Source organism: Catharus ustulatus, chromosome 17 (genome assembly GCF_009819885.2).
Source record: "Catharus ustulatus isolate bCatUst1 chromosome 17, bCatUst1.pri.v2, whole genome shotgun sequence".
NCBI lineage: Eukaryota > Metazoa > Chordata > Aves > Passeriformes > Turdidae > Catharus > Catharus ustulatus.
Genome location: NC_046237.1, coordinates 14,180,396 through 14,291,112, shown reverse-complemented (window position 1 = coordinate 14,291,112; position 110,717 = coordinate 14,180,396). Strand labels below are relative to the sequence as shown.

The 110,717-nt window shown below is 46.1% G+C and overlaps 1 protein-coding gene across 5 annotated transcripts; it reads right to left on the bottom strand.

The window, feature by feature from the left end:
* Positions 1-26,755: 26,755 nt before the first annotated feature.
* RALGAPB (Ral GTPase activating protein non-catalytic subunit beta) lies at positions 26,756-102,017 on the bottom strand. Of its 5 annotated transcripts, none has more exons than XM_033074653.2 (31): positions 101,912-102,017; positions 94,452-94,664; positions 93,582-93,784; positions 88,879-89,042; positions 88,085-88,271; positions 83,691-83,822; positions 82,360-82,538; positions 79,147-79,295; positions 78,820-79,036; positions 73,935-73,970; positions 71,987-72,188; positions 70,406-70,573; positions 69,543-69,657; positions 69,159-69,306; positions 66,353-66,417; positions 66,079-66,211; positions 63,978-64,111; positions 61,826-62,008; positions 55,733-55,884; positions 53,910-54,097; positions 45,765-45,871; positions 44,041-44,193; positions 43,219-43,428; positions 42,136-42,294; positions 40,081-40,246; positions 37,400-37,522; positions 36,546-36,682; positions 35,256-35,364; positions 32,846-32,924; positions 32,272-32,420; positions 26,756-30,647 (listed from the first exon to the last, which is right to left on the bottom strand). In XM_033074653.2, the coding sequence occupies exons 2-31, from the start codon at positions 94,632-94,634 to the stop codon at positions 30,454-30,456; spliced, it is 4,524 nt and encodes a 1,507-aa protein (XP_032930544.1). In that variant the 5' UTR covers positions 94,635-94,664; positions 101,912-102,017; the 3' UTR covers positions 26,756-30,453. The 5 variants fall into 5 exon arrangements, with proteins under 5 accessions (XP_032930544.1, XP_032930545.1, XP_032930546.1 ...); XM_033074654.2 differs by having other exon boundaries at positions 63,978-64,099; XM_033074655.2 differs by lacking the exon at positions 73,935-73,970.
* Positions 102,018-110,717: the final 8,700 nt, after the last annotated feature.

Sequence of the window (110,717 nt, the reverse complement as noted above, 5' to 3'; positions counted from 1 at the left end):
TACCCTTTCAGGCTAGGAGACCCTGAAGGATGACCCCAGCCTCAGCCCAGGGTTGCGGCACATGCAGGAGAACACCATGCAACTCTGTGAGGGAGGTGACTCTTGGCATTGTCCCCAGCTGTCACCCTGCCCCATCCCTTGCTAGAGTGCCCCACCACTTCCCTTCTTCCCTGTTCCCCTAATCTCAGGTGACCCTGGCTCCTGTGGCTGTGCAGGAGGGAGCGGCATGTGGCAATATTAGCTCACCAGCTGCTGCTACCCTGCCCCCAAACACTGGTGGGTTTTACAACCACTGCCTGGCTCTTGTAGCCAAAGGAGCTGGTGTGCTGGGGCACCTCAGCAAGCAAGGGACAGCTCCTTGGGACATCCACAGTGCCATCCTCAGTGTCCCAGGCCAGTCAGGAACCAGCCACCCCCAACAGCCCCACTGTTCCTCTCCATCCCCATCACACTGGCTCTGCTCTTGCGCCCCTCTCATGACAGTCACCAGCCAGAAATGTTGCTTTTATCCCAATGGCCAACAACTGCTTAGGTAGGGAATTACTACTTAATTACACAAAATTACAAAGAAATTTATTTTCAGAGTGATAGCAGGTCTGGTCTGATGTGAAATCCTCTTCACTGAGGTATTATTCTCCCTGGAAAAGGGAGCTGCTTCTGTGCTGGGTTTGTGGTGGCACCAGGACACAGCTAGGCAGGATTTTGCTGCAATAAGTTTCTGCAGGTCTGTGCACTGCAAACAGCCACTCCGGGTGGTCCCTGTGTGACCCCAACCTTGCAAGAAACCTGCAGAAGATGGATGTGCATGATGGCTCAGGATCAAATAATTACCACCATCCTCAGGGTAACCCAGCCTGGAATTATCAGGAACAGCAGCACCAGCCATACTTATGGTGGATGTGAGATTTAAGGCAGAAGAACTCTGGTCTTTTTAAGGGAAAATGGCTCCTGGCTGGTGTGCTGACCTCCCAGAAAACCAACTGTGTTCTGGGCTGCATCCCCAGCAGTGTAGGCAGCAGGTGAGGGGGAACGGTCCCTCTCTGCCCCTCTCAGGTAAGACCTGTTATAGGTAGTAAATGAATTAAGCTAATTAAGAATGATTAAAGAAACTATTTTCATTTCGCTATCAAAATACGGTCCTCAATCAAAAAGACAACACCGAGCCCGGGGTCGGCACTAGGTGAACACACACACTGATCCAAACTCTATTGCTTTGGATCCCCCTGTGTTCACAAATGTCATCTTGGTCAGTCCTGGTTTTATACAGTTTTTCTAGCCTGGAGCAAAGGTCCTCCTTTCCTGTCGTGGGTTCGCATATTCATGTAGTTTCTTTTCTCTACGTCTGGCTGGACAAAACCGTTTCTGGGAAGCAATGAATTTTGATGAGTGCCGATTTTGGTTTATGGGAACCAGGTATTGACATGTAGTTTTCCTAAAGACTGTGGTTATCTTGATTGGTGATACTTATTGAGTGCTCATGGCTTGGGTGTTTCCTGGACTGTCTCCATAAGGAGCCACCTCCATTTGGAGTCGAGTCTATTAACCTATTAATTTTGGCTTTGTCAGCAGTTGCAGCGTTGGAATTCTGTGAGGCAATCCTTTCTCCTCGCTTAGGCTAATTTTCTAAAGTTTCTTTGTTAATTTCTTTATTTATATGAACATGACTTATCTTACATAAATCACAAATTAACACAAATTACTTTACAACATATATTACAATCCCTCCCCTTCTATATAAACACATTAATTTGTGTTCCCTTCTCCCCTTCTCTCAGTCTTCCTCAGACTCTCCACTACTGTCCCACTCTTCTAGTGATTCTTCCTGATAATCTCAATAAACAAACTTATCCCTCTCTATTTTCTCTTCAAATTGTTCCAGTGCCTCTACTGCATTGGTGTTTACTTTTCCTTCTCCTAATTTCATTATTTTGGATGTCTTATTACTTACTCAATATCCCAGAAGCGCATTCTGGGTTCATAGGCATAGCTGCTGTTTGCATACCCGGTACTACTGAGTGTATTAACCTGATAAAACATGGTATCAAACAGGGTAGGAAGATGATTGATTCCAGCTACCGAGCATAGTACAAAGAATACTATCTTTTCCACCAAGCCCCTTTGAATAACTGATCCCACCAACATACCTGGAGGATGGAATTCCATTTTTGGACTGGAATGTGTGCTACCTTTTTTATCTCTGCAGCAAGGCCCCTGTTAGTTTCTCCATAATCATCAATTTCTATACAGCATTCTGATTCATTGAACTTTCCACAGGATCCCCCTTCCTCAGCAAATAAATAATCCAATGCTATTCTATTCTGATACACAAAAGCCCGCATCTGGGAATGCTGTTTGGCCAACAGTTCGAGGGCATCTGAAGTGTGGTTCGCCACAATCTCCACTACTGCCTGCAGCCTTATTAGTCTGTTCAACAGGTAAACTGGAGTTCTGTACCCCCAACTTCCGTCCTGTGCCCATGTTGCATGGCCATAATATTCTATTATCCTTTCAGCAGGTCATTCTTCTCCCTTCCAAGTTTGGCTGCCACCTACATTAGGAAGTTTCTTTTTATTTCCCTCCTTTCCCTATTCAAGGTTTCGTAGAGAGGTGCCCCCAGTAAACCACTTTCAGATCTTTGTAAGGTAAAGAAAACAGGTTGAATCATCCCCAGAGTGCATGACCCTTTCAATTCCCATGGCAACTCACTGTATGCCTTCTTCCTACACACTCAGAATATTCCATCAGGGGCTTTCCATATAATTTCTGCATTTTCTGGTTCAGCCAAATAAGTATCCAGTTCTCCAAAAGATTGGTAAAGATTAACTCCAGAGCCTTTGTTCCAACAAAGTCCAATTTTATCACTCTATTCACAGTTGTTCTTCCTTTCAAGACACCAATATCCAGCAGGGGTTCTGGTTGCCAGATCCTGCTTTTGTTATTTGAATTTGCCGCCAGAGTGGATATGCATGGGGTGTACCCCACTACCTCTGTGTATTCTTTTCCCTCTCGACTAATACAAATCATTCCAATTACCCTCTTATCCAGGACCCAACCCTCAGGTCTCTGGAGCGTTTTTGAGATTTGGGTGTTATCCTCTCTTGGAAGCTGCTGTGGAGTTAAACTCTCACCTTTCCAGGGCCATTTTTCAGCTGACTTAAGTCCTCCACAAATCCAGCAATTAGACAATTTAAATTCAGTTGAAATTTCCTGCATTAGGTCTATAAACAAATTTTTGTCTGAACCAGGCAATCCCCAATCATTGTATTGTTTTTCTAGTTGATCATACTGCTCACTCAGGGTTTTTACAGTAATTTCACGACTATAAGGCGCACCGGATTATAAGGCGCACCGCCGGGTGTCAGCAAATTTCCGAACTTTGTCCATATATAAGGTACACCAGAGTATTAGGTGCACTTTTTTTTTTTGCAGCGAGGATCCACGTGCAACAAAGTAATGAATTAGTAACAATCACACCAGCCATGCTGTCTTGGGTTACAATACAGGATGTGATCAGAGTATCTATTCTTTCACCATCTGTTGTGACCACGTGGGACAGTGATCTTTACCTCTGTGGGAGATACTCTGCTAATGGACCATCCATTGAAACCAGTATCCTTTATCTTTGCAGCCCCCATCCTTCCTCCAGGGAGTTATCTTCTGCTAAAGGCCCATTGAGTCCCACTGTGTGACTGATAAAATTACTTTATCACATTGAGAGTTGCTCCAGACAGGAGGGAGAGCCAAACCTTTCTTTCCCAGATAAAAACTGAAATTCTGGGACACCAAGTCGCCCTCTTTTCCCTGGACTCCAGAGGAAAACCGGACCTCTTTTCCATATCATCACTGGACCTTCGGAGGGAGGCCGCACCCTTCTACATGACCACTGCTTCAACTGAACCACATCTGTCGCTGCAGGAGGACTGTAACCACCATTTAATGGGACTGCTAGCAACACCCTGCCTGACGGGTGTCGCCCTGATGGGGTGTCAGGTTGTGCTCTTTGTGTCTTAGTTTGGAGGACAGCTGTCTGCTAAGAAAGGCAGGAGCCTCTCTTTGAAATGGAGAATGTAAACCCCCTCCCTCCAAATTATTATAATTTTGAAATCAAGGGGCTATAAGGTAAAGATTTGGGAATTAGGAATAATAGCTCTTCACTAGGAAAATTAAGATAGAAATACAGTACTACAAAGAAACAAACCCCAAACCCTGACAAAGTCAGACTACAACCTGACACCCCGTCAGGCAGGGTGTTGGTAGCAGTTTGATTAAATAGTGGCTGCAGTCTTCTTGCAGTGACAGATGTGGTTTAGTTGAAGAAGTGGTGCAGAAGGTGCAGTTTCCTTTTAGAGGTCTAGTAGCGATGTGGAGTAATCTCTTTTTTTATTCTAGAGGTAAGTAGAGAAAGGGCTATTCAGTGTCCTAGAACTTCAGTTTTTATCTGAGTAAGAAAGCCTTGGCTCTCCCCCCTGGCTGGAGCAATTCTCAATGGGATGCAGTAATTTTATCAGTCACACAGTGGGACTCAATGGGCCTTTAGCAGAAGATACCTCCCTGGAGAAAGGATGGGGGCTGCAAAGATAAAGAATACTGGTTTCAATGGATGGCCCATTAGCAGAGTATCTCCCACAGAGGTAAAGATCACTGTCCCACTTGGTCATAACAGATGGTGATAGAATAGATACTTTGATCGCATCCTGTATTGTAACCCAAGACATTTTGTCAGTGTTTGGGGTTTGTTTCTTTGTAGTACTGTATTTCTGTCTTAATTTTCCTAATAAAGAACTTTTATTCCTAATTCCCATATCTTTGCCCGAGAGCCCCATAATTTCAAAATTATAATAATTTGGAGGGAGGGGGTTTACATTCTCTATTTCAAAGAGAGGCTCCTGCCTTTCTTAGTAGACACCTGTCCTCCAAACCAGGACACGTGCTGAGCCCTGCTGAGCCCCGCGGCCCTGCACGGTTCGGCTCACAGCTTGCACTTCCAGGTTGGCAAATTTCAGAACTTTGTCCATATATAAGGCGCTCCGGAGTATAAGGCGCACTTCCGGGTTTGGACCAAAATTTTAGTCAAAAGGATGCGCCTCATAGTCGTGAAATTACTGTAATCTCTCCTGTTCTAGCCTCTTTTTCCTCATCTCTGATTCCTGTTTTCTTATTTCTAGGGCTACTTGTTTCATCTTACTTTCTGCATCCATGGCCTCTCTGTCCCTTGAAAAACAGAAAGTGTTATCGAATAGTACGCAGATCCAGTCGTCATCTTCCTCAAGGAGGTCAATGATGACTGGTTCACTGTTAGGAGCAAACCTGTTCTCATATCTCAGATTTTTGCCTACCCAGTACGTCTTTCTCCCCATGACACATACAGTAATTTCACGAATACAAGCCACACCAATTTGACTAAGATTTTGCTCCTAAACCGGAAATGCGGCTAATACTCAGGAGGGGTTTAATATGTGAATAATTTTCTGACATTTACAACCTCAGAAGTGCCAGCCAGAGTGCCGAGCAGAGCTGCTGCAAAGTCGACATTTTGCGATTGTTACAAATTGCCACTCTGTTGCACCGCGGGTGGAGCCTGGCTGCCTGCAGGTAGCACGGGGGGCGGGGAGAGGGGAGGGAGAGCTCCCTCCTTCCCTCCTCTGCCGCAGCCTGGGGAGAGACGGGAGGGCTCCGCGCCGCCATTGCCGCGGCTCTGGGAGAAGAGGGGGGATCTGGGCCACCACTGCCGTGGCTCGGGGAGGCAGCGGGGGACTCGGGCCGCCCCTGCCGCGGCTCTGGGAGGCAGCGGGGGGCTCCGTCCCTGCCTGCCACCACAGGGCAGCACCGGGCCGTGGTGACCGAGCCCAGTGGCAGCGGCGGCTGGCCCCCAGTGGCCCCGCCGAGCGGCAGCTCTGGGCTGGGCTACCTGGCCCCGTCAGCAGCCCCTAGCGGGCCGAGCCTGCACAGCCTTAGTTGAGCCAGTAAACCCCGCCCTGCCGCCGTTCTGTTACTATTTGGCAACTTTGTTGCATGCGGGTCCTCACTGCAACAACAGAGCGGCTTATATTCAGGTGCGGCTTATTTATGGACAAAAAACGAAATATTTGCCAACACCCAGAGATGCGGCTTATACTCAGTGCGGCTTGTATTTGTGAATTTACTGTATTTTTAACTGAGTGTGGTCATAACATAGTCGGTTCACTTGAAAGCAAGCCACAAACACTGACTTCTTTTCCCCCTCTATCCACACCATGCGGTTACATTGATTACATGTGAGAATCGGCGCTTGGTTTGCATCTCTCTTTTGTATGTTGTGAACGAATGTCTCTGACTGCCCATTCTCATATCTCACCTTGAGGTCATAGCATATTATATTCCCATCCAATTTACACCCTGCATACCGAGTGCCATTAAAGGTACAATACCTGTTTTCTTCCCCATTTGTACAGTCAGTTGGGGCAGGGTATACTGGGATGTTCGTTTTCCTTAGGACAATTCGTGAGCATTCCCTGCACTTATCACTGAAGCTCTGTTTCACAGGGCTTGGTGAATTCTTTGGGTGCACACTAATGGGTTGGCACACAACTAGGCTCAGACTCACTAGAATTACCCATAGGTATGCTTCTCCGCCTTTGGCTACGCCCACTAGGTTGCCACCAGCGGCAAGGTAAGCCATCTTCTTGGCAGCAAGCGTATTCTTCTGGGGACCCATACCCGGACTGAGCCGCATACTGCGTCTTAAAGGAGCCCCACCTTGATAATTTGACTGCATCTGCTCCGCAGGGTACAGTAATTTCACAAATACAAGCCGCACCAATTTGACCAAAATTTTGGTGGAAACCCGGAAGTGCGGCCAATATTCCGGGGCGGCTAATACATTAACAAAATTCTAAAAGCTGCCAACACGGAAGTGAGAGCCCGCGGCAGCCCCAAGCCAAGCTGGAGCCCGGCCGGCCCCGGCAGAGGTGGGAAAGCCTGGCAGAGGCGGGGCCAGCAGTGTGGGGGGCGGGCGGCAGAGCCTGAGCCAGCAGGGTGGGGCAGGGGGGCGGCAGAGCCCAGGCCAGCAGGGCGGGGGAGCCCGGGAGAACTGGGGCTAGCAGTGCAGGGGAGCATGGCAGAAGCAGGAAGGCCGACAGGTGGGGCTGCCTGGCAGCGGGGGAAGCCCAGCAGAATCGGGGCCAGCAGCGTGGGGGAGCCTGGCGGTGCGGGGGCCTGCAGTGCCGGCCAGGGTGAGGAAACGCAGCGGCGGTGCAGACGGGAGGGGGCGGCCGGCGAGCCTGGCGGCCGCGGCAGCCCTGCCGGCTGGGCGAGCGAACGCGGTGCGGGGCGGGCGGCGAGCCCGGCGGCGGCGGCGGCAGCCCTGCCAGCAGGGCTAGCGAACGCGGCACGGGGTGGCCGGCGAGCCCAGCGGCGGCAGCCCTGCTGGCAGGGCTAGCAAACGCGGCGCGGGGTGGCCGGCGAGCCCGGCGGCGGCAGCAGCAGCCCGCCGGCCGGGTGAGCAAACGCGGCGCGGGGTGGCCGGCGAGCCCGGCGGCAGCCGCGGCAGTCCTGCCGGCAGGGCTAGCAAACGCGGTGCGGGGTGGCCGGCGAGCCCGGCGGCGGCGGCAGCGGCGGCAGCCCTGCCGGCAGGGCTAGCAAACACGGCGCGGGGTGGCCGGCGAGCCCGGTGGCGGCGGCAGCAGCCCTGCCGGCAGGGCGAGCGAACGCGGCGCGGGGCGGTGCTGACAGGAGAGGGGGGCCAGCGAGCCCGGCGGCGGCGGCAGCACCACCCGGCCAGCCCCGCCGAGCCGTGGCGCTGAGCTGGGCCACCCGGCCCCATCGGCAACCATGAGCGGGCCGAGCCTGCCTGGCCCCGCCCCGAGCCAGTAAACCCCGCTATGCCGCGATCCTGTTACTAATTGGCCAATTTGTGAAAGCTGCGCACGGATTCTCGCGACGAACGAAAGTGCGGCTAATATTCGGGGTGCGTCTTATCTATTGGCAAAGACAGCAACATTGTCGATGCACCGGAAGTGCGGCTTATAATCCGTGCGGCTTGTATTCGTGAAACTATTGTACTCTATTCAACCTTCGGCACTCGATTGCTAGAATTACAGCCTTGGAATCTACTTTTCCACTTGCCTCATTCCGGTACAAGAGATACCACTCCAGAGAGTCTAATTCAATTAGATTTAAGTTAGTGGCGAGTGGTAGGACTCGGTCAATCAGAGAGAGCTTGTTTTCTAAACACCTGGTGCACAGGCCCCTAGGTCTATATCCCCTTATACAATGTGTAACCCAGACCTTGTGACAAATTTCGCACCTGAAATGGATAAATGGATAACATTCACACCCGAATATTATACACCTTCTTTGATCCCTGTTGTTCATTTATTTGATCGGCGCAACTTTATCCTTAGGTCCCCAGGGCGGGAAGCAACTTTCTACTTGGATGTCTCTTCCCTTGTCTCGATCCTTTTCACCCAGGAAGCACGTGTCCAGCCTTTTTCTGCAGTTCGAACTGCTGTGTCTGTGGTTAAAAGGACCTTCCCAGTAAGGAGAGAGAGAGACCTCTCTCCAGGTTTTTATAAGAATTGTATCTCCCAGTTGGATTTTATGTATGACGAACTCCAGAGGAACATTCTGTGTTACAATTCTCTGTTTTCACAGTTCCTGTAGATTTTTATTTATTGCTGTCAAGTAGGGCTATATTTGTCTATCTTTTATCCTAGGATGTCCCACAGGCATCCTATGATTATAGCGCATTCCATATAGCATCTCAAAAGGTGATAATCCTGTCTCAGATTGAGGCGTGGTTCTGATGTTGAATAAAGCTAAGGGGAGGCATTTTGGCCAGGACATTTTTGTCTCTATCATTAACTTTGGTAATTGGGCCTTTAATGTCTGGTTCATTCTCTCAATTTGTCCTGAGTTTTGGGGATGCCACGGGGTATGATATTCCCACCGAATTCCTAAGGCTTCTTCAATTGTTTAATAATTTTTGAGGTGAAATGTGTTCCTTGATCTGAGTCTATATAATTGATTATTCCATATCAGGGAATAATTTCTTCTAAGAAATGCTACCTGGATGCTTCTCACCGTACCGCATAGCTGTGGCTGGATCACCCCCACAACCCAACCAAAATGTCTGGGTGACTTTAGCAAAAATACTAAAACAAGATCATCTGTGTTTATCCTTGGCAACCCACTTTCCACCTGTTTAGTAGGACTTCCTTTGGTAGCAGATGATTGGCCCGTTTATAACTCAGAACTCCGCACCACAGGTAAGAGACCCAATCCAGTGGACAATTGGGATGTGTGGGCAAAAATGCTACCAAATGCACTGGAGGAGCCCCAAGAATTGGATTTGCTGGGGTCCTCCAGGTCAACATTTTGTGTCAAATTTTATTTTAAACATCCAAAACAAAATTTTCCAGATTTGGATTTGACAAAAAACACTTACCGAAAAGATATCTCACCCATCAACAAAGCTTACAATTCCCTGGATTGGTGCAATTACACTGCCCACACACTTTCAGAATCCTCTCTCCACTCCAAAACTTTGCCCAGAGGAATATTTCTTATCTGTGGTGATCGAGTTTGGGCCAGAATTCCCTCCCGGCTTCAGGGAGGACCCTGTTGCCTCAACAGGCTTTCTACTCTCACCCCAAACATCACTCTGTTGCACAATTGGAGAAGAGATAGTGAATCAAAATGCGAAAAAAGATCCCACACTGAATATGAGGAAAGTTGTGACCCCAAATTGTACAATTGGAAGAAACCCAAAAGAGTTGCTGTCTCCCTGTTTCTACCATGGGTAGCAGCAGCTGAAACCATTGGCGAAATCAATCATTTGTGGGGCTGGCCTAGTAGGCAAGCCAACGCTACATCTGATGCCCTGAGTGATCTCTTGACGGATGAAGAAACCACAAGACATGCTTCTCTGCAGAACCATGCTGCAATCGACTTCCTGCTACTTTCCCATGGACATGGCTGCCAGGACTTTGAAGGGATGTGCTGCTTCAATCTTCCATCCCACTCCACATCCATCCATGCCAACATCCAGAAGCTGAACGAACTTGTGAAGGACTTGAAAGTGGAAACCACCCCCGACTGGGTCCAGGACCTTTTTGGTCGATGGGGACTGACGGGATGGGCTGCATCTTTGGTCAAGGGAATTTTATGGATTTTGATTGTAGTTGTTGCATTAGTTATGTTTGCATGCTTTGTTCAATGCTTCAAGAAAGTTGCAGAAAGCTTCTTTTTAGTAAATACAGAGAGAGGAATTGTGGAGGATACAATTCCCCCCAAATTGTCTGCTTCGGGCCCCTGGTGTTTAATTAAATAGATAAGCTCTCCTAGATACCAAGGCTGAGCCAAATTCCTGAAGAATTTGGTCACTCTCCTAACACCTTAGAAGATAATTGGCTAGAAATTAGTTTGTATAATTGGTCAGTTCACTTTTAGAACTTTTTGCCTTAGATTGGATGCTGTCCTTTGTGTAACTTTCTATTGGTTGTATTTTGAATCCCCCTTGAACCTATAAATACGACTGTCTTCCCTTTGTCTTAGGGGATCCCTGCTCGGCCATCCTTCACATGAAATAAAAATTCTAGTGGAATGCGTCGTGTCAAGGGCCTCCGGTCTTTCTCTGCTGGCTAAATGTAAGCTACTGAGAAGTCACTGATCGATATCAGCACTCTCAGGTCCTGGTGAAACAATTACCAGAGACAAAAATAAAGTTTACAGAGAAATTTTGATACTGTCTGGGCTGTAGCCCTAGAGCTCGGAAAAGCTTCTACCCAATGGGTCAATTTGTCTACCGGTACCAACAAGAATTTTTATCTTCCAGTCTTTGGTATTTCGGTAAAGTCCACTTGGATCCTTTAGAATGGACGGTATGCTATAGGGCGACTTCCCCAGACTGTCTATCGTGTTCTGGCCTTATTAACCTTTTTGCAGACCAGGCTTCCCTGTACCTCCTGTTTAACCCGTTCATAAATCCCCTTACACCTGAAAAATTTCGGAAATTGTTCTGCCAGGGCCTGGGCTCCCCAGTGAGTTTGCTGGTGTAGTCTCCTTAGAATTTTTCTGGTATAGTCCTTAGATATTAGTTCCCTCCCGTCTAGTAATTTCCACTTACCTTCTGCCAATCTTCCTCCTATCTTTTTGTATTCTTCAATTTCTTTTTGGGAGGGACACAGGAGATACCCCTGTCTTGCCCTCCCGAAATTCCAGGGTACTTACTTTTAATAACGCTCCACTCTTAGCTTCTTTGTCTGCTAAATTGTTTCCTCGAGTCTGAAACTGTATTCCTGCTTGGTGTCCTTTCATATGTAGGATTGAAATCTCCTCTGGGTCCCTGATAACCTCTAAGATTTGCTTTATTATTTCCCCATGAGCTAGTCCTTGTCCTCGAGTATTAATCAACCCTCTCTCTTCCCAAATTTTCCCAAAAGTATGGACTACCCCAAATGCATACTTTGATTCTGTAAAGATTGTTCCTCTTTTTTCTTTCAATCTCTTTAATGCTCGCAACACCGCATACAATTCACATGCCTGAGCTGACCAACTTGCACTTAGGGGTCTTGATTCCACTACTTCCCCGTCTTGCCATCCACAATCACATATCCTGACTTTCTTTTCCCTTCTACTACTCTCGCTGACCCATCCACAAATCATTTTTCTCCTCCCTCTAATTCCTCTTCCTCCAAGTCTGTTCTTATTTTTGTCTGAAATTCCACCAGTTCTGCACACTCATGAGTAGGTCCCTCTGAGGCTTCCCCAAACAGAAATTGAGCTGGATTTAGTGCAATGGTTGTTTGTAACTCCAAATCATGTGCGTGTATTAGTATGGCCTCATACTTTAAAAGCCTTGCATCTGTGAGCCATTTGTCTGCTTTTTGTTGTAATATACTCCTCACGTTATGAGGAGTATATACTACCAACGAGACCTCAAAAGTTATTTTCTTTGTTTCTTCTACCAACAATGCTACTGCCACAATTGCTTGTAGGCAAGTGGGCCATCACCTGCTCACGGGGTCCAAAAGCTTTGATACATACCCCACTGGTTTCTTAGCTCCAACCCAGTCCTGTGTTAATACTCCATGAGCAGTGTGACCACTAACATCCACGAATAACTGCAAAGACCTCTTTACATCAGGAAAACTCAATACTGAAGCGGTCATGAGTGTTTATTTCTTTGAATCCTTCCTCATCTTGTTCTGTCCATTTTAATCTATTAGTAGTGAGTTTTTCATATAGGAATTTTACCTTCTCACTGTCCTTAAAATCACTGTCTGCAATATCCCAAAAGTCCCAGTAACTGCCTTATTTCCCTTTTGGTTCATGGGGAGGGTAGAGCAGCGATCCCTGCTACCCTTTCAGGGTCTTATTTCTTTTTTCCCTTTATTAGCCAATGTCCCAAATATTTAATCTCAAGTTCAGCAAATTGTAGTTCTGACTTGGAAACCTTTAATCCTTTGTCTCCCAAGAAATGTAGTAACTTTATGGAACTTGTTCTTACGTTCTCTTCCTTCGGACCAGCTACCAGTAGATTATCCTCATATTGTAATAACTTGGTCCCTTCTACTGGCACAAACTGACTTAACAACTGTTCAAGTGCCTGGCTGAGCAGGTTTGGTGAGTCTACAAACCCCTGCAGCAAGGAAGTTCACCTGTATTGCTGCTTTCTATTTGTATCTGGATCCTCCCATTGAAAGGCAAAATAGTCCTTACTGTTTTGGAGGCAGATCCAAAACGCATCTTTCAAATCTACCCCACTATACCAGCTATCTTCAGGACAAATGTTATTTAATAAAGTGTATGGGTTTGAAACAGTAGGGAATAATGTTTTAGTTCTCATGTTCACAGCTCTGAGGTCTTGTACTAACCTGTAGCTACCATCAACCTTCTGTACTGCCAAGATAGGAGGTTTTAAAGTCCCCTTTTTCAATAGGTCTTCCATGACAGATTTTAATCCTTTCCTTCCTTCCATAGGAATGGGATACTGTTTAATTCTAATGGGATCCTCTGGCCTGTCAATTTTAATACGGATCAGTTCCATTCTAGTTTACCGGCTTCCCCTTGGGTATGCCAGACTTTAGAGTCTATTCTTTTCTCAACCTTTATTGTTAATCTATATAGACTTACCATGAGCCGGGATCTCTGCACAATTAGACTAACTTCCAATGCTACCATCAAATCTCTCCCTAGCAGGTTATAATCATCTTCCTCGACTAATAGTAGATTTCCTAAACAAAACCTAGTCTCTGATTCTATTTCTACATCTTTAACTACAGGAACCTTGAAAGGTTCCCCTTTTACCCCAATAACCACCATAGTATCTTTGCTTCTAGTACATCCTGGGGGCATCTGCTGAACAGTACTTCGCATAGCTCCTGAATCCTCTAAGAATTCTAGTTTTTAGGGTCCTATTCTCAGTTTTACCAGGGGCTCTCTGGATGTTCTGGACCCTAAATGAAAAAGCCCCTGACACCTCTAATCCTCCTGGAAAATCTTATCTCTCATCCTCTTCTTACATTGTCTCTTGAAATGACCTTTCTTCTCACAATAGAAGCACTCTGGCGCCTCCCTATGATTGTCCATCTGCTTCTTCTGAGAGGGGTTTCATTTCTTTTGAGACTTTCACATTATCTTGGACCGGCTCCTGCCTTTGTGCTTCCCTCACAGCTGCTACCAATACCTTTTCCTGTGCTTTCTGCTGCTCTTCTCTCCTCATAAAAACCCACTGCGCTTCTCTAAGCAAGTCCTGTAACCCTTTCTCCTGCCATCCTTCTATTTTCTCGAGTTTCCTCCATATATCCTCCCATGATTTTGCAATACACTGTGTTTTTAAGAGGACCTCCCCTATTGGGGAATCAGGTTTTGCTCCTGAATACATTCGGAAACTTTTTCTCAATCTCTCCAACCATTTGGTGGGCGTTTCCTCCTTCCTCTGACATTCCCTGAGTGCCTTGCTCCTGTTCTGCCCTTTCAGTACCGCCTCCCGCATGCCTTGTATCACCATACTCCTTAGTTCTATCATTCTCAGCCTGCCGTCTTCTGTCTGTGCGTCCCACGACAGTCTTTGGCTGGACCACCTCTGGTCACCTCACACTCCCTGGGGGTTTCTATGCTCTCAATCCCGAATCATGGCTTGCCTTATCATTTCTCGTTCCTCGATATTAAACAGTGGCCTCAATATAGCATTAATATCATCACATGTATATGTGCTAGTTGTCAGGAACTCATCCAACCTATCTGCCACCCCTATCGGGTCATCCATCAAATTACCCATTTCTTTCTTGAAAGCTCTTATATCCCTGGAGTTAATTGGTATGTTCACAAATCCGATAACTCCAGGGGCGGTGGGTACTTCCCTTAAAGGGAGGAGTTTGTGCTTATCTTCTTCCTCCTCACTATCGCCATTGTTCACCCTCCTCATTTTGTGCCATGTCCTGCTAGCTGGGGGAGAACCAATTTCCCCTGTGGAAGGGATTTTTGCTTTGTGTCCTGCTGGTGGTGGAGGGAGTGGGGGTTGGGGTATTGCAGAGGCCTGCCCTTGGGAGAGCGGGGCTTCTGGAAGCTGCATAAACAGCAGGGGTGCCTGGGCTGGCAGGGATTGGTGTGGAAGACCTGTGGATATGGGCAAAGGGGCCTGAGCCAGCATGGGTTGATGTACGGGATTGAGGTATGGGGGTGGGAGGTTGTCTAATGGTTCCCATGTCTCGCCCGGGGTTGCAACATGCTCGCAGGTTTTGATTGGAAATAACTCAATACTAGTGTACTTCCATAATTTGGCATCATCTCTTTTCTCTTTTACTTGTGGACATTTACCATTCATATGACTAAGTAGAGCTTGACAAACCCATCTCTCAAATGTACCAAAGATGGGTCAAACTAAATGTTCTCTTATTTCCTTATCTCCCCAAACTTCTATGCAGTAGTGAATCATTTTCTCCTTAGACCTTTTTCTCCTATGGGGACACTCCTCCCAATGTTCTAACATCCATCCCAACGGGCTGTTTCTCGGGATTTCGGGTAACTTGCCCCCTTGTGCCTTTGCTGGCTTCTCCGGAGCTTTACCCTGAAGTTTACTCTTCCTCCGTCCCATCCTTCTAAAAGGTTACCACAAGCTACCTTTGTATATTTCCTTACAGTGATTTCATATCGGGATCCACCAACAGATCTTTTCTAAGTCTGAGCGGTACCGTACTTGACTCTAATTTCTGTTTGAATTTACCAATCTACTCACCTCACAGCGAACCGATCCATGGGTTTTTCAAAAGGTGATGAACTCTCTTTTCCCTTCCCTGGACTTACCTAGTCCTGGATCCAAAAGGTTTACCAGTTCCCAATGGCCAGGGAATGTACCCTTGCTTTTGATCGGCCCTGTGACCGACCCACAAAACTTCCCGAGTTTTAGGCTTTACAAATGGCTTTACCACACTACGTTTGCTTCCCCGTTGACCGACCACATCCCTTGCAGGATAGTGGAAATGCAATCTTGGGTCCACACTCGCTCCGTGATCAGATCACGTCTCACACACATGCTCGATCATCCCTCACTCAACCATGCGATACTTACAGTTCCTTCTCCTGCTCGGGTTCTTTGTGCACTTAGAGATTTATGAGAGAAAAAAATTTGTGCTGCAGTTATCTGAGAGCTCTGGGCCTGTCTTATCCTTTCTTTGATTGTGGCTCTGGCTTTTAGCTTGAGATTCTGATTGGTTCCGAGAAATTCCCCAATTCCTTCAGGCTGCTGAAATCAACTGGGCGCCTCCTGAGTGGAGGGGTGCCTTCCCAGGCCCCCAAATCAGAATCATGTCAGGGTCACCAAGATTGTTATGGGTAATAAACGAATTAAGCTGAATTAAGAATGATTAAAGAAACAATTTTTATTTCGCTATCAAAATACGGTCCTCGATAGCCACCATCAAAAAGGACAACACCGAGCCCGAGTCGGCACTAGGTGAATACACACACTGATCCAAACTCTATCACTTTGGATCCCCCTGTGTTCACAAATGTCATCTTGGTCAGTCCTGGTTTTATACAGTTTTTCTAGCCTGGAGCAAAGGTCCTCCTTTCCTGTCGTGGGTTCGCATATTCATGTAGTTTCTTTTCTCTACGTCTGGCTGGACAAAACCGTTTCTGGGAAGCAATGAATTTTGATGAGTGCCGATTTTGGTTTATGGGAACCAGGTATTGAGATGTAGTTTTCCTGAAGACCGTGGTTATCTTGATTGGTGATACTTATTGAGTGCTCATGGCTTGGGTGTTTCCTGGACTGTCTCCATAAGGAGCCACCTCCGTTTGGAGCCGATTCTATTAACTTAATAATTTTGGCTTTGTCAGCAGTTGCAGCGTTGGAATTCTGTGAGGCAATCCTTCCTCCTCGCTTAGGCTAATTTTCTAAAGTTTCTTTGTTAATTTCTTTATTTATATGAACATGACTTATCTTACATAAATCACAAATTAACACGAATTACTTTACAACATATACCACAGACCCCACTTGTAGAGCTGCCTCAAGGTTTGGAGTCCCCAACACAGGGAGGACATGTAGTTCCTGGAATGAGACCTGTTGGAAGTTAGGATTTTTCCTTTCTCTCAGGGAATTTTCTCCCACCTGTTGGCTAAGAGATTATAACAACCGGTACTTAAGAGAGACAAAAGAAGTGCTCAAGGGTGTAACTGTCTACTCTCTTAGCTGGGGGCTTTTCTCTTGGGAAGGGCAGAGATATCCTTTATGGCTAGGGGCCGAGGGGCTGGGCTCAGCTCCTCACTCACTCACTCTCGCTCTTGGGATCCAAAAGGAACGGTCGAGGTGCTGACAGGGCGGAGAGAATTCACTGCCACAGTGGAGTCCAGCCGAGCACTGCTCCTTCCTTACCTGCTTGTAAGAGTAGCCGGTGAACTGAGACCCTATGAACTCCCGACCTGACAGGAAAGGACCTTCGCCATCTACTCGGGTGTCTCAGGGAAAAACCTGCGGCCCCAAACCCTTCCCTCTTCCTGGAGGGAGCATCTCCCCAGTTGCATGCAGCAGCCGCTTGCAGAAACCCAGCCGCTGCCCAGGTCCACTGCTTTCTGCCTCTGCCTTGGGTTTTTTCGCTACAGTCTAACCCCGTGTGCTCCCGAGTCCGCATCTCCTCCTGAAGCTGCAGGATTTCCTCTTATTTTATTTGCCACCCCAGGTGTACTCGCGTCTGCCGTTCCAGCTGCTGCTCCGAGGTTCCTGCTGCAGTCCATTTCACCATCCTGAGGGGCACAGGGACCGGCTGTTTGCCGTGAGTTCCCACAGGCAGCCCCTTCTCCATCCCTCCCACCAGGCCGCCCGCCATTCCCATGTGGAGAGAGGTGGCCCAGCCCGTGCCACAGCGCCCCCTGTAGCCACGGGGGAATCATCGCAGCCGCCCTGCCCGGCCGGGAGCCAGCAGCGCCCCTGCTGGCTGTGCCCGGAACTGCACCGCAGGGGAAGGTACCTGTGGCCGGGACACGGCTGGGACTGGGGCTCTGCCTCTGCTCGAGACTGTGCTGGGAAACAACTGCTACTCCTTCTCCAATAGCTTTATCTGAAAGCCACATCATTTCAAAGTTAGAATAATCAGAGGGAAGGGGATCATATTTTCCATCCCAAGAGAGGTTCCCATCTTCCTTGGCTGACACCTGTCCTTCAGAACAGGACAGTCCAGACAAGAACACAGAGATGCTCCAAGAGCGGGAGTCACTCTTTTCTGGAGCCAGGCTAGGAGAGGTGGGTGTGGAGAAGAGAAAAGACACCTTCACCTGGAGAAGAGAAGGCTCCAGGGAGACCTTAGAGCCCCTGCCAGGGTCTAAAGAGGCTCCAGGAGAGCTGGAGAGGAACTTGGGACTAAGGCCTGGCATGCCAGGACACAGAGAATGGCTTCCCACTGTCAGAGGGCAGGGTTAGATGTGATACTGAGAAGAAATTCTTCCTGGTGAGGGTGGTAAGGCCCTGGTACAGGTTGTCCAGAAAAGTTGTGTCTGCCCCTGGATCCCTGGAAGCGCCCAAGGCCAGGCTGGACTGGGCTTGGAGCAGCCTGGGATAGTGGAAGTTGTCCCTGCCCAGGGCAGGGGGTCTGTACTAAATAGCCTCTAAATGTCCCTTCCCACCAAAACCAGTCTGTGATTCTGTGTTTCCATAAACACTGTCTGTAGGTAGGCCTGAACAGGGCTGTGCAAGGCTGGGCTGTGTCTCCCCTGTCCCTTGTGATGCATGAAGCCAAAGGCTGAAACCCATCCTGTCCTGACTGGGACCTGCAGCCCTGTGTTCCTGAGAGTCACTTTCAAAGTGTGATTGGAAAACTGCCCATATCCTTGATTTTGCCCTTCCAGCATAACACTTAGCTTTCCCCTGTGTTTTTTTTTTCTTATACCTCCCTTGTAATTTTTCCAGCTTACTCCTTTTGCTCTTTGACCCAGGGAGGTTCCCCTTGCAGGGGACCAGACAGGGTGCATCTCTATAAGGAACACAGTCATTTGGGGTCCTGGTTAAGATGGAGGGGCGTGTGAGGGGCTGCAGGCCTGGGCTGACCGTGTTCCTGCTCAGCCCCAGTGAAGAAACTCTGAGTATAGGGCAGGTCAGCAGCTCGTTATGACCCATCTCTAAGGCAGGGTACATTCTTATTAATAAAATGTTTAGAGTGAATTGGAGTGAAATAACACTAAATGACCAGTGTATATGAGGTAGATTTATTTTTTTAAAATTTAATCGTATCAGAAAGACAGTAAAGGGCAGGTTTTGATTTTCCTATAAAAGTATAAAAATAACATGAAGAAAATATATGAGCAAAAGAAAGGGAAGGAAAAGACAAGAGTAGATGGTGGAGAGGACAAATATCACAACGTGTGGATCCAGCGAGGAGATGCTGTTTCCACACTGTCTCCCACAGAAGAAGCTCAGTGGGTGAGAGAAGGATGGACATCGCATGCCTGATGTCATGAGGCATGAGGGTGTGTGCAGAGAAGGTCATCATCAAGAAGTTCTTCAAGTATGGTGATTGATGGCCATGGTGCTTGGCGACCTTGCGCAGCTCCTTGAGTTCCCCATATGGGATGGACTCCCATTTCAGGTTCCTTCCCGTCTTATACTGGACACGGGCTGCAAGGAGGTTAAGTTTCCTGCCAGCTCCCAGTCTCCCTCCCTGGCAGCCTGTTTGCACACCTTTGCCCAGTGGCCATCTGACTTGGTGTCACTGTAGGATGACTCACTGCTCTCCTCCTCCGAATTGTAGACAGTGGTGCAGTGTCTCTGGTTGACCAGCACGACCCAGTGATGTGGGCCGCGGGCAGCAAAGATGGTTGCCTTCCAGTCACCATCATGCTGACTTCTGGTGGCGTGGGAACTGGAAGTGGCATGGCTGCCAGGGGAGGGGTCACCAACGGAAGAGGTGGAGGCAAGGAGAGAGGCAGGGTCTGCGCTGGAAGGGAGGGTCCCAGTGGAAAGAGGAGGTCCCAAAGTGAGCGTGGCCATTGATGCAGAAGGAGTGAGCAACGTGTCACAGAGGAGCCTGATGGAGGAGCAGGAGCAGGGAGAGGTGGAAGAGGAAGGTCAGAGAACTTGGTTTGGGAGCACGAAATGGCCATCCTCCCAGCGGGGACAACTCTGTTTGGTGTGTCAGCATCTGTGGCGGGAAGTTTTCCTGGACAAATCATGGTAATAGCGGTCCCCCTGGGAGCTGGCGCCATCTTGAACTTTAAATGTGAATGGAGGAAGCGAGTACATGGGCATTGGAAGGAGAGGCTGGGAGATGGCAGGAAGACAGCAGCAATACTGCACCAGTTGGTGGTCTCCATCTCCCAGCTCCTCTGCGGAGGGGCAGAGGTGTCAGAAAAGCAGGAGGAGAAATGAGAAAAGTGGGAAGACAACTGGGGACCCAAACTATCAACTTTCCCCAAACTCTCAACCTGCTGATAAATTAAATAGAACAAAGGGTAAAACTTGCCCACCCTAAAATCCTCCTTGATTCGTAAAAAATATATCTTTTTCCCCACCATATCCCAAAAATCAACTGACAATACAGCTTCACGTGAAATAACAGAAAAATGCGTACACAGAAAATGAACAAAGGCTTTTAAATATCCCTTTGAAAACTTAACGTTTCCCTCAACAAGGATGTCCCAAACTTGGAAATAAATCTCCCACTGCAGAACAGTCAGCTTCCCACCCATTCTGTCCTTTTCCTGTTCCCCAAGACTAAAATGCAAAACTAAAGTGTTAGGAAAGGGGACCTGCACCGCAGAAATAAAATATGCAACTCACCCTGACCAGTCGTGTGTGAGCAAAAAGGTCTCAGGGTGCCTCATCAGCACAACTGATCCTCGATGCTGCTCCCTCAACGCCCTAAAATGAGGGTTGCCGGCTGCCTCCCTTGGAAAATTGACACAAGAATTTGGGAACTCTGATTAGGGAAGTGGGTCACCCAAGCGTGGCTTAAAATCCAGCGACCGGGGTCGCTGGAGGTGCTTTCAAGGGACAACTGGTCAGCTGCCCCACACCGCATTGGTGTCAGCCAGGGAGCAGTGGGCTGTGACTGCCCAGTGACTCACATGGCACCCTGCAATGCCGCCTCCACTCCATCAGGAGCCTCATCTGCACCAGTGAGCCAGAAGTGTCCCTGTGGTTGATCCTCATCCCTGCTCGCACATCTGAGGTCTCACAGGGCCATGAAAAGACAGCTGCCTGGAGGGTGGCCCCTCCTTACACCCTGAATTCCTCACTGCAATAAATACAGCTGGTATTTATGGGCAAAAGGCTGGAGGGAGCAAAATCCATCCCCTGCCCACTGTGCCTGTGCCAGGAAAGGGGCCTGCATGCCAGAGCCAAGCTGGGAACACCAAACCCCAGGAGCCAGTGGGAAGCTGGGGAGAAGCTCCAGGAGCTCTTGCCAGGTGTGTGAGTGTGGCCTGGGCTCCCCAGATGCAAGCAGCTCCTGCCTGTGGCCAACACCCAGATGAGCATGGCTTGCAGCCCTTAGGGAGCAATGGGGGCTCCCAGCACGCCCCCCGTCTCCTGCCCACCACCTGGTTCTTGGAGCAGGAAATCTCTGATGGAAGAAGTGGGAGGTTCCAGGGCCCCCTCTGCACCAGTGCTGCTGCCCCAGAGCCGCCTGGTCTGATGGGAAGAGTTTCTGCACAGCACCACAAATGGTGCCCACCTAACTGCTCCCAGACTCCCACAAATTTCCAGGAGCAGCTCTGGGTGCTCTGGATGGCTGGAACAGAGCTTGGATCACAGGACAGATCCTGAACAAGGAGCACCCTGGGGAAGAGGAATCTGGAGAGGGGCAGCACCCCTACATCACATTCCCTCCCTCCTGAGCCCCCACAGCCTTCAGCAGGAGTCCTTGATGCTCCTGGCTCTTCCACTATCCCTGACCCCTCCCACTCGCCTCCCATAGCCACCATTAAAATAAATGGATAAAATAAACCTAATTTGGACTGTAACTCTATTTTCTCTACTTGAAAGGCAGAGTCTTGTAGTCAATCAGCAGCAAGTCCCTACAGACTCCTGCTGCTGGGGAAGACAGAGCCGTAGCTGCACTAATGAGTGAATTAGCTAATGAAAACAGTATTTAAAATAATCACAATATTTCTTTATTTGCATGTAAAGATGACATAATAAAAGATAATTAGCACATGTGAAACAGTTCTACTACTCAATTTTCTCAGTTTAGCTAATTAATTATCTTAGTAAAATGCATCATTATGGCTAATTTTAGAAAATCCAGCAGCTGCAGGGTCAGAGTGGGAACAATTTCAATTTGTAATTGGAAGAAACATTAAAGTGAGTCAGATAATCTTTTATTAGATAATAATAATAATAATGAATCACACAGGCACATATATTAAGTACTTTAAGAGGAGAAAATGCACTGAATCATTTAATAATGTTATCAAATGGACTTCATTAGGGGCTGCTGTGGGAGCAGGAGGGCACTGGGCCCTCAGCCCTGCCTGGAGGAACATGTAGCCCAGTGCTGGCTTGGGGATACCTCTGTCAGGATGGGGCTGGAGCACCATGGAGGGTCTGCTCTGGCCCCCCCTGGCTCTCCCTGCCCTCAGCCTGTGCCAGCAACACCTCAGGGCCTGGGCAGGAGGGTCCCAGCCAGGGGAGTCCCAGCAGACCACCCTCCCCCTGGACTGGATGGGACTGCTGTGCAGAGACCCCCATGGCTCACCAGAGTCTGCAGGGGAGGCTGTGGGACCCCAGGCAGAAGGGCACGTGCTGCCAGCTCCCGGTGGGAATCCCCCAGGAATGTGGGTGGTGGGCACATGGCAAGTATGGCCTGCACTGGGGAATTCAAACCCCAGCGGTGGGGACAGGGCTGAGACATGATGGAAGGGAGCCCAGGACCACTGGGACACTGACCACCAGCCCCACATGCTGGACCCACACCCCTGTCCCTCCTGGGACACCCCCTGCTCTTCCTGGGCTCTGCCTTGGTGAGAGCAGCCTGCTCCCCCAGAGCTGGCAAAGGTGGGGGTGCCAATGGCCGTGGATCATCCTGTCCCACTGGGACCAGCTCTGGGGACAGCCAGCAATGGACTGGCCCTTCTCTGCCTTTCCAGTAACACCTTTGTAAGGATCCCTGGTGTGAACCCAGAGCTGCAGTCTGTCACCCCTTCTTGCCACACTCTGCTCGGGTGCCAGGCACAGCTGGGTCCTGTGTGTGGGGGTGGTGGCTTTTGATACAGCAGAAATAGAATAAATCTATTGTTTATTAATGTTAATTATAATTTATAAAATAAATATAAAAAAGAAGAAAATCTCATTGCTCTTGCAGGAAGGAGAACACAGGTTTAAATCTCACCTGTACCCCGGTGAGCCTCCACCCAATTCCTGTGGCTGCTGCTGTGCTCTGGTGCTGCCCACAGCTTCCAGAGGGCATGTCTGCTGGGCATGAGGGGTGTTGGGGGAGTATTTTACTCTTTCCCTCAGTGGAGAAATTTTTCCCATTATTATGTTAAGCTGGCCAGGCGGCTCCCCTTTAGCTGTTACAGTAATTTCACAACCATAAGGCGTACCGGACTATAAGGCGCACCCCCCGGGAGTCGGCAAAATTTGCAACTTTGTAGATCAGATAAGGCACATCGGACTATAAGGCGCACTTTTTTTTTGCAGCGAGGCTCCGCCCCCAGCTCACCCCACGCGGTTGCTGGCTGAGGCCCCACCTCAACCCGGCAGCCATTGGCCCCCGGGCCCGCCTGTACCATGCAGGGGCGGTGCCGCGAGCCACCGGGCCCCCCTGGACCCGACAACCATGGGCCCCCAGGCCCGCCCGGACCCGACATGGGTGGTGCTGCGGGCCCCCGGGCCTGCCCGGACTCAGGAGGGGCAGTGCCGCGAGCCCCCGGGCCCGCCCCCACCTGTCAGCCATGGGTCCCTGGGCCCGCCTGAACCCGGGAGGGGCAGTGCCGTGGGCCTCCGGGCCCCCTCCACCTGGCAGGGGCGGTGCCGCGGGCCCCTGGGCCCGCCCCCACCCGGCAGCCATGGGCCTCCGGGCCCGCCTCCACCTGGCTGCCGCGGCACTGCTGGCTTCCCCCACGACTCATGGCTCACACTTCCGGGGTGGCAAATGTTGCAACTTTGTACATCATATAAGGCGCATCGGACTATAAGGCGCACTTCCGGGTTCAGGGGAAAATTTTAGTCAAAAGGGTGCGCCTTACAGTCGTGAAATTACTGTAATTGCTCAAGACAAAGGGATAGCTGGGCTGGCTCGATTGTGGAGGGGGGTTTGAGGGGTGGGGGTGGATGGTCGGGGGCTGCTTTGTCCTTCCAGGGTGGTGGGGGGTGGGAACGGACACCCGCTCTCGCCGGCCCGAATGCGGAGGAGAGAGGTTGCTTTTCTCTGTGGTGGGACCAGGTCCTGCACTCTGACTGCTAAAGCTTCCTGCTTCTGAGAACAGCGCTGAGAACCGAGACGCCCACGGTGAATGGAGTTCTTTCCTTCACACTTCTCCCACTTGGGACGGCCGCTGCCGCCTTGCTCCCCTGCTCCTGCAGCAACCGCAACCAAGAGGCTGCCCTGTCCTGCTCCATTGGGACTGCGCAGAGGAGGAGGGTATCTGTGACTGGAAAAAGGGACTGAGACTGAGTTTCGTTCTGTTCTGTCACTGATGTTTTTTTCAAGCTGATGCTGTTCTTGTTTGTCTTGTAGATACATCAGTAAAGAACTGTTATTCCAAAAACCCATACCTTTTGCCTGAGAGTTCCTTAATTTCCAAATTATAGTAAACTGGGAGGGAGGGAATTCTTTCAATATCCATTTTGGGAAAAAACTCTCGCCTTTTTCTGGCAATACTGTCCCTTAAACCAGGACAAGGGGGATCCCCAAAGTAACATGAAAAGCCAAAAGCCAAGGCTGAGGCTCCTGGGATTCTCCTGGTTGCCACAGCAACATACTGCCTCCTCCATGATGCTGTGATGTTGTCATGGAGATGACCTGACCCACACCCTGGGTTGTACAGTGGCCCCCAGAGCCCTGGGGTACACAGTCAATGTGACTATTGGGCCCAGTGTCACCAGGGACATCCCAGCAGCACTGACATGGTTCAGGGACACCAGCAGCATCTGCCTGGCCTGGACACACCCTGCCAGCACTCATCACTGCAGCAAGTGTGCTGGGGGATGCCAGCAGCCATGGCTCAGCCCAGTTCCACCTTCAGACACTTCCCCACTCCTGACAGACATTCGTTCAATGGAGGCAGCCAAACATTTTCTCAGTTTAAAGCAGTTTAAAGTTTCACCCTGGACAATTATCTGTACTGCAATTTGGCTTCATTTGTGGTCAAAACCAGCCGTGCTACAGTGAGAACAGGGTGTCAGTGTGCCATGCTTCTGCCTCCTCAGGAAGTTTATAGGAATAGCTGATGAAAATAGAGGGCCCTGGGGAGGAGTCATCTCCACATTCCTGTGGCAAGCCTGCCACCAGCTCCTCTGCTTGACATGGGGTGCTGCCAGTTGATGTGTGCCCCATGGAGCAGCTCCCCTTTGTTAACAACAAATTAGAAGTTACGGTAATTTCACGATTATAAGCTGCACTGTTTTGACTAAAATTTTGGTCCCAACCTGGAAGTGCGGCTAACACTCACGAACGGCCGATATATGGATGAAGTTCTGAAATTTCCCAGCCCGGAAGTGCAAGCCCACAGCAGCCCCAAGCCGAGCTCGCGAATTGAGCACCTGCCAGTAAAACCCGTGATCGTGTGATTGTTACAAATTGGTTACTTTGTTGCGCGAGCATCCTCGCTGCGAATGGAAGTGCAATTTATAATCTGGTGCCGTCTATATATGGACAAAGAACTAAACGTTGCCAACACCTGGAAGTGTAGCTTATAATCAGGTGCGGCTTGTAATCGTGAAATTACTGTAATTCTCATTTCTGGCTGCGGCAGAGGGCACAGCCCTTACTGCTTCACACTGCAGTCACTCCTGCCTCATTCCAGGGTTTATTATTTCTGTTCTTGCAGCAATCACCTGGTGGTGCCAGGTCACTCCACTCACATGGAATGGAGCACCTGTGAGGTGTGGGGAACCTTTCACAGAACCCAAGGAGCTGCTCCCAGCTGGCTCCTCCTGCCCTGAGGATCTGGAGGCCACCAAGCCACTGGAGCTGCCTTTGAGTTCCTGGGCTCACAGAGGAAAGTTGTTCCCCACTTTGCATCTACACAGGCCCCATCTGCCAAACACCACCTAGTCTGAGACTTGGCTGATGGAGACCCACTTCTCACTTAGGTGAGATTTCCAGCCTCCCAAACTGCTGGGTGTATTGATCCCTCTATAGTAGGAAAGAAGGCATCAACCTCCCACCCAGCACCAGAATGCCTTTCCTGCCCCTGGCCCTGCACTTCAGGACTGCAGAGGAAGATATTAAGCCGTTTATCACTCATGTTTGTGATTCCTCAGAGATCACTGTGGGACCTGCCTTAACCTTCCCTGAAGAATTGTGGTGAGGAGCTTGGGTTGGTGGCACCAGCTAGGATTACTGAAGATGAAGCCAGCAGGAAAACAGATGGTCACATATCCCAGCTTGAGGTTTCTGGACCAGTTACTCCAGCACTTTTGTTCCAGTCCTCAGCTTGGGCAGATCCCAGGGACAGCACAGGGCCCCAGCCAGAGAAACAGCCCTGCACAGCAGCAGCAAGCACAGACACATACAAGTCCTGCAGCCCCGGCCCACCCTGGGAACTCATCCCCTCTTAAGGAGCTCAGAGATGGTCTGTGGGGATCTGGCTGGATGGCACTGACAAACCCTCTCTCTAGCCCAGTCCAGTTCCCCAGGGCTCTCCGGGTGCATCACCCCCATGGGACACAGGGCCCCACTGTTGCCCAGCTCCTCTCCAAATCCAAAGCTGTGGATTATCATTTCTCCCCTCTCTGCCCAGCCAGCAGAGCCCTCACCCTCACAGGACTCTGCACCTGAAACATTCGGCTTCTCCCTGTCCCGGGTGGGTGCCCACAGTGGCTGCACCACAGGGGACCCACACCTAACATGGGAAGCAGCACATGGAGAGACTGGAGAACACTGGCACTGCAGGAGCATCAAGCTCTCTTCAAAAACCAGTCTTTCAAGTTCTCACTCCCCACACTATTGAGATACAATACGATTTCCTTACCTATGAGCCTCACTGGTCCCAGATCTACTGAGGCGAAGAGGGTGTGCAATTCTGCTACCTCTGTCTGCTGCTGTCCTGGGAAATGTCTCCATTGGAGAATTTCTACCAAGGTTTTGGAAAATACTAAAAATTGACCAATGCAAAGTTACTAGATAAGAATCTTTAAAATTTATTGGACTAATTGTGTTACATTCAATATTTGATGTGTTTCTCCTGGACAAAGAATTGGCATAAATACAAACAAGCCTTTCTGTGCCTTCCCTAAACAAATAAGAGATAAAGTACTAGAGACAACAGAACATACTTCACATCTTCATATTTACATTTTACCTTTACTTTACAACTTAGCGCCAGGAATATTTACAGAAAAATACAATAAGAACAGAACGTTCATGTCTTGGCAACATACAGGAATTCATACAAATTGTCTATGATTGAAGCACATGATATCTGGCATTCTCACTTCTAATTGCTCCTGCTAAATCCATGGGGAAAAGGGTTGTGTTTGCCTTCAAAGGTATCACTCAATTACACAATCACGAAAATGCATCAAATTTGTCTGTGAGGCTGAAATTTAGTTCTCTCCTCTTCCTGGGCACACAGAACCTTGTGAACTCTCGTGAAAAAGAGACACTGTGACCTATGGAGAACCAACCCAGAAGGTACAGCCCATTTCCACAGGCACTGCTCTCCCCCTCTCCTGCTTGCTGTAAGGTTCTAATGCCTTTCTAGAAGTACCTTTAAAAGAATATCTTTTCTTTAAAAGTCTCGATTAAGGTACTAAAATGTAATTTCAACACTGTGTTTAACAGTGTGACAGTGGTCACCTCCCGCTGTTAAAACAGAATTATGAACCCAAACTGAAAGGTCTGATGAAAAAGAAGAGTCCCAGTTTAATTACCGTGGAACACGTGCAGGTTGGGGGATGTCAGTGCTCATCCCCTCTGATGACAGGGATGCTGACCCAAGCCACTCAAGCATCAAGTCAGAAATTTTATGCAGCAGTTCGTGATATTAAAAAAAAAAATCTAGATTCTTGGCTAATTCTTGTAATCACCATGGAAATAAACCTCATTTGCTCTGACCCTGAGGGGGAAAGCTCTCAAGGTAGTCCCAGAGTTTGGTCAGACTTTGAGAGGAGATAGATACAATTCCCAGACTGGTGGGGATGCATTTTGTTATGAAGCCTGAGACTTCCACACATCCTGGGAAAGGAGGGACAGTGCCTGCAGGCACCCTGCACTGGCACAGTCTGCCCAGGGTGCCCACTGCTGTGACCAGCACCCAAACCATGAGGGATGGCAGCACAGCTCTGCATCACAACATTTTTATAATGAATAGTGACTTTGCTGAAGGTTCATCTTTCCAGAGAGTCAAACACCTACAGTCAGGTCACAGCACCTGTAACCTGTTCACCAGCTGGTTCTGTAACTCAACTGACACATGTTCTAAACATCCACCCTGGCAGAGAGAAGCCAAAAGGTGCTCAAGTTCCCTTCTTTCCAGACTCCTGTCAAGTCCTATGGCTCTCAGAGCTGTTACTGCTCCCATGGGTGGCTTTAGGTGAACACAGAAATAGACCCAAGACAACCCTTCAGCCAAGCACAGGTCTTTTTAAAGAATGTAAATCTTCATACAGTTCACTTGGCTATCCCTGCCAGAAACCACTCAGGGTTTGCCCCAACACCCATCTCTGCATTCATGACTGCTCCCTCCTGCCTGACAGCAGCATCTGCCAGGACTGTGTAACATTCAGCCATGGTAGGTGGAGTTGCTGTTACACTATCACTGTGCAGACACAGGGATTGCTCAGGATGTTTATTGGTTACACATGCATTGCTCATGCCTTTTAAACCAGTGGGCTCAAGTGTTTTTGGTCCAATGGGTACATACATTGTGGGTAAATTGAGCATCCATGCATTCAACTGCTCCTGGCAAGAGGAAAGATGCTGTCAAAGCTCCCTGCATAGCTTGGCCAATGCACCCAAATGCTGCCCTGTGCCATCTCAGCAGCACACAGCCATGGGTCAGCCAGTACACATCCTGCTACAGGAGTTTTCTTTTGGTGGTTTAATTTTTTCACTTTTTATTCATCTGGGTCAAATTCCAGAGCTCCTGAATTGAGAAGTCAGTGCACTTGTTCCCTGCAACAAGCACACATCACCTCAGGTGACCACCTCCAAATCCTTTCACATGTATTTTTAGGGGCCCGTCTTTCCATCAACTCTTTGTGAAAAACCGCATGGAAAGCCAGGAGCGAGGTCTGTCCTTAGCAGTTAGGTTGCCATGAAACAATTAAGACTGCTTCAGGTCAGAACTGTTGCAAAAAGTAGCTCAGAAACATCAAAATTCAATGCCTGACAGGTATTATTGCAATGCACAGCAGAGCTTATTAAAACCACTTTGGAAATAATGTGAAGAGCTCCCCAAATCCCTGTTCACTCATCCTCTTCCAGCACCCAGTGCTGGAAGGATCAGGATCCTTGCTGCTGTCAGGCTGCACCCCTCAAGGAGTGTCAGCCACAATTCACTGCTGCAACAGCAGCTGGGATGTGCCAGGAGTCAGAGGTGCTCCCAGGGCTGCCTGCACCCACCACACCTCTGGGATCCCAATATCACACGGGTAGCTGTAAACATCTTCTCCCAGCACATCCTTTGAGACGCACACATCAAAGCCACAGGTTGAAAATGAAAACTCCTGACCTAGGTGGAAGGGAAGTGCTGCTGCTGAATGAAAGAACATACAGGAGATTCAAAACAGTGTGAAGTTAAACCTCCAAAGGGGCTTTCATGGCATTGAAATTAATGGGGAAAAGAAGAATTTGTGAATTTTCTTTTTGAGTTGTTTGGTCTGTTTAACAGGAGCTTCTGAAGAGTGTTGTAGAAAAAGCTGCTCATGCTAAAAATAACAGGGAGGAGGCAGCCCCAAAATCTCAGCTTTCCACCCAATGGAAGGAAGGCAAGTGATGTTTATGCTTTTTATGGAAATGGTGAGTAGGTGATACCGACGCTTCAAAAGAAATTAAATAGTTGCATTTAAAAAATTAAATAAAAATCAAGCTACCGAAATTAAATGCAACATTTTGCAACAGAGTTGAAAGTCATAACCTCACTTTTATATAACCAAAAGCTCTTATCCAATAATAACTTTTTGGAAAGTCAGATAATTTCAGGTGGCAGTGGTTGTCTCATATGCAGATGGACTGGCTCCAAGCGCTGGAGGGAGTGGCCACATACACATCTGGGCTTTGGATTTCAGGGTCTGCTCTTTCCAAGCAATCTTCCTCCTCTTGCTTCTGGTAGACAGATGGGTTACATCCAGTGAAGGATCTTCTGTTGAGCACTGAAGGGGGACTGAAAATGTCTTTGAAGTTCTTACAGGGAAAGAAAATGCTTTGGAACAGACTCCTTCTCCAAGGAAAGATCCTGCTCCCTTGCCCTTGGATACATGAGTGCAGCAAGGTGTCTAATGGCAGGTTTGTTTGTATTCTTACTTCCATCCTCATATGCAGAGATGGCTTTACTTCAACTGTTTTCCCCTCAGAGCAAGACACCTACAGTTCCTAATTAGTCTGGAAAGGATGACTGGGTGAAGAGATTATTTTGCTAACATCCAGGAAGACTGGAATTCAGTAATCTTCTGAGGGTAGGTGAATCAAGTCAGTATCCCAACTGCAATGTTTCGGATTCATTTCTCATTCCTCCCACATGGTATCTGCTGACTTCTGCTAGAACATGATTTCCTGAATTCCGGAGGGCTGAGAAGATTTGTTGTTGTTATTTAAGTGTTTTCATTAGTGTAGCCACCAAGCTCTGATCTAATTGTCCTGGAAGGATAATGACCTAGGGGTTGCAGTTCTTGAGCCCAACCTCCTGGAAAAGTGAGGTATAAAACTCCGGCTCCAGCTGTCTATTTCGGTATTTATTGACAATATCTGCAATTTTCTGTTTTCGGCGCACGTGGGGGGGGTTGTATGAATCACTTTCCAGCCTCTTTCTCCGACAAATATTTATTACTGTCTGTCTCACTAAAAAACCTGAAAAAGAAACAACACTTGAGTCAAGCTTAAATTCAGTCCTATACCCCTTTACTGGCTTCCCAGCCAAAAACAATTCTGGGTTCTGTCCCATCCAAACCGAGGGGAGATGTTCAACACCACCAAGTCAAGAACTTTTCTCCATGAACAATTGATAACAGACAGCCACGGTCCCCAGGCTTGTAAAAACTTTCACTGTAAAGAATGAAGAAAGGGACTCACTCAGTGGTACCCTAAACTGGCTGGAGGAGGAGTATTCTGCTTTGCCAGAGCCAAGCAGCTGCCTGGAACAGTACCCTTAGGACAAGAGGGCAAACGCAGGGCAACCAATACAAAAGTCACATTTACCACAGCCCCAGCTACACCACACATCTGGACCTCAGGTTGGCCCTGTGGTCACACCAGGTAATTCCAGGGGAGCCCTGAGAACGAAAAAAGTACCTTGTCAGTACCTTTTTCCAGTAGGAATTGCAGAGCCTTCCCCTAGGAAAGGAGATGAGGAAAGACCCGATGGGTCATGGCCGCAAACAGATTTCACTTCCCCTCATTGCCCTGCCACTTTTGTCACCCCTCTGTAACTCACACTGCTGGATGCAGATGGAGGAGGAAAATGGAAGTAGTAGCACTCAAAAGCTGGCAGCTAACTTCTGTTTTATTCTGAAAGGAAATTTCTATGCCTCTAAGAAAGCAAGTATCCCTTACCCCTTTGCTATTTCACAAGCGCTTTCATAAAGGCAGAAACATTTAGAGGACCTCACTGCACATAAACTACATCTGTTGAACTTAGAGACAAGAAAAAATTCACTATATTAATAGCTCTGATGTAGCAGAAAGAAAAGCCAAACTCTAGGAAAACATACTTGATAGTTTTTCAGTAAAAGCCACTGTCATCAGTTGAATTCATAAATGCTATTTAAGGGTCCAGGTCTGGTTTCAATTTGCCTTTCACTGATTAAGCATACAAACCCTAGAACCTAGAACCTGAAAGGCACCTCCAACAGTAGCTTTATGGTTATGTACAGGTATCCTAATGTTCATCACTTCATTTGCCTCTGTCCTGTGTACTGCTCTCGCTGGGCAGGATTTTCCAGTTACTGAAGCCAAATCGCACCAATACAGAACAGGTCCATGAATCCATCCAGGAACAGAGGAAAAGGCAGCGGGTACACAGGCAACCTGTTAACACATGGCTGCATTTTTTTTTGGTATTTTAATTGATCAATTAAAGAAAATCCTCAGTTGCTGTGGCTTTAATCCCTGCCTAGCTTCTAAACCAGAAGGAACACACAGCATGCCAGCAAAGTAACAAATTCCACAGCACCCTCTGGGGCAGTTTTCTGTGCTAAACACCAGGGTAACATCTTGGATCTCTCCTATTGAAACAGGCCCTGTTCCTAGCTCCAACGCTTTCTCCTGCTATCCTGGTAGCCAAGTGCTGCCCACCTGCTCCCTCTGCTGTTCCTGCTCCCACTGCTGCTGCAAAGAGCATGGCTTGCATTTGTTCAGCATTGCCTAACACTTCTTCAAAGAAAGATTCCAGACCACGTACTTTGCAGATATATTATTATTTTATAAATAAATAAATAAATAAAACCATGAACACTCCTAAAACCTTTTAGCTTACCAAGAGCTCTCCTACTGACAATCATTCCATCCACCAGTGGGATAACCATGTTGAATTTCCCAGTTGCTCCTTGCAGTTTTATCCTGAATAAGCCAGTGTTTAAAGGATGGATGAAGATCACAGGAACTTCCTTCTCAGGAATGGTAGATCTTAAGGGAAAAACACCACTGTTGAATCAGTTTTAACGCACTGTTTCAATCAATCTACAGATGCAAAAGGAGCCCTTCAAGTGTTAAAAGAAAGTTTTAAAATGCCTCATGGCTAAGGCAGCAGGATCCTGGGGCATGCTCTGCATCCTCAGAAGTGCTGTATCAGTTGTGCTGTGCCTATGAAGTCTGTCCTCACATGACTGAAGAGCCCTGTAGCCAGGGTATAAGTGTGTATGCAGCATTAACCAGCTCACAAGAGAGCCAATCAGGAGGGAGGCTCACCACAGTCTCAGATAAAACTGCACATTTTCTGCTCTTTAATTTATATTTTATCTGCAGCGATATGAAAAGCCCTTTCACTTTTTCAACCAAAAAGTAGTCCACTGAGAAACCAATAAAAATAATGAAAATAAGAGCAGTCTTACCTCAGGGAAGTGCTACTATTGGCTGTGGTTTCAACACCAGTGCTCGTCTCAGATACCAGATCAGGGAGGGGGAAGTTTTCTGTAAGAGCAGGATGCACCGAATAAAACTTATCTCATATAGTTTTGGCTTTGTTTTTCTTGTGTACAAGGAAAGAATATTTATCATCAGTCAAAGCCACACAGTCCTCAAGCATTTATAGCACTAGTGTTCTTGCACAGCTACTCACTTTGTTTTGCTTCCAGTTTCAGCATTCACAGAGGGCACACACATCTCAGCCATCTGCACTCAAGAGATGAGGTCCCAAACCTCATTCTCTCAACCCAAAAGTCAAAATCTCTAGAGGAACCATGAAAGCAGGAAGGAGATGAACTATTTAAACCACAAAAAGAGCTGTCGAATTATTATTCACTTCATTCTTCCTAGAATACTGCTAGGAGCATTGAACAATGTCAACCACTCACACCTACAGCTCCCTTGAGCCCTGATCCCACAGACATGATAACCTTCCTCAAATCCAGGCTCTGTGAATCTTCACCATAACCTACAACTCTGCTGCCATGCACTTGGTAACAAAACTAGATAATGCAGATGAATGAGGAAAAAATAAGAACTTGAATTCCTTAAGGGGATTTGGCACTTCCCAAAACCTAGTTCAGGGATTAAGAGATGTTGAGAATTACTCACAGAAGTACAGTTCAGGCAGCAGGACAGTACTTCCAGCAGAAGTCTAAGGCCCAAACCCAGATGTTGCCACCAGAGCTGGGATGCTAAGGGTACACAGCAGCTGGAGCAAGCAGAGGGAGATCACAGCAAGCCATGGACACACTCAGAGATGGAGCAAGTGGGAGGGCAGGCAGCTGGCACTAGGGGGATAACCTTTACTACAAAGTGACAGCTTTTCACTGTCCAGACTCAAAGATGTATCAGAAGTATAAGGCAAAAGCCAAGAACATAAGGAACACATGGCAGAGCCTCTGGGCTAGGAGTCACTTCCAAGAACTGCCCTTCCCTCCACCCAACTGCCAGGCTTACTGAGGTTGACAAATTCATTTCTTCAGCTTCAGGCCCAAAACTGGGAGATTCTTATGGTTGCTGAAAGAAACAGCCAAACAGAAGCATGACTGTGTAGTACAGCTGCTGCTCCTGCAATAAAGGGGCTTTAGCTGCCGCCCAAGAAGGAAGTGGGTCAGGGTCACCAGCTTGGAACACACTCCAGGCCAATGTCTGGACAAGGAAATGATGATGCAGAACTTGCTGCCTGCCTCCCGATCTCAGTAAGGCTCTGAGGGACATGCTGTGGACAAGGTGGTCTTTCTGAAAATTTACATCTACACTTAACAGGAAGCTTCCTCTTGATTGTTGCTCCCATTCCCTCGGTTGTTTTACTCAGGAAGGAGCTAAAGCTTTAATTAAGGTCGACACTTACTGCCAGACTGGAAACCAGGATTTGAAATCAAAGACAGAATAAAGTAGCAGGTCCTGGCCAGTCTTGCAGATACTGCTGGGCTAGGCCAGTGCACAGAGACTCTCGCATAGCGCTGAGGCCAGGCCATTGCTTAGGAACCAGCACACAAGAAACTCCTCAACACTGCTCACCATGGCCATGCCATGGCTCTAACAGGATAAGCAAGGCTGGATCTCTCCCAGAGCAGTAGTAGCCTGAGGCAGAGAGGAAATACCAAACTAAGAAACACAGCTGCATGAGGAGCAGGAGCTTTCCTGAGCAACACAGTAGAAAGACATCAGGGAGTTGACAATCCCAGTGCAGAACAAAGGAGCCCTCCCTTGAAGAGAGAACATGGAATCCTAACGGTGCCATCACACCAAGGAGGATGATGATCCCTCCAGCACAGAAATAGCAGGTGTCAGAAGCCATTATTTTAAAGGAAGAAAACCAGATCCACACCTAGGAGACAACAATTGAGGAAAACTCAAAAGCAGAGGAACACACCTGCCTTGAGTGCTGAGCTGAAGAAAGTTCATGACAGCATTTCACAGGTACTGCCAGCACTAAAGGAAACTTCAGACCTATGTATGCCACTGATTCATGCACAGCCTATGGATCACAACTCAAATATTGAAGAACTGATTCAGAATCTTAGCGTTGCTACACATATTAATAAGGACTTTTTCTCATTGTGAGGGTGGTGAGGCCCTGGCCCAGACTGCTAAGAGAAGCTGTGGCTGCCCCATCCATGGAAGTGTTCAGGCTGGATGGGGCTTGGAGCAACCTGGTTTAGTGGAAGGTGTCCCTGCACATGAAAGGGGTTTGGGACTAGATGAGCTTTAAGGTCCCCTCTAATTTAGTCTGTGGTTCCATGATCTAGGATTTTATTAAAAAAGGAACAGAGTTCTTCCCCTGGTTCCTGCCAGTTTTTACTTTAGTGAACAGTTAGGATTTGTACATACCTATGTCATCATAACGTTCCACCCAGACCACATACACTTTGGTTTCAGGTCCCATTGGTGGAATGGTTCGGCCCTGGGGCATCCTCTTGGATCTAGAAGTAGGACTGAGCTGTTTTGAACATAAGGGAAGAGTAGCATTTGCAAACATCACGAGTCCAATAATGCAGCCAATAAGTATTTTCCAGCTGCTCCCCAGTCATTCGTATCTCAGCCAGGTACAACCTCTGCCAACTATTGAGCAGGGTGAGCTGTGCTGGAACTACTCATTGTAATCTGGGTTGCAAACCTAACATGTATTCAATACAAACTAGTGTATATATAAATATATATAAACACAGTAATTTCACGATTATAAGCCGCACCATTTTGACTGAAATTTTGGTCCAAACCCGAAGTGCGGCTTATAATCAGGTGCAGCTTATATATGGACAAAGAATGAAAAGTTGCTGTTTTAGTCTGGAGGACAGGTGTCTGCTGAGAAAGGCAGGAGTCTCTCTTTGAAATGGAGAATGCAAACCCCTTCCCTCCACATTATTATAATTTTGAAATCAAACGTCTCTCAGGCAAAGATATGGGAATTAGGAATAACAGTTCTTTTCTAGGGAAATTAAAATAGAAATACAGTACTACAAAGAAACAAACTCCAAACCCTGACAAAGTCGGAGTACAACCTGACACCCTGTCAGGCAGGGTGTTGGATTGTAACGTGCGGCTTATAATCGTGAAATTAGTGTATATATTTTCAACCTTGAATCAATTAAGTTTTTCTTTAATGTTCCTGAAGACCTTAAATTAGTAACTAAATTTACATTTGAAGTGAATTCTAAACAAGTAATCAGCACTTTCTCTTACGGATACAACAGTTCATGGTTTTCTGCTTTGTTAGTGTACAAAAGCACCTTCTGGTACTTCAGACACAACTGACACACTGTTTTAAACTGAGTAGGTAGGAAAAGTGTTCATGTCTATTCATCCTCAATTTCCAAGCATGGATTTGAGGCTGAATTACTCTGTATATACTACATATATGTTCTACTGCATGCATTTCAAGATGCACCATACTACCACTTAGCATGTCTAGGTTTTATATTTAAGTAATGTAATCTTCCTATCTCCTACTGTAGATGCAAATTCTGGCAGGACCAAAGCAGATATCAGAGAATAACGGCAAGGAACAAGTAGCTCTACATGTCAGGAAAACAAATAATATACTACCAAAAATCCTAATTGCCAGCATGCTTCTTGAAAGGTAAAAAAAAGTACCATTTTTCAGTGCAAGTTTTGCCTTACCCGCTGGGAGGGATTAAGATTGTCTGTATGATTGGGGAAGAGTTCAAGTGTCAGAGGCTGCTGCTTCAATATTCCTGGCAACAAATCCATGTTGGAGTCACTTTCTTGGTCAGAGACACTGCTTTCCAGTGAATCAGCTGTAAGCCAGAAGAAAAAAAGGTGGGTTTTGTCTATTATTCCACCAAAAGACTTAAGCTGTCATCATATATAAGGTTTTGATACTAAAAAAATGTTCTAAGGCTTTTGAAACTAGACATGCATAGTTGTATGGTCAAGTCAATATAGTCCTCATAAGCAGGAAGATGAGTTAGAAGGTAACTGCCAGTTATTCCAGAAGCAGACTGGAAATAAAGTCCTCCCTATGGACTTACATGCATCCCAGCAATTTCCTATAGAATACAGTTGTCTCCTCCCTATGGCTACACCATATTTTATTCCAGGCAACTTTTAGCATGTCAAAGATGCCATGAAAGCTGCTGCTTCTCTATTTAGCAGTGGTACAAACACTCCTTCACATCCTGCAGGAGCACATCACTGACAGGAATGGAAAAAACAAATAGGCATCACCAGTTGATGGTGAACCCCGTGTCCAACCTAAAGCACCCTGGCAACCACAAAACTGCAGTGCGTATCTGGACATCTACTGAGGCTCAGACTGAGAAAGGCACAGAACAGATGGCATATCAGGAAGGAGAGTAAGGACTAGAATGTTGTAATGCAAGTGTCCACACCTTTCTGATAAGAATCGTGCTAAACACACTACTTAGTTTATTTAGGTTTTGCTTCTGAAGGAGTTCTCAAAAAAAAAAGTTGGTTTCATTTTTGTACAGATTATGTACAGAGAGAGATCTTACTCAGGGATTCCACTGGTGATGGGACAACAAAGGCGATTTCTGTCAGGGCATCTGCATAATACAACACCTTCTTCTGCCCATTGAAGACACTTGCCCCAACATCTTCTGAGATAATTAGATCATCTGAAATGGATGGAAAAGGCATGTTTACCCAGAAGGAACCTCTACTTCTTTACACACTGAATCAGAAATCACCTTCAAATACAATGTGCAATCAATGAGAAGAAATGCAAAACTCATTTTAAAATGAAAGGAGTCAAATCTCATGGCTAACAATCCTTCTCAGATAAATGTTCTTACCATCTTAAAGAAAAAGGCATTTTGGATTGGGAGTGGCTTCATTTTGAACACATTTCCAATGTACTGGATTCTTTGTTTCCAAGTACTCTAGTAAACACATCTGCCACAAGAATACATCTACTATCTATTTCTGAGTATTCTGTCTAGCAACATAATTTAGTTAGTCATTCCATTTCTGAAGGATTCTAACATTTATCACTTCAGTCGAGATACTATTCTAGAATTCAAGCCAGTTTCTACTGGCTCTATTTGGTCTTTTCTCTGTCAAGTAGAGTTAGAAAAAGATCTGTCTCCAATGAATGCAAGAAAGCTCCTCATTCTCAGTCCGCACTGATTCCCTCCACACAACTGGCCAATGCAGGCCTTCAGAGTAGAGAAAGAGCTTCCCTTCCCACTTTTCCTTCCCCATGTCACCTCCAGAAAGACTAGCAAGGACTTGAAAATTAATTATTTCTCTGACCCAGTTTACAGAAGGGCTCCTGAGATAGCTGCCTCAGCAAAGCCACTGGAGCATTGAAATTCAGCATACTGACAGAAGTGGCCAGAGGCATGTTGAAGTCTCCAAGCCATTCCTCAGCATCAGGAAAAGGTTCCCACATTTCCAGTGCACAGGCTCCCAAGGGACAGCTTAAACCCAGCTCTTTAGGAATTTCTTTGATTTTATGGTGCTGCAAGGAAAACATTCCCATGAAATTATTTTTACCCAATTCACTGGAAGCTATTTTAGACTCACAGAATCATTTAGGTTGGAGATCATTGAGTCCAACTTAACTCAGCACTGCCAAACTCACCACTAACATCCATATTCCCAAGTCCCATGCATACAGCCTTTAAATCCCTCCAGGGATGGTGACTCCATCACTGTCCTGTGCTAGTGCCTGACCCCTTCCATAAAGAAATTTTCCCTAATATCCAACATAAGCCTGGACTGAGACTGTTTCCTCTTTTCCTGTCACTCATTACCCAGGATACTGACCCTCACCTGGTTACAATGCTTTTCAGGGAGTTGTAGAGAGTGAGGTCTCTCTTGAGATTGTTTTTCTCTAGGCTGAGCCCTCCCAGCTCCCTCAGCTGCTCCTCATCAGACTTGTGCTCCAGCCCATGCACCAGCAGAATCAGATTAGAAGTAACCTGCCCTTCCTTCCTTCTATTTCTGAATGCTTTTTCTGTTTCCTTCTTCCTCAAGCTGGTTGAATTAATTCAGCTATTCAGGGGTCTGTGTTTTCATTCAAATGGCTGAAAAAATTTGAGTTGAAAAGTCCACATCAAACCAGGTTCTCTGCTAATTCAGGAACCTGCCTTCTCCAGTTGTTCTGACACAAGTGATTTCAAAGGGAGGTCAGAGGGCTCCGCCTCTGAGAAAGCACAGCCTGACCCTGCCCTTAAAGCAAAATTAAATCGAGACCTGGTCATTCTGTAATCCAGCATGACTTGCTCAGAGAAAGCAATGTCTCTGTACTCTAATCTCTTCCAAACACTTCCAGCCTTCTGTTGTTTGTACTTCAGCCTCCAGCTGTCTGTAGATACAGGTGAAGGGCACTCCTAAGACACAGTGAATGGACAGCAGAGCAAGTGCTGCTTAAGCACCTGCAGCTGTAACAGTGTCACACCTAATGCCAACATTAGGCCAAGGATGCTGAACAAACTGCAGCAGCCTTACCACTGCCTTTGGGTGGCCCACCAGCGGTTGTGGCTCTGGATCACCTAGAACACATCTGGGCCTTGGAACAGTGACACTGAAACCAGCCCAGACACTACCAATTCCCAGGGAATCTGATCAAGTTGTCCAAGGGAGAAGCTAACTCAACCCCATCCTGGGATAGCAGCTCACATTCCTGAGGATCATTTTGGGTGACAGAACGGGGAGAGGGTGGTGTATGACAAGCTCAGGAGAGGAGTTCCTCAAGTGGAAAACAGCAGAGTCAATGAAGCAAGACAGAGAGCCATGTGTGGGTTCCAATACCTCTAGCACCTATAAATAGCAGCTTGAGCCAGTATTTCATTTTAATCTACTTCCAGAACACTAAAAACACCAAAACACACAGAGTATTTCAATTCTATTTGCCAATACACAGAACAATCTGCAACTGATTTCACCTGACTATGGGTTTGGGATAATGTATTAAAGACTCATCAAATCTTAAAAATATAGCCCAGAGGTATTTTTTTTGCTGCGGCTGCTTCCAACATCAGACATTAGTTTTGCTCATTCTGACTTGAAGCTTTATTTAATATTTACACATTTCCTTCAGCAAAGACTTGTTACAAAAAAAAAGAAAAAAAAAGTGCAAGTGTTCAGATAGGTACACAGGAGCAAAAAAATTATCTTCTGAAATAGCCTAAACATTTTAATTTACTACAAGACAGTTACTATGTTTTACCTTGTTCAGGTCCCTCTTCATCACTGCAGCTGTTGATTGACCAGCTTGTTGAGACGTGACCAGTCCACCCAGGGTGCTTCCCAACATCAACAGACCAGCCAAGAGACAGCAAGAACTCCAGGAAGTGGGGCTGAACAATTCTGGAAGACTCCATGTTCTTCAGGATCTGAAAACACCAACAGCACCATGTTGGTACAGAAGCAGGAAACAAGTCTCTTCCTCCCCAGCTTTTTAATTAAATTTTTGTCACCAACATGGTGACATAGAACAAGCCTGGAACCCCAGACTTTCTACATGGATATCACTCCCTGCTCCTCAGCATCCTCCTGTCTTGCTTGGCTTTGTCTTATTCTATCAACTTGACTTTCTGCCAGAATTTTCAAATCCTGCAAAACCAGTGAATTCAACGGCTGGAAACAGCAATCTTGAGACTCAAGCACTCATCAGAAAAATCACTGAGTACTCAGTGTAGAACCTGCATTTGCACCAAAGCAAACACAAGGATTTTTCAGACAGTTTTCGTTTAGACTGAGTTCAAATTTGAGGAGAGAGGTATTTTCCTCACTACTCACCTGTATACAATATAGAGCGATTTAAAGGGCAGGCCTCACAGCACATTAAATTATGAAACAAATTTTCAAAAACAATTTTCCGCAGCATTGAGGGTGGACCTTAATCGAACATCACACTCTACATTCATGCTAAACTTTAATTCCACTTCTGACAGAGTTCCGGGATGTTTCCACATGTTAAGGCAATTTTTACCTCATTATGACCAAGTGGGAGTTGAGCCCTTCCTCAAACAGCACACAAGGACATGTGTATTTGGGTACCACAACCATTGGGGTTGGTGGACCAAACAATCCACTCATCCTTTCTGGGCCATGTAGGAATTTGGTTTGTGGCAGAGGCATCAATCATTTTGGCTCGAGCAGCAGCAGAACACTGGGACACAGGCCCCAACAAAGCAGAAATTGCAGGGATGGGTGCTGGAAGCTTCCAGGTTGGAGGCTTTGTGTAGCCACATAGTCCTGATGCTCCATCCTAATGCTTCATATACTGTTTAGCAGTGAATAGACACACTGCATCAAAATATCATTATTAACCCTCATTACTGAGCACATGGAAACCACAGCTGTACTTCAGAACAAGGCAGGGTAAGTGTGGGTTGGAAGACAAGAACTCCATAAGAGCATATGAACATTCTGCTAGCTCAGCAAGTGCAAGTCTGAGCTCAAAGGCAAACCTAGCATATCTTGTTTCATAGTTGACTTTGCAGATGAAAAGACTCTGCACTGGCTACTCTGAATGTGAACACTCACAGACAGATGACCATGGTTTCCAGATCTGTGTCCCACACCAAAGTAGAAGGTGCTGCATTGTTCTGTGCATTCACAGTGACACAACAGGTTGGCACAATGACTTATTACAGAAGCCACACTTTACTCTTTACTACAGAGTTATGAATGGAATGAGAAGGTACTAGAAAAACATCCTTTCCTAATGAGCCCATTAACCCTCTTAGCCAGTTTCTAGGTCACAAAGAAGTCACAACTTAGATTTGCACAAATCAACCTGATTAACCTAATCGCCTTTGAATCTAAACATTATAGCATAAAGACTTACAATGCAATAATACTTCCTTACTTGTAGTTTTTCATTCCTTTAACATGTGTTTAACATTAGAATGAAACCAAACTACCTTGACATTGCTCATTGCTGGAACAAACTGTAACCTTCCCTGCAAGCTGAGCCAACAAAGCTGAAATGCCTTTCTGATCTGAATCTTTCAACTCTACAAATAAGGACAATAAGGACAGAACAGATAATAAAAATACTATTAATATTTTTATATATATCTTATCCATATTTTAAAAATGCATTAAATTTGTTACAATAATCCGAGCAACATACTTCAACCTACAGATGAAGAGGTGTGCAGTGACTTGTAGCTCACGCTGGTTCTGACATTTCACTCTACTCACTGCTTCAGGCAGTTAGAAATTATGGAAACAAGACAATACAGACTAGTTGGTACTCTACACTTTCACTTACCTCCTGGCTAGTTTTCTGACCTGCCTTCATGTAGAAAATGAAAACAGTATCAAAAGGACGACAAGGTAACAAATCCAAGTAGCCAAGGTCATCAAAAAACCCAGGAAGAGCAGAGTCAAGTGCAATCAGGTGAGGAGGTAGACGACTGTTAGTAGGTTCCTGTCCAATAGAGAGTTCAACAGCTTAAAAACCCATCTTTCTAAATTGAAAGGTCTTTATGGTTTCAATGGCAAACCATTAAAATATAAAAAGACAATTTCCCTTCTCCAAGAGCAAAATTATACAAGGATTTCTGATGCGATATAATCTTGTCAGTGCAAATGAGTAACAGCAAGCATAAAAGGTTGACAATTTGTTGCATTCCATTTTGCCAGGAGACAATGTTTTGCTCAAGAAGAGCACACAACAAAAACAGCAGATGCTTTCAGAATATCACAGCTATGCACACAGTTGCATGTGCAGTTCCAGATTAACTTAAATACCAGTAATATCTAATATTGAGCAGTTACAGACATTTTTGTGAATGCTCTATTGTCTACTTTTCCTGACAGCTTTCTGGAAGGAAAAGCAACAAATACAAGGGAGAATCCACAGATAAGAGGCAGAGTTTCAAATTAAGAATATGGATCACCTCTAAAAACAATTATTTTAATTTTAAAAAGAAGCCTCTACATCTATTATGTATGCTTTTATGTACGATTAAACCATCTCAGCACAACCACCTCTAAAGCAAAATTTCTATGGCAGTTATATTTCAGAGAGTCTTCAAGTACCACCCCAAAACCTAACTCAAGTTGTGGAATGACTAAGCATGAACATTTGAGTGTGAAGGTTTATGTACCCACTGAAAACAGATACTGACATCTATTCAGAGCACATTCAATTTGAAGCCCAGCCTTTCATACCCCTGCTCTTAATCCTGGAATACTGGAATCTATCACTTGATTTGATTAGACTGTAGCTGAACAGTAGTTGGAACTACACAGATGATCTTCCACTAACAAAATGTATTTTTCCCCTTTTGTCAAGCCAGACCACATAGGTACTAGAGGAACTGGACAAAACTAAGAGGTATCAGATCACCTTCAATGCTTCTAACGAGAGGAACCCGAAGTGAGAGAGGAACAAACGTGCTGTCTGGAACTCCTGTGCTGGTGGCGGGGGCTTACACTCCGTGATGGGATCAGGAAAGCTCTTCTTCCGCCACTCCTCTTCACTTCTCTGATCTATGGAAGTCTCAAAGACAATCTGCTGAGCCATGCCATTCCTCAGCTTCTCATGGCGCTCCTCGAGCTGGAAAACATTGTGTGAACTGCTGATGTCACCAAAATCACAAAGATCCTCTATGAAAACAGTTCCATCACTTAGGAAAGCTCCACAGGAGCAGCAGCATCCACCATCAGAATAGCTACTAAAACACTTTCAAAAAGACCTTGCAACACTGCAAAGTGAGCACTTCAACACACTGTTGGCATAGGAGAGAGCTCTGTGAATATCCAGCATCAGCTATGGCTTCTCTTATTCAAGAGAACAGAAACCAAAACAAATTAGATCCTGTGAAACTTTAAAATATTTGAGACATGCACTCTCTTCTTCCCCCAGAAAGGTGTCAAAAAAGACCCCTTCATTTCCCCAGAAGAAGCAACAAAGTGCAAGTCATTGCTTCCTACAATATCAGGATATTAGGATCTGTAATAAGACATGTTGAGCAAAGTCTCCTAAATAACACATTCAAAGCATTGGCATCTTCTTGGAAAAGTACATAGATTTGCAGAGGTTATTATTCCATTAATATGAAATTGGACAAGCCAAAGAGTAAAACTATTTATACTAAGACATATGTGCATGACTCACGAACAGAAAAAATGCCCCAAGAACAAAATCAAGTCTGAGACAGTTACTTACTTCCTGATTCACTATTTCATGTAAATCAGGAATGCTCAAGTCAGCTTTCACAAATGGAATCTTGTCCACTTCTTCAGGAAAAGGGCGATGTTTCACACTGTGTTTCAACCCAACATCATTTTTAGGAGCTGGTCGAGGTTCTGGTACAAATGTCTGACAAAAAAATGTATTTTTTTACATTCAAGGTATTGCATCACTAGACAATATTGTAACAGATGAAAAACATTTTCTCGCTCCTCCCCACCAGAACTACACTAATCTATTAGTGAGCAGCACCATTAAAAAACATTAAATACTTGAAACTAATAAACTTGTACTAAAAATGTGACCATAAATTTTAAAGAGACACAACTGCCCATTTTTAAATCTATGAACTCTGCTAAGCATCTACCCTGTAAACAGTTGCAAACCACCAAAAAAATGGCAAGTTTGCATGACACATTTTATTTTCACTCCATTCTAACTGTATTCAGGGAAAGCTGGCAGGTATTTGAGAAATTCCTGACTGTGATAATCACAATAGGCCAAAGCCTCAAAGAGAATACCAATGCTGTGGGTCAGGAGATGCACTGCCAGAATAGCCAAAAGACTTTCATCATGAATCATGATGCAATTTTGACATTGCTATTACATCCTGCTTGATACTGTCATTATGTAATTCCAAACTTGAAGTTACCAAGGAAAGCAACAAATCATCTAGGTGCAGGTTTAGATGTGCATCAGCTCCAAGCAAGACCTTTCATTGCACCTTCAGTGTTGTTTTTGAAGTTTACTACTGATTACATTTCAAAAGGTCAAAACCATTAATAATTACATTATAGAATGCCTTCAACTTGGCAAAGTTCCCTCAAAACTGGTGAGGAGGTCAGCAGTCAGACCGTGCCTTGCCCTTTAGTGTAGCAGGTAGCACACCTGGACTGAGATTACTTAGCCAAGGGTCTCAGCTCCAGAGATAGCACAGCTCCAAGACTTCCTGGATGGTCTTCCCGAAGACTGCTTCACAGAGACCACGTTCATCTAAATGTGAATTGCCAGCTGAGACTGACAAGCTCTCATTTCAGCTACATGATTGCCTTTTTTTACTGAGGGTCATGGGAAGAGCTTAAAGATTTGGAGAAGTTCAGACAGAAATTTTCATGACAGGAATACATGCTCCATTAGACAACTGCAGTAACAAATTTAATAATAAGCTATAAAGACTGAGGTACTTCTCCACCACCATTCCTCTCCAAAGCTGTTCCAGAGCTCATCTAGGTAATTTTCTTCACAGCAGGTTTACAGCCATCTTTGCAACATCAGGCTTTGTAACTTGAAAAGCTGTTCTCTCTGCAGCACCACATTCCACACCTCCAGACTTCACGTCCTCTGGTGCAAGGGCTTTGCCTGATACCTGAGAACTAGCACCAACACTCCTGCCTACACACTTAATACACTGTGCCTCACACCATCACTTCACAAGACGCTTTCAGAAAGGAAGGGAAAAAAAGAAAATTGAAAAAAAATCCCTTAAGCAAGTCAAGAAAGCAACAGCACTTTGACAGCATAGTTAATATTAATCACAAGTGGTAAAGAGTCACCAGAGATATGGCACATTACCTACAGCTAAAGGCCCCATGGCTCAGCTTTAATGTATAATCACCAGCCCTGGGGGGCTGTCTCACATTAGTGGAATTTCTGCTGAACATCTCCAAGTTAAAGATTTCTTTACAGGCTTTGACAGAGACCTTTTGATTTGCTTTAGCTCCTCTTGGTAAAAGACAGAGTTGCTGGGCCCACGCAAATCTTCCAGACGTCCCACGGATCAAAACCGTGACAGAGGGGAAAGAGTCATCTGCAAGCACACAGGGTTAAGAGAATAAGACATCATCACATACTGCAAACAGGTCACTGTGTAATCATTCAACAAGAAAATGCAGGCATGACAGCAGAGTTTTGCTTTCATGGTTAACTCCTCCCTAACCCTGAAGAAAACTCCTGGTGAGAAGCACACAAATCTCTCTGCAGCAACAAAGTGCTAGTCTACTTTGTCAGCTCAATACTTGCCACCTCAGTTTCATCACTAAAAGCAACTTTCATCCAAATTCATGCAGATCACCATTCCTCTCCAAAATACCTCCAAGAAAATCAAAGATTGTCCAGTCACTGGCTGTTTAGGTGAGACAATGCCCACATGGAGACACTGTTCCCCTGATGCTTCCATGACCTCCTGCAAAAGTTCCTCACAAATAGCAGCAGTAAGAACAGTGGAAGGACAAAAGATAATGGTCAGACAGACTCAGAAGATTCTGACTCCACATTATGGAAAATTTTTTCCCCACAAGGAATAGGGACACAGAGAAGCTGTCCTCTCAGGTTTGCAAGACCCACTTGGGCAACACCAGGTTGTGTTATCCTGGTCCATATCAGTGCTGGCCTTGTCTGCAGCAGGAGGTCAGACTAGAGTCCTGAGGTACCTTCTACTGGCACAATGACAGTTTTAACATTGCAGGGATTTCAGTCTTCAACTTGTAAAAGGTCATCAGTACTAGTCACCTTAGATGAGATCATCATACTTCATCATAAGCTTTTCTTCTTAAAGGTATTTGCATTTATCTTTTGTGCACATAAACCACATACTGGCACCATCAGATAACTAGCAGAACCCTATTCCTTCCCCAGTATTTCCTGGGAAGTACAGGGTACAGCATAGCCTATGCACATCCTGGACATAAGCACACACACAGAGAACCCAAACCAGCTCCTCAGTCACTCACTTCCATGATATGCCTCAGAACTGGCCTGATGTACTTGTGCATTATTGCAGTTAATCTTGTCATTCAAAGGGGATTTGTAAGCAAGTTATACACAGCAAGAAAACAATCTAATTTGTGATTCCAGCAGCAGGATTCCACAGTAACTCATTTAGCAGAGTGAGGATGAGGATAGCTCAGCCATTCTAGCATGCCCTAAGCCACTCCAGTCAGGAATCCACTTGCTCCAACAGACTAGGGGTGGGCATGTGGCAATGGCTCCCAGCATTGTCACTTCCTGCAATGTCTATTCAGTGATTCTCAACATGGTCAGAGCACGCTGGATCTCAACTCAGCTTCTCAACACCAGTTCATGCAGCTCTGTGCAATCTCTGCTTTCAAGACTAGTTTTTAGGCTCCATCCTATCTACTGATGAGGAAAATGTGTTTGGGACAGTATATCAGCTCTATCAAGTTAGTGTTTAACTGAGGTAGCATGTTGAAGAATTTTCACCTGTTCTATTAGGTAACACCATGACATGTGAAGACTTACGAGGTATCGGGTATTCTGTTCAAAGCATTATTTACAGTAATTTCACGACTATAAGGTGCACCCTTTTGACTAAAATTTTCCCCCGAAACTGGAAGTGCACCTTATAGTCCGGTGTGCCTTATCTGATGTACAAAGTTGCGACATTTGCCACCCTGGAAGCGCAAGTCCACCGGCATCGGGGCTCGGCCCCCGCGCGGGGATGGGGAAAGCCGCCGAAATCACAGCGGCCGCCGCGCAGGGGGGGCGAAAGCCACCAGAATCGGAGTGGCCGCCGCGCAGAGAGGGGGAAAGCCACCGGAATCGGAGTGGCTGCCGCGCGGAGAGGGGGAAAGCCGCCGGAATCGTAGCGGCTGCTACACGGGGAGGGGGAAAGCCGCCGGAATCAGGACACCCCCCCCACACGGGGAGGGGGAAGGTCGCCGGAATTGGATCGGTTGCCACGAGGGAAGGAGGAAAGCCGCCGGAATCGGATCAGCTGCCGCGCGGGGAGGGGGCAAGCAGCCGGAATCAGGGCAGCGGCGGCACGGGGCAAGCCTGCCGGCATTGGGTCACCCGGAGCGCCAGGGGACTCCCGGAGTGCGCCGGCAGAGCGTGACACCCGGAGCGCCAGGGAACTTCTGGAACAGTGGGGCCCTGGGGATGCTGCACGGAACAGCGGTGGGCATAGCCCGGCCCTGCCAGGTACAGGCAGGCCCGGGGGCCAATGGCTGCCAGGTTGAGGCGGGGCCTCGGCCAGCAAGCACGCGGGGGGAGCTGGGGGCGGAGCCTCGCTGCAAAAAAGAAGTGCGCCTTATAGTCCGGTGCGCCTTATCTGATCTACGAAGTTGCAACATGTGCCGGCTCCCGGGTGGTGCGCCTTATAGTCCGGTGCGCCTTATGGTCACGAAATTACTGTAATTTAAAATCTTTGTAATAGAAGTTCCTGATGGCCAAAGCCTATGAAGCTGAAATGAGCTGGACTCAGCTGTGAAAGCCAACACCCTGTGACACATCTCTTTTACAGAAGGTGTCATTGAGAGAGCAGGATCAGACGTGGGAAAGTTATAACAGCCCTTAAGCAACTGAAACCATCTGAGCTGGAAGCACTCACAGAAATATGCAGTAATAGGAGGCCTAAAGCAAGCAGCAACAATGGTGCAAGCATAAAGGAGACATACTAACCTCATGTTAAGCACTAGCTCCTATCAAGTGTCCTATACTCCACACTTTTATTCTTGTAGGAACAAGGGTGTTTTAAAGTGTAACACTATTGCTTTTGTCCCCCACCCATTATCTCAACGACAGTCAGCAGCAAGTATATGATCTAGCAGGTTGAAAGACTTGAACAACTGCATGAACAATTTGGGTAGGCTGTAGAGAGTTAGGGACATGCGTGCGGAAGATATCGGGCTGTACGGTCAGTTAGGACACACCCCCCTCTGCAGCCAGACCCCTGCCCTGTACCTGGATGTACCTTGCTGACGTAAGCAGGAGGAAGTGACACTAACTACCCAAGCTATAAGAACCCTTGTAACCCCTCAATAAACGCCATTTGTTTTTCCACTACATTGGTGTCAGGAGCATTTGGACCGAGTGGTCCTGTGGTTGGGTCACCGTGCTGGGCCAGAATCAGGTCACCACGCCTTGAGAAGGCGACATCTGGTGCCGAAACCCGGGAAGAATTTACGCCCGGAATTCGGGGTTCGCCTGGACGAGGTGCCGGCGGCCGCTCAGCTGGGCTAGAGCAGCGGGGGGGACACCGCCAGACCAGCGAAGAGCATGGAAGCTATCGCGAAGGTCGTAAGTCAGTGGAATATTGAATGTAAGCTTAAAGATTTTATTCTCGCAGTGCTGAGATTGATTAAGCTGGGGGCTTTAGAAAGCCCAGTGGACGTTCTCCATCCGGAGATATGGGATAAGTGCACAAAGGTGCTGGTTGAGGAAACCATGTCCTCGGGCTCAGGAAAAACTCTAAAATCGTGGGGGAGGGTGATGCAGGCTTTGTGAAAAGCTCAGGAGGAGCGGGAGACCTGGAAAGCCGCGCGGACTTGTTTGTTAGCTGCGCCGCAGCTGGGGATCGGGGCCGTGGCGCAGACTGTGGAGGAGTTCGAACCGGTCGAGCGCAGGGACTCCGGGGCTCCGGAACCCGCTCTGCTACCCCCGGGAGAGAACTCACCACCATTGGAGTGGGGGGAACACGCGCGGGTGTTTTGGCAGGGGCTTGCGGAGGAGGCGCGGGTTGCAGACATAGTATTGGAGCCCGAAACGGCCGCGGAATTAAAGGGAAAACCGCCGCCATATGGGTTTGAAAATGGCGCCGGACCGTGTGTCTATGACGCGGGGGGCGGAAATGCCGGGAGCGCAGCGAACAGTGCAAGCGCGGGCGAGGGGGGCGGAGGGACGGCCTCTGAGAAGGCGCCCAAGACCAATCACAGCGTTCATTTTAAATCAAGTCCTTATAGGGCAAGAACCTCCCCCAGCAGGAGGTGGAGGGAGCCCAGGGGGAGGGAACGGCCCAACCCCTGCAAGAAGGGGCGGGGTTGGAGCCCGAGAAAACGGCTAAGCTCTCCGGAAGCGTCCAGCCAGTCGACTTCCGGCTCGGACTCTGACTCCAGCTCGGACGGGCTCGAGAGTTGGTCGGAGGATTGGTCTGACACCGAATCGGGCTTTAACAAACAGGGAGCGGCGGTATATAAGATCACTAGCTGCAACGCTCCTGCATGGGTTAGGGGGATATCAGAGAAAGATCGAACCCCGCTTACAGACTGGCAGAAAATAAAGATAGCGTGCGCGGAGTGGGCTCCGTCCGCCAAACTGGTGTTCCCGGTCCGCGTGGGGGGCGCGGGCGGAAACCAAAGAACCTACTCGCCGGTAAACCCGAAAGACGTGCAGGCAATTGTTAAAGCGATCGCAGACAGGGGAATTAATTCTGCCATGGTTTCCACACTCATCGATAGCGTTTTTGGAGGCGATGATATGCTTCCCTTTGATATCAAACAGACGTGCAGGCTGATTTTCGATGGGGCGGGGACGATCGTTTTTAAACAGGAATGGGAGGACAACTGTGCAAAGCAGCTAGCCCTGGTAATGGGGGCAGACCATCCACTGCACGGCTCCAGCATACAGAGGCTAATAGGCACAGACCCCACTATGATCACCGCACAGGCAGAGGGCTTGCGGGCCCATGAAGTTATGACAACGACCCGTGCTGCCCCAGAAGCCATCCGTGCTGCTTCTAAAGTAATAGCCAAGCCATCGCCATGGTCCACTATAAAGCAGAGTGAGAGTGAGAGCTTCACTCAGTTTGTGGACCGCCTTCGGGTAGCACTGGATTCCTCAGTATTACCCTCAAAGGCGAAGGGTCCTGTGCTTGCAGACTGCCTGCGCCAGCAATGCAATTCAGCCACCAAGGACATTTTAAGATCACTGCCACCTGGGTCCAATGTTGCTGCTATGATCAGACATGTTGCAAAAGAAGAACACCTAGCTCCCATCCAAGCAGCAGTTCGCACTGCAACAACCAGTGTTACGGCATGCTTTAAGTGTGGCCAGGCAGGCCACGTGGCAGTAAATTGCCCCCAGTCAGGGCACCCACCAGCAGCTGCTCCATCACGCCAGGGGAAACTTAGAGGACCATGCTGGGCTTGTGGAGAGAAGGGACATTTAGCTAAGGAATGCAGACCCAAGCCACAGGGAAACGAAAAGGGGGCAGCCGGGCCGTACCCAGTCTCCTCCCTCCAGGAACATGAAGTGGCCCAGCTACAGCAACCCCCAATGGGGCACAGAGCTTCCATGCCCACCACCCCCTCAAGAAATGACCAACTTCGTCGCCCAACCAATGGCTCAATCAAACCCATCTGCACCTCAGGAATACCAAGAACAGCTCCCTGGGGGCAAGGCCCCTGGGTGGCTTTGGCCATGAAAGCATGGGAACGAGACCCATGGGTGGCCCTCGCCGTGAAAGTGGGCAAGCACCCACTGATCGTGTGGGCAGTGTGTCGTCTCCACAACAGCTCCGACGACTCAGCCATCTGCCTTCCCTTTTGGATGGACACAGGATCAGACGTCACCATCATCCCAGACATACACTGGCCTCTTCCATGGAAGCTCGAAGAAGCCCCCATGGTGGGCGGAGTTGGAGGACTGTCCCAAGCCCGCAAAAGCACCCAGCCAATAGCAATAACACTCTGCACCGAGAGAGGACCAGGAAGGACTATCACCCTTATTACATACGTTATGTCAGATCGCCCACCCTTGTTAGGGAGAGATGCCCTAGCCCTGCTGGACGTTAGGGTGACAAATTTATTCTAAGGGCCATTGTCGCATACCCACCACTGCCCATCAAGCTAACCTGGAAATCAGTCGATCCGGTGTGGATCGAGCAGTGGCCCTTGTCCAAGCCTCGAATGACTGCCCTCCTTGAGCTAGCTGGCCGTGAGCTGCACAAGAATCATATAGAACCCTCCACAAGCCCATGGAACACCCCAATCTTCGTAATACCTAAACGATCCGGTGAAGGCTTTCGTCTCTTGCATGACCTGCGAGAAGTGAATAAGAGAATCCAGCCCATGGGCCCTGTGCAAACCTTGCTGCCCATGAACTCAATGATACCGAAAGGACAACCGTGTGCAGTGCTCGATATCAAAGACTGTTTCTTTTCTATTCCCCTGCACGAGGACGACAAGGAGCGGTTCGCCTTTTCCATCGTCTTTCCGAACAGCCAACGGCGCAACCTACGCTTCCAGTGGAGAATGTTACCCCAAGGAATGATCAACTCCCCTACCGTCCGCCAGATCACAGTAGACCGAGCACTAGCACCAGTCCAGCAGAGCAACCCGACCGCTACCATCATGCAGTACATGAACGGCATCCTGATCGCCGCACCATCAACGAGACAAGTAGACCAGCTGGCATCAACCATCTCTGAGACCCTGAAGACAAACGGCTTCGAGATGTCGAAGCTAGAACCACAATGTTTGTTAATGTTGTTTGTATACATTGCACTAGCATTATATGTTATTAGCCATCCAAAAAAAATGTTACTTTCTTTAACATTATAAGTTTAGTGAATCGAAATTATGTGAATTGGTTTGGTGAAAAATATTTCACAGTCAAATTAAACTTGCATAGTTTTCTACCACTTATTAAAATTGAGTAAAAGTTTAATCTAAAAATATAACAGAAAAATATTTTGCCTAGTTTAATGTTTCAGCCCTGGCCAGGCTGGAATATTAGCTAAGCAAAAGAATATTTACTATCAAAACCCTCTCAGTCTGTTTCAATTGTGGCCAGGTTGAAACTTGCTGACAAAGGGAGAAAATGGTAACATTCAAATATTTCTGAGTTAAAATTGAAATCAAGTAATTTGGACTAGTTGATTTAGCCTTGCAAAAGCTAAAACCTTTTCCTTTGAGATAAACATAAAGAATCTTATCCGGAGAAGATTCTCCTAAGTTATCGTGTAAAAGGAAAATTCTTGAAAAATATTAAACACTAAAATTAAATTGTAAAATATCAACAATTATAATTCTCACCAAGCTAAAGTAATTAAAAGCAAAAATGAACTAGAGAAATGGGAACAAGGTTGGAGGCTAGTGCTCACGGGGCGAGGGTATGCGGTGTCCACTCAAATCTATCAAACCAAACCTTCAGAGTAAAACTAACAAAAGTTGTGAGATTCTATTTGCAGGAGCAGATCATCAGACACCCCTGCAACCCACGCACCCCACTACCTGAAGAGAGGGAGAAACCATCAAGCAGCCTGGTACCGCCCAAGATGCCAGCGAACCCGAAGGGAAAAGAAGCTCAACCAGGACAGTTTGAGTCATAGTTCAACTGGTCCCCATGGCTCACCACCCTAATTTCTTCCCTAATAGGCCCATTCACCATAATCCTACTAACACTAACCTTCAAGCCTTGCATATTAAACAAATTAGTGCTATTTGTTAAAAAGCGTTTAGAAGCGGTTAACATTATGTTTGTCGAACGCCGACAATTACTTTGAAGCGTTCCTGTTACTAACACACTTATAACTTTTATGTACTAATCTTACTAACCCACGAAATTTTTATAACATTTACCTTTTACACATTTTTACTAACCATGAGAGAGGGGGAAAATGTAGAGAGTTAGGGACATGCGTGCGGAAGATATCGGGCTGTACGGTCAGTTAGGACACACCCCCCTCTGCAGCCAGATCCCTGCCCTGTACCTGGATGTACCTTGCTGACGTAAGCAGGAGGAAGTGACACTAACTACCCAAGCTATAAGAACCCTTGTAACCCCTCAATAAACGCCATTTGTTTTTCCACCACATTGGTGTCAGGAGCATTTGGACCGAGTGGCCCTGTGGTTGGGTCACCGTGCCAGGCCAGAATCAGGTCGCCACGCCTTGAGAAGGCGACAGTAGGCCTACGCATGTTTGTTTATCAGTGGCATTAAAGTTATTCCCACCACTTCATGCCAGAGCAACACTCTGCTGTGTGTGCCCACCCACAGACAGGAAAACCCCTGAAATGTGAGAGATGCTTGATGAAGTACCTTTGTTTTGCAGCTCCATACAGAAAGTTTTAGCCTGAGAAAGAAGGAAATGGGAAATCTGAACTTACTCTGTTCATTCCCTAGAGGCTGCTCCAGCATGGCCAGGATGACGCTGTTATCCAAAACAAAGTAACGGAAGCTGTGCTTGTTTATGGTAGGGAGACGGGAATATTTAATTAACGTGGTCTCATTCACCAAGCTGCAAGGAGAAGCAGGACCACTGGGAGAAGGAAATGCTCCAAGTAACTGCATAATGCTGCAAGTGAGAAAAAAGCCGAGTTACTACAGATTAAGTGAACTGTTCCACTCAAGCACAAACTTTCAGTCATTCTTCATCTGTGTTTTGACCAAGCAGTTACATTATCAGGCCACATCTGCCCTCACCTATCAGGTTTTGTTTTAAGATAATCAGCACCTTCAGAAAAACATGCATGAAAATCCACAAAGGGTATTGTGCCTACAGAACAAGCTTCTTTCTAACCTGGATTATAAAGATATTAAGACATGCTTTAAAGCATGAAAATCTGTACCCTTCCATAGCCCTATATTAATTTCTAAAACATTATTTCTCCAATCACCCATATTTTAGCCCTTTCATATCAACAAGCAGGACAGACATAGCAGTGCACTAGTTATAATTGCCATCGCTTTCTTCAAGTACAGATTGCAGTAGCTTAAAACCCTTTAAGTGGTTGGGACCCTAAAAGGTCCAGGATCACACAAGCCCAACTATCATAGACTGTAATCTTCCCTGGAAAAAGCCTCCAGGTGGGGTCCAGCAGTGCCCACCTCCTTGGAGCCATAGCCTTAGGAGGCCCCTAGAAGCATCATTTTAAATAATTTGGAGTTTCCAGGATCTCACTAACACTATTAGAAATCGAAAATTTCTATGGTAGGAACCAGTAATGAGAGTTGTCCAGCTGCACATGATCTAAGTCAGGACTTTACCCTTAACACCAACACCCAGAGCAAAAGCAAGTCTATTGATCGTCCTCCCCACACACTTTTCCACTTCACTGTGAAAACAGTTTCATCCCTCTAACTTACAATAAATACTTTCAGGCAACAACATGGATTTGTCCACAAGTTCCAATGAGTAGTTGCTTTTTCTTGGAAATGACACAGTTATTTTTACTAAAAAGAGTGTTTATAACAGTTCAATTTGAAAGCAAAGCAAAAAAGAAAGCAGCTATTGCCTTTTGCAAAACATATTTATCCTTCCCATCCTCAATCTGTCCTGTCTGCCACTATACTGTTCAACCCATAACACAGTGCTTTCCAACTTCTCTGGAGCAAATCCCAGTTTTCCTCTCTGTGCTTCCCTTTCCCAACCCACACATTATCTGTTACTGCATTTCCAGCAGAACCTCTCAAATATATTAATCAAGCCCAGCACTGTGGGCAGGCAGCCATCCCATCCTGCTCCAGCATACAAGTGCTGCATGTGCCATTCCCTGCTGTCACACAGTGTCTAGCAGTTTCCTAACCAGAGTGGGGACAGCATATGTTGTCAGAAAGAGGAGAAGAGGAAGTTGGAAGATGGGATCACTGGGGTAAGTGAAAGAGAGAGGGAATTGCTGTCTGCAGAAAGGCCTGGCAAAGAACAGAACACCAGGGCTGGCTGGAGGAGTGTCTGGGTTTTACTGAACAAGGAAGAGAGAAGGCAGGAGGGGGAAACAGGGACCAGAGGGATCTGTTTCTACTACCATCTACAAGGGGAGGGGGAGAGATCTAAGGCAGAGTACAGCCCCGCCCAAAGGGCAAAGACAGGGAACTTCTGCCTAACTTCTTAAACACTCTTTTTACATCAGAGATCACCAGCTACAAACTAAAAACTCCATATTAAACAAGGCAATACTGAACATTACAGGTGCTCTGACAAATTACATACCATGTTAGTGTAGCTTCAGCCGCATCCTTCACTCGCATGGACGCAGGGTTTGGCTCCTTATCTCCTTTGTACTTGACCTCCTGTTCACTGTTTTTGGATTTACTCCCTGAAATGCCCAGCTCCACAATCTCCAGCACCTCTTTTAAACAATCCTAAAACACAAGAACCACCTTGAAGCAGAAGCACTTGGATAAACACATCCAAAATCTCAGCCAAAATCAGTTTCGGATATATCATTAAGTAACAAAAAAACCACTGCTGGTAATATGAGCTTTTTATTTAAAGGCAGAAAATTACTCCAACACTATCAAAATAAGATCACATAGAACTGGTATTTTTCCTCTTTATAGGTGTGTACTTATACTATCTACATACATTCCAATGGTAAAAAGTGCTCTGAATGAATAAATACACACAATGTGTTTCATTGCCTACATACCAAACTGCCAAGAGGACTATTACGAATGCAACTGAAAAATGTAAATATACTTAAAGAGATAATAAATGCTCTTTGCAGAAGTTCTAAGAACATTAAGAATGAACTCATCTGGAAAACTGCAAGAAATCCTTTTCCAAATTTTTCAACTGCCAACATCTTTCATTAGTAAAACACATCATGGCATCTAATTCACCAAGAGAAAAATAAGAACATTGTGAAAGTACATTGTAAAAGCTTCAACAAATCTATTACAAGAGAGGCCAACACTCAGTAGAGCCACAGATACAACACACCAGTGCTGTGCAGAACAAAAACACTCACTGAAAATATTCAGATTTCTACAACAAAGGTTCAGATCACATGGCTTGAGCTACAGAACAACAAAGAAAGACTTCTTCTGAATAAATAAGTGATTAAAACTGAACATGATTGCTCAGGTTGTACCACCAGAAACCATACATGGTTCTATACCCTAGCTTTTGTCCTTCCTTATATTCATGGTTGATATAGAATAAAAGGTGGAGAGAAAAATCCAAGTTTTCTAACAGAACAAAATTGACCAGCATTGAGTTGAAAAGAATTGCATCAGGATTTTACACTGTGGCAATATAGCAGGCGAAATTCAAAGTACAGTAATTTCACGAATACAAGCCGCAGCAATTTGACCAAAATTTTGGTGGAAACCCGGAAGTGTGGCTAATACTCGGGGGCGGCTAATATATGAACAATATTCTAAAAGCTGCCAACACGGAAGTGAGAGCCCGCGGCAGCCCCAAGCCAAGCTGGCACCCGGTCAGCCCTGGCAGAGGTGGCAAAGCCTGGCAGAGGCGGGGCCAGCAGTGTGGGGGGCAGGTGGCAGAGCCTGGGCCAGTAGGGCGGGGCAGGGGGGGCGGCAGAGCCCGGGCCAGCAGGGCGGGGGAGCCCAGCAGAACCGGGGCCAGCAGCATGGGGGAGCCCGGTGGTGTGGGGGCCTGCAGTGCCGGCCAGGGCGAGCAAACGCAGCAGCGGCGGTGTAGACGGGAGCGGGGGGCCAGGGAGCCCAGCGGCGGCGGCGGCAGCACCGCCCAGCCGGCCCCGAGCAGCCCCGTCGAGGCGTAGCGCCGAGCTGGGCTACCCAGCCCTGTTGGCAACCATGAGCGGGCCGAGCCTGCCTGGCCCTGCCCCGAGCCAGTAAACCCCGCAATGCCGCGATCCTGTTACTAATTGGCAAATTTGTGAAAGTTGCGCACGGATTCTCGCTACGAACGAAAGTGCGGCTAATATTCGGGGTGCGGTTTATTTATTGACAAAGACATCAACATTGTCGATGCACCGGAAGTGCGGCTTATACTCTGTGCGGCTTGTATTCGTGATAATACTGTAAATATAAGAGGAGGCATTTTTAATACTGCAGGGAAAGGTTCTCATCTGACTATTGTGACTCAGGAATGAGTTACTCAGTGGCCAGTACATAATGCACACAGGATGTAGCACTATCTCCTTATAGTGGCAATTGAAATTTAAAAGACCATAATGAAATGTGCCACATCCAGGGAACCTATCCTATCACAGTCACCTACTGCCATGCCAGTACTCCAAAGTACACACAGAAAGCATCTTCATTTAAAGTTCTGCTTGTGGGTTTTCAATCCTCCTTTTTTAAAATATATCTATTTTTATATGTTACAGAATAAACAAAATATAAAGATTTGTAATGTTCTATCTAAAAAGATAAAAAATACTACATAATACATATCTATTCTCTATAAAAACATGAAGATGACTAAATTGGCTCTGAAAGAGACTAACAATGAAAATATGCATTCAAATTTTTTCATTTTTTCCTAAGCAGCTGGGCAGTAAGCAATTGAAAACATGTCTCTCATTTCCTGCTTTTCTCAAGCTTACCGAGTAAATTCCACCTTATATTGAGCTATGCTTTGCTCAGGTCCTAGAAAATTGGTGAAACAAACTCCCATTATCAAAATATCGGCATCAAAGGAATTCTGTTAAGACTAAAAAATGCTTTAGTCAGGCAAGAGCTGAGAAATGAGGAGTCATGACTACCTGCAGCAGGCAGCTATGGGTTACCCCATTCATTTCTATATTTCTCTTTGGTTTTTTCCTAGGTTTCCTTTCTTCTCTTTTTCCAGTTTCACAAAGCAAGAAGAAACATTGAGACATCCCTATAACTATAAAGGTACAGTAAATTCACGAATACAAGCCGCACGGAATATAAGCCGCACTGCTGGTGTGTTGGCAACATTGTTGCCTTTGTTAATAGATAAGCCGCACCCGGAATATTAGCCGCACTTTAGTTCGCAGCGAACTTTCACAAAGTCGTCATTTAGTAACACAATCGCGGATTGCCGGGGTTTACTGGCTTACTGCCGACCTCGGAAACATTGTTTCCAAGTGAAAAAAGACACAGACGATAGCTGCGGCACCATTCCCTGCAAGTTTTATTTACAAGCCGAAAAAGACACGAACAATAGTGTGGTCATTTTGCGAGCATTCCCAACGGATCCGCGTTGCCTTTAAACAGTCGCTGAGCCGCGCGGGCGGGCAGCCAAGCAACTGAGCGGAGCCACATCTCCGCGCCGGCACGGCCACCCGCTCAGCCCCGCGGGCGAGCGGCCGAAGTCCCCGAACTCAGCTCTTTCCCCGTCACACGCATTGGCGCGAATGCGCCTGTCCTGTGAGCTCAGCAAGCGCCGCCCCGCCCCCGCCCGCTCAGTCGCACGCCCCCTGCCTGCTCAGCCGCCCCGCCCCCGCCCGCTCAGCCGCACGCCCCCTGCCCGCTCAACCGCCCCGCCCGCTCAGCCGCACGCCCCCCGCCCGCTCAGCCGCACGCCCCTGCCTGCTCAGCCGCCCCGCCCCCGTCCGCTCAGCCGCACGCCCCCTCCTCCGCGTGAGCCCAGCTACCCGCGCAGCCGCACAAGGGCGGCCAACCGCGCAGCCGCAGAAAACTGAAAACACTTAAAAAAAATACAGAAAAATATCACACTTTTATTAAACTTTTAAACAGTTTCATTTTTCATTCATCAGCCGCTTCATCAGCGGCTTCATCTTCCGTGAAACCGTCGAAGTCTTCGTCCTCCGTATCGGAAACCAGCAGTTGGGCAATGGTGGGATCCAGCGAACGTGAGGCAGTTTCGCCTGCACCTTCACCATCAGAGTTATCACTTTCGGTACTCCCGATGGCATTGCTGGTCAGTCCAGGAATGATGTCGGCTTTGGCGAACCCTCGGCTGATAGTTCGGGTAGTTACTTTACCCCAGGCATCCAGTATCCACTGGCACACTGTAGCGTAACTTGCCCTGCGCAGCCTCCCGGTGTTGGTATAGGAGTGTTCGCCTTCCAACATCCACTCTTCCCACAGAGACCGCACTTTAGCCTTGAAGGAACGAATAATACCTATGTCCAGCGGCTGCAGTTCTTTGGTCAGGCCACCCGGTATTACAGCAAGCTTCGTCTTCTTTATTCTCACGATTTCTTTCACGGTTTCCGTCATATGGGCACGCATGGAATCCAAAATTAGCAGTCCCGGTAACTGATTAAAGAACCTATGCAATGTGCCACCGTAAACTTCTGTTAGCCAAATATTCATTGCTTTTTCATCCATCCAGCCTTTTGAATTAACATGAACCTTTATTCCCTTTGGAAATCTGTCTTTAGGGAGGGTTTTTCTTTTAAAAATGACCATGGGGCGTAATTTCTGCCCAGCTAGCGAAACGCCGAGGACGACCATGAACGATGTCTTTTCATTCCCCGTGGTTCTTACCGGCACCGTCGGTGTTCCGGTGTGCTCCACGGTCCTCGTCAGCGGCATATCGAATGTGAGGGGTACTTCGTCCATGTTAATAATACAATGCGGCTGTATACTATGTTCAGAGATCTTGTTTTTGCAGTAACTCCGGAACCTGGCTACCTTTTCTTTGTAGTCCGCCGGCAACCGCTGACACACCGTGGTCCATGTACGGACAGAGAGCTTCTGTCGCCTCATAAAGCGGAAGCACCAAGACGCTCCTGCTTGAAATTCTTCTATGTGCAATTGCTTTGCAATTGCTTTGGCTTGTATCCGAATGGCAACAGTAGATACACTTCGGCCAGCTGCCCTTCACTCAGAAATCCACTGATAAAGTCTTTCTTCCAGCTCTGGCCATTGTGCTCTGCGGCCACGGAAACTTTTCTTTGTCTTCCTTGCGAGACGAAGTTCGTCCTCTTGCTGTCTCCACCTACGTACCATGCATTCATTAACGTGGAACGCTCTAGCTGCAGGTCTATTCCCATGTTCTTTTGCATAGCTAATCGCTTTCACTTTAAACTCCGCGTCGTACGCTACTCTCTTCTCCGCAGCCATGCCGAGGGAAGAAGTCGCCGAGGGGAGAACAAGCCGAGAAGAGAACACGCTGAGGGCAGAGCACGCCGGAAAAGAACGAGGTGCGGGAACTCATCCTGCTAAACACCCCCCCGTCCCCCAGTAATGCCGTCATCCACAGGCAGACAATAAGCTGTTCTCTGATTGGTTCATCGTCGGAACGCCGGGAAACCATGGATTTCAGACAGTTTTGGCTCGGGACTGGACCAGCATGATACTAGCTACGGGCAGATATCACATTTTTGTCCATAGATTAGCTGCACCGGAATATTGGCCGCATTTCCGGGTTTCCACCAAAATTTTAGTATTCTTGCTGCGGCTTGTATTCGTGAAATTACTGTAATTTTAAAGCCAAAATCTGTACTGGTGAAAAAGATCAGGAATTAAAGTTCAGAAGTACAGTAATTTCACGATTACAAGCCGCACCGTTTTGACCAAAATTTTGCTCCCACACCGGAAATGTGGCTTACACTCAGGGGCGGCTAATATGTGAATAATTTTCTGACATTTCCAACCCCGGAAGTGCAAACCAAGTCAGTGCAAACTGCCAAGTTGAGCATCTGCCAGTAAAATCCGGCATTTACGCGATTGTTACAAATCGGTTACTGCGTTGCATGGCGGGTGGAGCCGGGCTCCAGCACAGAAGCGGGGGGGGGTGAGAGGCAGGGGGCTCCCTCCTGCTGGTCCCGTGGCTCGGGGGAAGGCGGGGGGCTCCCACCCCCTCGGGAGCAGGGGGGTTCCATTCCCGCCTCCCACCACCGCTGTGGGTGCTGGCGGGCTCCGTGCCCCCCTGCCACCACGGCGCAGCGCCAGGTCGGGGTGAGCGGGCCCAGTTGCAGCGGCGGTCAGCCCCAAGCAGCCCCGTCAAGCAGCAGCACCAAGCTGGGTCACCTGGTCCAGCCCTGAGTGGCCCCGTTGAGCGGCAGCGCCCAGCTGGGCCACCTGGTCCCATCAGCAGCCCCGAGCCCTCACGGCCCGAGTTGAGCCAGTAAACCCCGCCATGCCGCAATTCTGTTACTATTTGGCAACTTTGTTGCATGCGGGTCCTCGCTGCGAACGACAGAGCGGCTCATAATTGGGTGCAGCAAAGACCTAAATGTTTGCCAACACCCAGAGATGCGGCTTATAGTCAGTGCAGCTTGTAATCGTGAAATTACTGTATTTTGCACAGAAACTATTTTTGTAATTCCTAGGAAAGCTAAGCAAACCACACTAAAGCATGGAGAACAGGTAGATTGGGCACAAAAGCCATTTCATATGCAGCACTCCCAATCTATCCATAGGAGACTCTGACCTTCTCATCCAGCATGTCGGGGTGCTCCGTGAGCCACACGCAGAGGCACTGGAAAGCTGCCACGATCATGGAGTGCAGGTCGCGGGAGTGCAGCGGCGCTGGGCGGCTGCACTGGTACACGATGTAGCTGCACACGGAGCTGATGGCGCGCTTGCGGTCTGAGGGATCCACCACCACCTTCACCTGCGCCACAGGGCAACAGCGTGAGAACTCCTCCTCAAAAACGTCCCAGAGGACGTTTGCTCTTGAAAATATTTCTAAATGCAGTTTTAAGAAATAGCAAGTTGAGTTCTTTTTTGACTACAGTTTAAAAGAGTGGATAAAATTATTTAACGGTGGTGGATATTGAAACTAAAAGTAAAGAAATGCTGCACTGAGGTGTGACCACATTGCATGGTTTGGTTTCAAAGAACAGGAGTGGCACCAGTGTGGCTTGACAAAAAACCAAATGCAAGCCGAATTTGCAGTATTGAATTTTTTTTTCCTGCAAATGCCTTTTTTTCAGCTCTAGCAACCCATTCTGTATCTCCAAGAACCCACTCACTGCCAACTCTCCTTTCCACAGGGCTTCATTCTGCTAAAGTAACTCTCCCCTTGAGACATTCTCAGCACAGTAACTTTCACCACTGGTAGAAGGAACACAAAACCATACCTAGACAAGCAGACTAACAAAAAGCCCGTAACCTCTTCCCCAAAACTCACTGCAAACACCTCTCTCTGCTTCCTTCCCAGCTCAGGGCTGCAGAGAGCAAGGCTCCAGACAAGGTCAAGAAACAGCACAATGAGCCGTGAGGATGTGCACTGTAAGGCTAAAGAACCAAATTCCTCTTCTCTTTTATTCACAGTTTGTGACTCAGCACAGGAACAGATGGATTTTTCTACTCCGTAGCATCTTACCATGCTTATCCAGGCAGGTGCTGGTGCCAGCACTGAAGCCTGGCAGCTGTACTCCACAAATGCGAGTGACAATTCAGAGCTCCAGGATTTAGCTAGAACACGGTTCAGAAGCTCAAGATCTACAGCAAACACAGCCCACTCAAGATGAGCTTATGAAAGGCAGGTTTGTGAACCAGCACTCCTGCAGGAAACAAGATTTTTTACTCAGAATTCTAAGTCCCACTAAAAACCTGGGGCTGAACAGACATAAGACAGGGCAGCCCCTACCTGAGAAAGGCTTTGGGACATGTCATCTCCAAAGACAAGCAGAAAAAGTCCCCACAGTAGTTGTGCAGGAAGAAGTGATCTCTTTTTCCCCACTTTGTTATAAAGGGGAAAGATATTCAAGGGCAAGAATCACTTAAGTTGCATGAGAATTATACAAAGACTACAATATTTAACATTAATCTGAGCATACATTTGAAATGATAATGTATTTCCACATTCCCATAACACTGCAAGAAAAAAAAAACAAAACAAACCAAAAACCACACAAGCTGCAGAAAGCCCTGGTTCTATATGGTGCTCTATAAGATCCAATAATACACATTAATTCATTTCTAAACACCTTCAAATACATTCTTCAGTTCATGCTACTACACCAGTCTAATATGGCTCAGTGCTGACTTAATGCTCCAGAAACTGCCTGAGATATACATTAGAAGAGATCTGTTGAGTTCCTGAGGGATATGACAGAAAATGCAGAATTGTCACACCAGACAGCCCTAAGTACACTGAACTTTTGCTTAGCAAAGGCATGAATGAAGTCCAGCCTAGGCACAAGAACCCTCAGGCAGAAAGGGGTATTTTGCATCTTAACAACTCTTCTCCCCCACCTAGTAGCTTTAGTTATTATTTGTGTTGAATGAAGATGTGTGCAGATAAAGCTCTGAAGAAGGCAATACTTCATATTAGCGATACACTACATTTTGTCAAGCTCTAAAAACCATTTTCAATATGAGAACGAAGAGGAAAAGTGGTACAACAGAAGTTTCATTAAAAAGGGATTCCCAGGCCACGTGTCCTTGGAGCCACAGCACTTACACTGTGAGAAAATTACCTACAAGAACAGAGCTGTTTTCTTTTCCATTTCCAAACAGAATAGCGGCTGACAAACTCAGCCACAGAAATGTGCTTTGTGGCATGACTTCCACCCAGGTAGGTCTACAACCACCCTGTGAGAAGGGGCCAGAACACACCAAGCTGCATGTCTCACCTTTGCCAGTCCAGAGAGAAGCTCCAGGGCAGCCAGAGAGATACTCATGTCCTGCCTCCACTGGGAGTTGAGCCTTTGGGTTACCAGGTGAATGCTGCGGATCAGCAATCCAGCAGCTGTATCTGTATGAAGAGCTAGGATATAACCCCAAAACCACACAGCACAGGGAGGGAAAATAACTAAGCATTAGTGACAAAAAGCAAAGCACAGGCACAAGGCAGAGCAGCCACAATACAGACATGAAATAAACCCTAACCATCTCGAAACTGGGTTGATACCTTTTGCACAGGCTAACTAATCTCATATACTCTCCAGGTATTATACAAACCCATTCAGACCAGCTAGCTCAATTTAATTTTTTTTTAAGACACTTTGAATAATCCCAGAGCTCTGCTGCATTTAAGGAGCAGAATAGCCAGCTTCAGGTTTTGCTATTGTATTTAAATTGCCTGTCATGTTATGTCTTTTAGTCTGGGCAAAATATAGGTATTGGTAATGTATATTAAACATTAATAGCTGTATAGAGGAACTAAGGAGTACATGTAATTTCAAATACATGTGTCAGAAGTTAACCATGCTTCCCACACCTAATGTTTATCAAAAGCTGCACTAGTTCAATAGACATAGATTATAAAAGAATCAGTGCTAGAGAAACAAACCTTCTATTTCCTCGAACCTTTAACTCAAAATTAAAAATAGAAAATGTTTTAAGTATCAGCTGTTCTCACTTCAAATACTACAAAACAAATACTTTCTGTATTTGTTAAAATTGAAGTATGCAAATTAATGTCAGATATAAAAAACTGCTCAATGACTAATTGTAGAGACATGGGAATTATGACAGATAAGACATTCTTACCAAAATTTAAAACATCTTATTTAACACTCAAGAACTATGTCCAATGTCACACCAGGAGCAGATTCAAGAGTCTACAGAACAAATAGATCCTCTTGTTTACCAGTAAACAGTAATAATAGACCATCTTGTTTTCAATTTTCTCTTATTTGAAGTATCCAGTGGAAACACAAATTCTTTTCATGAGCTCCTTACAACCTTACCTTCTGTACACCGGAAATTTTAAAAATCCAATAAAATGAATATATTACAAAAATATATTTCAAATTATGTCATGGTATGAAAAATCTGTAATTCAAATATTTTGAAGATTTTTAAAAAATCTTACAAATGAGTATTTTTACAAGCACTTGTCAATGAAAACTCACATAAATTAAACACACAGTTCAAATGGTGTGCAGAAAACTAGCACTTTGATGATTTCAAACAAGCAAATCCTGTAGGGAAAGCACCAACATGTTTATATGAATCTCTAGAATATACTGAAGCCTTTCCTGATAATCTCGCTCCTCTTGCTATTTACAGAACCAGATTAAAAAAACCAAACATTTTTGGTTGGTGATGATGGAATTGTCAGTCTAGGCTGCAATATAATAAACGTGATTTGTTCTCACATTTAATTGGCCAACATCAGTTAAATTGAAGACCAAAGGAGCAAATGAAATTGCAGGATCTTGAGAGTCACACAGCTTATAACACACAGATTTAGAACAAGTATTTTACTACAGAGTGTCAAAAATGGACAGTACAAGACATAGCAAACTAAAGTTAATTAGTACATTCTATTGTTATAACAAATGGCATATCACAAGCATTCTGTTTACTTGCTCTACAGAAGCTAGAGTCCCTGAAATGTTCTTTAAATGTGGTTTAAGAAAAGGTGCTGCAGAGGACAATGCGATAGCATTTGGAATGCTATCACAAAAAACGAAGCAATTAATTTACCCCTGGTGTACATATATCCCATTCTTGTTGACAGAAACTAAGTGTCTTGAAAAACTAATTTAAAATTTACAAACATCTTTTTCATAAGCTTTTACATTCTGATAATGCTGAGTCCTTTAGTAAGGTTAAGACAATCAACGGAAGGGCACACATGAGTGCAGACTTGCAGCATACAGCTGGGCTATGCCCCCGGTTTCAAGCACCTGGGCACATTAATGCTTTAGCCAGAACTAGAACAGAAAATCCCAGAAAACATCAACCTGGTATTCCATGACAGGGTTTTCCAAGAGCTATCCTTACCATAATCCCTCAGGAGGGCCTGTGCTGGTCGCTCACTGTCAGGTGTTGTGGGCTCTGTACTGCCACCACTTGCAGTGCTAATGCTGCTGTTAGTGCGACTGTGGCTTTTGAAGAGGTTGTTTTCACCACCATTCTGCAAAGTGAAAGGTAGTTTAGAGAGATCAGAAAATTTCTGAGTTCCCCATGCTCTCAGATACAAAAGATGCTACCTGAGCCCCTTTTCAGGTAAGGCATTCTTTCTGAAGTAGTAACTTCATAAACAAAAGATACTCACCGTTTCCATCTGACAGCCAATGGCTTCTAGCAGTGCTGAATCCTGAACAATATTTAACATTGCACCTGCAGAATCAGATAGAAGAAGGTAACTATGGACAACAGTAGAATTCCCTACTAAAAATGACCAAGCAGCATGGAAGGTCTAACACAGAGGTTTGCAGCCCTGTTTTATAAAATCTCTTAGTAACACAGGACTTGTTTTGAGCTTAACTATCTGAAACACATGAAAGTTGAGACAGTTACGTTAAAAAATGCTTTGAACACAGTCTAGAAAGACAGAGAGGATCTCATCGTTGCATATCCATATCTCAATGGTGGGTGTGCAGAGGATGGTACCAGACTCTGTTTAGTGGCACCCAGCAACAACAGGGCATGGAGTAATGCACAAACTAAATACAAGAAGTTCTACCTCGACACAAGAAAAATCTTCCTTCCATGGAGGGTGGCAGAGCGCTGGAACAGGTTGCCCAAGAAGGTCACAGCATCCCCCCCCGAGAGGACATTCATAACCCACCTGGACAGGTTCCTGTGTCACAGGTGACTCTGCATTGGCAGAGTTAGACCAAATGACAGATATCCAGAGGTCTCCTCCAGCCCCAACTGTTCTGTGATAGGTCTGTCAAATTCCTCCGTTTGGAAGGATTTTGACTCCACAGAAGGGCTGGAGTGGGTCCTTGTCTCACACCAGACTGTGCTCATTTAAAAGCTCAGGTTACATTTAAAGATATCTACAAGAAAGTGAGTTCATAATCTGAGGTGGGATACACTGAAATTCCCTCTACCTGGAAGTTTTCCCCAGTCTCTCACTTTACATGCTCTAATTTCCATCAGTGCCCAAAATACTGTATTCAAAAAGCTGAAGCTCTTAAGAGCAGGGGTCACCAATCTCATTGCATCCAAGCTAGTCAGGACAGCGTTTTCTCTTCAATCTCAGGGAAGTTTTAACTCACTTAAATCAAAACTGCTAATGTATCTTAACCAGGGTGAACAGCCTGTACCTGCTTGGCAGCATCACCCCCAGATGATGAAGAAAGAAGCAGTAAGGATATGGACCTGAAAGTGGTTGACACTGGCACATTTGGTGGCTTCAGTTCTAATTTTCTGCCTCCTTCCCCTGTCTCATCCATCAATGAACGTTTAGGAAAACACAATTTGCTTTATGAAGGGAAATGACAGGACAAGGAGGATTGTCTTCACATTGAGAGGGCAAGATGAGGTGGGATGGTGTGAAGAAATTCTTCCCCGTGAGGGTGGGAAGGCCCTGGCACAGGTTGCCCAGAGATGCTGCAGCTGCCACATCTCTGGAAGGGCCCAAAGCCAGGCTGGACAGGGCTTGGAGCAATCTGGTCTAGTGGAAGGTGTCCCAGCCCAGGGAACGGGGGTGAAATTCATGGTGGAATAGCAGGGTAGAATGACATGAGCTTTAAGGTCTCTTCCAACCCAAACCACTCTGAGTCTGCAAAATGCACCACTAACTGCCAAAAATTTATTGGCAGATGGAAACAAACCCTGCTTCTGTTGAGAAACTGGTGGCACATGTAAGAAGCTCTGGCTAAACTGGAGATTCATTAATCCCCTCCAGCTAAAGCTAGCAGGAAATAACTTCACCTATGGAAACAGGAGCTTAAGAGGAGGAATACAGGGCAGGTGAACTGCCAGGGACTAGCATGGAATAAGAATTCCCAGCAGAAAAGCCATCCCCAGCTGGTTGCAGACCAACTCAGTGTGGAGGGGCATGGGACCACAGGGGTGGGATTTAACAAAGTATCAGCCTGAGGTGCACACAGTACTGGAGGTGGGACAACCTCACCTGCATCAATGCTCTGAGGGTCTTACTTGGAAAACACAGACAGCCTCACTTCTTTACCAGCACTGGGTGCAAATTATTCTTTCAAATTATTCCCCTCTAATCTTCTGTGAGAGAAGAAGCTGCTTCAACTATTGCAAGGTAATCTTCCAAAAGTCTTTGCAGACTTGGATTTGTTTCCCTTCCCTTAACAATGCATCATTTTCTTGCCCTCCCCTGTTAACCAAGTAAACTGTCTACCTCCCCAAACAAGGTGGACACCTCTCTCACAACACAAGACTGTTGCCTTTTTAAACAGACAAAGAGAAACTAGTAAGGACAAGAACACCATTATGTTGAAAAAAGCACTTCCAAAGAGAGAAGAATAAGGGGGGAAAAGTAAGAATAATAGGCATGTACATTTGTACTTATTTGAAAACATATTTAACTTGACAGACTATGCAATATCCAAGTTTCAAGTTTTACTTTCTTTCTGAGTATTCAGTATGATGTTAATATAATCCACTCACTACCTCAAAGAACAGTTTGCCAAATTGTATGTAGTGCAGCTCCACAATCTATTCCAAAACTTTTTAATTTTATCTGAGGATTTACACACTGCTAAACAAATGTCATCTGTATTTTCCCAATGCTGGACCACCACTCACCAGTAGGTCAATATGTTTCTTAGGCTTAATTACGCCAAAACCTAAGGTTTTCTCTGAAATCCACTAGTCAGGAATCCTTCCTAAAATTGTCATTCTTACCTACTTCCTGTGCTAGAATGTGTTTTACTTTTGCCTCTACTTCTCAAGTACTGCTCCACATAATAAGAGAGATTAACAAAAATGTGAGGCTTTTTAAGATGCTTTCATAGTATGAGGAAGATTACACATATGACAACCTGCCAGGAATTTAAACCTTCTTCTTGCAAAGCACTAATAACCCATATTATCCCAGGACAGATTAACACAGACAGTTCTATAATACAGTTAGTAAATAAAAAAGCCAAAATAACCTAGTATCATTTGAGTATTGTTGGGATCAGTTTCTGTTTGCAAAGCTCCTATAAGGATATTCACAAGCCTCAGCTTCAAGGATAGGAATGTTACTGGCTTATCATATGCTGAGTTGTCATCATTGCTGAACTTCCCTTCCAGGACAACCTGAAGAAAAAATACACTTATTTCAGTATCAATTAAAGATCATGTCAGCAGGGTTTCAAAAGTCAACATTCACAGTACACATTGCTACTGACACCTTGTAATATGGTCTTACTGTTTTACATTCACTGGAAGAGTTCCAGTGCTAAAGAAAACACCCAATACAACCCACAACCCATCCAAATCCCACTCCCAGGGAAAGAAAAATGGAATGTAAAACACAGTGATACATGTACTACCTCAGACTTTATTGTTCCAAAATGATGAGGGAGAGGCAACAGAGATAGTAAGATGTTAATAGAAGCTCTTCTTAGCTCTGTGGGGTTTACATAGATTTTAAACTTTGAGAGTTCTCTGCAAATCAAAGCATCAGACAGTTAATTAACTTTTCACAAGAATCTGGAGCTGAACATAACTAAGTTACCACCAAATATACACCCACCAAATTGCCTTAAGTAATTTGCAGTATGCAATGTAGCTGTTTCTTTCTAAGATTTAAACAGAAGAAGCAGCGGCTCAGACAAATAATGCTTTTTTGTCTAAATGCCTAACATCAAAATGAAACATAGTACCAAGACATAATGCATACACTGAAGAAGGCACGCAGAGACTACTATTAAGTGCCTAACTTCACAAAACATTCCAAAATCTATAAAGCTCTGATAAGAACCTATTCCCATTCCATCAGTCTAAATTACCAACTTTTTCATGTAATGATGCATAAGATTACTATTGGATACACTGCAACAACAGCCACTAATGAGCATCTTGTGAAAGTTTACTTTAAAAATCAATAGGTTTTCAATATATTTTTGATCTATTTCAATATATTTTCCTATTCTTAAAGACACTGCTTTGCACCAATAAGTATGCAGCTAACAACTCACATATTTCATTTAAAATAAGCACTATTATTGCTTTAAAGAAAATTGCATTAAATCAAACTGAAAACTTGAGCTTACACAGTGCTGCTATTATCACCATCAAATACACATACACTGTAGGCCCTACACTGCAGAATTTGGTGAAATTATGCAGGAATGACAAAAGACAAATACCTCCCAGTATCTCTGATGATGCTTAAATGGAAATGGCAATTTACCTGTCAGGTAAAATAGTTTCCAGAGCCGAAATGAAGTAGGGAACCACAACATCAATGCCCTTCAGGTCACAGCAGAACAGAGGAGGGGAGTTTAGAATAACACTGGCAAGAACTGGGTGGCAAACGAAATCTGCTATCTGCAAACCCTGAATTAAAAGCATGTAAAATCTGACAAAGAAAGATAAGATTTAATTATTTGCACATAAAATCATCAGAATGCCACATGATTCTGCAGCCACTATTTGATCTTGACTACATAAAATAGAGTAAGTTTCAAAACAGAGCTAGGAAACTATACGAGACTGATACATCTTCCCCTACATTAGTTGAGTACAGACAAGCACACCTGATCAGCTTAATAAACCCTCAAAAATGACAGGTATTGAATATAAAAAGCCAGTGCAGCAGTTTTACTGAAATCTCTGACTTGTTGCAACACTCAGACTGGGAACTGAGTAAGCACAGTCAGCTGGTTTTACTAAAAGTGGATCACTTGCTCTCCGCTACTCCCTTCCCACTCCTTCTCATGTAAGGACAGGAGCAAGACCTTGATTTTAACTCCCCAATATGAGAAAAATACTGTGAAATCTTGGCGGAGGCAGTGGTCGGAACAATGGACTGAATGTCAGGACAAGACACACTGATCAGCAATTTGAAAAATGAGACCAATTATAACCATCATAACCACTCCAAATGAAAAAGCAAGGGCAGAAACCCAGCTGCCACTCATCCTAGAGTAGTTAGCTCCTTTTGCAGCTTCTTGTTAGAGAACATGTATGCCCTATTAATTGTTTCAGAAGTCTTGAAGACATAGAGGAATCCCATTGACCAGCCAAGAGAAATATGAACTATCTATACAAGAACTATTACCACATTCAAGAAATAAAATTGCTCAGTCTTCTGGGAAGTTTTATTGCCGTCTGGGACAAATGTACCTGAACAGTTTGAGAGAATCATAATTTAAAAATTATTTTCTTCCTCTAGCATTTACTATTTTACATAACAAAAATTTATGAAAAAGGCGTATCATAACAGGTAAAACTGCTTCATTTTCTCAGAAATAAAACTGAACACAGAGGTAGTTCAAACATGACAGTAATAATGGGATATTACTGCATTTCAATACTCAGAGGGTGGGGAAAAAAAAAAAGCAACTACAAAAAACCAAACCAAATGATGTGGTATTTTACAACAGAAGACCTTTGTGGTCTAATAACGTGTAAAAAGTCTTATGCCTGCACACTTATTTTTTCTATCTGAACAATATTCAGTAACAAACTAAACAAAAACAAAAATACAGGAGGCAAGAAAGTGCCAAAGAAAATGTTCCTTCCAGCTGGAAGCACTTTAAGGTACTCTCCTTCAACTGAAACTTGAAGAAAAACCAGTGAAAAGCAGCATCACGAAAATGAGAAAACAGTGCTGGGCCTAGCCAGGAATCCCACCTCCAGCCTCTGATGACCAACCTGGTGCTCTTAAACCGGCAACACAGGAATCAGACAGCAAGTGAATGCTATTCACTGGGAATTAGTCTGCATCATAAAGTTACACCAATAAAGCAACTGGAAGATAGGTTAGTACCGAGATAGGTAAGCTGGTAATATTTCCTCCCCAGTCTTCTTGCTACAAAATATCCTACACAGTGTCCCGCATGCCTCTGCCCTTCCTGCTTCATAGTTGTCTGGGAATTCACTTGCATCAAACATGGGGTTGGAAGCCATAGTGTCTGTGGACATTTGGGATCCTTTCCGGCGGAACTCCACACTAGCCTGCGTTGCTATAGCTGGGAAGAGAAAAAAACAGCGTTTCACTGTGCATGACAGGGTACAGAACAGGCTCATGGGATCCTGGACACAAAGATCAAGTCCAATTGAGTAGTTAACATGAAGCTATTAGTTCAGTGTATTTGAGCCAGTGCCTCTGTTTAGGAAGTATTTGTGGGTGTACCTAACTTGTTTTCTTCATAAGGACGATAACAACTGACCTTCATACCCTAGAGACTGTCCCAACTTCTTACTAGGAAGAGAGTGCTTATATCCAATACTAGCTTCCTACCCTCTCTGAACAGGCAAGGATCTGCCTTACCTGGTTCTAATCCCCACAAAAATTAAATGCCACCTTCCTTTGCTCCCCTAAAAAAAACCAGAATATTTCTTGCTGGTGCCATTGCTATTGACTTCCAACGAAGTGCTTAACTTCCAGCTGGCCAACTCATCTCATGCTGCCCTGAACAGTAAGCAGCTTTGATCCAGCCTTGTTGTACAAACATACTTATAAAACAAATAAGAAAATAATTTTAAGGTTCTGTATGAGAAAGGGAAGGTTGTGGAATCCCATTCTTCTAATTTGGTCCCTCTCTCCTCACATGATCACTAAAACTGCCAAATACGTAATATAGCCTCCAGACAGCAGCTAGCAAGGGTTGGCTGCCTCCTGCTCCCTGTCCTACAAGAAGCTCCATGACCCTCTCAGAGGGTCCTAACCTGGTTCTGCCCAGCTCTGGCTTCCTCCCCACAGGCCAGTTCTGCCAGCCCACGCCACTCCAGTCCATGTCCTTTTGGAGAGACTTCTGATCTCCCTTTCACACATCAGCACTGTGTGGGTACGAGACCACTTGATCTGTTGGTTCCATCCTTTCTTCCAGGATAGCTACCAAAACAAAATATATACTGCACTCAATGTGATGACTTTTTCAATGATTTTTTTCCTCTTCCTTGGAAAGCTTTGCTCTAAGACTGCTAACACCTTAAAGAGTGTGTTCTTGTTTTTAGCTAAGACTAGATGGATTTCTAAAACTTTTATAAACTACAAAAGCAAACAGCAGACAATGTGTGCTCCTGATATAATCACACCTATGTGTTTCTACCAGCAAAAGAGAACTTCTGTCTCACCTCTGGGACACTGGGGAACAGCAAGTTCACAGTCAGCCTTGCAACCAAAGGCATGTTAACACTTTAGCAGTTGGAATACCTGATAATTTACAGATAGGGTGCTTTTTTGTTCTGTTTTAAAGGAAATGTCTTAATGACAAGTGCCTACTCCTAATTTTTTGTTCTCAAATTTATCATTTAACCTACATTTACCCCATAAATTTTCATTGACGTTAAGTAGCGAATAAGTACAAATCTTTATGCATCTTCCCATGAGCCATTTTTTGTCCTAAGTCAGCTATCCAGCAATATACTGTAGTTGGAAAAAAACACTACATGCACAATGCATACAAATCAAACACTAGGTCTGTAAAAGAAGCTTTAAGTAAAAAAAACATGGTTAGTGCAAAGTCCTGAAATTCATGACATGATCACAGACTAAAGTACGGAAAAGATGGGACTGATTCAGGCAGATTAATTTGCTTTTGCCAACAATCCTCCCCATTCAAAAACACACACAAAAAAAATTACTTGTCTTTTTCAAGTAAAAGTGCAAAAGCTACAAGAGACAATGGGCATGAATTTACAAATAAAATATGGGATTATGGAAAAAGAAAAGCATGACCGCAATTAAGGAAAAGCTACTGGTTCCTACTTACAAGATTTATAAGAAAGAAGAATTTGGATAAAAGATGCTGCAAGATAATAGAAATAAAATGGAAACAAATCAAAGGACAGCAGTAGTTATAAAATACTTTTAAGATGGTGAAATTGTAATACAAGTTAAGAAGCTTTTAGCTTTTTAAAAAATAGATTAAAAGCTTTATGATACAGCAAGCTTGTTAAACACATAGGAAATTGGCATAAAGGTCCAAAATTATGGTTTTGAAAGTACCATGCAAAACAATGAACAAAAAAGTTACAAAATACGACTAAAATTTAGAGCTGTTCATATCAACATACACCAGTTCTTTAACAGAGGGTATTAACCCTTCTCAGCTCACAGACCTGTCTCCATGTTGCAGAGCACATGGGGCATACACTAAGGCTCCTCTGAATTGGGGGATGTCTTGCAGGGACAAAGTTACTTACCTGCAATCTCTTCCTAGCAGTACTCCTGCTTCCAAACCAGCAGTTTCCAATGGTAATACAGCTCCCACATGCCTAAGACAAGTTGCTAACAGCCAGAATACCTGAGCATGCTTCCCCTGACCACCAGCTTCATTAACAATCTTCCAAAGCAGAAATGAAAGGCAGAACACTCACAGAAACATTAACATCTCAAACCACGTCCAGAGAAAGAAGAGAGAAGGAACTTCAGCAGCCAGGTACTACCCAGCATCTGGGGAGAGCTACTTCTTTGAATGTGCAGGGTCAGACATGTAACCAAGCCCCTCAGCAGCACTCACTATGACCCCAGACAGGGCTGCTTAGAATCGGCTTCTGGAGCCCTAGAAACATTCTATGGGACATAAATGACAGTAGGGCCAGACAAGGTGAGGGTAGCAATGTACCCCAAGGCTGCCCCACTGCCAACAGCCCTTGGGCAATAGCAGCAAGTCCCTGAGGTGTCTCTTTCAGTTGCTCTAAAATGCAGAGCTGGCATCCTTCAGGTACAAGGACTGAGAATGAGCCCATCAGATTAGAAGATCCAGTTGCTGAAATGCTGGTACAAGGTGCTGGTGAGCCTCTCCCCACTCTGAGGCTGAGGACAGTAGGTAGCAGTAGCATGCACCATACAGCCAAGCTTGTCTGGAACATCCTGCCACTGAACCTGCACTGGTACAGATACACACCCCAAGCTGTCATTCTTGGTTAACCTCATACAGGCTCTATAGACAATTTCTTATGAAGGTGTTATCCACCATAGAGATCTATTTAACCCCCACTATCAGCTACATAAATGCCACACACCCGTCAAATTCTATCGACAATGCCAGCAGGATCTAGCTGTTTTCAAGCCACCACCATCCAACAGGCCATTTTTACTCTCTCACCACAACACAGTGATGTTTATCAGCTGCCCACCATAATGCTTCACCATTAAAGTCTTCGTGAAGAGACCAAAACCTGATAAGGACACCCAAAGGTCAAAAGTATCATGCCAATGAGGGCAAGATCATTGCTCTGCTTCAGAATCCAATGACACAGGACTACCTTGAAGGACAGGGCTCAAAGAACAAAGAGGACAACTGCTTTCCAGGTGATAACCTCCACTAGCAGCCAACTGTATACAGATAATTTCCAGCTAATCTTGAGAGAGAATAATTCTCTCTTCCCAAAGAGAGACAAAACCAGAACAATCACTAATGTGGAATACCTACAGTTTTCCAATCAAGAATTGGTACAAGAACTTCACCTGTGAGATGACAAAACAAAGTCCATGAGGCAGCACTTAACCTGACAAAATCAGGAGAGTTGAGGCTGAAGGGGCCTCTCGAGATAGTCAGCCCTTCCCTGAGAAGCAGGGTCAAGTAAATAAAGTTCAGTTACCTTTCTATCTTATTTTCATCTCAAGACTTACAAAAAGCTTGACATTTTTTCCACCATCATTTTTTATTACTTCCTTTCTGGAGGTTAAATAGTTCCAGTGGTAAAACAGAAGATCCTGGGACAAGGAAAAAAGGAAGGGTAGAGGAGTACTCATTCACATCAGCCTTGATTAAGTGCTTTTTATTTCTTAGAGCTCATCAAAAAGGTGTGCTGTAAGATGGGACAAGGACAATGTGTTCAGCCATGTATGTCAGCAGAATTTGGTTGAAAGAAACAAACTAAATTCTGAACTAGAGCTTGAAACCATGGCTCATCCCTGGTAGGCACTGCACTGAGCACATGAATCTCTCCTTAGTAATCACATCATAGGGATTCTCACTGAGCCTGCCATACAACAGAAGAGGAGAGAACCACACACTAGAAAACATAGTACTCCAAAAGTGTCCCAGGGCACAGGGCTCCCTACAGGACCAAAGAGCAAGTTGTAATACTTTTGTGAAGTGGTCCTCAGTCCTCCAGCCAGCAGTGAAACAAAGAAGGCATTATCAGACATCCAAAAGAGAATGAATTCTTAACTGCATGGCATTGAAACAAAGCAGGTATTAGGAGGATTTAAAGTTGCTGAGATCTTAGACAGCTGCAGTTCCAGACCTAAAGAAAAATAGTGTGTATGGGCCATTGGAAGACAATACTACATGGAAACGCTGATTTTAAGTGGAAACACTTCCCAATCGAAACTTTTAAAGCACCAGGGGTCTGGTCCTTTACACATATTGCTCAATTTCCCATCTTAAGATGAGCAAAAGGATATATCAGGCAATGAGAGTTAGAGGCCTCTCTACAGTGTTTCAGAAGTAGAGGTCCATATTCAGCTCTCCCTCCTTCAACCAGCCCACCTTAGCACTAGTGTGACCAGTGACCTTACACAGCAGTAACAACACCCTGCAAGGGTAGCAGATCTTGACTTAATTCCCATAAGTGAATTCTGTCTTCCAAATCGCTAAAAAAGTGGGACATGAGACAGCCAGATTCCTGGGAGTCCACCAATATAATTGTCTCAGAACCACTGCTGCTAATACACAGCAGATCATACGATGTGCAAAGACTGGTCTCACTACAGACAGCTCGGAAGAGCACAGGGGAGGAACAGAATTAACTCAATTCCAAACAGCTGTCTCTAGCCTTCAGAAAGTAGGTATAGTAATTTCACGATTATAAGCCGTACCGGATTATAAACCGCACTTCTGGGTGTCAGCAACTTTTCGTTCTTTGTACATATATAAACTGCACCAGATTATAAACCACACCTTCACTCGCAGCGAGGATCCGCGTGCAACTTTCACAAAGTTGCCGATTAGTAACAGAATCACGGGGTGTACTGGCTCGGCTCGGGGCCGTGTGGACTCTGCTCGGTGCTGCCCCGCTGCCGCCAGTCAAGCCCCCCTGGTGCTGCTGCCCTCCCGGTCGTCAGCTCCAGCACGGCTCCCCCCCGGCCACCTGTAGCGGCCCCAGCCCAGTGCTGCTGCCAGCTCGCACTTCCGGGTTGGCAAATTTCTGAACTTTGTTCATATATTGGCCACTCCGGAGTATAAGCCACATTTCCGGGTTCGGACCAAAATTTTAGTCAAAAGGGTGCGGCTTATACTCATGAAATTACTGTAAATGTCTCCGTAAGGCTAATAACACAGTAATTTTCTGATTGCTGTTGGGTGATTGAAGACATTGCGTGTATGAACAGAAGGCCCCAGAACCCCTTCAAGGAAATTAAACTTTTGATTTTGGATGACTGTGTACTTCTGCCAGCATAACAACACCTCTATTTGCAGCTGACGCTTTTGCATAAGCAGTATCTCAGCTGACACCCCTCCTTTACAGGTTAAGCATTTCATTAAAATCACTCAAGAAGCAGGTTATGTCAAAATTAAAATGATCTAATCAATCTGAAAAGCACTAAATGTAGTAATACATTAAATGCATATGCAATCCAACACATCCTCAAAGGAGGTCTTGTCCCTTTGTAAGCTCAGCTGTTTCTCTAATCATGAGCCATAGGCCTTTTACAAAGAGATTCCAATTTCCTACCATAGAAACACAAAAAGAACATTTTCAAAAACAATGTGCTACATACCTAAAAACACCTTTAGAAGATCTCAAATACTAAGCTTTCACACAGCCATTTGTCCCAATAAACAAGGAAGATCACCAGTTAAACTGCTGCTGTCAAGTCCCACTATACAACCAACTTGCCACAACTAATGTCTTTTCCCTATTCTTCTTAGGCCAGTGAGTTACTGACAGTTGATTGATAGATCTCTTGAAAAAGTTAGCAGACATTCAAAATACACAAAGAACAGGAAAAAATGCAAGGAGTGAGAAAGTTCATTCCTTTCTGAATATTATCAGCAAAATTAAGATGAGAGCTAAAAAGTCTCTCTGAACAGAGCACTAATTCTGCCATGATATCTCAAAACATCTAACCTCTGCAGCTGAACAAAGAACAGGAGACAAAATAAGTTTGGCAGCTAAGGGTTGAAGACAACAAAAGATATCAAGGTATTAAGGGAAACACACAGCAACCATAACTGATAGGCAGCAACTTCACTAGCTATTTAAGAACTCCTGTTTCCATAACACTCTACAAAACCAAGAAGTACTACTTAGTGCACTATGTGGAGAGACGTAGGACAATTTTTCAAATATTAAAGAGTCAATACAAATAGTTGCTATTAATCATAGATACTCAAGCAGATTTCAAACTAAGTGGACTCCTACCATAGGATTTCCTTCACTTAATAGCATTTCCCCCAGTATCATAATATTCCTTGTTAGAGCAAGGGAGTATTTAATAGTAAAAAGTGGGCTTTTTTTTAAACTTTGAAATCCCCAAACAGTTGCTCAGCTAATAGCATATGCTGGCTCAGCTCAAGGGATTAACTACAACACAGCACTTCAGATTTTACTTTTTTTGCATTGTGCATGTGTTAATCTTGCAGGTAGGAAATGCCAATAAAACAAGTTAAAAAGTGTACATGCATTTTTTGTAATATTTACCAGTCATGCTGCTGTCTCTGTTTATTCCATTATGAAGTTTACAGTGAACAAATGCTGCATCAAATAACCATGATCCAAAGAGGTTCAAGATGCTGTTGACCTTTGGCCTGCGAGGAGCTGGAAGCGGCCGAGGCTCAGAGCTTGTCTGGTTTGGGCTAGAGAGTGGAGAAGTAGAGGAGGGCTGGTGCTGCACTTTAGAAGCATGTGCAGTAGTTACCTGTTTGAACAGAAGAACAGATCAGCTCCTAGAATCAAGGAAATTACTTCCTCTAACTGAGGAAATGATCCAAAGGGTCAGCTACTCAAATACAGAGTATGAAATCTTACAGTGCTGGTTTTCATCGTCACTTTGTTCACAGTCACTGCCCGATGCCGCCGGTTGTGGGGTGGAGTGGTGTTGGTAGCAGTGTTCTGGGGCATGCTCAGCCTGTTCACTGGCGTGGGAGGTGCACTGTCTGACCGGGGTCGGGAGATGCCTGTAAGGCCAGGAATAAAGCAGGCTTTCAGCAAGAATTCCATGGGCTCACAGAGCAGGCCGTTAGTAAGCATAGGAGCCTTTGTAAGCATAGGAGCCTTTGATAAATAGCCATGCCTCCCCCTGTTCCCCAAAACAGCACAGCAATAAAAACTCCCTCTCCCTATTTTACAACTAGTGAAAATAAATGCACAAGCAAATGAAAACAGTAATCACATCAGATAAGCAATTGATTAAAACAACATCAGAGGGTCTGGGAAATAGCAGATGGGAGGAACCAGTCTAGAAGTAGGCAGAGGGAAAGCAGCAAGGTTCACTTGCCAAAGACAATTTAACAGCAACTTCTGCCAAAATTCAGATGCCACTACCTTTGTCTTTCTTTTCCAATTATAAACTCCATACCTTTTTCTGAGATATCTCTAAGATGTCTGGCCCTTAAAGACACCTTAGCTCACTAAATTACAGTAATTTCACGAATACAAGCCGCACAGACTATAAGCCGCATCTCCGGGTGTTGGCAAACATTTCGTTCTTTGTTCATAAATAAGCCACACCTGAGTATAAGTCACTCTGTCGTTCGCAGCAAGGACCCGCGTGCAACAAAGTTGCCAAATAGTAACAGAATCGCGGCAGGGCGGGGTTTCCTGGCTTGGTTCGGGCTGTGCAGGCTCGGCCCGCTCGGGGGTGCCGACAGGGCCAGGTGGCCCAGCCCGGCGCTGCCGCTCGGCGGGGCCGCTCAGGGCTGGCCGCCGCCTCTGGGCTTGCTCGCTCTGGCCCAGGCACTGCCCCATGGTGGCAGGTAGGGACAGAGCCCCCCCCGCTCCCGCGGCGACGGGCGGGGACGGAGCCCCCCGCCTCCTCCCCGGGTCGCGGCGATGGTGGCACGGGGCCCCCGCCTCCTCCCCGGGCTGCGGCGATGGCGGCACGGGGCCCCCCCGTCTCTCCCCCGGGCTGCGGCAGAGGAGGGAAGGAGAGAGCTCTCCCGCCTCTCTCCCCGCCCCCCATGCTGCCTGCAGGGAGCCAGGTTCCACCCGCGGCACAACACAGTAACACTTGTAACAATCGCAAAATGCCGGCTTTTACTAGCAGGTGCTCAGCTTGGCACCCTGGTTGGCACTTCTGATGTTGTAAATGTCAGAAAATTTTTCACATATCAGCCACTCCTGAGTATAAGCCGCATTTCCAGTGTGGGAGCAAAATTTTAGTCAAAATGGTGCGGTTCGTATTCGTGAAATTAGTGTAAGATGAAACCCATCCACCACACAGCCTTCTGCTCGGTTTGAGCTGAATCAGTTGCTGAACATACTGAATACTAAGGTAGAGTAAGAAAGCAGAGTAACCTATAATTTCTGGCACCAGCAGGACATTAGACCAGCTTTTATCCAGCTTCAGGGAAATTCATGGTGTACAGAGCTCTTCCCTATCAGAATCAGAAGCAACTCAACATCTACAAAACTTGAAGTGACAAACACCACTTCTACCCATTTTAATGAATTCCAACACCCTCATGCCCCATTTGAAAAATAAAGTGGGGAATTGCAGTGTGCTTGAGAATTTGACAGATTTTTTTTTGACCATGTTAATTAAAGCACCCAGGTACTTTTCATAACACATTACAGAAAAATTTGCTCCTGCTAAATCAGTGTTACACTCCAGGCAGAGTATGCACTATGAAACCTACTGTTTTGGCATATTTGGCTGGAAAAGAAGATACAGTATTTTGTCAGACACATAACGTAGGTACCAGGGAGAGCAGGATAAAGCCCAATATTTTAGCATTTCTCACAGAAGGTAATGAACTCTCCCCATCAGCCTTCACTCAAGAGTTTTCTGCAGCTCTCCAGTCCGCCTGAGAACACACTCAATCCATACCTACAGCCTGAATCTAATTTCACTAGAAATCTCCTATGCCCCAATGCATTGTAGTCTCTGTCTCTGCCCTCCAGAGCTCTCCACTCTGGATGCTTTATCTTGCTACAAGATCTTCAGAATTATTAAGTGTCTGATTCATAAAACCACAGAATAATTTGGGTTCAAAGGGACCTTAAAGACCCTTCATTCCATCCCCAGCCATGGGAGGGATACCTTCCACTAGACCACATTCTTCCATGTCCAGTCCAACCTGCCCTTGTACACTTCAAGGGATACAGGGACAGTCACAGTTCCTCAGGGCTAGGGCAACCTGTGCAAGGGCCTCACCAATCCTCACAGAGAAGAATTTCTTCCCAACATCCAGTCTAACCCTTCCTTCTGTGCCCCTAGAGCCTGCTCTTCTTCAAGCTGATGGTCTCATTCCATTGGCCAGTTTTTTTCTAATTCTGTTTATATATGCACTCGAGTCTCCTGCAACCTCACATCAGCTCATACTTATGGCAGATGACATTTGTTTGCGCACATTTAACAGAAAAGCAGCTGGAGACAGGCAGCTCTTCCATGTTTACAATAGCATGTATTCCCTGACGAACTTGCAGTAAGTCTAAAGCTTACTAAGCATAATGCTTTAATTTTCAGATACTCCATCCTGTTACTTATAACTGACCAGCCAGAGTTACTCAGTTACCAGCAGACACAAAGAAACGCTACTTTCCTACTCAGCAGCAGCAGTCACCCACTAACAGTAAGGGGAACTCTCACAAAGGTCTGAAGATGACAGCCCAAATTGAACATCTTATAAAACAGGCACAACAGCAGACACCACAAAGATTAGAAACACGGTGGTGAGTGGTCACAACATGCTAAAGCATAGCACTTGCATTGGTGATTACAAGGAAAGAGAAAAGAAACCTTGTTTGGGAAAGAGATCCGTGGTTTTATTTTATATTTCTGATTTATTTATTTTGCATTTGAAACTAATTCCATCTACAACTTCATGCATTCAAATGTTACTGTTGTGTATGTAGATTTTTTTAGATGTGATCGGACATCTCCTGCTCACCAATTCCAGGATATACTTGCAAATGATAAAATGTTACTGCTGTATTTTTTGAGAAAATATATTTAAAGATAATAAAATAATGATTAAGTTAATATTCCTAGTTTTTCATGGGTAAGACAAAAAGCATTACCTAGGAATGCATCCACTAAACAGCTGATTCCACGCATGGCACGAAAGAATATTTGAGGCAGATGTTTAAGGCAGGGGTACTGATTCAGTTCTTGAGTCATCCCACTCACATTCAGAAACTGCTCCTGAAATTTGGGGGTAGAGCTAATAATGGCTGGGTTACTCAAATCCACAGGATTACTGCACACAAAAAGACCAAAATATGTTAGTCAGTTTAAGAACAGTTGTTAAGATTTTAAAGACACTTGAAGATTCAATATTTTAAGGCATTTAAATAACCAGCATCCAATGTCAATTCATTTTAGCTGTTACTCCATCACAGGAAGGCAGTTTTCATTTCCTGGCTTGGCTGTATATAACTGTCTTCATCTCAAACATTACCCAAACACACTGAACAATTTCAGTAAAAAAAAAAAACAACAGAGTACACACTTACTAGACTAATTATTGCAGTAATATTAATCACTTATGAGGTCTTTTGAACTCAGTTAAAAGTTGCCTGTATTGTTAAAATTATTCTAGAAAAGTAAGCAACTAATTAAATATTGTCAGACAGTGACAAGAAGGGGAGTAGATCGTAAAAGTTTGAGCCATTTTTCCTGACTCAAATCCTGAAACAGCACATTTGTAAACCCCAAATTTGAACAGTAGAGTACTTGTGACATTAGTACTACAAATTAGGAAAGAAGTTTTTTTAGTTAGCTAAGAAGTAAATTTTAAACAGTCTAATGTTTATCTAGATTTAACTATTAAATGGTATTTTGTATCAATTGTTTAATATTCTGCCCATTGAGAGCATTAACGTAATAGCATGTCCAAAAGCCTTTAAAACAAAACACAGCATGTTGTTCAGCTGTGCATTTAAGAAAGACTAACGTGTAATAGCAAAACTACCTGTATAAATTTCTTCATAAAAATAAATGTATAAAGATAAACACCCATTTAAAAATAAATTGTAGGCTAAATTTAACCTGGAGAATAAATGGAAGTCGTATGCATCTCTCAGAACTATTGTTCAGTTTTTCCTGTTTGTTATCTCAGAGAAACAAAATTCTATTGAACTCTTGTTTTTCAGATCCTCCAAGATGCCAAAAAGCTAAAATAGTTTTTAATTAACTGAACCAGTTTACATTTTTAAAGAGTCAGAGTTCAAAGTTGAACATCACTCACTGCCTGCCCTGAGTTGCTGCATGGCACTAGTACAACCAGTCTCTCATTTTATTCTACTTAGGTGCTTCATCTTGGCAGTCTCCAGAGAAATGTTTCATTTGTCATGCAAATGTATAGAGTTGATGCAAGAACAGGAACAATGGACGGATGTAATTACAATACCTCAGCATATGTAAAAAGCGAAACCATGTTTGTGCAACGCACTCATTATCCATTTCAAGAGGAATCAGACCAGCATCTTCATCAGGAATTTTGAATGGAGGGAATGAAGGTCCATATGTAAAACGCAGCAACCTAGAAAGCAGACAGACATGTCCTTCAGCTCGTACTCCAAAATTTAACAGTGCTTTTGAGCTCCAAAGGTGAGTACACAGGCAACAATGCAACATCCCAAGTTTTCCTAGAGATCCCCTTTTTATACAATCACTCAGCCCTCTTACAGCCTTGGATGACGCATACCTGGAGCCTGCCTAAAGCTCCAGTCAAACCCAAGAGTTAAGGCACAAGACCCTTGAGCAGCACTCCCATCACTTAGCCAGAGGGGTCACCACTTATCACAGCCACATGCACATCTGACAGGATGTTACATGTGAAGGAAGAGGGAAATTTTTTTTCTTTAAAAAAAGAAGGAATTCAAGCCCTTATCCTCATAGCTCTTTAGCTCAAGCTTTCAATTACACTAGCAAGTCATATTAGGTTGCAATTCTAAATTCCAGCTCCTGACTGATGACCTACAACTGTACCCCAGCACCCTGAGCAGCACTCACTGTTGACTTATACGCAGCACCACAGGACTTGCAACCTACAGTTAAGTGAGTTCTTCTAAACAGATGGACTACATCTGCCAGAGGCTGGGATCTTGGGATCTATGGACCAGCAAAGAGCAAACCAGTGATCCAATGCCATGAGAACAATGCTTGGACAAACGGAGATCTTTCCCTAGCAGAGCTGTAAGTACCTGAAGAGTCACCAGTGATCTCCACTGAGCTCTTGTTGTCTAATCTGAACCCTGCTTCATATCCAGCTTCACCAAATTACAGTTCCATTTCCCTCCTGATGTTTTTGAAAGGAACAGAAGAGATCTGCATTGCACCTTCTCAATATCCCAACATTCCCAGAAATCAGTTTGCCTTTCCCTAAGCTAACTTCCTTGCAACGGTCAGGAAATGTCCCACTCGTCCTGACGCACTTATAAAGTCATATAGTTTCATAGAGATAAAGTCAATACAACTAGAAGAGGAGGAGAAAAGTAGTCTGTGGCTGACTCCTAAACCAAGAGTCAAATAGGCTGCATTTCTATCTTCCACTTCTCCCAGCAGTGGGCACTACAGTAAACTGCAGCCAATTATCACAAGCATCTGAAATCACAGTCTATTTACAGCACCCAACCTGGACAGAAAAGTAAAAGAGCTTTAGGACATAAGGCCTTCTCCACATGCAAGAATGATGAGGAATCCATTCAGTGCAGGAGCTGGTGGTGCAGCTGCAGTGACAGTTGCAGATTGAGCTCAAACAGCTCATCCTGTGCATAACAAAGGCCACTGGACTGCAGCCCAGCCAGGTGCTCAGACACTGCAAGAGCTGAGCACTAGGGAGGAGGAACCAAGACTTGCAGGAACTTGGACCGGGAGGGGATAAAAGCCCAGGAGTCCTTTGTTGGGGCTGCTCCTTGGAGGCACCAGCTCAAGCTGCTTCTGTGTTTCTGTGCCAGGAATAGAGGGCTTTATGGAACAGGACATCTGAAACTCCCATGTGAAACCTGGGATCGAATTGGTGAGGAAAGCCAGTCTGCCTGTGAGAGTGGGGAGTGCAGGGAGTCACGCAGGGCACTCCTCGCCTCACTGGAGCTGCTGCTGCAAAGGAGTTTCAGTCGCAGCAGTTAAAGTCGCTGGTGGTGGAAGAGTGACTGCCAGGGAGTCTTGGGAATGGTCAGACTGGGAAGTTTCCTTAACACCAGAAACACACCAGCAAATGCTCTCCAGCTCTGTGTCCACCTACATTTAGTGCCCAGAGGCATGACCCATGGTACGTTATTGCTGAGGAGTTACCAGGCTCTAAAAGACCCAAAAGAGCCTGGCCCAACCCCGCGCATGGTCATTTCCCACACCACTGCCTAGTAACACAGTGCACTGCTTCAGTTCTCCATATGACAGCAAGAAATCAGTTTTTCAAATGACAAATAGGACATTTGCAAAAATGATTGAAAACACACTTAAAGCATTTTAGATGGGGTAAAAGTAGTTTCTATTCATATGGCAACACAATTAAGACTCCAATTTCATCCTGCTAAAAATCACAGCCAAGAACACAAATTAACATTGCATATGTGTACAGATTTCCAGATACAATTTTCCATATGGTTTTAATTTGAAACATTTACACTCAGCTTATTGCTAATAACCCTATTCACAGAACTATTTACTAAAACATTTTAATTATTTGAAGTTGGTGCTTCACTGAAGCATTAAAAATGCAGCTTGAAATACCACTGAACTTAAAACCAGCTTCAGAGGAGCCTAACTTTCCATGTATCATGCATAAACCAACATTACTGAACACCGACTAAAACATTCCAGAAATCATGCAGACTCCTGTGCACCAACAGAACCAAGACTGTTAGTCAACAGCAGGAGAGAAAGTGTAGCCACAGTGTCTGGTGCAGAACACCAACACATGCTTTGAGACAGAGTTGTTCTTTTCAGATCAGTGAATCAAAGTATTTTCCGTTATGTAATGCTACATCTAACAAGCTAAAAATAGCTAAAGAAATAGTGTGGGAAATACACAGAACTCATATTGCAGCTTTATTTACAAGGGGTTCAACAAATAGCTGCATAACCTGGAAAAATCTATCCTCACTTCCCATTTTGACAGGTAATTCAAAGCAAAAGTTTTCAAAGTTATAAGAAACCTTTGCAGAAAAATATACTATTAAATATTTCACAATGCAGCAATTTTAACACATCTTTGAACTTTCACAAAAGTAAGTAGACCCTCTTACAAACAATTATTTAAATTCTTTCCTCCAAGAGTGGGAGATTTGTCCCACTAACACTTCATATCAAAAATACCTCAATATGAAGGGTACTGAGAGATTCTCCTCACTGTTCAGAACCTTCTGCTACAACTCTCCTGCAACCCCCAGATGTGAGTGCCCCTTCAGTCAGTTTACAGGTGACACCGAGGTGGGCAGGAGCTGACCTGCTCAAGGACAGGAAGGATCTCTAGAGGGATTTGGGCAGGCTGGATCAAGGGGCTGAAGCCATCCCATGAGGTTCAACAAAACAAAGTGATGGGTCCTGTCTTGGGTCACAACAACCCCAGAGCTACAGACTGAGGGCAGAGTGGCTGGAAAGCATCCAGTAGGAAAGGCCCTGGGGGTACTGACAAATAGCAACTAAACAGGAGCCTGGTGTGCCCAGGCGGGCAAGAGGCCAGGGGCACCTGGCCTGTACCAGCCCTGGTGTGGCTGCAGGACCAAGGCAGCGACCATCTCCTGTGCTGGGCACTGCTGAGGCACCTCAAATCCTGGGACAGTTTTGGGCACCTCATGGCAAGAAAGGCATTGAAGGGCTGGAGCACATCCAGAGATGGGAATGGGGTTGGGGAAGGGGCTGGAGCACCAGGAGCAGTTGAGAGAGCTGGGAGGGCTCAGCCTGGAGAAAAGGATACTCAGGAGACCATTTCATTCTCTACAACTGCATGAAACAAGGTTGGAGCCACCAGAGGGTTGGCCTCTTCTCCCAGGTAACAACACACAGGACATGGGGAAATGGCCTAAAATTGTGCCAGGGGACATTTAGATTGGATGAAAAAGGTTGTCAGGCACTGGCATGAGCTACCCAGGGCAGTGGTGGAGTCACCAAAGGGTATTAAAAGACCTGTGGATGTGGCACTTGGGAACATGGGCTAGTAGTGGGCTTGGCAGTGCTGGGGGCGTGGTTGGATTTGATGATCTTAGAGGGCTTTTCCAACCTAAACAATTCTACCATATATGATTCTCACTGTTCCCATACCCAGCAAGATACAGTACAGTTCTTCTCCCCTACTCTCTAGAGTAGAGAGCCTGTAGTCTGCCTCTGGCCTATCACATCCTGACTGTCAGGGCACAAGTGCCAGGCAGCTGTAACAGTTTCAGCTCCACAGGGTGCAAGCAGAGTCCAAGCATCCCCTCAAACCCAGCAGCACGAGCACTAACAAGCACCTAATCCATCTGATGGTGACACACACACATAATGCTATACTAATATTCTTGAGTTATTCCTCAGGGCATATGATGAAGAGTCACAATGATGGAGACTAATACACACAGATGCTGCAAAGTGCTAAATATCACAGAGGTGCTAAGCTCACATAAGAACAGACAGAATCCAACTGAGATCTTCCCTTGCAGAACAAAGGAATACACACACAGTCCAAGGATACAGCAAGATCTCTCACTTTGTGTTGTTTATTCACTTTTGGATTGCTGCACATTCCACAAATAAGCAACTCCAAAACGTGTATAACCATGATTATCCCCATACATGCATTTATTTCCATGGGATTTCTCCTACCTGGAAGTAAGGGCACAAATGACCTTGCTCCACTGCTCAACTACTGCAGGATGATGTCGCCAGTTAGCCACCATCTCTTTGGCAGTTTTCCAGTAAGGAGGTGTTGGAAAGCACCGCGTACAAGCGAGTAACCATACCTCAAACAGCACGCCAATTAATTTCTCAGCCAGATTCTCAGCAATGCCACCTTACAATAGAAACCAAGCACACCTTCAGTTAGTGTTCCATCTAAGTAACTTCAAATATCTCCCCAAAGACATTCTGGTTAAAGTGCAAGAAGTTTAATCCCTTCATTTTTTTCATAGTTTAAGAGTGATCCTTGATTGCTTCCTACAACCAATTAGCCGTTTTGTAAAACCAAGTACAATAGATAAAGCCCAGCCACATGTGTGTAATAAGGGACAGCAGGAATCCACCAATCTTAGGCAGTCTTCTGTTGCACTGTGTCAATACTGACTCCAATATTTTGTATTAGGCAGGATGAAGAGCAAAACAAAGGGGATTCAGTGAAACAAACAGGGAACAGCACTGTCTGAAACAGTTCATACCAAACTGTTCCCATATAAAGTCATCATCCTGTGAAAATACTTTCAGGAAAACTCAGCTCCAAATCATTCAGTCTTTCCTGCCAATGCTTTATTTTGGAGTAATGGGGCAGAATTAGGAGTGAGCTATTGTGCTTTGGTAGTTCCTAAGAGCTTTCAGTGGGTTCCCCATCCTGCTGGCAGCTAACTGTCAAGAAGAGCCAGAATTTTCTTTTCAGTAACTGAAACAAATACAAGATGAACATGAACCTTGCACAGTTGGAGCTGCTAGAAGAGTGTCATTGATCTGAAGAAGAAATAATAACAAAACCTCCCAGGTTTCTCTTGCCATAATTGTCGACTCATGTGCCAACTTCTGGACAGCTTTCAAAACCTGCAAGCACAGTCTGATCTGACTGGATCCCGGGTCTGGCCTGCAAGAGAAGAAAGCAATGCTCAAGAAACAGAACTATAAAGTGATGTATTTAGTAAAATGAATTTTCAGCAGTTACAAAAGGAAACAAATACTATTGAGCAAGAACATGAGTCAATATGCTTCTGTACACCTGGACTCTGTCTCTAGGAATTCTAACTCTGCCTTAATAAGCACAAGATGTAACACTCTTCTCCATGCGAGGCTCAATACATAGAGCAAACACCAAAGCAAGCACAGTCCATCACCTCAGATTTATCTTGGGCCAAACAATGACAATCCAGCTGAGACACTGGGAATTATTACATACATAATTCAGAAGTAGCAAAACTAGGAGAACATGTTGTTAACAAACTAATTTAAATTTTTCCTTAAATGCTTCTTAAATTCTTAGTTCTCCTCTTGTTTTGAAATCAACTCTTATCCCTCTTTCCTTTAGACTGATGTTCCTAAATAATGAACCCCTTATAGATTTTCTATAAGCAGTTAGGAATAAGGAAGGAAGAAAGGAAACAGTTTCATATTTTCTAGGTTTTTCCTGTAGTAATAATCAGATCCACACTGGCACTGCTGAGTCACTCAACACAAAGTTGTGCAAAAGCAGCAGAAAGTAGCACCACCACTTCCCGTCAGTTAGTCTGGGCAAGGCAGAACAAGTACAAAACAATACTGTGACACATTCTGGACACTATCTGAAGACACTGGTAAAAAACCTGAGGAAGTCTAAATTTTAAAGGGTAAAAGAAGAGATTACAAATTACACTGTGCAGTATATGTAAGGCATATTTCAACCTGTGCATCATTTCATCATCCTCCTACCATCACTGAAGGGATGACAAAAAAAAAAACAAAAAAACAAAAAAAACCCATGAAGTATTAGTAGATTCCTACCAAACATTTTCAGTGTAGTATAACCCACAAGTCATGTCACATAGCAAGCACCTCAAGAATGTGCTGATCCACTAAGTACTATCAGCTTTTATCTTGATAGCATCAATGTTGTATTACAGTACTGGAAAAAAGATTACAGAGACAAGATAATGCCTAATGCAAAACTGCACACTACTAGCCACAGTTCAGGACCTCAGTGGGTTGCTTGATGCTAGTGCTGGATCATAATCCAGAGACTCTCTGCAGAACAACAAACTTCGGGACAAGTGACCCTGCCTTGCTTACAGCACTTTTTTGCCTGAGCAACAACAGAGTGGATTGTTTCAATTGAAAGATATCCTTAATCTACACAGGCTTGAAGCTTCCAAAGTTGCTTCAAGACTTGTTTCCCTAATCATTCAGACAAACCGTAAAAAAATAGGGTTTATATGCAAGCTAGTTGAATACTTCCGCATAAATTTTGTAAAGGCAACTCAAAGACTCCTGTCCATCTATGATTTCCTGTTGTCCACAAGTTGACTCAGTGGCAAGCTCTGCTTGCACTATTTCTAGACTTCTAGATGTCTAGATTTCTACAGACCGCGGCCTTTTGGCCATACTCCTTCAGAAATACTGTTCCCATTATTTCATATGGGAAGCATATGAAGTTATTACAAAAGAAGTACTTTGGCAGTCACATGTTGTACAGTCTCTCAAGCAATTCCAGACATTTCTGTTGCAGAGGATTCTGATACCTGTACCTCACTCTCCTGGAGAGGCAATACAGAGGGAGAGAATTCTCGTATTTCCTTCCAACAGTGTTTGTGACACCGAAACTTTATCTGACAGCAGTAACAACCACTACTGATTAAGTCATCTTCAAGACCTCTTGGATATTCTAGGGTTGCCAGAAATGGAAAGCCTGAAGGTTGCTTTGGGACTATTCAAATATGTCAACAAAGTGTTTCCTCAGGGTAGACAGAAGGCCAGTGCAGGAGGGAAGGAGGCAAACATCCTCTCTCCCATCACTACAGCAGATATAGGAAAGGTAACCTGAGTCACCCAGCCTTCATCGTTTAATTTTTCAGCACCACACTATTTCAAGGACTGTGCACATAAATGCTTGATTCAGCTGAGCATTCAAACTAGAATAATCTATATGCACCTGCTCTGTCTGGATGTACACAAGATCCTGAGATGCCATTTACACTGAAGTGCCCACTTCAGGCTGCATTTCACACTTTACCTATACATCACTGTCTGAGTCTGAAGCCTTCACAACTCTGGGCCACCACTTCAAAGGCAGCCAAACCAACAGCTACATGGTTTCCAGAGAACCAGGATGAGGAAGGAAGTTATTTTAAGCACAACCTTCCACAGGACATAGGCCTACAATAAAGCCTTAATATCTCCAATACAAGAACAGATTTTTCCAGGAGACAGTTCAATAACAGCTCCTGGATAAGTATTCTACATGAGCCCATCAGCAACCTGTGTCAATCGGGTAAGCCAAGAAATCATTATCCTCTTCCCCACCACAGACACCTAAATCTGAATCTTTGCTTTTATTCAAGGCAGGTGCGCACAACTCAGTTCTGCATTTCATTTGCAGTATAGAAATTTCACCTGTTGCTGGAGTGAATTCTGAACACAGCTCCCTGGAGGGCAAAACTTACAAAGAGAGTAGGGACTGGAACATCAAGTGTTGACAGCAGCAGGCATGAAAAATCAGTGTTTAAGATACAACTATAGAACAGCTGTACTACAGGGACAATGTTTAAAATAATGGTTTTTCAGCTCTCCCTGTCTCTAGGTGTTAATTATTTCATTCAACAGTTATCACATGTAGTCTACCAGCCTACATCAAGGGTCAACAGTGATTTTGGGAGAGAAGGGTGAAATGGAAGCTTGTGCCAACAGCATGCAAGAAGCTGTACTACTGAACTGCCTGCTACTAGGACCTCCCATGTGAGAGTAAGCAAGGGATCACAGAAACAACTATTTAATGGACTAGTGAAGAATTCCTTCTTCTCTGTTGTGCCAAAGGAATAAAGGATTCCAGACAGCAGACTGTATTCTACACTTTTTAAAGTTTAGAGACAACCTCCTGTTGCAGTCTAATCCAGAAGTTTGCTTTCCTCAGACTTGTGTCATTGCCTTGACCATCCTTTAATGGGAATTAAAACGCATTTTCACTCTAAGATAAGAGCAACAGCAGCTAAGAGTAGGTACTAGATTTCAAAGCAATTGATAAACAGCAAAGAAACTCCTCTGAATTTGCACAAGCTATTATTCAAAGTCCTTTATAAACAACACCTTTAGTGAAGTGACCCAAGTGCAGCGGAGCACTTTGAAGGCCACCTGCAGTGATACATGCTTAATACCGATAAAAGCAGATGATCTGATAGTTACAGACATATACTAAACACTGATCTGAAGTTAAGTACCTTTTCAGGGGGCACTACGATTTAATCTTACTTATCCAGTACATATGTCCAACAACAGCAGGTAAACTTGCTATAAATGGCAAATAAGGTAATGATGTTTGTACAGTCAGATAATGTAGCTGTGTACAGGACCTAGAAACATGTCTATCTCAAAACCATCATCCAAGGATGTCAGGCAGCAATCACTCTGCCATGGGGTTCTTTCAAAACTACCAGTGAAAGACAGTCAGCATAACCATGCACATTTAACAGGCAGCAAGATGCAGGCACAGAGAAGCCTGCAAGATCCTTCAGTACATGACAAACATGGTCAAATCTTGACTAACAAGGGCTAGGACTGCTATGATCAGTTTATCTCAGTTTTACACAATGAAAAGCACATGGTTACACAGTGATGCTCTTCTACTTTTCCCCTTACCCTCCAGTCATCCAGTAAAGATAAATCTTGAAGCTCTTGGGACATTCAAGTATAAGAACTATCTGTGATTCTAATTACCTAACCACAGTAGAAACAACTTACAGTAATTTCACGACTATAAGGTGCACCGGATTATAAGGTGCACTTCTGGGTGTCGGTAAATTTCTGAACTTTGTCCATATAGAAGGCGCACCGGACTATAAGGCGCACCTTTTTTTTTTGCAGCGAGGATCCACGTGCAACAAAGTAACAAATTAGGAATGGAATCCCTCGATCAACAGGGTTTACTGGCAGGTGCTCAATTTGAAAACATTTTTCACAGATTGGCGTAGCCTTTAAACGCAGCCCCAGGTGCCCTCCCTGTGCCACAGGCCCCAGCACTCCCGCCCACCCCCAGCACCAGCTGGCACGGCTCCCGGCTCCCACTGAGCGGCCCTGCCTCGCAGCTCCCGCCACACAGCCGCAGCTCAGGGCTCGGTGCTCCCGCAGGGTCATCCCTCCTTGCGGCCCGGCTCGCACCTCGCACTTCAAGGTTGGCAGATTTCTAAACTTTGTCCATATATAAGGCACACCGGACTATAAGGCGCACTTCCGGGTTTCGATCAAAATTTTAGTCAAAAGGGTGCACCTTACAGTCGTGAAATTACTGTACTTTGCTACTGCAAAGCTACAGAAGACATTTGGAGAAACACCTTTCTCCTAAGCTTGCGGCAATAGCAGTCTTATTTTACTCAAGGGCCTCCATGACTCGTGAGTCCTCTGACAGGTTACCTGCCGACTATCAGTTGGAATCCCTAACACTCACCTTGGTACAAAGAGATTTTGGAGATGTTTGAGAATGCTTTGAACATAAAGGTTTGGTTCCTTAATAACAGGTAAAGGAATAGAGTCCTTAGGTAACACAAGAGCCATAATCCAATCTGTATACACATCCACACAGTATTTCACAGTATCGCCGTCCAAAGGGAGGGTCAGTCCATAACAAACCACCTCCATAGTCCATTTTACCTAACAAACACAAAGTAAAAGTTATTAGAAATAAATATTTGTAAGTAAGTACTGGTCAGAGGACATTAGTTCTAACTCCAAAAAAAAAAAACCCAAAAAACAGTAGTTATGTTGTATGGGCAATTCTGTTTAACATATCCTGCAAGAAAATACCAAAACATTAACTCATATAGCATGATATTATGAAGAATATAAATAAATGGCAAATCACACTCTAAATCCTGAATCTCTTAAATCTAAACTGTAGAAAGAACTCTTCGGAACACACAAAAGCTGCTAGTTAAAGATTCTCAAATTCTAATAAATACTTGTACTATACAAAGAATTTTTTTGAAGTCACATACTGTTGCTTCAACACTGAAGGTAATTAGAAAGACTTTGTGTTACATGCTAAATTCCTTGGGTTTGTTTTGAGTTTTTTCGGTTGGTTTTCTTTAGCCTGAATTTCCTGGTACAGTAGCTCAACATTTACTATTAAGTCATGAAGCAAACTGTCGCTATGATCTAGATGCTAATAAAAACCCTATGGAGATTACTAAACTAAAAATGTAGCACATTTCCTAAAACTTGGGACAATAAAGAGAGAAAAATAAAAGAGGCTATAGAAAACCATTAAACTGTCATTCTGCCATGAAGGAAACTATCATCTCCAAGGAAAAGCACTTACCTCTTTGTCCGTTTTTAGTAAACTCTCACTTCCAACAGATGATGTAATTAAAGCTTGTCCAAGAGGACGCACCACTGCATTTGCCACTTCTCTCCCCACATTCTCAGGATAGCTGTGAAGTACACTGGTATTCCCCTGATCATTTTGAATGACAAGATGCAAGGATCTCCACTCTGAGTACATAGTGCCTATATGCTACAATCCAAACAACACCTAGGGGGCAAGGAAGAAAGAGACAATTAGTCAAGATATCTATGACATAAGTCAGCAAAACTGAGGCTGTGTATCACAATCCAGACTCTTGTAAATTCAAGATGCATATATCTATTTTATACTTTCGACAATCTAGAAGCGATTCCAACAGATGTTCTTCAACCTTAGTATGTTTTTTATACACACAAGCTTTAACACAGCTTGATTACAGAGATTACAGCAAGTTTCAGTTCAGGACTACCAGCCCATTTTAGATGCTTAAACTTGAGAAGTGACTTCACCTCACACTTCTGCTTGCACCGTCTTTGCAGGAAAGATGCTCCCATTTACACGATATCTTCACAGTTCTACATGTACAGTAAATTCACGAATACAAGCCGCACTGAGTATAAGCCGCATCTCTGGGTGTTGGCAAATATTTCGGATTTTGTCCATAAATAAGCCGCACCCGAATATAAGCCGCTCTGTCGTTCGCAGCGAGGACCCGCGTGCAATTAGTAACAGAACCACGGGAGGGCGGGGTTTACTGGCTGAGCTAAGGCTGTGCAGGCTCGGTCCGCTAGGGGCTGCTGACGGAGCCAGGTGGCCCAGCCTGGTGCTGCCGCTCGGGGCCGGCCGCCGCTGCCACTGGGCTCGGTCATCCGGGTCGGCGCTGCCCCGCGGTGGCAGGCAGGGACAGAGCTTCCCCCGCTCCTACGGCAGCGGCGGCGGGCGGGGACGGAGCTTTCCCGCGCCCGTGGCGCCGGTGGTAGGCAGGGACGGAGCTTTCCCGCGCCCGTGGCGCCGGTAGCAGGCACGGACAAAGCACCCCGCCTCCTCCCCGAGCCACGGCAATGGCTGTGCGGGGCTCCCGTCGGCTCCCAGAGCCACGGCAATGGCGGCGCCCCCCCCCCCCCCCCCCCCCCGTCCTCCCCGGGCCGCGGCAGAGGAGGGAAGAAGAGAGTTCTCCCGCCTCTCTCCCTGCCCTCCGTGCTGCCTGCAGGGAGCCAGGGCAACAGAGTAACACTGTAACAATCGCGGAATGCCAGCTTTTACTGGCAGGTGCTTGGCTCGGCACCCTGGCTGGTACGTCTGAGGTTGTAAATGTCAGAAAATTATTCACATATTAGCCGCCCCCGACTATTAGCCGCACTTCCGGGTTTCCACCAAAATTTTTGTCAAATTGCTGCGGCTTGTATTCATGAAATTACTGTATTCTGCTCATGAAGCAATGGTTGCAATTCATCCCTTGCTCCCTTTTTCACCTCAACAGCAGTTAAAAAGAGATACCAGAAGACTTCCAAGAAAACCTTAGTCATCTGAGAAGACAAAAATTCAGCCTCTTTTACATTTGTAAGGTATTTCTACAGCAGGCACTATTTAAAACTGGTAGCTGAAAAATGCGATTGAGCCCTTTACTTGCAGTGAGTTCAGGACTGGTTGAGCCCTAGTGCATCACTAGTTTAAACCCAGCATCACTTTACAGTTTCATTACAGTACATACAGGTTCCAGATCTATGGCATTGGGGTGCATTTCAAATCCCTGTAAAGTCAACACACAAAGTCACTCCATAAAGATCTACATTTGTCCCAGACAGAAAAGCCACTAGGAAATATCCCAGGCAGTGCTCTCAGAACTAGACACAGTTCTCCTTCCAATAACAATTCCAGCACAACTGCAGTTGTGGATTTCCCTTCACTGCCACTTGAGATCAGGAAGCCAAGTTGACCATGAACTAACCAGGTTTTTGCAGTGATGGGAGCTTGGGGTGGGTATTTTGTCACTGCTGTGAAACCTCAGCCAAGAGAGGTGATTAGAAGCAGCAGAAGTTAAGCTGTGCTCCCGCACAGGCAGTAGCAGCTTGTGCTGCACCAGCAGCACACACAACACCTGCATGCTTTACAGGGACAGGGCTGGGGGCCAGGCCAGAGCCCCCTGCCCCAGGAACAGGCAGGGAAAGGCAGTGCCAGTCATGGGACTGCACTGGGCAGCTCTGATCCACACCAAACACATCCAGAGATCTCATCTAACTCAGGTGAGAAACACCTGTGCCAACACAAGAGAGCAGTGAGGACCCAGGGCCAGAGGGGCATCAGGAACATCCCTCTGACAGTAGAATGCTTTTTACATGCTCACAACAACATTAAACTGCTGCTCAAGCAGGTGGTACCACAACAGCCGGAGCCACCAGAACTGGGACCGTGCCATCTCCCTTTCCTCCTCTCCCACCAGAATCGGTGTCTTTTATCCATTATCTGAGCCAGCTGACCACATGAACAAGGAAAACAGGGCTGGCACAGGAAAAAAGCAAGGAGTGTTCAAGAGACACAGCTCAGAGCAGCTCAAGCTGTCACGGATGGCACTCCAAGATCTGTTTGCCAACTACACTTACCTAGCACAATTTGAAAGCCAGTTAGTTATACAGGGAATATTTTGAACACTTCCCTTAGACATTAATTGGCCCAAAACCAAACAAGAAGCCAGGCCTGGAAATACATATTCCCAGGGAAAAGCCTATTTAAACAAGTCTGCCTATTTAGCCGACTCCCTTTGGTTTATATCCCTTTGGATATAAACTTTGGTTTATATCCAAAACCTATGCAAAAAGCCTAAAGATTCATTTCAAAGGAGACAGAAAAGCAAGGCAGCAAGATCTTGTCTTCCAAACTACATCCTTCCTGGTTTGAGGCAGCAGTCACGTGTGCTCATCTGATAGTGACTTAACCAGAGCAGCAGCAGCCTGCAGGACATACAGCCCCTACATTCTTCAGGCACCTTCCCTCCTCTGGGGGCTGAGGCAGGAGGAATGCTCATGTCACTGTAGTAAAAAACCTCAGGTTTAGAGAAAAATAGCAATTCTATGACACAGAAAAGTCACTTACACACAAACCCGCCAAAATCAAACGAAAATCCCAAACAAAAAAATCAAACAAAGAAATAAAACACATGAAACACCAAACAAAACCCACAAAATCCCCATCCTCAGTGATGGCTTCAATCACTACTTAGCTTCACTATCTAGGTTTCCATACTGGTATCTTTTCCTTTCATATCCTGTAGCCACAGAGACACTTCATCTTCCCCTTTCTCTCCCACCTGACCATCTTAGTCTCCAGCATGTGTTTGGACTCAAAGCAGAAGGGACAGAAGTGAGATATAATCCACTTTCCAGGACTTCCCTCTCACAGCCCCACAGCACTCTATCCCTGGAGCAGAGTCCCTACTCCCTATCGCACAAGGGAAGAGCAGAAGCACTCTCCATTCCTCTCCTGTGACACAAGTTCATTAGAAGCATGTAATCCTGTAACAGTATTTGAAGAACATTGGTTTCAATAAACTGAACTGATGAAACAGCATGTCCTTTCCATACCCACCCTCTGGCTGGCAGTGAACAGCTCATGGCAAGAGCTTATCAGCGTGTGACAAGCACAGCACACCCACTGTGTCTGCCCTCATCCCAGAGCAGGGTGCACAGGTGTGTGGAAGTGCTGCACAACACTAGCAAACGGCAATGCCTATGTGGGAGCTTTCCCATCTAGAAGAAAGAGCTCAAAGGACAAGGATTCCCAAATGCTGCAGCATTTTAGAAAACCTTAACTGTACTAGGGCAGGGGAACACGAGGACACAATCACTCGCCTTCATGCAGCTCCCTGCCACAGCGAAAAGATGCAAAGCTCTTCTGGGTGACCCTTCCACACTTCTGCACATACAGGATATATGCAATATGCCATGTTGAAGAGGTTTAGCAGCAAGACAACCAAAACATCTCGTACCACACATTCCCAGCCTGCTGCCTGACACTCATACATAAATTTAATGATCAGTCTGTATCTTGTTAACATTTGAGGCTTCCTTTGGTCTTGCTGTAAAAGGAACCTTCTGTTAGTTTTAGCAATACACAAGGAATACTGAAAGAATTTGATTAAGATGCAAAATTCTTATGAGGGGAATTTATCAGGGTATCAATCTATTCATTCCCCCCTATATTTAGCTGTTAAAAGTTTTTATTTGGAAGGAATAGAAGTTACTTTTTATTTAAGATTTCAGTTCAACTGCCACTTGAACTAGAAATGGCTGCAATCTGTTAGGATTGGAGTATCACTAAATCTATCTAGTATGCAGCTTCTTCTAACTGGACGGGAATTAAAAAAGTCTGGAAAGTCTCCACAGTGATATCTGAGACAATGTTCCTGACAGATTGCACACACTGACAGCTTCCCAACTTGCCTCAGACAAAAGGCACCTAATGTTGCGCACCAGCAGGACTCCCTCCCTTCCAAGACACTGTATTCATCAGTAACTACTGAAACAGTAACGGTAAACTGAAGACCAAAAAAGCAACTGTCACATCACACCTGATTTTGACTTCTGTTTTTGCAATGCTTCTATATTTCAGCTTCAATAAAGCATCCTCTCACTGGCCCAACTAACATCTCCCAAGTTTCATGAAGCTGAATATTCACACTTCACATACACATATGTCTTTATTGGGGTTTAAATCACTCAGGACTCTCAGAAAGCTGATTAAAAGGAGGGGTGAGAAGAATAATAAATCCCTGCTGTTCACCAAGCAGTTTTACACATTCTTGTATGCTATATGTTCACTGTATGTTCCTGGAGGTTGCACTAAATAAAACATCCTCACACTCCCACAGACAGACCTGGAAAGAAATTGCCAGCACTATAACTAGCAAAACAAAGGAGACATTCATTTACTATGAAATTGAGCATTCAATATCCCCTAGTGTCATAAATAATCTGGATTTCAATGTATTTCCTCCTAATCTGTTTCATTTTACTTCAGTAGTTATCACCATATAAACCACTGAAACTGGATGTCTCAGCACTGAAGACCCAAGATCTTCAGTTCTCAAACACTGCAGAAGCCAGTGAGCACAAAAGAAAAATTAGCCCACAAAACTCAAAAAATAAGTTCTACTTCCAGTTTCCAAAGACTTAATATGAACAGCTGCAGTCAAAATATTTAAACTCCTGGATCACTCAAGTTAGATAGTGAGAACTAAACAGAGTCCCATTTTGCAGCTGCTGTGAAGGCACGCACAGAAGGTCCGAAACTGAAGCAGAGGTGTTTGGAGTATGTGCAGGAGAGAGGTGAGGGAATCAACTCACGTACAGAGAAGTTCCTCAAAAAAGTGCACTGTGGAGGGAAGTGCTAGGGGCAAACGTGAACATTTAGTCTTTTGTGTTCAGTAGTTTCAGTAAAATGCAGTATTTTCCTATGATGTAAATGAACTTCAAGCACAAAGATGAGCTGTCCCAAAAGTGGATCCTTCTTGGCTTTTATTAGAACCAAAAAAACAGAGCAGACACACTGTTTAGTAGTACAAGAGATGCACAGACCATCATCAGAGATATGCTCAAGGAAGGCTGAAGGACTAATTGAGCCCAAACCAGAGAAGTAGCCACAAAAAAAAAAAAGGTCTACAGCAAAGTTTTAGGATATCAGATATGTTTTATAAGTATTCCCTAGAAAAAAAAAGAAAGTCCTCTCATTTAACATGATCTCTGCTACCTAACAGTACCAATATCTGCTCTCTAGAGAATAATTGCCAGAAAGCCATTCTGCCACAACCCACCTTCCCCCAAAGCACAAACCAGACGTTTATGAGCAATTTTTCTCAGGCCTGTAACATTGTGAGCATGAACAGCTGCTATATGCCCACTTGTCCCACCACCTTCCAAGTACATGTCGGAGAAAGTGAGTTAGATCTAGCTAAGACTAGGTATGTGTACCTATGTTATTAAGACTACCAGGCGTGAGGCAGCACAGCTCCAGGTAGCTCACCTCCGGAGCCATCTAACAGGTCAGCTCTGCCTAAAGCAGGCACTGTATGTAAAGGATAACAGCTAGAGCAGAGAGCAGGCAAAAAATAAAAATGGCAAGAACCAAACAGAAGACCTGAGAGAAAGACCAGAAGAAAATTGGTATTTTAAGTATTCTGTTAAAGAATTCAAAAAAATGCATGTCAGCGTTGCTATTAAATTTTTTAAAGTCTATAATCAAGGCAAGAAGAGATGAAGCACACAAAAAACTAGGAAATCCTGTCATCCTGTCCCAAGCCATTCAGCCATAGCACTGCTAAGGGTCAGAGAAAAGAATCACAGGTGGCCTTGCCCAGAGAAGACAAATTTGTCAGATTTTATCGCGTTACTGTAGCAGAAGTTAATACATGAATTTGCCACAAGGAAGGTTGGGTCTCAAACATAAGGTGCCATTTAAGCCACAAGACTCCAGTCTTACAACCTCCAGCACTCCCAGTTCATGGACCCCATCACCTCCTTAGCTCCCAGGAACACTGCTGGACACAGCCTGGCCAAAGTAGGAGGCAGGACACCTACTACAGAGAAGTTGCATACTGTTACAGCTGAAGATGAGCAGAGCCATAGGAAAATAAAAACATCAGTCATTTGGCTATTATTCTGCTTTCAAGCATTATTACTCAGGCAACAGTACTACTCTGCTTCTCACTACCACTCTCATTTTTAACAGGTTTGGCCAAGCAGGTCACCTGAGAATTTAGTACGTTTTCAAACCCCTCATTTGTGCTAACAACTGTTTCATGAACTTAACCATGAAACAGTGCGCTTTACTGAGAAAAATTTTTGCTCAACAGTTTATTTTACATTGGCACTTATTTGTCAATCCAGTTTCTAGTGAAGCCTCCAAACTGCTCAAGCAGGAAGGACTCTCTTGCAGGCACAGCGCCCTTACTCCAGCGAGAAACATCTACTATACACTAGGCAGGGAGACCAAATGAGACAGGGAAAGCAGAATCCCAACAGAGCCCGAGAGGCCTCAGCCGGGCACGCTCAGCACCAGCGGCTTGTTGTTAGGACTCTGCGGGGAAACAGCGACACAAACTTTTCCCTCCCTCAGGCCCAGCTCCCGCTCGCAGGATCCACACGGGAGGAAGGGCGGGGTACCACCTCACGCTCCTCCGAGGGACCCGAAACGCGGTTCGACCCCGGGGCCGGAGCAGGGGCCGAGAGGGGCCCTGGGCCGCGGGGAGTCATCCAGAGTCGCTCACGCCCTCCCGGCGGTGGCTCCGTGGCCCCAGCCAGGCGCGAGGCGTTGGGAAAGCCCCGGACACAGGCTCGCCCGCCGCCCACCCTGTTCGGGCCCCGCCGCGGCAGCGCAGAGGTCAGCGCGGCGGAGGCTCCGGGCGGCGCCCGCGCCACAGGCCCCGCGGGCGGCGTAGCGGGCCGAGCGGAACAGCGCCGGGGCGGGAAGCCTGGCTGTCTTACCTGTGCCGAGATCCCGGCAGACATGTCGGGACGCGCCGCTCCCTCAGGCCGCCGGCGCCACGGGGCCGCGGCCACACGGGACCGGGAGCGCCGCTCGCTGCGCTCGGCCCCCACCCGCTTCCGGCAGCGCCACAAAACGCACGGCGGGACCGCGCCTTGCGCATGCGCGAGCGCGCTACAACGCGACTCCCCACCCCTGCACGCGACCCTTCTGCCGGCGGCACCGAATAAGTCGCAGGGAGAGGCTGTGCGCATGCGTGGAGCAGCCGCCGGCGTGCCGGACGCTGCCGTGGTGCTCTTACTCTTAAAGGGGCCGCACAGGCCGGCCCCCTCTGCGCCCCGGGCTGCCCGCGGATCCCGGAGGCTCCGCCATCTCATCGTTCCCGGGCGCTGCACCCGGGCGCTGCACCTGGGCCTGGGGAGGGCCCGGGCTCGAGTACCGTGGGCAGCAACCGGGAGCCGCCGGTGCCGTTCCGCCAGCCTGGCTCCGGCTCCTCTTCCGCTGCCACCGCGAAGTGTGCAGGACGCTGGTGTCCGGCCCGGTTTGCCTTACCCTTAGGCCCCGCTGCTGTTGCGCCTCAGCATCTGCAGCCCCAGCCCGGCTGTCGCTGGGAAGGGACAGTGACAGCACCAGCTCTGTTTCCCCAGGCTGTGTCTTGTCCTTCCCACGATCTTTATTCCCATCCCGCGTTCATTTGCTGCTCCCCTGGCCCATAGTATTGACTAGTCTGCAGATGCTGATAGTATTTAGCTACAGCGACGTTTGTTAGCTGGGTTCAAACAGTGTGGGTAGTATGTGAGGGGGGGATTCTGTCCCTCTGCTCACTCAGGTGAGACCCCACCTGCAGAGCTGCCTCCAGCCGTGGCAACCCAGCATAAGAAGGATGTGGAGCTGTTGGAGCAGTCCAGAAGTCACCATGGAGATGGTCCCAGGGCTGAAGTCCCTCTGCTCTGGAGCTGGGGATACTCCCCTGGAGAAGAGAAGGCTTCAGGGAGAACTCAGAGCCCTTTCCAGTGCCTAAAGGGGCTCCAGAAGAGCTGGGGAGAGACAAGGGGTGGAGGGTCAGGACAAGGTAGAATGGCTTGCCAGTGCCGAAGGGCAGGGTTAGAGTAGATTTCTTTAGTCTTTCTTTACTGTGAGGATAGTAAAACACAATTTTCCCAGAGAAAGCTGTGGCAGCCCACGTGTGGGAATGTTCAAGGCAAAGTTACACAGGGCTTGGAGCAATCTTGTGGAAGGTTCCCCCACTTGTAGCAGGGGGTTTGGAATAGATGGCCTTTAAAAAGTCCTTTCCAACAGCTCTCTGATTCCACAGCCAGTGGAAAATGCAGCACAGGGCACTCTGCAGGGAGCAGTGCCTTGCTCCACGGCCCAGCACTGGTTAGGTATGGTGCGAAGGCACAGTGTCTTGAGAGCCCCTGGCAATGGACCACTTTACCTCACTCCCTGCTGCAGATGGGGACTGGCATCATCCACCTGCCTGTATCACCTCTGGGGACATGCTGTGTTCACCTCTCTGCAGCATTCTCTGTTTTCAGCAGGCATTCCAGCAGATGTACTGCTGGGAAAATCAGCCTGGTCTCACAGATTCCTTATGAGCTTCTCCACAGGGGCCAGGTTTCAAGGTCCTCTCTTCAGCACTTGGCTGCACTGTTTCTTGTTCAGTGCAGCATTAACCAAAATAAACAAGAACCTGCAAAGTGATTTTTAACCCCTTGTATTGCCATCCATTGAAGGAACCCCTTATATCACAGTGCAAACTGTACCGCTCCCCTTCCTGCCAGGAACACTTCTGGTCTGCACATCCTGTGCATGCAGGCTGCTGACCGCAAGGGATGAGAGTTTCATAATGATTTGCTCAGTGCTTTTACTGTAAATCTCTTCCTCCTCTTTATTCTGCTCCCAAGGTGAGAGCAGGGTCCTTGCAGGACACATCCCTTCACAGTACCATGAATCTCTAGGGCCTAATTTAAAAAAAAAAAAAAAAATCTGGAAGGGTTAGTGAGGCTGCTGGGGGTGATAGAATGCGTGACAGATGGAGAGGACTGAGTGGAAAGGGCATTTGTGTCTTGGTTTGAAGGATAGGTGCTTGCCAAGGAAGGTGGGAACGTTACTGGGATAGAAAATATGACCCCCTTCCCCTCTGAATTATTCTAACTTCAAAATGAGGAGGCTTTCAGGCAAAGCTATGGGAGAAGGAGCAGCAGTTGGTTCCCAGTGTGTGTGTGTGTACTAAGGCAAACAAACACAGCCCCAGCACAGCCCCGAGCAGAGGCAGAGCCCCAGTCTCAGCCGTGTCCCGGCCGCGGGCACCTTCCCCTGCAGTGCAGTTCCGGGCACAGCCGGCAGGGGCGCTGCTGGCTCCCGGCCGGGCAGGGCGGCTGCGATGATTCCCCCGTGGCTGCAGGGGGCGCTGTGGCACAGGCTCGGCTGCCTCTCTCCACACGGGAACGGCGGGAGGGATGGAGAAGGGGCTGCCTGTGGGAACTCACGGCAAGCAGCCGGTCCCTGTGCCCCTCGGCATGGTGAAATGGACTACAGCAGGAAACCTTGGAGCAGCAGCTGGAACGGCAGACGCGGGCAGACCGCGAGCGCTCGGCAAGCAGGGGTGTAGTGCCACAGTGTAGCAAAAAGCCGGAGCAGTGGCAGAGACACGGATGGGGCTGGACAGAGGCAGCCTGGTTCCCGAACACGGCTCGGAGAAGGGGCTCGAGGTCCCCGGGCTTCCCCAGAGGCACCCGAGCAGATGGTGCAGGTCCTTTTTTAGTGAGGTAGGGTGTTAATAATACAAGTAGGGCTTCACTCACGGTAAGAGAAGACAGCAAGAGAGGGAATCTCACAGTGGTGGCGAACTCTCCCCACATCAACCACAGCCTGTCTCTCCTCTCGGGTGCTGTGAGAGTGAGAGAGAGCCAGGAGCTGCGCCCAGCCCCTTCCCCAAGCCCAAATCTCCCGGTAGCTCTGCCACCTCAAGAGAAATGCCTCAGCTAAGAGAGCAGCCAGCCCCACCCTTCCCCTCAGCCCTGACAAGGTTCTCTTAAGTTCTCTCTTGTTTTGTCTCTCTTAAGTACCAGTCTATTCTGTCGCCTAGCAACATATGGGAAAAAATTCCCTGAGAGAAAGAAAACAAAAGGAGCAATCCTAACCTCCAACAATTTGATACACAAGAGAGGCTCAAAGCCAACAGCCACATGTGCAAAGGTGAAACTCTGCAAAGCTGGCTCATGGACCCCCGCTCCCCAAATCACAGTCTGCTGTGCCCATCTTCCTCTTGGCTCCTTGCCTGCTAGACCAGAGGAGCAAACACTCCTTCCATTCTCGTACATTAAGCTTGACAGCAGCAGAGCAAGGGAAGTTGAAGTTCTCCTGTAGCAGCCCATGGAGAGCTACCTTTCCCTGTGCGTTCCCTGTGTGTGACCTTGAAACCACTGAGAGTGGCTTCAGGGCTGCCAGATGCTGCTGTGCTGCCTCCCAGCTCTTAGCAGTTCACCCTGTGTGGATTTTCCATGAAAGGAATGAGAAGGAGGTGTTTTTACAAACTGTGGGCCTGATGTAGATAAGGCTACATATGGAGAGGTGAAAGAAGCAATGGGGGAACCATAAATTCCGTAGGAATTCCACTAATTGATATGGACTGTTACTCACTCAAGACTGTAATATATGTTGTTATAATTCGTGTTTATATAATATTAAGAAGGTTGTATAAAATAAAGAAATAAAGTAAGAGAACCTTTCAGCCACTGCCACCAGCACCCGGAGCCATAGACAAAAGCCTTAATTAGCATATCAACAAACCTAGCTCAACGATCCTGAAACCACTCGACAACCGGACAGGAAAAGATCATCGATAAAGAACATGTCAAGTACCACATATCAGGCAGCCAGGCGGTTCCAGGGAGTTCCCCCATACCAATGCCAGTTCCCCCACGGGGAAAAATTACATTCCAAAGCTTCGGTTCCCGTAAGCGAGAAACCACCCTCCCAAGGAAAATTACACATCAATAGGGAGCAGACACAGCCCTCATCAGGATTCATCAATGCACAGGGAGGATCTTTGTCCAGGGCAACACCAAGAAAAGGTTTAATCTGAATATGAGAATCCAAATCCGCAGCAGAAACAAAGAAAACTCTCGCCTCAGGCCAGAAAAACTGTATTAAACTGGGCTCCCCAGATGGCAGTTGTGAACACAGGGAGATCTGATGCGATAGAGATCAGATCAGCATGTGTGTTCATCCGTGTTGTGGGTTGGCGAGGTTTAGAAATTTTTTCCCATTATTATGTTAAGCTAGCCGGGATGGCTCTCCTATTAGCCGTTAAGAGCTGGAGATAAAGGACTGCTGAAGCAATGATGGCCCATTAGGGAAAGGTGGAGTCCTGCTTTTGTGTTCCGCAAGTAAGAGGACACCGGGGGTAGGAGAACTACACAGCTCGCCGGCCGAACTGGAGGAGAGAGATTCCGTTTCTCCTGTTGGGATCAGGCTTCTTGGATTTGGACTGCTAAAGCTTGCTGTTTCCTCTGAACAACTGGGAACTGGGACGCTCACGGTGAGCAGAGCTCCTTCCTCACCCTTTTCTTCCACCTGGGGTGGTGAAACTACCTCGCCCCCTCCCCTGCCCCTGCAGCAGCCGCGACTGAGAAGCCGCCTGCCCTGCTCCATCGGAGAGCCATCGGTGACTGAAAAAAAGGACTGGGACTGAATTCCGTTCTGTTCTGTCACTGTTTTTTTTCTTTCATATAGCTGATGCTGTTTTTGTTTGTCTTATAAATATTTCAGTAAAGAACTGTTATTCCCAACCTATACCTTTTTTGTGCCTGCGAGTTCCTGAATTCCCTTTTCCTGGTAATACTGTCCCTTTAAACCTGGACAGATCTTGGCGCCCGAACGTGTGGCACGAGGTTAAGGAATAACAGTTCTTCAGTTGCCTGAGATTGTTTTTTTTTTGTGTGTGTGCTAGCAACATGTGGTCCAGTTTAATCTGGTTTGGGCTGCACGTGTTCATACATGTATATCTCCCATTTGCAAACCCTTACATAAGCATGGGCCCTGTAACTAAGGCTACTGTGACTGTTATCGAACTTGCTTTGTGGGTTGATAAGGTGAGGAATTCATGGATTTTTAACTTCCTTTGGACGGCGGGTGCATGGATTCAGGGATACCACACACTAAATGCATGTTTTTGGGATTACTTTAATAATGGCACCTACTGTGAGGGAATAACACCAGGGGAAATTTTCTCCCAACCCCTCACCCAAGTTTTTGGGTCTACCCCACCAGTTTTTGAAGGGTTCAGATTTCCTCTGAATGCTAATGATATCGTACAGTGGCTGGTGTTAATGATAGGCTTGTCCTATTTAACATTAAGAGATAACGGGGGATTGAGCTGGATAACAACTCTGATACCTACTCCAGGAAATAGGGGTGCTGCCACAGAGCCTGACCCTGCCCCAGAGACTAGGGATGCTGCCACAGAGACTGACCCTGCCCCAGAGACTAGGGATGCTGCCACAGAGCCTGACCCTGCCCCAGAGACTAGGGATACTGCCACAGAACCTGACCCTGCCCCAGAGACTAGGGATGCTGCCACAGAGCCTGACCCTGCCCCAGAGACTAGGGATGCTGCCACAGAACCTGACCCTGCCCCAAAGATTAGGGATGCTGCCCCAGAGCCTGACCCTGCCCCAGAGACTAGGGATGCTGCCCCAGAGCCTGACCCTGCCCCACAGCCCATCTCAGAAAGAAACCAACCGGAGTGGGTGGGGCTTCTAGTGAAGCAGATGAGTGAGATGGGCCAGATGATGAAGGAGTACCTCTCCCCAGCTGGTGAGAAGCCCTGCCATAAAGGGGGAGAATCCAGTGATGCTGTAGTGGAACCCATAGGTGTTACATCTGCCCAGGGTCCAGGTGAATTGCAAGGGCACTCACAGCCAGCAGCAGTCGCCCCTGTAGAAACTAGGAAGTCTAAAATGAAAGCAAGGCACCTAGACAAAGAGGACCAGAGAGGAGGGCCCTCACAACCAGCAGGGGAGCCAGAGGTTGAAATCATCACTGAGTCCCTGTCGTATGAAAATCTCCGCAATCTGCGGAAAGATATTGCACGACGGGGCCGGGAGGCTTTGACAACTTGGTTACTTCGGGTCTGGGACCTTATGGGTACAGGTGTGCACCTGGATGGTACAGAGGCAAGGAATTTGGGATCCTTGTCCCAGGACTCAGGTGTGGACCAAATATTCGTAAGGGAGCCAGGCCCACTTCCCCTCTGGGAGCGGCTTTTAATGAGTGTAAGAGAGAGGTTTGTCAACAAAGAAAGAATGCAGGAGTACCATAATAGAACGCATTGGAAAACCGTTGAGGAAGGGATTCAACAGCTGAGAGAGGTGGCGGTACTGGAGGTACTCTTTGGGAGGGATGGACAGCATGACAATGACCCTGACAAGGTCAGGTGCACAGGTCACATGCTGTGGAACCTGGCAAACCGAGGGCCATCTCAATACACCACCTTCATTGCAATGATTAATGCTGATGAGCACCGAGAAACAGTGAGCTCTGTTGCTAACAAGCTTAGGGATTTTCACAGTATGATGAATGGCGTAGTGCAGGCCCAGGTTTCTTCCGTGGTCCAAGAGATGAGGGGGATGAGGGAGGAGATCAGGGAGGTGAGGGGGATGAGAGGTGACATAAGTGAGATGAGGGAGGAGATCAGGAAGATCAAGGCAGCACCAGTGCGAGCCTCATACCCCAAGGTTACAGCCCAACGCTCCCCAGCTAGTGGAAGAGGGTACACCCCACGAGCTGACCTATGGTTTTTCCTGCGTGACCATGGGGAAGACATGGGAAAATGGGATGGGAAACCCACTTCTGTCTTGGCAGCACGGGTGCGTCAACTGAGGGAGGGAAATGCTAACCGAGGGAGCTACACTAAAGTGAAGGTAGCCTCAACCTCCCATGACCAAGGTGCTGGGCATTACAGAAGGGAGGATGATCTGTCAGACCCACTTGAAGGAACCTCCACTATGTATGTTCAGGAAAGGAGTAATAGCCAGGGCTAGAGGGGCCCTGCCTCTAGCCAGGGAGAGGCACGGGATAACAGAGTCTATTGGATGGTGTGGGTCCGATGGCCTGGCACATCAGAACCACAAGAATACAGGGTATTAGTTGATACTGGTTCACAATGCACTCTAATACCATCAGAACATGTGGGGGAAGAGCGTGTTTCCATTGTTGGGGTGACGGGGGGATCACAGGAATTGTCTTTGCTGGAAGCTGAGGTGAGCCTGACAGGGGAGGGGTGGCAGAAACATCCGATTGTAACTGGCCCAGAGGCACCGCCCATTCTAGGCATAGATTTTCTTAGGAGTGGCTACTACAAAGACCCAAAGGGATACAGATGGGCTTTTGGAATAGCTGCTGTAGAGACAGAGGGCATTAAGCAGTTGAACACCTTGCCTGGACTGTCAGAAAACCCATCTGCAGTGGGACTTCTGAAGGTGGAAGAGCAGCGAGTGCCAATTGCCACCTCAACAGTGCACCGCCGGCAGTACCGGACGAATCGAGATGCTGTGATCCCCATCCACAAGATGATCCGTGAGCTGGAGAGCCAAGGGGTGGTCAGCAAAACCCACTCACCCTTCAACAGCCCCATCTGGCCCGTGCGCAAGTCTGATGGAGAATGGAGATTGACTGTGGACTATCGTGCGTTGAACGAAGTGACTCCACCACTGAGCGCTGCCGTGCCGGACAAGCTGGAAATCCAGTACGAGCTGGAGTCCAAGGCAGCAAGGTGGTATGCCACCATTGACATTGCTAACGCATTTTTCTCCATTCCTCTGGCAGCAGAGTGCAGGCCTCAGTTTGCCTTTACATGGAGGGGCGTGCAGTACACCTGGAATCGTCTGCCCCAGGGGTGGAAACACAGCCCCACCATCTGTCATGGACTGATCCAGGCTGCACTGGAAAAGGGTGAGGCTCCAGAACACCTGCAATACATCGATGACATCATTGTGTGGGGGAACACGGCAGTGGAGGTATTTGAGAAAGGAGAAAAGATCATACAGATTCTGCTGGGAGCCGGCTTTGCCATTAAAAAGAGCAAAGTCAAAGGACCTGCCCGAGAGATCCAGTTCCTGGGAGTAAAGTGGCAAGACGGACGGCGCCAGATCCCCACTGAGGTCATCAATAAGATCACCGCAATGTCTCCACCAACCAGCAAGAAGGAAACACAAGCTTTCCTAGGTGCCATAGGCTTTTGGAGAATGCACATTCCTGAGTACAGCCAGATTGTGAGCCCTCTCTACCTGGTCACCCGTAAGAAGAACGATTTCCACTGGGGTGCTGAGCAACAGCAAGCCTTTGCCCAGATCAAGCAGGAGATCGCTCATGCAGTGGCCCTTGGCCCAGTCAGGACGGGACCAGAGGTAAAGAATGTGCTTTATTCTGCAGCCGGGAACCATGGCTTGTCCTGGAGCCTTTGGCAGAAGGTGCCTGGGGAGACTCGAGGGCGACCTCTGGGATTCTGGAGCCGGAGCTACAGAGGGTCTGAAGCCAACTACACTCCCACAGAGAAGGAGATCTTGGCTGCCTATGAAGGAGTCCAAGCTGCCTCAGAGGTGATTGGGACGGAAGCACAACTCCTCCTGGCACCCCGACTACCAGTGCTGGGGTGGATGTTCAAAGGAAAGGTTCCCTCTACCCACCACGCCACCGACGCCACATGGAGCAAGTGGATTGCCCTCATCACGCAACGCGCCCGCATCGGAAACCCAAATCGCCCTGGGATTTTGGAGATAATTACGAACTGGCCAGAAG

Excerpts from the sequence above, each read along its gene's own strand:
- RALGAPB (XM_033074653.2), bottom strand. The coding sequence starts at position 94,634 with ATGTACTCAGAGTGGAGATCCTTGCATCTTGTCATTCAAAATGATCAG. Across the intron at positions 83,823-88,084 it reads ATTTGTGCCCTTACTTCCAG|GTTGCTGCGTTTTACATATG; the intron begins GTAGGAGAAATC and ends TCTGCTTTCTAG. Across the intron at positions 66,418-69,158 it reads CAATACTCAAATGATACTAG|GTGCAATGTTAAATATTGTT; the intron begins GTTATTTTGGCT and ends CTGATTCTGCAG.